Below are 144,179 nucleotides of genomic sequence, written 5' to 3'. Positions count from 1 at the left end.
CTAATCTAAACACTAGATTCAATTAGAATACTTGATAAATCACAAAAAAAAAGTTTTTTAGTAGATTTATAATATAATACACATTTATATTCATGTGGTTGCTGTAGTCTGCAGGGATGTGCTCTCATCCCCTTTCGTTTTGTCACGAGTAGTGGTGTCCCAAACGACACTATAGTATATATTTTGATGGTAAACACAAAACCTTGTGTTATCTTGTCCTTCATCGTCAGAGTATGACAGTCTTGCCTCCTTCATTACGTATACAATACATAGAGAGTTAAATGTCCAACCTAACTTCACCTAGACTTTTTTTTATTTTTTTTTTAATTTAAATAAGAGCGTCTTCCAGGAATTTTAAAGTGCACTTTCTCTTTGGAATTTTCAGTGTGCACGAGGGTTGTGTGATTAGGGGAAAATATCTAATTGTGATATATATATATATATATGTATATATGTGTGTGTATGTGTGTGTGTGTGTGTGTGTATGTACACATGTATACAGTTGAAGTCAGAATTATTCGACCCTGTTTCTGAACAGAGATTTAATAGATTTTTTCAACACATTTCTAAACATAATAGTTTTAATAACCAATTTCTAATAACTAATTTTATTTTTGCCATGATGACAGTAAATAATATCTTACTAAATATTTTTAAGACGCTTCTATACAGCTTAAAGTGATATTTAAAAGCTTAACTAGCTTAAAGGGGCTAATAATTTTGTCCTTAAAATGGTGTTTAAAAATGAATAACTGCTTTTATTCTAGTCAAAATAAAACAAATAAGACTTGCTCCACAAGAAAAAATATCAGGCATACTATAAAAATTTCCTTGCTCTGTTAAACATCATTTGGGAAATATTTAAAAAAGAAAAAAAAACTCAGAGGGGGGCTAATAGTTCTGACTTAAGAATTATTCCACTAGGCTATTGCGCTGACTGTTAACATGTTCTAAAACCAAACAATAGTTGGTTGTAAGGTTGCAAGCTCTCCATAAAGTCATGCGTATAGTCACATTAAATGGTGTAATATCTAATAAAGCATTTAAATCGTTAAACTGCTTTAAAACACTGCTACTAATGCCTCTATATATAACTATCCTATGAAAATAAAATGACAAACTATATTTGTATAGTACATTACATTACAGTCAGTCACTACAGACAGGGCACATACCTAGCACGAGCCGTAAATGCACGTGACATACACATAAAGTTATCAAAACATTAAACTAGTTTTTTGAAGCAACACTATTCCCATTTTAACAATGTCCTGCTTTTCTTTGATATTAATTAGTCTATTAATGTTTCTAAAGCAGCAGACAAAGCTGCAAAAGCACACAGCCCTAGTGTGAACATTAATTTGATTCTGTTTTAAGTATGTGCCATGATCCTTGTTTTGCATAAAGACACATAGGTTGGGTTCACTTTGGGCCTTTTGTTTCCTGACAGACAATTATAAAGATGTCCTACGCTTCTTTTTTCTAAAAGTGTAAAATGTAAGGCTGAATTCTTTTACTGGCAAATTATGAGTTATTCATAGCTTTTGGAATCACACTGAGAGATATTTATGTTCTTTGTAATTTGTGCATATCCCCAGTGTTGAAATAGGCTCATTGGGTGTTATTTTAAAAATAAAGTGGTGTTGGCGTGTGTAGGAGACATACCTCACCAAACAAACCATGCGCATTTTTGACAAATAACAGTCAAAGGCTATTTAGAGGTTATGTAATGAAGCCAGCCTTTTATGTCATTGCAAGCTAATAGTTTCACACGTCTTGCTAAGGAACCAAGTTTCACTATATGTTAAAATGTCCGTGTGAATCACTGAATAAAATAAAAAAATTAATTATAGGAAATAAAATAAATAAAATAAAATAAAATATGCTATACATATGCTATACATTTCTTAGAAACAATTTTTTCCAGTCTAGTTTTGAAATTTATTGGAAAATTTAACAGTATATATGTATTTGTTGATCAATTTTAATCTCATAAATGTAATTTTGTTTAATTTCAAATTTATACGTTATATTTTTTTTGTGCTAATGTATATTTTTTAATGCGACATGGTGGCTCAGTGGTTAGCACTGTCACCTCAAAGCAAGAGGGTCACTGGTCCAAGTCCTGACTGGGTCAGTTGACATTTTTTGTGGAGTTTGCATGTTCTCAATGTGTTCACATGGGTTTCCTTTTGTTCTTCGGATTCCCCCACAGTCCAAAGACATGCGGTACAGGGGAATTGAATAAACTAAATTGGCCGTAATGTATGAGTGTGCTTTCCAGTACTAGGTTGTAGCTGGAAGTACTTCCGCTGTATAAAACATATGCTGGACATTCCACTGAGGCAACCCCATTAATAGAGTGACTAAGCCAAAAGAGAATGAATGACACATACTGTTTTTCATACAATGAAATGGCTGTGATTTTTTTTTTTTTAAGTAGGGTCCTAATTTTTTGTGGACGCACTGTTTTTAATATTGTCCATATTTAGTTTTGAGTGTTTTCATTCATGATTCTTATGATCAGTGTTTGATGTTACCATGTTCCTTAAGCACCAAAGTTATTATTTAATGCACAAATATGGAATATATTTTTCAATATTGTTCTTGGCCTTCTTGGCTCTAAACTCTTTGTTCTCTACTCTTATTGTTTTACCTGGAAATCCTGTACAATAGACCTGACATTATGGCTCATTAGGTTTACAGTAATGTTTTACGTTCTAATGAAAGACTTGTATTATTTTTTGTTTAAATAGCTGTACAGGATGTCCTTTTAGACTTAGACAGCTCTGTTTCCTGCAGTCTCGCAGTTTTTTTTTTTCACTCTACTGTCACATGATGAGACGGGATCAGGTGGGGCAATTCCTGTCCCACATTAGCTCTTACCAGGATCTCACAAGATGTAAAGGCCCTGTGCCATGCATAGCAAAGACCTGTTTGGCCAGTTTAATAAGTGCATTAGCTTTTAAGTAGCCATTATTATCGAAGGCAGGATTAGTTGAGTTCATTAATGTTAATAGATATCGACTGCAAGCTGTATTTGTGGCAGGCTGCAGGTCAGTTTCTTTGTTTGACTATATACAGATTTCTTACCCTAAGTAACAACAGAACAACAAGTTTAGCAGCAAGGTTTTTTGATCCTACCAAATTTAGGCATGATATTTTTGGCCCTCCTGCATGTTGATTTAGCGCTGAAGCTCCCCTCTCAGAAAGACTAAACACAGTGTGATGGTCACAGAGAGTCCTGCTTTACTCTGGGGCCCAAAAATATTAGCTTTTAGATTCATGTGGACCTTCAACAGGTTAAAAAGTGTGCTTTTAGTTAGTTAAGCTCAATTAGTTTAACCTTTTGTGGCTTTTAGCACATCTTTTATTCAATCATTCATTCTTTTCCTCATTCTGTCATTTTTTTAAATGTTTTAATTTTTTCAGTTATTTCCATCTATTGTTCTTTATGGCCATTTTCATCTTTTCAATCTGCATTTCTGTCTGTCTGTCTAACGTTCTAGCATTCTATCTAGCGTTCTATCTAGCAGTCTTATGTTTCATTTAGCGTTCTAGCATTCTTTGTAGCATTCTAACCATCTTTCTAGCATTCTATCTAGCATTCCATTTAGCTTTCTAACATTATATCTGTGTTCTAGCATTCTATCTAGTGTTTTAGTGTTCCATCTAGAGTTCTAGCATTCTAGAGTTCTAGCATTCTATCTAGCGTTTCATCTAATGTTCTAGCTTTTTATTTAGCGTTCTTTATAGTGTTCTATCTAACATTCTATCTAGTGTTCTAACGTTCCATCTAGTCTTTTAGTGTTTTAGCTAGCATTTTATCTAGCGTTCCATTTAGCATTCTAACGTTCTATCTGTGCTCTAGCATTTCATCTAGCTTTTTATCTTGCGTTCTTTCTAGCATTCTATCTAGTGTTCGAGCATTCTATCTTGTGTTCTAACGTTCCATCTAGCGTTCTAGTATTTTATCTAACATTTAACTAGCATTCCATCTAGCGTTCTTGCGTTCTAATGTTCTATCTGCGTTCCATCTAGCATTCCAGTGTTCTATCTAGTGTTGTACGGTTCTAGCATTTTATCTAGTGTTCTATCTAGCGCTCCATCTTCAGTTCTAGCATTTCATAGTGTTCTTGCTTTCTATCTAGTGTTCTATTATTCTTTCTATCTAGCGTTTTATCTATTTCTGTACCTGTTTATCTTTCTATCTATCATTATATTTTTCTGTAAATTGTTGTTTCTATCTATGGTTCTTTCTGTGAATCATTTTATGTTCCTGTTTCATTTTAGGTTCTTTCTTTCTGTAAATCACTCTGTTTCTATCATTCTGTCTATGTTTCTAATGTTCTATCATTCTATCTACTGTTCTATTGTTCAATTGTTCAATCTCTCTATTGTTTTATATATAATTTTATCTATTATCATTCTGTTTTTGTCCATTTTGTCTTTTTTGTTTGTTATTAAACAAAGCTTTTCCAATCCAAAATTTATAGTTTGCTTTAAAAATGAGTTACATAAAGTTTAATTGTCAGGTTTTTACATCCAGTGTGGTTCTATATTCAGTTTGTACCTAGATTTAATTCTGTTTGAAACATAACTAAACTTTTCACCTCTAACATGTAAGAGCTTGTCTGCGTGTATGTAACATGTTAGTTAAAACCATTTAAGATCTCAGACAATAGTCTGGGAAGAAAAGCAGGCTGACATGTTTTGCAGGTGATGCAAACGTCTTAATTCGGACATGGACCTGTTCTGTTTCTCCTTGAATTTGTAATTGCTTTGCACAATTAGGTGGAAGTATTAAAATAGCAACCTTTTTGAATATATGTATCTGATAACCCAGTACCTTTTAAAACAAGCTAGTGCATAAATAAGCTGGTTTGTTTTTTGTAAATTCTATTAAGTATAAAGAATATACATTGAAAACTACTGTTGTCAGTTGACAGTTGCTCTGCTTCAGCTATTTGATCTGTCTGACAGAATTTGAAAATAAGAAAAAGGCTGGCATAACCGTTTATTAGTGAACCCGGATGGTTCAAATTGAAATGGCAGTAGGTACAGTAGCCTGTCTGACCCATTTAGAAATGAGCTAACTGATAGTCATTTGGCTGTTGAACTGGGTGTTAGAAATAAGAGCCGTATTGCTAAATCGAGTCACTGCACATCAGAGCTGGCCAAACACCTGCACTGTCAGCACACTGTACTCAAGTCATTAAATCCACTGCCACTGACTCTACACGTTGTTGCTGGAGTGTGTCAATGTGGTGCCAGAAAGTGTCAGCGGTCAAGGAGCAAAGCCTTTTTAGCAGCTTTTATTAGCATGCATTTTCCATCAGCTTGTCATGTGATCTAACTTGGCTTGAAGAGAATCTTGCTGGTATTTTGAGATATTTTCCGCGATAGACTAATGATGGCATTTCCGTGGAGGACAGTTTAAATGGAAGTGATTAATAGATTGACATCTCCTAGTTTTGGTGTATTGGATGTTTCTAGGGTTGTATGATATGAGAAGTTGCAATTCTTACAAAAGCTTTGTTTCATCCGCCTATTTTTCTTTGCATTTTAGAATACTGCATAAAAAGGCTTAATGGAAACAACAAGATGCACATACATTTTGAAAATAGGCGTTGTATTAATTTTTAAATAATTATTTCAAATATAATTTTCATCTGATAAGAAAGAAAACACAAACTAAGATGGAAACACATTTACAGAGCATCAAAAAATTATTGTAGTTCTGTTAATTGGTAAAAAACAGTTACATGTAAATTTGTTACATTTAAAACAGAACATGTGATAAATGATCTCTATTTCTGAGGCATTTTCCTTTTTTACTACTTAAAATGCATCTGGTCGGGATTTCTAAATCCACTAAAATATCTCCTAATTTGTTTGATTTTTTTTTTTTTGCATTACTTTATATCTCTTCTATACTTATATACTATATACTGTATTTATATACTTTCGATAGACCCTTTTCACATTTTCGGGTTTCTTAGTAGCAGAGGGTGTCATGGTAGGGAACAACAAATATTTGTTTACAATTCTGTTTGCTTAAATAATAAAAGAAAAACTCCTTAATGGTGTTATCAAAACTTTCAGAAAAAGGGAAAAGAAGTGTGAGACTATTTTAGAAGATGAATAACATCAAATTTACTTTGTCCCATAAAGACTGGATTAGAAACCTTTGAATAAGCAGTAATTCTTTTTTGTAATTTGACACGAGTAATATAATACATTCATAAATGCATATAACTGTTCATACACTTTTTAAAGAAAATCTAAATATTAAAAACTTTCAAGGATTTAAGATTATGATGACCTTTAAACACATCATAACAGTCTTGTGAAAAGGGTCCATTTACTCTGCAAATAAAGAATTATGCACAGTTTTGGAGACTTTCATACTTAAAGCGCTCCCCATTGTACTATTGTTTGTTACAACAGGAGGCAACTCAGAGAAATTGTCATGTCAAAACAGTGGTGAAGAAGAGGTAAGAGCATGCCGTTGCCAAACTAATTAATATATGAAGTGAATAGGTTGTGGATCTATTTGGAGGACATTCATGAAATGTTTGCCATGCGTTGCTGAACACCACCATTAGTTTATCAAATATGTATGGAAAATATTTACCAGTGCATGTTAATGCATCAGCACTAAGACTACAGCCAAAATAGAGAGAGCCGCAGCTTAAAACATGGCTTCTGAACAGCGTAAAAGTGGAATTTAAAATTAAATATCTAAAAGTTTTAAGTTTAACCCTTTGAAAAGAATAGTGAAAAATATGTGAAATTATAAAAAATATTTTTTATTATTAATTTGTTGTTGAGGTCCAAAAGTTTAATGGTAAGAATGTTTTTTATTTAGGTGTTAAAGTTCAGTAACAGTTTCACGGTTTTCATGTATTTGTGGGACCAGTGGACAGACCACATTAAACAACATCTGAAATATTGTTTCAGTCATTCACAAATCCCTTAGCGAAAGTCTGTCATCAAAGTCTTGAGTGGCTGTACTCCCAAAAAAAGATCTGATTTTTAGCTTCCACAGCTTTCAGACAGCTTGTCCTAATGACGTAGTGTACTCGAGTACTTTCCTTGTCTGTTTGGGTTTGTGGGGTCAGTCTGATTTCTCTCAGAGATGCCCTACTGAAATCCCCTTAATGGATTTGACTGGATTACCCATGAGTGAAAGGAAACCTTAAGGACTGGCAATTAAGTCAAGGCAGACTTGGTTAAGTAATCACACGCTGGACTATTACTACTAATTGTCATACAGTTTCTAGCACATAAGTAATCAGTGAGTTCATATAGCATCATTTCATAACATTTAAACCTCATGAAATTACCATCATGGTGAGAACTGTTCCTGGATGCCCTACAGATCTGAATTATGAACATGTCAGAGCCTGCACTGAGTTAAAACATTACGTCTGTAGAACAAGAAAGACTAATGTATGTCATAAAATATTCAAGATAAGACCGTATTTATGAGATGGATGTGATATAGAACGTGCGGTTTGGTTATTCAGAGTTCAACAGGAGTTTGGTGTGTTTGGAAGTAAGATCTGATATTTGAAAACGTGCTTCCCTCTATTCTTGCCCTGGACCTCCGGAAATTCAGTTTGTGAAAACATTCCGCTAGTGGGATTCTGGGAAATGATGCTGATTTTGAGATTCAGTAATGGCCAAGTGTGGCGTCTTTTATTATGTTTCCTTGATTTTATCTCCTCTCAGAGGATCACAATGACTTTGGCTGTATCACAAAGGAGGTTTTATCCATCTCTATTGCAATTATTGCCAAACTCTAAAGAATACAGCAAGTTTAAAGTGGTGATATGTGCCTAACATACTATATTTTAAGGCAAAAAACAGATGAATAGGGTGGAAAAAAGAACTAATATTTACAACCATACTTTTATTTTTGAGTCCTAAAAGATGCTAAGTGAAGCACTCTTTTCCTCTCCATATGCACCAGACAATATAAAGCACCCTGTGTGACCACATGTATGGCTGGGCGATATGGCAAAAATGAAATCTTTATAATCTTTATAATCATTTTCCATATTATTAGTAACGATACATGTTTTGATATACTGTTAGCCAAAGTCCCTTTAAGACAAGTCATTTCACTCGGCGGCCATCTTTGTAACACCTCTTGCGCAGTATGCTTGGACATTCTTTCTGAATGGGGAAACATCAAATTTTCCAAAACTGCTTGCCAAGCTTACCACTGAATTTTGTATTAGGAATCAGCAAAACAAATAAACAACGACCATCGCTTTAGTTTTATTTCTAAACACCCAAATCACATAAAATCTGCAGAAACTCCTGTCTGGTCCGAGATATTCCCCCGGAGTATTGTCAGTCTAGAGCGATCGATGATTGGCTTCTGTACTAGAAGGAAGGCTTTATTCGCCAAATTGACCGTTACACTTTTCCCCATTCAAAAAGATATGGATGACATGTCTTGTGCAGCCTATAATCTTTGTATAAGCCGTAAATGCTTCTTGAGTTCAAATAGTATCCCAACAATGACCGAAGCTAAAAAAAAAAAAACTAGAGAGTGCATTAAATACCATGTTAAAATATTTTTTATTGACAAATACAGATTACACAGTATTTAGATTTTTGCAGATTTCTACCGTGTGATTGGCTCTTAAATCAATATTGTGTAAAAACGCCCTACTTAAAGGAAAGTCTGAGAGGGGGTAGTTTACCTCCCTTTTGCCAAATGCATCCTATTTCCTCTTTCTAAAAGCTAACCTGTCTTCCCCTGAAATGGGATGCTTGTGTATGGTTGGGGAGGTCCAATGTCATTGCATGTACAAGTGTATGTGACAAATAAAGGCTTGATTGGTACATATTAGTTAATTCAAAGAACTAATATTTACAACCATACTTCTATTTTTGAGTCTTTATAGGTACTAAGTGAAGCACTCTTTTACTCTCCATATGTACCAGACGATATATCATCATCATCATCATCATCATCAACAAATGTCCTGAGCTTATCATCATTATGAACATCAATTTTATTGCATTGCGATATAATAATGTTTATCGGCCCATAGGGTTGAGCTGACAGACGATATCCATCATTTATCGCGATGGCCGATAGACAACACGATGCTGAGCAGTGCACGTCTGACAGTTTAAGGATGTACTGCGTCTCAATATAGTTGTTAAACATGATATTTAATTAATCTTGTCTCTATCTAACGACTCTTCAGTCTTTTGAATCAGGTAATCAGGTAACGCATCACAGCGTCAGTAGACTGCTTCAATCTTTCAATTTCAGTATTTTAATTTTAGTGAAATACTCAGATACTGTTGGTTGTGCACCTTTTTTTTATCGACCAAGTTTGTGGACACCATTATAACAACACAGATCACTATGCCCATTCATGCCAGAGTCCCGCAGAAAAAGTGATTGACAGTTGGTAATTTGTGTGTGACTTCTCTTTATTTATGATTTTTTATGGGTAAAGTTGAAACCATAGGCTACAAATAATTAATTTGTTATGAATTAATTACTTGTACCTAAATGTTTAATTCACCTTCGCCTACGGATGCCATCATCCATTGCAATGTTTCACATTAGACATCGTACGATGCCCAATTGGTTGACATCGCCCAACCCTATATTGGCCTGTTCTTAACCGCAGGTGAGTGGGCTTGATAAATCACTTGTAGGACAAGCACTCTCCTTTCTGTATACTTGGATGGAGGAAGGACAAAAATCAAATGAACTAAGACTTTCCTTAGCATTTGTAAGTCGTTTTGGATAAAATTTTATAGTGAATAAATGTAGACAAATTAAGAATTACAAAAACACTTCTAATGGACAGTTTTCCTAAAATGATGCATTATTAAATTATCAATTAAATATACACTCATTTACATACATTTCATACACAAAAAGCTAAACATTAGATAAAGTTTGGTTCAAAATTCTTTTTTAAATTTTATTTATTTATTTATTTGTAAAAAACCTTTTTTGTAGAAACAAACAAAATGTTTGATGTAATCATGCAACTTATTACATAAGAAGTAAAACAAATCCTTCACATATGAATAAAACTGAAGTTTGGTGTATGGTAACACTATTGAAGTGGAGATTTATAATTTGGTGCGGGAGAAAATTTTACAAACATAAATTGAGAAAGTTTGTTCAAAGTATGGGTGAGGCAGTGGTGCAGTAGGTAGTGCTGTTGCCTCACAGCGAGAAGGTCGCTGGTTCGAACCTCGGCTCAGTTGGCGTTTCTGTGTGGAGTTTGCATGTTCTCCCTGCCTTCGCATGGGTTTCCTCCGGGTGCTCCGGTTTCCCCCACAGTCCAAAGACAGGTAAATTGGGTAGGCTAAATTGTTCGTAGTGTAAAAGTGTGTGTGTGAATGTGTGTGTGGATGTATCCCAGAGATGGGTTGCGGCTGGAGGGGCATCCGCTGTGTAAAAACTTGCTGGATAAGTTGGCGGTTCATTCCGCTGTGGTAACCCCGGATTAATAAAGGGACTAAGCCGACAAGAAAATGAATGAATGAATGTTTAAAGTATAGATAATTTCCCCCCTTATTAGAATCAAAAACAAAAACACAATATTAACCCACTCCGCTGCCCCCAAAGTATCAGTAGCTAGCAGTTCCTCACTTTAAACTTGTCTAAATACTTATTCCACAACATTTCATTGTTCATTTTGTCCCATTTTTAATTGACTGTATTTAGGACACAGGCAGGAAAGAATGCTATCATATCTAAAAGTGGAACAGGAAACCTTTGGGTGGTTCTGCTAAAATGAATTGACTCAAATGTCTGTCTCACGTGAGAGTGAAAGCGAAATATCTCTCATTGTATGTTTGTTCTCTCATGTGTGTATTTCTATAAAGATCTGCTGTAATTGAGTTTAAAATTAGGATTTACAACAGTATCGGTCTAAAGGGGCGTCTGTAAGCTGTGTTTGACTTCTTGCCCCATCTGTATGATAATTCATGTTTGTTTTGCATGTTTTCGGCCTCAAACCCTGTATTCCCGAGCACCAGAATAATCTGCTGTAGTCAATCCTGTTATGTCACAACACTCCCTCGAGGTCTACATTGTAAGCCTGTAGAATTATCCATGTGACCTGTGCAGGGCTGTATGAGTAGATGAGATTGCAATGGATGTGCCAACTCTCTCTCTTTTTTTTTAATGTTGTCATCACATGAGTCACATCAGCTGATTCATTCGCATCAGACATGAGGGTTGAGTTGATAAAAAATTAAATCCTTCCTGTGCTGGGATATGCTCAGAATATTAGAAAATGAGAATATCAGTGCTTTTGCTTGATACAGTCTTCTAGTCCACGCGAACCAGAAGTTGCTGAGACTTTAGGGCTTTTTCAGTGTGTTAATGTACTTCCAACGGAAACAGAATAATGAGCAGGGGAAAGGGCTTATTTTTTGCACATTATTTCCTCATAGCAAACTAATATTATATTGTGGCTGAAGTCTTCAACAGAGATGGACCACCACTCCAAATGCGGAAAACAAATGGTCAGACTTTGAAGATTACCAAAACACTTTTTTTCCCAGTAGATAAACTTGGACGGGTGACACCTAAAGCATGGGTCTCAAACTCAATTCCCGGAGGGCCGCAGCTCTGCACAGTTTTGCTCCAACCCTAATCAAACACAGATGATCCAAATAATTGAAGTGGTCAAAAGAGTCTTGAACACATTGATTAGTTGCTTAGCTGTGTTTGATTAGGGTTGGAGCAAAACTGTGCAGAGCTGCGGCCCTCCTGGAGTAACAATCCGTACAGCAAAATAGACATTGTATATTCTGATTTCACATGGATTTTGAATAATGGAAAGAAAAATGCAAGACATTAAGCTGTGGGGCAGTGTATTATTTTTAGGATAAAATTAGGAATTGTTTCAGAAAACTACAGAGCTAGTGAGCTGTCTTTACATTAATCTCATGACAGTGATCGTGAGCATTTGTGTGTACGGTGTGTATAGTGTTTAAAAACTAGTCCAGTGCATTGCTTGAAAAGTAAGCTCTTCAACACCGTCTCATGGAAATTTGTAACTTTTTGATTTAGCAACTACTTTGTATTCATTTCTAGGATCTCCTTGGGACATGTTAGTATAATTTGCTCATCCCCCAATGAGGGCTAGGCTTAGGGATGGGGTTACGCCTCTCTTTTAAATACATTTTTATATGAATAAATTGTAACTTTGTATGAATCGGCTACTTTTCTGACAATATGCAAATTATTTGTTTGTTTTTTTTCTTGTGAGATCGAGAATCGAGGAATCCAAGAGAGAATAGAGATGCACTGAAAATCTTTACCAAATTTTTTTTGGTCATGCATAATATTTAGGGATAGGCAAATTGATGCATTAACAGTTGTTTTTATTGATGGTATTATTATTATTTATTCATTCATTCATTTTCTTTTTGGCTCAGTCCCTTTATTAATTTGGGTTTGCCACAGCGGAATAAACCGCCTACTTATCCAGCATATGTTATCAATTATGTAAGCAATTTATCACTGGGAAACACCCATACACTTATACGGACAATTTTAGCTTACCCAATTCACCTATACCACATGTTTTTGGACTTGTGGGGGAAACCCACGCAAACACAGGGAAAACATGCAAATTCCAACTGAGCCAGCCAAGGCTTGAACCAGCGACCTTCTTGCTGTGAGGTGATCATGCTACCCACTACGCCACCGCGATATATTATTATTGTAATTTTTTTTTTCACTAAAATTCATTCAAATACCAACACTTTCAAATTAGGTGTGCAATACACTATTTTTGAATTCATTATTAAATTTTATGCATAACACATTGATTAAATTGCAGAAAGATCATGTGATTTTATAAATTGTAGCTGTCGCCCAGCATACGTATTCAAGAGTTTATCAGTGGACTAGGGTTGCACAGTTTAACAATAATGGTAGTATTGCGATACTATGGCTACAAAATACTGGCGGTGCCACTGTAGTTTGTAAACAGTATTTTCGTCATTATTGGTTTATCTACAATAGATAATGTTGCATGTGGAAAAGTCGCTATTATGCTCACGTTTGTGCAACAATAAACCATTTTGTTTTAGTAGTCTGTGGAGTCCTTTAAGGGTTGTAAAACTGTGTAGAATTTGTGCCTTTCATGGTAACCTATTGCACATTTTCTAACGCTTCGATTAATTTCTGTTCCTGTTAATGTGATTTATTAGCGACCTTGACAATCTCTTTCAATAAAAAGCTCACAAAGTGAAATTTTTAATTACTTTGGATCGTTAACTGATAAGACTGAAAAAAAAACAATAGATGGAAAAACCCAAAATAGCAACAGGAAACATGGAAACAATTTTTGACCATATAGCCTGAGTTTGTTGGAAAAATGCTCTTATGTAACATTTTATTTGGTATAATTTGTATTTTTATTTTAATGAATTTTTGTTGGTCAGTTATTTACAAAATTAACAAAAAGAATGAATAAATTTTAGGTGAAGTTGGGTGCAAATGATACTTTTTGCCTTATGGGAATTCTGAATCACATTTAGGTAGGTCTATTATGACATAAAATATAGTATATCTGCCTTTCTCATTATAATGCGAGTTATAAATTATAGTATTGCAATATTATTTGGTATGGTGATACTTCAGCTGTATCACGACATCACGACAACCCTACAGTGCACCACTTTTATTATTTCATAACAGCAAGATTACTGTACTGTACATTGCACCTCCTCAGTTTAAATGAATAATGAATGAAGTGAAACGCAGCACCTTCTGATCCTCCTGATGCTTATTTTTGTGGTCATGTTAAACATGTTTTCATGGTATACTACACTCAAGTGCAATTCAGCATAGCAATGTGGCCGTGCAGAAAGCCTTGACATTAAAAGATGTGCTATCAGGTCAACAGTGCGTAAGCAGGATTAGATAGCAGCTATCACCTGCATTCTTTTTCTATCTCTGTGTCTGTGCTCTACGTGCTCTTTAACCAATGAGAAGTTTGTGTTTCTTTTAGCCGCAGCTTATTTTAGCCCTGATCTTATCTCCACCCGGAGGCCTCATTAAATTCTGCTCTGCTTCTGTTGAAATGGCACTTCAGACTGCATATTTGACACAGTGCATACTGTAATCGCTAAATATCTATATTATTCAATCTAGTAGTGTTGGAGCAAATTTTCAGCAGATACCAATACTGGTGAAATGTCAGATGTTTTTGTACTACTTTTGGTAATGATTCTCGCTGTTGTAAGTTTGTTTACATGTTTGGAACAAGTGGAGGATGTGTAAATGATAACAGAACTATAATTTTTGGGTGAACTATTACTTTAAAACTCTAGTCAATTGGCTTGGTGTACACATACTGGCATTGTTGACATCTTGCAAGTGCACTAAGTAAGAAAAAAGCAGCATTTATTGTGATTCCAGTCTTATTGATTTGTGTTGCTGTGCAGCGGTGGAGAGGATTGATTCATTTAAACACACTTCATTTGTTGATTGTGTAACTGCTGTACTGGCAGCTGCAGTGTGTTGTAAATGGACAGATCTGTCCGTATGGATTCAGTGCTCCAGCCATGACCTTTGGCAGTAAAAGCAGAGGGAACTTCCTCCAGCAGGAGAAATGCTGCTATTCCTGGAAACCAGTGGTTAAGAAAGGTCTTTTACGGCTTGAGAGTTTCTGTTAGGACAGAGAATGGTATTTTCATTTATTTGTTTGTTATCGGGGTGCATATACTGTATGTGTGCTTGTGTGTGCATGGGTGGAATAATTAATGGTGTGTTTATAAATATGTTGAATTATTTTGCATGACTGAGCACTGGGTTACATTTATGAGCACAGCTTGAACACTGATCTGCTTCACACTTTCACTTGAGTGCGATCTGCATATATGATATCTTGCAAAGTGTGAAGTAAACCTGGGACAAACAAACCATTCGCCTTAATAAAGCTGAATGATTTATGAAGATATTATAGGGAAAAGAGGAAGCTTTCATTTTTGTGTGTAAATTTGAATGAATTTAGCTGTAATGTGGAAATATTGGAATATTTGTTTGAAAGCAACAGCTATTTTGGTTAAAAATATTAAAAGAGGAATATATTAAAACGTTTAGTAAAAGTTTAGTAAAAATATTTAAAATGTAAAAGAAAATGCATTAAATGTTTGGTTTTATTATTAAAAATAATAAATTAATACTTTTGTTTTGCAGGGATGCATTGAAGTTATCAAAAATTAGTAAAGATGCATAATTATTACAAATTCTTTTTTTTGTTTAAAAAATCAGTTTAAATCGTAGTGGGAAAAGAGGAAGTTTTGTCAATAATTTAATCAAGTTTAAATGTAATGGAATATTTATTTAGTATAAATCCATTTTAATAAAATTTTTAAATGATTGTTTTTTTTAAAGGATTAAAATGTAAAAAAAAAAAAAAAGAAATAAACATTTAATAAGTTTTGTTTTACTACTTTAAAACATAAAAATCAAGATATTTGTTTAGCAAGCAATTTGTTCAGTAAAGTGTATATATTTTTATATAAAAAGACCTGTTTTTAGTAAATTTCCTATTTTCAAGGGAGACATCAGAATGTAATTGTCAATAAAATGTGAATCTAAAGGTAATGTGAAATATTTATTTGAAAAAACAAAAACAAAAACAACTTATTTTGCTCTAAGTTAAAAAAATATATAAACCACTCATTCATTCATTTCCTTTTTGTCCTAGTTATTTTATTAATCAGGGCTCACCACAGTGGAATGAACCACCAACTTATCTAGCATATGTTTTACACAGTGGGTGCTCTTCCAGCTACAACCCATCACTGGAAAACATGCATACACACTCATTCATACTCATACACTATGGACAATATAGCTTACTAAGTTCACCTATAGTGCATGTTTTTGGACTTGTGGGGGAAACCGTAGCACCCAGAGGAAACCCATGCAAACACAACAATGCCAACTGACCCAGCCAGGGCTCGAACCAGTGACCTTCATGCTATGAGGCGATTGTGCTACCCACTGCGCCACCTTGTTGCCCTAAAATAAAGCATACGTATATTTATTAAAACCTTTTTTTTATTATTATTAATTAATACTACTCCTTATTCATTAAGGATGCATTAAATGCATTAAATCAGAAGTCTGTAGAGACATTTATAATTGTCAAATTTCCTGAAAAATAGTTTGCCTCAACAGCATGTTTAACAGCACAGCAGTTTACAACATTGAAAATATTAAAAATATTTCTAAACACAAAATCTGCACATCAGAATGAGATGAAGTGCCATTGAATCAATAAATTATATTTTTATAATGTAATTCAACAGAATTTGAATGGTGGTATAAAAATAACATGCATAATGACAAATGTCATTTAGATTGCATTAATTAAAAATAGAATTAAGTCCTAGTCTCATATATTAATTTCAATGTGTTCTGTAAGTTTCCTCATCTCAGCTGGCACTGAATGTAAAGAGCTCTGGATCTCCTGCACCTCCGAAATCAATACAGATTCAACTAAGTATGACCGGCGTAAAGTGTCAGGCTAAGCAACTCGTATTAGAGGACCATAATGCATGTGTGTGATGATCTCATTGCAGAGCAGATGTGAAAAGTCCGGAGCCGTTCGGATGACTTTATCTCCTTTTCGCTGCATTTAGGGTTAGGGTTAGACTGCTACTTGGGGGTGAATTTGATCAGGCATATCTGAATGCCGTGTGCAGTGGAATGGCGGCTTGAGGGTTAAACTAAAAGCACTGCATAGCTTGTAAAACAAATTGTGTTCATTTGCTTTACATGTCACTTAGATGGTCTCATCTTGTCCATGTGGGTGGTGAAACTACAAGCTGTCAACACTAACAGCAGTGCAGCATAGAGCACTTGTGGTTTACACAGTATTGGAGATTAAAGCCCTCACTAGCTAGATGTCGAAATGAATCCCTGATTTGATTTACCATATTGTTCGCTTTAATATAAAGAAAAAGAAAAAAAAAAGATGCATGAAAAGTTTAAACATCTGGAATGAGATGAAAAAGACATCGAAATCAGATGAATGTTTGAAGGAAAAAATAGATGAATTATGCTCAAGAAATGTTTCTGAAATCCTCAAGTCTGTGAAAGCCAGTTGTCTGTTATAATCCGATTTTGGTGTTGCTGAGAGAGATTGATATGGATTTGTCATGGTTTCGTTGCCTGCTGATTTCCCCTCATTGTCTGTGATGAAGTCTAAGAATGGTGATTTTGAGTCACTTGCTATTTCCAGTCATGATACGGCTTCCATGTCAAGACTTCCACACACATCTGGTGTACTAATGAATATGTATTAGCAGATAATAGCAGATAATATTCATGATTTTGTGGATGAAACTGGGACGGAGTCATACATTTTGTGTTTGAAGGTATGCTCTAAATGGTTTGTTCACCCAAATTACCTTTTTCGGCACTCTCTTTATTACTTTTACTGTAGTTCTTATTGCGAGACACAAGCATGACTGAACATGAACAAACATGTTAGGTGGCCTATAATAAATGTGGGTGGCAACTACAATTACCTTTTTTTATGGTTTTGGTACAATGCAATGAAGTTTAATACCTAGTTTTGGTGCACTTTCTCACAACATATGCATTAAAGATCATGTGTTAAAGGGATAGTTCACATATTCTGTCATTATTTACTCAACCTTTACTTGTTCCAAACCTGTTTGAGTTTCTTTTTCTGTTGAATATAGAAAATATTTTGAAGAAAGTCATAAACCTGTAACCATTAACTTCCATAGTATTTGTTTATCCTACTATAAATGTCAGTGGTTACAGGTTCCCAGCCTTCTTTAAAAAAACATCTTTTGTGTTCAAAGGAAGAAAGAAATCCATAAAGGTTTTAGACTCATGAGGGTGAGTAAAGAACCAGTAAATGCTCATTTTAGGGTAGAATATCCCAGTAATTGTTCCTATTCAGCTTGAAATTGTTTAACCATGTGACTTTTGTTACTATGAAAAAAATCCAACTAATTAGGCATGCGCTATTATGAAAGTTTCGAAATGAATGTTCTGGATGCACTTAGCCGAAAATCAAAACCAAACATTCTTTGTAAAAATAAGTTTAATTAAATAATAATCTACATAGCAATGTCCTATTTGCTTTATTATTAGAGCAGATTTTACATCACTCTGGTGAGCATGTGTGATATAGTATACATGTACATAAGAAAAATATTTAACTATTTTTAATTTTGACCCCAATGTGCATACAAGCTTTTCAACAGTGCGTTCCACTGCTCTTACACTTTAGTCAACACAGCAACAAATCGCCGTTGCACAGCACTAGCCTTCGAAATGAATGGGTTTCATAGCACATTGCTTTCTGTGTCCATTGTGAAAGCGGCTTCAGACCACACAGTGTCTATGGCTGGATAGAGTGTGAAATTAGGTCAGGACAAAGCAGCATCATCTTATTTGGCAATTTGTTTTGGCTGTTTATCTATTTTGGCCAAAAACAAAAAACTTTTTAGCTTTTAAATGGTTAAAAATTCAGCACATCTCTAATTGTCTTTGATTACCTCTGGAGATCTTAACAGAGCATAAGCTCTTGGTGTCATCCACTCATAACTAGACAGTTAAATCATTTGTGTAAAACCATCCAGATCATAATGATTTGTCCTTTTTGTCATCTCTTTATATTTGTTTTAAATTCCATTCAGTTTAGTAGATGTTCAATATTGGTTGAGCTCATTGTCAACCTGTGTTTGTTTGAAAGCAGAAATGAATAACCATAAATGGTCCAGCTCATAGTTAATGATTGTGTCTAATCAGTTACGCCTTCTGTTGACTTTAATACATCACCATCATTCCTCTTTGAGGTAGTATGTTTTTTTCAGTCTTCATGGCCACAAGCAGATTTTTGAGTTCAGAGATGTTCATTTCTTAAAGCACTGACACGTGTTTAAAGATTTTAACTGTTAAACTCAAGTGTTTGGCTTTTTCAGCAGAGCAGACAGTGCATTTCTCAGTGTAAATGTAAATGACAGTCAGGGCCCCTTGTTGAGATTTACACTGAGACGACTCTATTTGGACGGCTGTTAAGCCTTGGCCATGTGCCCATCAATGTGTGAGGCATTTGTTTACATCTTAATTATTGTATGCTAATAGTATAAACTTGTTTTTGGACTGAATGTGGAGAGTGATCATTGTCCAGTCTTTCTTAGTGCTGTCAGCCCCAGTACACCTTCTTTGTCTTCAAATTGGGTTCTTATGCTACAGAAAATAAGCTATTATTAAATTATTAAAGTTAGCACTTTTATGGACCAGCAAATAACAGTTTATTGCAGTGAATTTTCTAAATATCTTTTCTAAATATTCAGGAAATGGCAATTCATGTTACAGTTTTTTCCTACACTGAATATTCAGCAAATAACAATTAATTTTTATGAAATTTGTCTATAAAGTTTACCAAACACAAATACAGTTTAAGTGATCTGTTTTAAGATATTCAGGCTATTACAATTCATTTGTCAAATCTCTTCAGACTATTCAACAAATTACAATTTTTTTTTTAAATTCTTCTCAGAATATTTATTTGACAAAAAGGAATAAGCAGGATTTAATTTTATCCGATAGGATTTGTCTATGAAAAGTAGGTTACAGGGTTAATAAGTGGGTTAATAACATTTTAATACATTTTAATTCAGTGTTGTTTTAGTGTCATCAAAAATAATATTCATTTCCCATTAGGATTTTTTTCAGAATTCATTTTAAAGCTTTGGAAATTTTGTTGTTTGTTTTACGTGTGTGTGTATGTGTGTATACGTGTTTTTGTGTGTGTGTGTGTGTGTGTTCATTTTTTTTAAACATTTATTTGTGATTATTTTCTCAAGCTTCAACAAAACATTTTGCACATTCAAGGATGCAATTTCCCCCTATTTTTAGCATTGCCGCCGAAATGAACTAGCAAACAAATAAAATCGAAATACAATTACAACAGGAATAAACGAAAGCACAGCAAAATTGAAAATATTAATAATAATAGTAAATAAATGAATAAAAAGAATAAAATAATAATAATAATAGTAAATTAAAAAAAAAAAAAACTTTTAAATAATCCAAATAAATAATTAACTACAGTACATGATAATACAAATCAATATTCTGTTACATTTATAGTGGTCTTTTACATAAATATCAAACTAAACTATATTAGTGATCACAGTTAAACCTGTTTGCACAGATTTACTTATATAAATCAGTTAAAAGAGAGAGTCTTCCTTCTTTCAAAATAAGTGATCATAGGTTGCCATGTCTCATAAAATTTTTGGACAGATCCCTTCATTAAATACTTAATTTTCGCTAATTTCAAATATAAAATCAGATCACACATCCACATTGAAGCTTTAGCTGAAGCTGCTGATTTTCACTCATGTGTGTGTTCATTTTAACATAGCAATTTTTCAAGAAATATTTTAGATATCTTTAATTTAATTTATTGAATTTTATTTTTTATTTTTTTAAATTTCAGTCAACATTTTTTTTTATTCTTCAGATCAGCTAAATAATATATATAGTATATAGTACAAATGTTTTAGCTCTGTTTACATTTCAGTTGTTTTTATGAGGAAATTACATTCCCCCTCTATAAATTGCCTTGATTACTAGTAGATTCAGACAACCTTTTAATACTTTTCCTTTCTTCTCAGATGTTTTTTGACTTTTAGCATGACTTTTCTTTTGTCTTCATGGGGACGACCCTGCTTTATGATTTTTCAGTCAGAGCTCTAATCCTCTGGCCTTGAGTGGCTGTTCATCCTAAAGTCTCGCCTGATCACTGTTACCATCCAGCACACTGAACTACAACTCAAACAGTAGATTTTTCTTTTATTATTAGTATTATTATTATTATTATTAATAATAATAATAAATAAGTGATGGCTTCAATAATGATACTCAAAAGCAGTGAATAAATGAGTGAGATGCGTATATAATACGCAATAATTTGTTCTCTTTTGAATGCTGATTTGTCACCTATAATGTTGCGTGTGCTTTTACTCTGCTAATTAAACATTAAAATGAATCCTGGTCAAATTATGATTGGTCGATTTTTCAATTTAGTTTTCCAACCCCTGTAAATGGATGCAATGAATTGAAAATCAAATCAAAAGCTTTTGAATCCGAATTGAATCAATACCCAGCCATAGAAAACACATTATGTGCTCCAGAAAGGCAGATGATTGTAGTGCACTGTAGAATTTTTAACCATCTAAACAAGGGCTTGAAAATTAAATAATAGTTGCAGTCCGGGTTTGTTTGGTTCTGTTAAATGATTCAGTAAATCAAGCTGAACTTGTGCATGACACGTGCTGTGTCCGATACATGCTGTTAGTTTTAGAGGCAGTTTATTTTGGCGTTTCCTTTAAGACATTCACATCCTCTGGACACCCGGGGAAAAGATGCCGCATTCCAGGATGTCTCTGACCCAGATTTGAGATGTCATAAAGGGCTGCAAAGCGAGTCACAGCACGAATGCGTTAAAGATAAAGACTTTGGGAAATATCTGGAATGTGGCTGGAGGGATAGACTGGCTTTTGTGTTGTGTGGTTACAGTGTGCAACTGAGAGATGCAGATCTTAAGATTCTTTTGTTGTAATGAAATGACATAAATACTTATTTTATTAGAGATGCATGATCTACACCTCTTAAACAAATATTCTATAATCAAATACAAATTAAATTGAATTGAAATTAAATGTCAAAATTTATTTTATACATGTAGAAATTTATGAAATAAATGATAGTAAAGTGTCTACTTTAATGGTTTAGATGGCCTTTGTTTAAATAATGTGAAAATATGAGTATTAGAATCACAAAATTTAACTTTATTATGTTTCAATTCCCTCAATAGACTTATCTTTCTCTCTTTTCATATATATATATATAGACATACAGTTGAAGTCAGAATTATTAGCCCCCTATTTATTTTTTTCCCTTTTTTGTTTAATAGAAAGCAGATTTTTTCAACATATTTCTAAACATAATAGTTTTAATAACTTATCTGTAATAGCTGATTTATTTTATCTTTGCAATGATGATAGTAAAAAATATTTTAGTATATATTTTTCAAGACACTTCTCTACAGCTGAAAGTGACATTTAGAAGCTTAACTAGGTTTATTAGGTAATTAACTAGGAAGGTTTATTAACTAGGAAGGTAAGGGTGGTTAGGCAAATTGTTGTAGTGGTGGTCTACTGAACATCAGGGAAAAAAATTTGCCTAAATGGGCTAATAATTTTGTCCTTCGAAGAGTGTTTAAAAAATAAAAAATTGCTTTTATTCTAGCCAAAATAAAACAAATAAGTCTTACTTCAGAAGAAAAATTATTATCAGACATAGTGTGAAAATTTCTTTGCTCTGTTAAACATCATTTGGGAAATATATAAAAAAGAGAGAGAGGGGAGAGGGACTTCAACTGTATATGAAGAAATTAGATGCAAAAACCTCTAAAAGCCATCTGATGTTTTCTTCTAAAATTAGCATTTTGCTCTGATTCTTGTGTGTGGGCTTAGTTATTGTACTTTTATAGTGATGAATGAGTTCTTTAAATTGCCTTAAAAGTGAAATAGCTGAACATAAACATAGGAGGCTGACAAAAATTGTCATTTTAGCAGAACATTTCAGATGGCATTTAGAGGTTTTTGCATCTGTGCTCTTCATATCTCCCTTTTATACTTCAGCCCCACATCAAAGTTCCTGCAAGCAGAGAAGGTTAAGGTGATACAGGATTGGCCAGCCCACTCACCAGATATGAACATTATTGAGAAGGAGACATTAAAGATGAATCTAAAGAATGATGAACTCTGGGAGTCCTGCAAGAACACTTTCTTTGCCATTCCAGATGACTTAAGTTATTTGAGTCATTGCAGAGATGCATGGAGGCCGTCATTCAAGCTCATGGAAGTCATACACAATATTTATTCATTGCAGCATGAATTTATATTCTATACTGTACATTATTTCTGTTAAGTGACAAGACTTTTGTCTAAGCAAAGTCAGATCTTACTCTACTAATTATATAATTAAAAATCATGGTATGATCATATTTTATTTTGATAAAATCAGCATAATCTAGAGGCCTTCTGATACCAAATGATCAACTAGAAGTCAAGTTAATATTTGTAGTTCCTAAAACTTGGATAGGTGACAAGACTTTTGTCAGGTAGTGTGTATGTTTGTACATACATACATTTTTTTTCATATTAAAATAAACTAGACATTTTAATGTATAAAGAAATCAAATTTAATATTGAAATCTTTGACAATTCTCAAAATTAATATCCTTTTTAGCACTATTCATTATTTACAATTTATTTCACCCAAATAGTGTAGAATTATAATATTCTCAATTTATTATCTGCCATAACAAAAAAATAAAAAATAAAAATCATCCGCTCCATTGAACTTATTAGCCAGAATTGAATTAAATCAGTGCACAAATTTAGCATAAAACATGTTTTAAAATCTTCACAAAACCAAACACTGGTATATCTGACGCAAAAATTAACTTTTTTACCTTTAACAATCCCAACGATCAGAACTTTTGTCAAATCATTTTGATTATTGAGAGTTCGTGTCCGCCTCATTGTTAACAGAAACTTCAGTGCTCAGACAACAAAAGCTGAAGAATGTTCGTCTGGAATGCGAGATCTTCAATATGAGCACAGTAGACTGTAGGAGTGAAGGCAAAGCTAGACAGGAGTGTAGCAACAGTGCTCTTTGTTATGGAGATATTTCTCATTGTTTCATTCTCTCTGCTGCTTCCTGCCCCGGCGAGCACAGGATGTTTAAACTGCGCTCTGTTTATAGATTTAGTGTTTGGAGATTTATTGTGTTGGTAACTAATTCTCTCTAGGATCACTTTTTTTGTCCTCCCGGCCTCCAGGCGCGGGACAGGTTTACCGCTTTATAATGACTGTGTGAATGGTGTGTAACTGGATTTTAGTGTTGGAAGATTATGTGGTATTTATTTCAAGGTGGAGGGTGAGAGTGTGTTACCTGTTATTCTTAAGGTGAGTGTTTGTGTTGATGGCTAAAGGAATCTACTCAAAAAATGATGTTCGCTGTTGATGATGATGCATGCTGCTAAGTTTGCAACGGGGCTGATACAAGGTGAGCCCCAAAGCAGAACGTAGGATTGGGAGAGGATGTGGAGGTTGATATCAGGTCGCATATATAATCAGGTGCAGAACCATGAACAGCTTTGTAAGTTAAAATTTAATTCCTTTATAATTAGAAAACTTAAAATCAGCAAAGAATATTTTCTACATGTTTAGGGATTCCTATAAAAATAGCTCCAAATGCAGATCACAGTATTCTTTTAATTAGTCGTTTGGCTTTACGGCTTGATTCGGTGATAAACCGAATCATTTGCATGTGTGTTTTCCTTCTCGAGCAGTGAAAGTAGAATCCTGCACACTGTGTCTCATTAATATGTAATAATGTTGACTGAAATGTGTCACCTGATCTGACCTTGACATCATGGCAGCACCGTCACCCCGGATGTTTGGTGTTTTAAATTCTCTCAAGTCAGCAATGTTGATCACAGACAAACAGCAAACCATGAAATATGAGCTGTAAAGCATGTTGAGTAAGTGTCATGGCTCTGAGGGGAGTCTGGGGGTCACGGAGGTATGGGAGATCTGGATTTTTTACATCCTTTTTTCATCCAGGCTTCCTACACTGTACAAAATGCAAGGGTTCACACAATTTATGTCATCACAACATAATCGATTAAGTTAACTTAACAAATTTAAGTGGATTGAACATAAAACAAATAAGTTGTCCCAAATAAAATGAAATATTGTGTTGTTTCAGCTCATTTTAAATAAGTAGTTTAAACAAGGAGCAAAATCATTTTTTGAGTGTAGCTGTCTCAGCACTGACCAGTGTTTGTTACATATTAACTATCTTAATCAGGAACAGGAACTCCTGCTGATCATTTACAACCTGTTTCCCCTGCTATTCATTGCACTTTTGATCCTGCCACAAGTGGACCACGCTAAATAGAGGTGTGAATACAGGTTCTGAAGGTTGTGGACCACTTCTAGAGGTGGTGGAAAACACATTTGATGGGATTGTTTTCATAGCGTAGATGCTCATGGGGATGAATGCATTTGAACAGACACAAAAGGCCAGCTGCTCATCGCCTACTGACCTAATTCTTGTACATTTATGTGGTGTGTTGTGAAAGTGTACTGGCCAGACAAGATTTAAAATTGCCTGACTGAAATCACAAGTATCTTCTGAAGGCAAAGTGTTTTTTTACAGCATTGATTCTAATCAAGCACAAACCCACAGCTTTCAGTGTCGTTTTGTGGCTATCAGAGCAAAAAAAAAAAAAAAACAGTTGAGTTTTACCATTTTTGAATCCATTCAGATTATCTTCGGTCTGACGGAAGCACTTTTAGTTTAGCTTAGCATAGATCATTGAATCAGATTGGACCATTAGCATCTTGCTTATAGAATAAAAAGAGTTTCTGATGATTTTCCTTTTTAAAGCTGGACTCTTCTGTAGTTATGTTTTGTAAAGAGGCCGACAGAAAATGAAAAGCTGCTATTTACTATGTTGATATAAAACTACTTTCATTCTGGCATTAATCAAGGAACTTTGCTGCTGTGGCAGATGCTAATGGTCTAATTTGATTCAATGATTTATGCTAAGCTTAGCTAAGATAAAAGTCTTAAAAGTAAGATTGACTGAATGGGTTCAGTAGTTGTAAAACTGAACTGTTTACTTCTAAGGGACTTGTAAAATGAGCCTATTTCCAAAATGTTCAAGTGTTCTGATAAATAAGTGTAAACTGACAATTGGAAGATATTCTACTTCCACATTGAAATGAGGAAAAAATTAAGGGTGCTTTGTCCGACGATGAGACATTTCTCAATATTCTCTGTTAAATTTTGACATATTTTACATAGACTTGTCCTTTCAACTACTACAAAGACTTCAGAATTTGCACCAGTCACATTTACGTTTCTGAGGCTGGGTTTCAGAAAAGAAAAGTGCAGGTCTGCAGAAGTCATTGTTCCCCACACACACCTCGAGTGCTCCTTGCGGTTCAGCGCTCTTGTGTTTTATCCATAAAACCTGAAAGCCTGCCTAACAGTGGATGCTTGTACAGCGGTATTGACATGAAGCTTTGGCCGGGGAGTGCAGTTTACCTTTTAAGGACCTGATAATGCACCTCAGAGAGCAAGAACAAAAAAGAAAGTCTGTGAAGCAGAAATGGAGAGTCTGGCAGAAGAACAAACGCAAAAGTACAGCTAGAAATCAAGTTCAGTGCAAAAGTCAAGAAATAACTCCCAGAAATGACTGTAATTTTGCAACATATACTAGCAACAGTGTGACCCAGACTAAAGGAGTAAGTAATAATAATAACTAATGCATGAATCAGCAGGAAAACTCACCTTTATTCTGTATAAGTCCCATAAAGCAACTGATGACTAATTTCCTATTAAGCCTCCACAGTGAATACTTTGAGAATTAGCAACACCGTCCCTATTCTCACATACAATAACCTTGGATTTCTAGTTTGCTCTTCTGTTCAATCTAGTGAGATTGCTTCTTTATTTAGAATGAAGGAGAACAGAAAATCAATAGGCCTAATGGGGTAAGTGGTGTACCCATCAGGCCATGATGTACGCAGTTATTTTAAGTGTTAAGGTACTATGACATACATTGTTTTCGCATTTTACTTCAGTGCCTTGGGGTGAAATTCTTTGTGTTTTAAGAAGCTTGTCTTGTGTTAAAACCAGATCAAACCTGATGTTATAATGCTGATGCATTATTCCCACATTAATACGGATCAGGTTATTTATAGTGTTTCTGCTGGGGCCCCAAAATAAAAAGGGTTTAGAGTGTTTCTGAAAACAATGTGAACTAGTAATGTGTATGAATGTCATTTGTATTAAGGTTATGATTAATATTGTGCTCTTTAGCTACAGACTCTCCTAAAAATTCACTGTTTAAAGCAGGGGTTTCCAAACATTTCAGTTGGTGACTCCCATTATTCACTGAGGTGGTCATAGTTTTATAATGCTTGCACACAAATGTGTTTGTTAATCATAATTTTTTTTGTGCCCCTTGTAATTTTTATTAAAAAAACAAAACATGAAATATCCATATGACAATGATCTGAAGATCCAGTCAATTCCAAAAATCATGTAATATTATCGCAAGTTCAAGACTAGTTTAGGTGTCTGAATACTTTATGGTTTCAATTTCTTTTGTGACATTTGCTCAGTCACAATTTTAGTTTAGAAACAGTTTGACTTTTAATAGCAATATTTGCCTATTTTTATTTCTTTAGATTAATAACTTGTTTTCTAGTCATTTTTAAACGAGTTATAAACAAAAATCGACTGAGTTTCTCGATAAATTGGTTCCAATTATTCATTCATTCATTTTCTTTTCGGCTTAGTGCCTTTATTCATCTGACACAGTGGAATGAACCACCTACTTATCCAGCATATGTTATAACGCAGCAGATGCTCTTCCAGCCACAACCCAGCACTGGGAAACACCCATTCACTCTTGCATTCAAACACATACACTACGTCCAATTTAGCTTATTTAATTCACCTATACCACATGTCTTTGGACTGTGGTGGAGCACCTGGAGGAAACCCATGTGTACACGGGGAGAACATACAAACTCCAAACAGAAATGCCGACTGACCCAGCCGAGGCTTCAACCAGCGACCTTCTTGCTGTGAGGCGACATCGCTAACCACTGTACCAACATGTCACCCCTAAATTTTTATTTTATTTTAAGTGAATTATGCAAAATTCAAAGTCACGTGCAAGCGCAGTAGCCTAGGGATGACGGTGGTCTATAATCTTTTGGACTGACACATGATGTAATGCTTTATCTTCCTGCGGTTGCTCTGATCCCCCTTAAGTAGCTGTTTGCACATTGACTTGCTGACTAGGACACCAATCCTTCATTGCAGCTCTCTATTTATAGGCATGAGGGACTCTCCTGTCAATACTGGCTCCTTGTAGGGTGGACTGAACACGTTTGTTTTGGTTCCATAGACATAAACAGACTTTAAGCCTTAATACAATCAGGTTTTGGATTCTGAAAACAAGCTGTCATAGTCTACTTCATAACCGCAGTTATTCATAAAGGAGTATTAAAGGTAACTGGTAGTCTTCGTTGAGTTTAAAATGATATAGCTATATCATATGTTAAGCCTTTAAACGCTTGTGTTTTTAAAAAGGCGATTAATGTAGGCATCAAGCTGTTTTGCTCAAGCGTTGATAAATGCTTGATAAACATCGCCATCTTGTGGTAGATTTTAAAAGGCACTCTTTTGAGGAAACTTGCTCAATTACTAGGATCATGGAAACTTAAATACATTTGGGAATTATATGTGATAAACAGGAATCCTGCCTGAAATATAAACAACTACAACAAACATTTGCTCCAGCAAAAGAGTGCAAAAGTGGATTAGACCGTATGTTTCCCCACAGTTTCCCCCCTTGGAGATTGAACCAACCATCCTGCTATCATGAGATATTACATTATTTTACTTTATTTTTTAAAATAATTTATTTGTGTAACTAGTCTGTTGCATCGACCTTTATTCATATTTCAGTGATATATTGTCTGTGAAAAACAGCCAGAACAAAAATGAACAGAGACATTCAAGCAGCCCTCCTGCACTGGCTTCTTCTCATTCACATCTAAATTATTTTGTCCTTAAAGGTAACAGAGTGGCGCTCTACATGTAAAACAAGAAACAAATTTTAACCCCTTCCTTCCTAACAGTATTCCAATGTAAGTGGATTTAGCCCATTCACTGACTGGAAATGGCTAATCTTAGTTGGTCAGGCTGGAAGATGATCAGCCAAAACCAGCTATGTCCAGCTTAAACTAGGCTAGTCAGCTGGTAATTTTCCAGCCTGACCAGCTAAGACCAGGCTGAAAATGGCTGAAAAACAGCCTGGAAATAGCCCAAACCCCTCTAAAACCAGGCTGGTCGACCAGCTAAAACTGCTGGTTTTAGCTTTTGTTTTTAGCAGGGATTTGCTTCAAAAAAGCTTAAAACATCCAGATGAAACCACTAATGAAAGAAAAAAGCAATCATATGATGATGAATAAAAAATATGGATAATTATAAAACTTTAACTTTGTTTCCTTTATTGAAATTTTTTTTATTCGGATTAATATTTAGTTTATTTTTTAAAAAGTATTTAAATGATTTAAGAAGTTAATTACACTGTAAAAAATAAATATCCTGATGGAGAAAATTAGTGGTATTTTTACTTCTGCAAGCCAACAATTTTACTCAGTATTAAGCAGCACACAGTTTGGTAATAATAAACAGTCAGTAAGATTACAAGTCAGTTTTGAAGATTGTCTTTGCATTTCTTCAAATCAATTTAGATCATGAACTGATACTCTGAAGTAACACTTCACATTTGTTTTGCTTATAATTGCAGTATTCATCAAATGATTCTTTAATTCTGTAATTGATTCTGTAGTCATTCTATTGTTTCGTGTGAAATTATCTGATGCATACCAGTGTGGATTAAACAAACCGTATTTTATTTCTTTGTGGACATTTACAGGAGAGCTGTTAAGCCAGCCTCGACCTGAGGGACTCACTGAGATCATCTGCCCTAAGAACGGCTCCGAGCGGGTCAACGTGGCGCTAGTTTACCCTCCAACCCCGACTGTGATCAGCCCCAGTCATAAATGACTCTTGACTTCACTGCACTTTCCTGTCTCCAAAAACCACTGCACCACTTTCCCCTTTATATTACATCACACATGTGCACACACACAGAAATATACATGTGTATGTGTGCGCAAAAGTTTGACCTCTGCTCTGATGGACTACTGGATGCTCCACCAAGAAAGTTCACAATGGAAGCTTGGCCATTACATCAGGACATACTTGCTATAGGTAGGATTTTGTTTTAAGCTACTTATTTTCTGATGAACTATACACTGTAAAAGGCGATTAGTTACTAGACAAAAAAGGTGAGTTTGTAAAAACATAAAAAATGAGTTGACTTTACTTTAAAATTTGAGTAAACCAGTTGTAACTTGGATTTGTTGTTTAAATTTTTTTTATAATGATGCATGTAGTTTATTTATTTAGTTAAGGCAATGAGTTTACTGATTTTAAGTGCTGTCAACTAATGGCATTAAAAGCAATGGCTTTACGCCAGGGGTACCCAAACTCAGTCCTGGAGGGCTGGTGTCCTGCAAAGTTTAGTTCCAGCCCCAATCAGACACCTGGGCTAGCTAATCAAGCTCTTACTAGGCTTTAACATCCTTCAGGTGTGTTGAGGCAAGTTGGAGCTAAAATCTGCAGGACACCGGCCCTCCGAGTTTGGACACCCCTGGTTTACTCACTGGCTTTTTTTTTTAAAGCTACGTCAATCACTTTTACAGTGTATTATAAATGCATTATACTGGGAAAAATTCAGACTTTCTGACATTTTGTTTTTCTGTAATATTGTAATATATAAATAGTTCAGATGCAAGTGCACTGCAAAAAACCTTAGATTTTTAATCTTGTTTCTAGTTCAAATATCTAAAAACTTAAATCAAGAAGCATTTTCTAGACAAGCAAAACATATAGTCTTGTTTTAAGAAAAAATATGTCAAAATTTTGTGAGTTTTTCCTTAAAACAAGCCAAATAATTTGCCAGTGGGGCAAGAAAAATAATCTTATGTCAAAAGGGAAAACAAGATTATTTTGCTTGTTTTAAGGAAAAACTCACTTCATTTTGACATATTATTTCTTAAAACAAGACAATATTTTTTTGCTCGTCTAGAAAATGCTTCTTGATTTAAGAGTTTATAACTATTTGGGCTTGAAATAAGACTAAGTAAGTCTTCTAAGTAAGTAAGTTCAAATCTAAGTAAGTAAAGCATTTTTTGCAGTGTGCCATCAGCCTTTTTCCTCTAAAATTGGTGTTTTTCCTCAGCCTTCTGTCTTTATGTTCAGTTATTTCACTTTAAAGGCAATATAAATAACTTTGCATCAAGTGTAAAATTACTGTAACTACACACAACTGTCTGAGAAAAATACTAATTTTAGATGAAATTTTGGCACCTAAACTATTCATATGTACTCAAAATTTCTCTAGGGGTCCTTTTCAGAAAGGTGAAAACTCTGATGTTAAACTGTAATTGAGAGAAACCCTGAGTTTTCTCTTTCAGAATGGGAGGTTTGTTAAATTTGAGTAAGTGGGGTAAGTCAACCCCATTGCTAAAAGGAACGTCATTTATACTTTGAGTCACTTATCATGGTAACTAACTCTTTGACCCTAGCCACTTAACCTCAGGAGAAGGTTTTCTTTAGTAAACTCAGAGTTTCTTTTAGTTTCCTTTCTAGTTTTAAAGCATAAGCTGTTTAAACTTCACTAAATGCTTTTCTTATTAAGTATTCAAGTACAACTATTAAAAAAAATCTAAAATCAATATAACATTTTGTAATAATATAAATATTATATTTAGTCTTATTTTCTGGGGGCATCTAAATTAATTATGGATTTTTGATTTAAAAAATCTGCCGATCTGGTGATAAAAATAATCTTTTCCAGAGTGTCAATTATTGTGGGTAAATTTACAGTAGCTCTGCAATGTCAAACAAGGTTCAATTGCAGGTCAGCCCAGGCCCCTAGCCAGGGGGGTGCGGGTGGTTCGAAAGACTCACTCCTCACTGACAAAGATCCAGAGTTTGTCCCATACATGAGTTAATTTGTCCCATTTTGACTGCTATGCCATCATAAATGGTGAAAATAACCCATCAAAAAAAGTTTTTAGACCAAGTGGAATTTTCTATCGCTTTGGTGTGACTTCAGCTTATCAGTTTCGGTCAATGCTAACAATTATCTTTCATGAGTTCAACATCCAGCTGTGCAAGAAAACATACAATCTGCTGTAAGAGAAGTCATCTTTCACTACTGTATTATTGTTTAATAGAGTAAACATTCTACAACTATTATCCTAAATAGTGGAATAAAAAAAATTATCACTGGAAATGTGTGAAGCACCAAAAAAGACCGAAATTAAAATGAATTTGAATACTATTTTGGCTATTATTTTTTTATCCATGAATTTTTAAATGGTCTTTTTTTGGTTATGATGGCCATCCGACAATCTATTTCAGCTAAAATAGTGCTTAAAAATGTCAATAAAATGCAGTGTTTAAATCTTTCTTAATTAAATAATAGCCTAAATGAGGCCTATAACCACAATAAGGTCCACTCCAAAAATAACCACCCCTTTCCCCATGCAGGCAGGCTACTGGCTATCCTTTCAGACCATGTCAACTCAGAGTTCAAGTTTAAACTTAGAGTTTGTTGAACCTCCTTATTGAAACGGGCCCCAGATGACTGATAGTTTATTTTGGAAGGACTTAATTTTAGGATGATTGGGATGGCGAATACATCTGCATAACAAACAAATAACAAGCATAGATAAATATAATACAATAAAATAGTCTCATGTTTTTAAGGTCATACAGTATTTAAGTAATAATCAAATATCTTTATGATATTATAAATAATTTAATCACAGGCTTTAAAGGGATAGTTCACCCACAAATTCTGCCATCACTTACTCCACTTTTACTTGTTTGAAACCCATTTGACTTCCTTCTATTGGACACAAAAGATGATATTTTGAAGAAAGCTAGAAATCGGTCACCATTGACTTTTATAGCATTTGTTTTTCTACTGTGGAAGTCAATGGTTACAGGTTTCCAACTTTCTTCAAAATATCTTCTTTTGTGTCCAACTGAAGAAAGTCAAACATTCTTCAAATATCTTTTATTTTGTGTGTGCTCAACAATAAAGAAGCTCACAAATTTTGAAACCATTATTGAGTATATAGTGAGTAATTTCTTCAGTTTTGGGAGAACTATTCTTTTAAAAACACATGCAAATGATACAATTTCACTCTATTATTCCCCGGTCAACTACAATGCTGACCCTACATTGCATATTTTGGGATGTGACTATTGTGAATGCGCACATTTGTACTGTCATTGCTGAAGCCATCGTGCAGCCCTAAAATATCCCCTAATTTAATCATCAACCCCATATTAATAACATTCTCTCTCTCTTTGTTTCAGATGTTCAGCTCTGACTGCCAACAAACAACGAACTGAAAGTATTAGAAACTGTTGCCCTGACATCCTATTTATGTCAAAGTACATCTGAAGCTTTTTCAGTCATCCTGAGATTTCCTGCAAAGCCTTTCAGTTCAGTCTTCTGCAAGTTCTGGAATCTCACAATTATTGCATACATTGGAGTGAACTGGAGTGGTTCGGTGGACTGAATATGGACAATACTGGACAGATTTCCCTCAGACATATGACAGACTTTGATTATCAAGGTTAGATTGATGATTTGAGTGAGATTATACTTGAAAAGCATGCCTCTGAAATGTAAAAGGATCTTTAATTGACATATAAATGGGTAAATGCACCTAGCGCAAGCCTTTTGGGAGGTTTAATCATATTGAATGTGAAAGGACACAACTATTTATTGGTGTTCAGCTCACTTTTTTGGGGGGGGATAAAAAGAGGAGGCGTTTCAAGTGATTTTAGTGACCCGTGTCGCCAAAGATGCAGTCTATCAATTTCTCTGTCTGTTCTTTCTTTCTATGCATAATTTTATACCCCCCCCACACACACTTCAGTGCTTATACAGAAACAAAGTGTACTTCATAGCATGAGGGATTTCATTTCAAGCATGTAAACATAAATATCAACCGTCTAGAAAATATCGTCACATTCTTTCTTGCACATCTTCAGATTTTTGCTGTTAGATGCAGTTTTTGATGCAGAATTACTGATGTAGAGATGTACAGAAATGGTAAAAGTCCAATAATTCAGCCAAGGATGTCACTAATCAGCTCAACAGTAAAGTTCTTTGTTTTCATGTATTTAATTCACTAGAAATGTTCTTTAAAAGCAGTGTCCATATTGTACATATGTGTGTGAAATGTTCACAGGATAAACAAGTAATACTTTTTTACAGAATTGATCCATACTTCTATTGTGCATTGTTTCAATGTTACTATTTGGCGAGGGGAGAATCTGCAATACGTGTAATGTTTTTTTGTGAAGAGCGGATAAAGTTTTGTACATAATATTTTATTTTTGTAAGCTAATAAGCTGTCACTAGTATGCCACGTTGTTTACTGTGCATTGTGCATGGCTGCTGTGCTCAATGTCAAAGCCACAAACTGTTTTATAAGTCATGAAGATAATATTCTTTCTCATTGTAGGACCACAAAAACACCAAATATAAAGGCTGGTTTCCACACTGTTGCACAGTTGTTGTTTTTTTTTTCGGTAATAACTTTAATAATTTACATAAAAAATACTAGGACGTATAGTTGAAGTCAAAACATTTTTAGCCCTTTTTTTCTTTTTCAAATATTTCCAAAATGATGTTGATATTTCCAAAATAATGAACAGAGCACAGAACTGTTCAGGGCATTTTCTGTAATATATAGTTTTTTCTTCTGGAGAAAGTCTTATTTGTTTTATTTTAGCTAGAATAAAAGCAGTTTTATTTTTTCAAACGATTTTAAGGTCAATATTATTAATCCCCTTAAGTAATATATTTTTTCGATTATCTACAGAACAAACCATTGCTATACAATTACCCTAATTAACCTAACTTGATTAAATATCCTAGTTAAGCCTTTAAATGTTACTTTAAGCTGAATGTTAAAATCTTAAAAAATATTTAGTAAATATTAGGGATGACAAAATATTGATATGCCGATATATCGGGATATTTCCAGCTGTTTACCATTATCGTAACTACGGCGCCAAGGATCGATATTTATCTAAATGTACAAAAGATCTGAATTCATTAGTTTTAAACTGAGTGCAGCAGTTTATCGCTTTGGCTGTAATACACCCGCCCTCCACCAGGTGGTGCATCCAGCTGCAATACATGAGCTAATTGGCAGTGACTAGTATCCCATGTTGTTTACTGTGTATGGCTGCTGTGCTCAATTCAAAGCCACAAACTGTTTTAAGTCTAAGTCATAAACATGATTTTTTTTTTTCATTGTAGGACCACAACAAAAAAAAACAAAGGCTGGTTTCCACACTATTGCAGTTTTTTTTTTCTTTTCTGCAATAACTTTAATTTTGCATAAGTATTACTATATAGTTAAAGTCAGAATTATTAGCCCTTTTATCTATTTGAAATATTTTCCAAATGATGTTTAGCAGAGCACAGAATTTTTCACAGTATTTTTATTCTGGAGAAAATCTTATTTTTATTTCAGCTAGAATAAAAGCAATTCTAAATTGCAAAATGCAGTTTTTAATTTTTGAATTCGAATTTGCGATTCTAATCCGACTTGTTCCGGCACAAATTAAGCCCTGAGTTTACCGCTTTGGCTGCAGTAATGGAGTATCAACAATAGGGATGGGCCGGTATAAGATTGTGATGGTATGATAACCCTAAATCACGGTTTCACAGTGCCATGGTATTGTTATTATTACTGCTGTAAATTATGTTCTTTTTTAAAATGTCTAGGTAAACAAACAAAAAAAAACCTTTGCCCCCATTGAGCACAAACTATTTTATTTTATAAACCATTTAAAATATTTTTGAAACTGTAGCTTTTGATGTGGAAGGTCCTTTTCTGCTGGAGATATTGTTACCGTAAAAAACTAAATAAAATAGTCTTTAAAAAACTGTACATATACTGCAGGAACAGTATAACAGAAACTTCTGGGGGTTTTAAAACCTTGAATCTTCCAAACCACGGTATACCTTGAAACTGATTATCATCCCATGCCTAATCAATGCATTTTTACTAATTCATTTACAATTATTGTGATATATCGTGGATGGTTTTCTTGTGATATTATTGATATATTGTAGAATAGCTGATATCGTGATATATCAATATCGGGGGCAAAATATCACGAAAATATCATAATGTGAGTTACCCTGTAAATCCCACCCCTAGTAAATATCATGCACTGTCATCATGGCAAAGATAAAAGAAATCAGTTATTAAATTGTATAAACATTAGAAATATGTTGGAAAATTAAACAGAAATTGGGGGAAAATATACAGGGGAGCTAATAATTCAGGGGAGCTAATAATTCTGACTTCAACTCTATATATATATATATTTTTAAGGGACAATGTGGTAATGTTATTAGTGTTCTTGTTCTTTGTTCAATTAATCAATACATCAACACATTCTGTTGTAAAAGTGATGCAAATGTATAGATTTATTAGCACATCATGTAGAGAGTTCAGTCTTCTGCTTTCTTAATATTTACAAAAACACAGTAAGTAAATGAGTAAAGGCAAAAATACAAAATACTGCCTTTCACTCAGCAACATATTTACGGCGATAAATTATTAATGTGAATTAGTCACAGCTTAAATTACTTTAAGATTTCTTTTCAACATAAGTTATTACTGAAAACTGTATTAAATTAACTTAAAGGCATAGTTCACCCAAAAATGTAAATTTACAATCTATTTACTCACCCTCGAGTGCTTCCAAACCTTTAGAAGTTTCTTGAACACAAAAGAAGATATTTTGAAGAATGTTAGAAACCGGTAACCATTGGCTTCCATAGTATTTGTTTTTCCTACTATGGAAGTCAATTGCAGCTTGCTTCACAATGGCTTATTTTGAGTTAAACAAAAAACTAAGATTGAGTAAATGGTGATAGAACTTTCAGTTTTGGGTGAACTATGGTCACTATAAGGGAAATATCTCAGGAAATTATGGCATATTTGGACAAGAAGCCATTTCTCTGAGGCAAGGCTAAAATCATATGATGATGGTACTAGGCTGTTCTTTTCTATAATCCAAATGCACGTGTTCATACGATAAATACACTCACAAATCAAGAAAACAAACGTGGCCCAAAACAATGAGCTGCACCTGAAGATGAGAAGAAGACGGTGGCAGAGCTTCAGTCGTTGTCATAAATACAGTCTGTAAAGGAGATTTTAAAGAAGAACTGGTTACCTGTCTGCATTCTGACAATCCGCAGATGAAGAATTTGCATTTTATATTTTCATGTATTGTTTACTTTCGTGAATTTGCTACATACCATCTCCAATGTCATCATAGACCTCGTCGCTACAAGGAAAAGGTACACATTTTAGTACTGCACAACCACACATTGATAAAACAGTGTAGAGCTTGAGAAAACATGACTTACTCTGTTTGGATGTTGCTAAGTGAGACGTATCCGACTGAAAGCAAATGTTATAATGTCATCATTAGCAGTGTTTGTTTTAGTATATTTATGATTTCTTCATAAAAAGTTTACAAATTTGACATTAGAAGTGTTTTATTCTCTAAGGTGTTATAATCCTTGAATCATTTTAACCAGTTAGCAATTTTTCAGTGTCTATGTGACACAAAAAACTTGAAATGAAATGCTGCTTCCACTGTGATGTAAAAGGTGTTTTGTTTGTTTTGATTCTGTGGTGTTATAGTTCCTTATTATTTTACTAGTCCAAATACAATTCACTGCATTACTACTACAAATGAAACAAACATGGTGATAAAGGAATTAAAATTTGTTAATATTTAATTTTAATTATCTTGTTAATCACTCACCCTCATGTGGCTCCACTTCCCTGATACTTCTCTGTCTCCAGAACATAAATTAACATATTTTAAATTTAAACTTATAACGTGCTCATCCTCCTTAGACTGCAATAGTCCCAACTTATTCAAATTCTACAAAACATCTTTAAAACAGACCACATGCCCTCAGTGTTTCATTTAGAATATTATGATGTTTAAGAAAAGTTTTATGCAAACATAAAACAAAAAGAATGACTAAATTCAACATTCAATTCAGCATCAGTATACTGTGCACGTTCACAAGAGCGATCTGCTCTTTATGTGTGTCACACTAAGTCACATCTTCATGTTAAAACAGCTATCATAACATTATTTTTTTTAAAGATGTAGACCTTTTTGATTCTCTGAAGCTATGGAAATGAAAATTTTACTTTTATTTCCTTTTCATCTGCTTTTATGGGGCCGAATCGTTGGGGCAGCAGTTTCAGGAGTGAACCCCAGACTGTACTCTCCCCAGAATTCCTCCAGCTCCTCCGGGGGGATCCTGAGGGATTCCCAGGCCAGCTGAGAAACATAGACCCTCCAGCAAGTCCTGGTCTATTCTGAGGCCTCCTCCCAGTGGGACATGCCTGGAACACCTCCCAAAGTAGGCAGCCAGGAGGCATCCAAAACCTGCCTGAGCCACCTCAGCTGACTTGTCTCAATGTGGAGGAGCAGTGACTCTACTCCAAGCTCCTCCCATGTGACAGAGCTCCATGCCCAATCTATAAGGGTGCGCCCTGCCACCTTGTGAAGCAGACTCATTTCGGCCACTTGTATCCGAGATCCTGTGCAGAGTGGGATCGTAGATTGACTGGTAAATTGAGAGCTTTGCCTTTCGGCTCAGCTCCTTCTTTACCTTAACGGACCGATACATCGACCCCATTACTGCTGGCCCTGCACCAATCTGCCTGTCAATCTCACATTCCATCCTTCCCTCACTCGTGAACAAAACCCCAAGATACTTGAACTCCACCTAGAGTAAGTACTTTCCTCCAACCTGGAGTAAGCAATCCAACTTTTTCCGGTGGAGCACCATGGCCTCGGACTTAGAGGTGCTGATTCTCATCTCAGCCGTGCCACAATCTGCAGCAAACCACCCCAGTGCAGGTCCATGTCCGATGAAGCTAACAGAACAACATCATCTGCAAATAACAGAGATGAAATACTGTGGTCCCCAAACTGGTCCCCCTTCGGCCCAAGGCTGGAGATGGGTCTGGCTGCAGACCTGGTGCAATGCAATCTGGGCTGCATCCAATGCTTTTTAATGGGCTCACCTAACCCCACCCCTAACCCTACCTGTCACAGTGACGTCACTAGCTCCATTTGAGTGCATTGTGTCTGACATTGCATCGCTGAGTGATGCAATCTCAGCTTGCATCATAAAGGCTGCATCCAGATACTATTGCAAGGCTGTGCATAGAAATTCTGTCCATAAAAGTTATGTACAGAACCGGTGATGCCAGAAATTAAAAATGTAAAATAGGAAATATGTTACAAACATTATTGTTCACATCCCTCAAAATGGTCTATATACCTCAAATGTGGCTGTGCTTTGTTTCAAGCTGAAGTCGGCATGTGCAGACATCCAGGGTACACATTAGTGCAGTCCACATGAAAGCGTGCCCTTTACTGACACTGAAGAAATTACCTAGAAATTATTGAATAATTCCAATATTTTTTTTGCACATAATAGTATTCTTATAACTTGAAATACAAATTTATTGTAAAATCTCCTAACCACTGAAAGTTTTCTGGACCTTGAACGAGTCCCAACTGTTGCTGTCTCTGTTGATTTCATCTAAAGTATCTTAATTTGTGTTCTCAAGATTAATGGCCAGGAGGGTTGGAAATTGACATGAAGGTAAGTAATTAATAACATAATTTCTAACGCTAATTGCCTAATTGTCTTTAAAAGTCACAAATTTGTTTTGGATAACACACAGAAACCCTGGTGAATCAAATCAAATCAAATTCTGGGTTGCAAATAACGTCACTTACATTTGCCCTCCTTGTTCCTGCAGATGAATTTGTCAGGGTCAGATTTGCTGATGACGTCCACGGTTTCCCCAGCCTGTACAGCCAAATCCTTCCCACTTCCCTTCTTACTGGTGGCTATTGTTGCTTGATGAAGTACTTGAATCTCACCGTCATACTGGTAACATAAATACAGAGTTATGTTTGCTCGTAAATCTGTTTAGGTATTGCTTTTTCACATTTTTGACCAAAGCCATAAAAGTTACGCACTTTAAATTTCTTTCTAAATTCCTTTTCTTCTTTCTCAAACTTCTTTTGTTTTTTGGGGTCATCGTGCACTTTGCTCTGCTTAGATTTCATTTGAGGAAGGCTGTAGAGAAATACCACTATCATCAACACAAAGCACTGGAATGTGCTAATAAACAAAACAGTATTTTCATTTTATCTGAATAGTGCTTCATCATAGTGAATTTGAACTACCATATCCGTTAAGACATTAATAAGCAGATGTTTACCTGGATGGCGAAGGAGCAGGAGGGAATGAATCCACATCATCATAAATATCTTGAGGAATGTCTGCGATGTTGAAGACAAAAGATGGGTTTCATGGTTTCATAGTTCATTCGAAAACATGCTATAAGGATAGACTGATTTTTACCTTTGTTTACTTCAGGTGTAAATTGTGGAGGGGGAGGAATGCTGAAAAATATAGTTAGACATAAATATTTAATCATTATATGTGTGAACGCCACTTAGCTTCTTTAAATTACAGCTACAGTCTGTTCACACCAAGAATGATGTTGATTACTGTTATGATAATCATAAAATATGGATCTAAATATCATAAAGAACTGAAAAGAGTACCGTCACAATGGTACAAAAGATGAATGTTGTTGAATTCACTTTCTTGCAAAAATAATAACAGCCGAATCAGCAGACAAACATTTTTGTGCATGAAATGGATGTTAATAGTCATTCTTGATGTGAACTGACCTTTCATGTATATTTTCTGTAGAAACAAAGCAAAATCAGTGGAGGTTGACGTTAGAAGAAAATAAAAAGTAGTGAATCATGCATGTGTTGTAATATGGTTAAAAAAGTATTAGAAGAGCATTAACAAACAAGAGGCTTAGAAGAATTTCCTTGAAGAAGCTATTTTGGCATTTTCAGACTTTAGGTTGATTGGGAACAGAATCAATAATTGGTTTGCTTTGTTAGGTCAATTGTGATTGGTATGAATTTAAAACATGGAGAAATAGCATTGTCTGATTGCATCTTGCTAATGTAAAAATTACTCATTTATGTTGAGTTGGCTTTTTCTCCGTTCAACTGAGACTTTGAGCATGTCCAAGAAGGAGCGTTTGAAAAGAGGCCTGGGATCTCCAGTGCTATGGTTTCAGAGGAGGGTAGTGTGGGTGAGACAGATCCAAAATAAAAGTGACCGAATACAATGTTAAACCCAGCAATGTAAACATGTAAAGACAAAGTACATGCAGCCTATTATATTATATTATTTTATATTATATTATATTTTTCTCATACCTGATAGGATTTGAATCAGGTATATCATCATACACATCATCATCTTCTGGTGGTGGTGGTAAAACAACTAAACAGCAGAGGGCAGACTTGTTCAAGTATTGTCTCAAACGTGAATTATTGCAGTTACCATATTTAAAGCATTAAACTTTCAGCCAGTTCGTTAGAAAAAGGTATATAGGGTTATATAGTAAAACTTACCCCGTTGTCCATTCATATTCCTGAAATATGAAAGAGAAATTATTTATGTAGCCTACATGAGAACAGCATTTGCTGAAGTTTAGAGCTAGTAGCCTATTTACTTTTTAGTGTTTCTTGACTGGGTAGGCTACTAGAGAAATATTTCATGTGACATTCAGTAAAAAAAGTAACTTTTTAAAAATTTCCAGCTATTAATTATGAAGGATAATTCAGCTGATTTCGTTTGAAAGGGTTTCAGGTTTTTACCTTTGATCTTCAACAGATTCGACATCATCGTACACTTCTTCATTTTCAAGGCCATGAGGAGACTGCGCTTGATTCTTCAAGGCGCTGAAGTTGATCTGAACCATTTCTGTTTTAACATAACCAACTAAAATACAGAGAGAGAGAGAGAGAGAGAGAGTGAGAGAGAGAGAGAGAGAGAGAGAGAGAGAGAGAGAGAACAAACTGCAGTAGTTGGATCTACTCACATCTACCTCATGTGAGGACGTAACAGTACCTTCAACATTGTTATTTTGTAAAGTAAAATAAAATGGTCTGGAATAGAATTGAAAATGTTAATCGGAACTATTTAAAAATATTTATACAACAGTTCTGTCTGGTTCTTGAATCTAATTGGCTGATAGCCACAAGGTATTCTGCAAATAACAGCACTCATCCAGCCTCTTCACAATTGTGTAGTACTCCGCCCACATACAGTGACAAGCAGAGGATACGCCACAGTTTGACAAATATTGCAGCTGATGGACAACATATTCTACTTTTGAGGCTTTTTAGTCGAGAACATAAATGTTTAGATTGGAACCATGCAGCTTATTTATAAAGATAGTGCCTATTTTTAAATATGTATAATTTCTGAGACAACGGCGGCCATTAGCCTGACATTGAGCAGACCAAAGATGGTTTACGTAGTCCATCCACAAGATGGCGACAGAGACCGCATAATAAACCCTTAAAGGAGGAAAAATCCAGTGTAATTTCAAGCTACAGCTGATCACATCATCATAAAACTGGTGAGTGACTTTCTAAGTCGATCTCTCTCTTTTGTATGTTGTAGTGCTGTGTTTATACCATAGTAATTGTAGTTAAAGTCTTAAAGTCTGGATATCTGTTTCTAATAAATCTCCTGTTTTCACTACTGCAGACTAATTTAGTAAACAGAAAGAAGAAAAAAATGCCTGCAAGTGTTTATCATTTTTCCTTATCACAAACACAACAGTAGTCTGGTAGTGTTTGTTTGGACGTTTTTGGGGTTAACGTTTATTATTGTGATCTCTCCTGATTGCAAAAGAGAAATACTGGGAAATCTCTGTAGACTGATGGCATTTTATGCCGTGCAGCCTTTTAATCTTAAAATGTCAACAAAACCGCCTGATTTGTCATCATTTTAGACATTACGCAAGAGAATCATTCAAATACTAGCTCTAAAGAGACGTGTGTGTAAATTAGCAATGGTTCCTGCTTTTCTTACATCATGCTGCAGATGTGAATAAATGAAAGAAGAAAGTAGTTCCTTTTACAAAAGGATTTTGAGACTCTCAGTGTTTGATCTTTTTTTATATACACGATAATGCTGTTGAATTGTTGTATAAATACAATATCACACTCGTAGCAGTGTGACGTGGATGTATTTACAGCCACAATCGCACTGCTATGAGTGTGATATTACTCAAATAGTCTATATAATTGGCACACAATCACTCTTGCGAAAAATCAAATTAGACCTTCAAGGTCTAATTTAGGCCTGTTTCTAATTTTTAGTGTTACTTTTCAATACATTGTTGACGTCAACAATACATTTGGCATGACAGAAACCGCCTTTTTATCTTTTTTTTAAATTGATGTGACTTCTTACATAATCCATCTTGATTCCGGCCCAACCATTTGCCCTCTGGGTTGTCAGTGATTCGAATAATATCAATTGACTCGCCCTTCTTTATTGAGAGATCATTTTTTCCACCCTTGCAGTCAGACTTTGCTTTTACCTGATGCATAACCTGAAATGGTGGTGTTATCTGAGAAAAGAACACATTAGCAAGATAACAGTTTAAAATCGCTAGTGAAGTAAACATTATTTACTACTAACTGTTTTTATTTCTTACTTTAAACTTTTTAATTGCGTCTTTCTCTTTCTTCTCACGGTCTTTTTGGTTTTTAACATCTTTTTCCGGTTTCTTCTGAGGTTGACTTGGCTCTGCTGCTGATGACCTGAGGTAAAAAAAAAAATCATGTCAATGTATTTCCTCAAAACATAAGTAAAAACAAGAGAACATGAAATGAAGCATTAGATTATTGGCAAAGCAGCAAAACTCTAACAATACTCTGTTGCAGGTGCCCGGTGTAGCCTGACCGCTTAACCACACATACAGTTTCAGCAGTAGAGCCTATCTTACCTGCTATCATCAAGATCCTCATATATCTCACCATCACTTCCACTTCCCTAAAAGAGGTAAGACATACTGTAAGGTACTGCAACACAAAATTATAGTGTACTGTCCAAGTGAAGTAATTGTATACCTTTCTCATGTTTCTTACCTCATTTGTCTGGTCTGCAATGATAAAAAGTAAAAGAAATGTAAAATTAAAATTAAAATTTTTTAAATTAGCTAGGATTGGATTGTCACAATTTAAGCATCACATTACATCACTTTATCTTTATTTACTGGATTCATTAGGTATGGATTTGCGTAAAATGTTAATACCTACTACAATTTTTGTCAAATTAATAAAAAAAAAATCATAATTCAGATTATTTAATGCACAGGGTAGTCCTGCTTATACTGTACCATTGTCATTGGACAGCATTGACAAGCTAAAACGGTTTATGTTTGTGGTGCAATATAAATGCAGAAGAATAAAAATTGAAGTTATTTTTCAGTTACTTTTCCTCAGATCTAGAATTATGTCCTGTAAAGCTGAAACTGTGCGTTTAGTTACTTAAAGGGGTGGTCCACTACAATATTATATTTGAAACTTCAGTTGATGTTTAATGTAGTTGTGTGAACATAAACAACATCTCAGAATGTAATACACTCAAAGTTCAATGCAAAGAGAGACATTAGCTTTTAATTAATTCAGAATGATGATGATTTTGATTGCACACATATCAGCCAATCAGTATGGAAAAATAAAAATGAAAAAACTGGTATAAAATTAAATTGCATTAAATAACATAATTGTAGATCTTACCCCTAAAGCAGTCCACATCATCATAATTCTCATCTTGAATTCTGCAGAGAAAAATAAGTTTGTTGAATTCTCAACTCATTCATACATTTAACATGTAATTACATGAGTCACAGTGAGGTGGTACTCACGGGGGTCCCGGATGCCGTGGGGGCAGGGAGGGGGGTAAAGGTTGAGAGGGCAGAGCTGGAGGTACTTGATTGCTGGGGTGAGCAGCGGGTGGAGGAGGGGGAGTGACATTCTTTGGTCCAGGGCCTGCAAGAAAAATGTTCACCTCATGGTCAGCAGTTATCCTTTGAAATCGACAGTTTACTCAAAATGTCAGTTGGGTCATTAATTACTCAAACTGCTACAAAGACATGCAGAGGAACATTAGCGATGCAGAAAAATTGTAAGTGTTTTGGATAGGCTTTTGATGGAAATTCCTATTCAGATGTAAAATGTTTGCAAGGGGGCTATTTAAATCAATCATTCAACATGAACATTTGTGGTAATCAGTTTACTGAGTTGATTTTTGACACATCATAAGGCATTTTTTAAACCCATTTGTGTAATTAGATTAAATGTCTGCATGATTATCATCAGGACTTTTTTTGGCCTTGGAAAATTACATTGGTCATTATGGATATGAGCTGTTGGATTTGTGTTTTGTAATACGTGCACCGTCCTTTCTTTATTTTCTTCACTTTCGTCAACTGGTGAAGTTTGCCCAACTGTTTGTTAAAACTGTTCTCATCTACTATTTTATATTGCTTAGTTGTGTAGACCTAAAAAAAAAAAACACTGGCTAAAGATGTGATCACACTACAATATTTTATGGCAGTGACGTCTATTCATATTGCAAGCAAATACAGGACACCTGAAATGCAAGCCCAAATGCAAAGTGCTTTTCATAGTTTGCAAGTATGGTGAACTCTGATCTGCAAATTCGTGTCATGTTATGATTCGTGACCAATAAAAATTTGACGTGGCTCCTTTAAATCTGCATGGCTGTATACAGAATAATAGAGTAGGAAGTCATATTACAACTATCAATGCACTCATCATAATTGCTACTGCTGTGTTTCACTGAAAAAAAAGCATGCAGGTTGTGACTGACATGAAAAAAGCATTCTTAAGCAGGAGTGAATTGTTCTTTTAAAGCATGACTGACTCGATGGTTTTAAAAGATAAAAAGATTGTGAACACCACAGAGAGTGACGCTTTTAACCATAATAAAATCATTAGATCTTTTCACATGGAGCTCAAGAGCAAAACCTGGCCCTATACAGTTTCTTACACAAAGGGTAAAAATGAAAGTTATTTATGTAAATCTACCTTCCCATTTTATAAGCTTCCCTATTCCTTTTCACTGACTTCAGCTCTCAAGTGAAAAGAGAAACTTAAAAGAGGAAGTTAGATTAGCGCATGCAAGAAATCTTTAATTTCCAGTATGCTGCTGTTCCTATCTGATAGCAGATGCACCTGAATGTTTGCTTCATGATGGCACCTTTGATGCCGATTCACATGCAGTGCAGAAATACTGCATTGTGTGTTCACTCAGCGGCACACAACAAAGATCAATAACAAGGTTGTTGCAATACTGTATGTCAAAGAGCAGCATCTAACCTTCTGATACAGTCATGTGATGTTCCTCATTTGGACATAAATTACTGACTAAGATATACATTCTGCTCACGCTTCTTCAATCTTTTATTTTTTTTTGGGATCCTGCTAAATGCGTGCTCGCTAATGGTCTCAGTTGAATGCAGCGCAGTCACAAGTAAAACCACGGAAACCACTTTGGTCATACTAGACTGCTTAAGCAGTAGCTGCTTTGCATACAAAGTCTTTGTGGCAAAGTGTAATATGACTGAAGTGCTTATTGCCTATTGTAGTGTTACCTCAGATGCTGCTCTACAGTAAGCATGTGCAGATTGTGCCAGATGAGCAGTACTCACTCTCTGTTGGAACCTCTGGGCCCTTCTTGAACTTCTCAAGGTTGACTTTGGGTGGTCTATTGGGTTTGGAAGGGGCGCTGCCTAAGGCGTAGGTATTGGGTAAAGTTTTCTTTTTGGGGGCTGAAGGGTCATCATTTACTGTCTGTGCAGGAGGTCCGTGTGCTTTTTTGGGGAAGTTGGGTTTAATAGGTGCTACAGGCTTTGAAACTGACTCATTTGTACTTGAAGCTTTAGCACCATCTTTAACACCTTCTTCTAGTTTAGTGAAACTATTTTTAGCGCGGAAACTTGATGGTTTCACATTAGACACTGGGGAAGATCTCACGGTAGACTCAGTGTTGCTGTTTTCCTCTGGCTGCTGGCGCAGCATAGCCATTGTGCTTTTTGGTTTGGGTGCTGATGGCATTTTTGGAGTTGTGGGACCGTTTACTTCAGCTTTAGGGATATCTTTGATCCAGGAAGGTTTTGTTGTGGAAACGAGCGGCTTTGGACTTGTGTCCTTTGTGTCATTTGCAAAGATGCTTGATGGAGGTTTTTGTAGTGGTACCTTTGGGAATGGGACCTTCGAAGGCTCGGGATCCAAGGAAGAGTCTGGTGGTTTAGGCTTAACAGGAACTTTGTTACCTTTGTTTTCTGACATATTTTCGAACCTATTCCCAAATGCTTTAGGCTTTGGAGGATCAGGCATGTCCGGAGCACTTCTTGCTGTGTTGACTGTGTTCTTTAAAAAGTTGGGTTTGGGGGGAGTTGAGGTAGAAGTAGCTCCACCGGAGAGGCTAGTTTCGAGAACAGGCTTCTTAGAAGGCACCACTGGACCTGAAGACAATGTGGGTTGGACGGGTGGTTTTAGTCGAACATTTGGGGCCCCATCCACAGATGCACCTCCTGCTTGGAAGCGAGCCATTATAGCTTTTACGTCAGACTTATTGTCCTGAAAAAGATTGAAAGTCAAAATTTTAGGAACAGAGGCAAACATGGGCACATTCATATTTGTGTGGTTGTCATTCTGCTTGAGCTTTTAATCAGTGTATTATTATTAGACCTACATGATTATGTGACATCACAGTTTATATGACATATGCAGCATATTTTTTAGTTTATGCATGTGTGTATATATATATATATATATATATATATATATATATATATATATATATATATATATATATATACAGTTGAACTCCATTACAGTTGAACTATTAGCCCCCCTGTTTGTTAGCCCCCTGAAGTTTTTTTCTAAACAATAGTTTAGAAATAACTGATTTATTTATCAAAATTTATTTTCTTTGCTATGACGACAGTACATAATATTTTAATAGATATTTATCATGACACTTCTATACAGTGTAAAGTGACATTTAAAGGCCTAACTAGGTTAATTAGGTTGACTAGGCAAGTTAGGGTAATTAGGCAAGTTATTGCATAATGATGGTTTGTTCTGCGGACAATGGAAAAAAATATATAGCTTAAAGGGGCTAATAATTTCGACCTTAAACTTTTTTTTTTAAAAATTAAAAACTGCTTTTATTCTAGCCGAAACAAAAAACAAATAAGACTTTCTCCAGAAGAAAAACTATTATCAGACATACTGTAAATTATTATTAGCCCTTTATTAGCTGATTTTTTTTCCTTTTTCAAAAATTTCCAATTGATGTTTAACAGAGCAAGGACAATTTTACAGTATGTTTGTATTATTTACTGTCATCATGGCAAAGATAAAATAAATCATTTATTAGAAATGAGTTATTAAAACTATTGTTTAAAAATGTGTTGAACAAATCTTCTCTCCTTTAAACAGAAATTAGGGAAAAAAAAATAAACAGGGGGTCTAGGAATTTAGGGGAGCTAATAATTCTTACTTTAACTGTGTATAATACTGTGTGTGTGTGTGTATATGTATATGTATGTATATATATATATATATATATATATATATATATATATATATATATATATATATATATATATATACTAGGTGTGTAGCAGTACATGTAGCAGTACATGCACAGCCAGTGCAGACATACAGTGACTGTTAAGCCACAGTCACACTAGACATTGAGCTGTGCAATTTAGTTATACGGCACTGTGAAAAAGGGTGGGATTAAATGAGATGATAACACATTTAAAAAGCGTGTGATTGCTCCATATTTTAAATGTCTGTATTGAGAGGTCATGTTTTGATCTCACACAATCACTTCACCAAGCACAGTTCACTAATCTTGAACAACACAAGAGACCCAGCGACGAACTTGACGCACAAGCTTATATTTCCATTCTATCACATTCAAATGCATATAAATGTAATTCTATGGGGCGTCTTTAGGCAGAAGACCACAGCAGTACAAGAACTTAGAAGCCATTCACAACGAACACATTTTTTTTTTGTCTGAAAATGCAACACAGCAGCGTTAAGGAGTGTTTTTGCCGTAAACAGAAGTGCTCAACATTACTCCCACCTCCTAGTTTTTCTGATTGGTTCACTGCTCTGTAACTGACATCAAGTATGACAAATGAGTGCTGCTGTGGGTGAAATCTTCAAACGGCTTTAAAAAGAACACTGCAAGAAACATGAGTGTATAAAGGTCACGTAGATCTATCAAACACTAGACATATAAGAGACTGTCTTAGGGGATCTTGTGAGCTTGTACTGTAAGAAAGTCTTAAATAAGTGAGTGCCTTCCCTGCAAACACACAACAGTTGTAGTCCACCACACCTGCTGTTATGGATAAACAGTGCAGCATTTTCATTACAGCTTACTGAATCTTAAATTTAACACACAGTTGTTGTTTTTCTGTTGTTTTAGCAGAGGGCTAAGCTTAATCTGTAAAAGTTTAATATGCAGTTTCCTTATTATAAGGTTTTATTTTTCTTTATTGTGTTTATTTTGTACGTTTATTTTGTACGTTTGCATAACATGGTGCTCTTCTTTGTTCCATAGCTAATTGTGACAAATAAAGAGAAAAAGTAAGTACTGGAGATTTGTAATTATTCCTGTTATACTGTACTGAACCATGACCCGAAAACTGAGGTACGTACTGAACTGTGACTCTAGTTTGTACTTCATGTCATTCAATTTCAGTCATGGTTTGGTATTTTAAAAAAGAATAATAATGAATAATAATCTGGGATTAACCGCCAACTTATCCAGCATATGTTTTACGCAGCGGCAGCGGATGCCCTTCCAGCTGTAACCCATCACTGGGAAACACATACACACTCATTCTAAGCTGAAAAGAAATGAATGAATGAACGAATAATAATAAAATATATTAAAAATTCCAGTATGTACTGTACTGTATGTCCCATAGGCTACTACATGTCATAACCAAGACATATTGCATGACTTTAATGAAAGACTATGTGATAAGTGTTTAGATTTGTGATAAATTTGCCAATACATCAAGCTTTAGACTTCCTTAAATGTAGATAAAACAAACATCATAACCCCCACATGGCTTCTCAACACAAGCGTAGAACTACTGACTTTTTGTTATATAATTTAGATCTAACTATAAATCAGCCTAGTAGATTTAAATAGTATGTTAGTATTTAAAATAATATGTTGCGAAAGTCAAAGCAATATAAAATGCAAAAAAGCTGATAAAGCATACTTTCTATGTCTGATTTACCTGAACGTTTATTCTATCTTAATTGTAAATATTTAAAAATAACCGACGGTATTGTTATTTCATTTTGTAATATAAAATGTCTGCTTTCGTTGCGTAGAACTCACAAAAGCAGTGCTATATACACAGATTTTTCTGATTCATGTAGAGGATTGTAAATCAACCATCTGACCCTAAACTGAGCATAAAGCACACAAACAACAGAGATTATTTTACCTCCGATTCGTCATTACAGTTTAGCATTGTTGATTTTTCCATCAGAGCTGTTTGTTGTCAACTGCATTGAGCTTGAGACCTGTCTGAGATCACACAGGAACTGAGAGCATTTATCATACAAACTAGCAGGAAGTTACTGCACTCACTATTTCAGAACTCATACACAACACTCATATGCTTAAAGAATTAATAGAAAATACTTTTTTTTCTAGAGGTATATATTAAATTTGTCATATAGACACACAGCAGTCACATTGTAAAATGTGCTGCTGTCGCTTAAGTAAAGATAACCACAAAAGGGCTTCAGATTTTAAAGCCAGTTGGGCATCATTCAAATTTTACACAATTGGATGCAAATGTCTTTCTGTACCAAAAAAAAAAAAAAAGTTTTTCTGTGCCCATAACATCGCTTATCTATAACTGAGCTGTTCAACCCGGTCACCTCAAAGCTGTGCACTACTTTCACAGAAATACAATGCTCTAGATCCATGTTCAAATGCACAAAGTGTGACACTGGTTGATGTGTTTGGTAACAAGCGTTTGAATCAGGACAGACCTCTCTCACCAGGAAGAGCTGATAAGCCCTGGACAAGCTTCTAATGTGACTGGCTTGACCCAGAGGTACACACTGTGCTGTTGACTTACTGTGCAAAAACGAGAAACTGTTAGACACACAGGAACTAACATTGGCCAACTAATTACAATATCACTATATAGTCTTGACAAACAACAGCGATGTAGACATTTCTCACAAGTTTTAAACCACACACTGTTCTGTAGTATACTGACAATTTCATCCACATTTCCTTTTTTTTTTTTATTAATCTTTTTTTTTTATTTAAGTCCAATGTTTTGGATAAAAAATGCAATGATGGTGTTTCATATTTAATGGAATGTATATTTCAGATCTTATAACATTATGCTTATTTTAAATGATAGTTCACTCAAATATAAAATTTGCGTCATCATTTACTGTCACTCATGTGGTTTTAAACCTTTGTGAGTTTCTTTTTTCTGTTAACTTCCATAATACAGGAAAAAGAAGTCATTAGGTCCAACAGTTTTCTTAAATATCATCTTTTACAGAAGAAAGAAACTCAAATAGTTATTTAAAATCATTTTTGGCTGATCTCTTTGAGTGGTATAATGTTACATTTAGCAAGATATGTGTCTCGCATGTCCTCAAAATGTCTTTGCGAAATTTCAGATTAAAGTGCACTATCATTTATGTTGCAAATGTCCTCTTGAGTGGGTAAAAAAAACTTTTTACATACGTAAAAACAGCTCTCCACCCACTTTTTTGGAAGAGGGAGGTGCATTTACAGCTTGGACATTAAATACTGTGCTAAAAATAAACATGTACCTTAAAAAATACAGACATTTGGCCCACATTTCTTTTACAAATTTAAAGGTACAGTAGGTGATCTGCCAAAATGCTAACTGCTTAGCATATTATCTTTTGACGACTGGGAGGGACTGTGCCACACTTTCTGAAATCGCAAACGCGCGCACCGCGTCACAACAGCAGACAGCCTACTAGTTCTTGTCATTCACCGGTTATGTAACAGTTAGTTAGTGTTCTAGCATGCTATTTCACAGTGAATATTCAGAGTAGCATGCAAACAGTATAGAAAGGCTATCATTGTTCAAAAAGAAACCAATGTGAATATAGAATCAACTTCAGCTCAATAAAGCAGGTTAGGCGGAATAGCGCTATTTACTGATGTTTTTTTGTTAAACTAAATATAAATCTACATTATCGAAGCTGTAAAAAGGCCCTTATAAAACGGAAAAAAGTCACATCAATCTTTAGCCAGGCGATTTCAGTGGCCTAACAACACGTCTGTGCATATAAGTCATTCATAACATAACTCAATCTAACATAAGCAAAGCCTTAGCCTGACTAAAATAGTTTTAAAACAGAACATTACCTATCTAACAGTAATACTTCAGCAATGGTGTCGTCCTTCCTCCAGGATGCAAAAGTAACTCCAATATAGATTCAGGATTTTTAAAAGTTTCAATTTAGCATTTGATTTCTCCCGGTCTGTGTTTGAATGAGCGGCGCTCATGCAGGCGGGCACACGTGAATGGCGGATCTGCGTGAACAGATGCGCAGAAGTCCGAATCTACATTTGCTGACAGACAGTTTGAGCTGCTTATCGGAATTATTGGAGATGTCGGCCCGACAATATTTAATTGGATAAACATTTTTTAGTTTTATGCCTTACCCAGAATAAAATAATATATATAAACACATTTAGGTCATTGACTCTTATTATTACTATTGGACTGTGAAGAGACTTTCAACCAGCACAACAAAAAATGTTTCTGAAGACAATCACCTACTGCACCTTTAAGACCAATGTTTTGAATAAAAAATACATTAATAGTGTTTTAGATTTGATGGAATGTCTGTATATTTCAGAACTTATAACATTATTTTTAACTTAAATGATAGTTCATTTGGGCATTGAATACTGTGCTAAAAATGGACTGCTCTTTTATTCAAAGCTGTATTTGTGCATGTATCTTTAAATCCAAATGAGCTGCTGCTCCCCTCCTCTATTCCATAAGAGGGTGGTGCCTTTACAGCTTGTGCATTGGATACAGTGCTAAAAACAAACGAAACGTCTGTTTGGGTTGATTCAAGAGTTCACACTTCGCTGGTGATTGATTATAAAGTTTGTTTGGCATGCTGTCCCGGGAGAGAGCTCTAAGCTCATAAGATCCTCGAGCCCGGGGCTCCCTCCCATTTGCAAGGCGAGAGAGGAGTTTGAGCTCCCATGCTATAGTAGCTAATGAACAGATTATGATTGCTCGTAAGATATTACTACTTACTAGATACATGTCTATGGTGCCAATTTGGATTAGCCAATTAACTTAAGTTGCATGTTTTTGGAAGGTGGGAGGAAACCGGGGAACCTGGTGAAAACCTATGTGAGCATATAGGGAGAACGTGTAAACTCCACACAGAGACTTCGACTGGCTTAGTAAGGACTAGAATTAGTGACGTTCTTGCTGTTTCATTCATTCATTTTCCTTCGGCTTGGTACCTTTATTTATTAGGGGTCGCCACAGCGGAATAAATTGCCAACTTATCCAGCATATGTCTGACACAGCGGATGCCCTTCCAGCTGCAACCCATTACTGGGAAACACCTATACACACTTTTTCACACACACACACACACACACATACACACACACACACACACACACACACACACACACACACACACACACGCACGCGCACACACACACACACACACACACACACACACATACAGTACATCCAATTTAGTTTATCCAATTGACCTGTACCACATGTCTTTGGACTGTGGGGGAAACCAGAGCAACCAGAGGAAACCCACTCGAACGCGGGGAGAACATGCAAGCTTCATGAGACGTTAAACCGAGGTCCTGACTCTCTGTGGTCATTAAAAAAATCCCATGGCACCCGGTGTCCTGGCCAAAGTTCCTCAATCGGCCCTTACAATCATGGCCTCCCAATCATCCCTATCCACTGAATTTTCTTTGTCACTGTCTCTCAACTCCTCCAATAGCTGGTGTGTTGTTAGCGCACTGGCGACGTTGTCCTGTGGCAGCCGTCGCATCATCCAAGTGGATGCTGCACACTGGTGGTGGTGTGGAGAGACCCCCCCCCAAGATTGTAAAGCGCTTTGGGTGTATGGCCATACACAATAAATGTGCTATATAAATACACATTACATTACATTACATTACATTGAGCCCGTTCTTCTAAATATTAAAAATCTATTTGTGCGGCGTTGCATCATAGTATCTTAACAATCGTGAATTTGATCTCAGAAACACACATTGTAAATATGTGTATATAATATATGTCTTTGAATAGACTGTAAATCATGTTCCAGTGCTTCTTCCAAATTTAAATATACGTTGTGAATTGAAGTAGGAATAATAGTGGGTCTAAAGAGCATCTAAGAAGTCCACACTTTGCGTTAAATTGAACCTGCATTGATCTGGTAATGCCAGTCATATGTGATTTCATGAAAACATACTGTACATACAAATGGCACACAGTATACGTAACATGATACTGTTATTATTTTTACACCAGCTAGAGGGTGTCTAACTTTAAAATGTTGCTATGCATAGACATAATCTGTTTTGTACAAACAACATTAGTCTTTGGAGGAAACTTGTTTTATAGGACGAGTGGTAAAATAAAAACACATCATGGAATCAGAGTTCGCTGAAGTCTCTTTATAAAGCATGAGTTCTGTGTGTAATAAACTAAATAACAGATGCTGTAGCATTTAAATGAACAACAAACCATTAAATTTTCAATTGCCAAGAGAAATTGTCCTTTTACATGCTTGAACTTTATCATGTTGTAAAGTTATAATTTGATGTTTAGTCATTACACATGATTGGCTTTTGTATTTACATTTAACCTATTAATAGGTTAGGATTTTAAAGCCTTTACTTTTAAAATAATAGAATAAACAACAGCACATACAATTTTGTCAGTGGTTAAACAACAGATAAACTGTTCAAAATTCAGACTCAGAAGATAGGTGTGGTGATGTTAGACTTTGCTCTGTTCTTGTGTATGAGAATGTGTGACAGAAGGAAGTTCCTATTGGTGACCCAAAAATTCCTATAGTAATAGATTACCATCTTGCGTCAGTACAAAAAACCTACGTTTTAAATCTCCAGGGCAAGTGTGAGTACTTTAAACATTGCAAATTGTTAATATTTTAGACATTATTTATATAGAAATTATTATTTTAGACAATTTATATTATATTATATATATATATATATATATATATATATATATATATATATATATATATATATATATATATATATATATATATATATATATATATATATATATATAATTATATATATATAATTTATTATATATATAATTGTTTATATTATATTGTATACATATATACATATATATATATATTTATTGTTTATAATTTTACAATTTGACTTTTTGTTTGTCCTGCACTTTAAAAAAAATCTTGCTGCCTCATTTTCTTTGGCCAAATATATTTATTAACATTTTTTGCATATACTATATGTATATAAATATGTATATATAACAATATATACAAACAAAAATACGTAACACACTGTTCTGCTTTTTCACAACCAAGAAATAATGACTATAAAACAATGTATTTACTAAATAACACAGTAAATGTAAAATAAATAAATAAATAAATAAAAAAGGCTTGTCCTCTTCTGCTGCTTTACCTTTTTTACATTAATCAAATTAACTTGTCTGGTCATTTCAACTTACATCAACCTGACTAAAATATTTAAACTTTAGTTAAAGCAACATCAAAAATATTTGTTGCCTTGACTTTTTCTTATAAAACAATTACAGTGTGTAAAGTTTAACAACAATTATTATTATTATTATTATTATTATTATTGCTGATTGAACTTTTTGAGGACACCAACAAACCAGTGTCCCATGCTAAGTTTCTAAGCCTACTTTTTGCATGTTTAAAATATAAGTAAGTGTACTTTACATATTGCATTAAAAAATAGTTTATATTTTTACAATTTGACTATTTGTTTATCCTGCACTGATAAAAGAAATCTTGCTGCAGTAATGTTATTTGGATGAATCAAATTCAAATTGAAAATATTACGTTAAAATATATAACTTAGAACTTTTTTTGAAACCCGATGAACTTATTAAAGTTATAAGTTAACTTCTTAAGTTTTTAGCATTATTTTATTATTATTTTAATTATTATTGCTGATTTAGCATTTTGAGCACACCCAAAAATCTTATGCTAAGTGTCTAGTTAGCCTAAAATATATAATTTAGCTTAATATTTGTCCTTAATGTGTGATTTAAAGCAGTTTTGCATGTTTAAAATATACAATTACATCCAAAGTTACTGTGAGGAACTAAACTACACCTTTATTCACTCTGCTAGGAAACATGTGTGAACATGCATCACAAATTTTGAGACATCATTTGTTTGTGTGGATTGATTGTTATCTAATGCAGTGACATCGCACAAAGAGCATGTGTGTGTAATCTCAGATATTAAACGGCTGTCATGGAAAAATCAGGGAAGGAAGTCAAGACCCAGGGTTAGGAGTAAATGCAATGAATTCATGTTCATGCCAAAATGAGTGTATAATATTTGCTAACTGTTGATTAACTAAAAGCAGCACGATGGCACAGTGGTTTGCACTGTCATCTCACAGCAAGAAGGTCACTGGTTCAAGTCAAAGCTGGGCCAGTTGACATTTCTGTGTGGAGTTTGCATGTTGTTAGCGGGGGTTTCCTTTAGGTGCTCCGGAGTCCAAAGACATGCGGTAAAGGTGAATTGGGTTTAAAAAAATTGTCTTAGTGTATGAGTGTGTGTGAATGCAAGAGGAATAGTTGGTGGTTCACTCCGCTGTGGCGACCTCTGATAAATAAGGGACTAAGCTAAAGTAAAATTAATAATTAACAATTTTCTCTTTATTGAAACAGCAAAGCCATTTAAACTGAATAGTGAAGTAAAATAGCCTGAGATGAACTCTCGTGTGATTCCAAGCCTAACAGCTGCAGTTCTGATAAACACAGAATTTTGTTCATTTTTATTTATTTACTTTCGGCTATTACTTTAACAACAGCTGTACTGTTCAAGGTTCCCGACATGCAAAGCAGCCTCACAAAAACTCTACAGTTCCGTAGCTGGGATGGATGACTTGTGTAATGCATGTTTTGAATATTAGACTTGCATGGGCCAACACGTGCTTGACAAAGAACCAATGGATAGTCTGTGTGTGTTTTTCTCACATGATTATGGAGAACCTTAGATGACTAGGAGAAGGTGATTTCGGAGATCCCAAAATATGATGCAATCTGAAAGAGGCGTCCTACCATAGTTTCACTTCGATAATCTGCTATTATAGAACTGCAACAGAATGAGTTACAAAGAGCAGAGCCAGATTTACAGTTGAAGTTATTAGCCCGCCTGTGACATTTGGTATTCTTTTTCAAAGTGATGTTTAACAGAGCAAAGAAATATTTACAATATTTCCTATATTTTTTTCCTTCTGGAGAATGTATTATTTAATTTAGTTTGGCTAGAATAAAACCATTCATTCCTTCATTCATATTTATTTTCTTTTCCGCTCAGTCCCTTTATTAACCTGGGGTCGCCACAGCGGAATGAACCGACAGTATAAAAGCAGTTTTTTTAATAGACTATTTTAAGGTCAACATTATTATCTTGTTTTTTTTTTTTTTTTTTTATTGGTCACAGAACAAATCATTGTCATACAATAACTTGCCTAATTATTATCATATATTGACTAGTTCACCTAATTAGTTTAGTCTTTAAATTGCACTTTAATACTAGTATCTTGCAAAAAAAGTCGAAATATTTCATGTAAATTAGTTATTAGAAATTAGATATTAAATCTATTATGTCTAAAAATGCGTTGAAAGAATCTTCTCTCCATTAAACAATCCTTGGGAAATATAAAATTATTAAAATTACAGATAACAATTCAATAATGCCATTTTAATAATGATAATAATTTTGACTTATACTGTATATATTAAAACTGGTCAGTGTCACTTATTTAATAAAAAGCATGTTATGGTTGACAAAGAGGCGCATTTAGCCAATGTTAAACCAGATAGTCAAAGACATCAAGTGAAACTCAAGTGTGCGTTCAGATGAAGAGGAACTGAGTTGTGTTGTTGAAGCAAAAAGAAATGGCCCAACATTACACAATCTTATTTTACACAATCTAAATTAGCAAAAACACATGACAAAATCCCCTAAATGTTCCCCAGGTGAACTTTAAGTTTGCTGTGACATTCAGCAGTTTTTCGTATCAGCGTAAATGAATCTTTTTGCATAAAATGTTTTTTTTTTTTTCAGTAAACAAAGCCCATGATGATAGAAACTGCACATGTTCATTAAAAAAATATTTGAGGTAAAAAGTAAACAAATTAGGTATTAAATACAGCAGTCAACATTTAAAGTAGATAAAAAAAAAACCAAGACCAAAATGCCTGTTGTTTAATACACTGTTGGGTTCCATGCAATTTATTTGTGCTGGGTCAACATGAAGAAATTAAGTTAACAGTTTTTACAAATTTAAGTGGATTGAACACAAAACATCTAAGATGTCTCCAAAATTACTCAAGAATTGAGTTGTTTCAGCTCATTTTAAATAAGTTGTTTGAAAAAACAGCAAACGTTATTGTTTTTAAGTGTAGTTTTATCACAACTTTAAGTTTGGATCCACTTCAAATGACTACTGTAGACATAGTATATCTGATAAACTCTCTCTTTCCAGTCAAACAACCATATGATTTCACATCATAAATTTCTCAAACGAAACTACCATAAAAGATACACACCCGCCGCTGCCTAGTGACCAACTCAAGGATAAAACGATTAAAAAAATACTCACCATGGTGGTAAAGCCAAAATCAATATCCTTTCCTTGATCTTGCGGATGGATTGGCGGCTCGCTGGCAGACTAGTGAATGTGTTTCTGTTTTACTTGAGTTTATTTGTGACTGTAAATGCCTGCCCACTCCAGGCCACTTCCCCTATCTGCTGGTCTGGCAGTCCGCTGCTTGCGCTGTCATCACAGGAAACCCTATCTCGCTCTCCATCGCATGTATTTGCCTATTCTATACTGCACAATTGCTCTTTCTATACTCGCGCATGCCTCCTTGCTCTGCATATTCCAGTACTTTAAGAATAAATATAAGAATACTAAAGCTTTTTGATATTTTTTTCCCCTACTTAAATTTGTAATAATTATCTTAACTGCTGTTGTTCATGGTTTGTATTATTGTTATTAATTTTTGTAAACTGTATATTGGTTTATAAGCGACACGGTGGCTCAGTGGTTAGTACTGTCACCTTATAGCAAGGTTGTCTGTTCAAGCCCCGGCTGTGGCAGATGGCATTTGGTGTGGCGTGGGTTTCCTCCGGGTGCTCTGGTTTTCCCTACAGTCTAAAGACATGCGGTATAGGTGAACTGAATAAACTGAATTAGCCGTAGTGTATAAATGTTTGTGTATGTGAATTAGTGTGTATTTGTGTTTCCCAGAACTGGGTTGCAGCTGGAAGAGCATCCGCTGTGTAAAACATGTGCTGGATAAGTTGGTGGTTCATTCCACTGTGGCGACCCATGATGGATAAAGGGACTAAGCTAAAGGAAACTAATGAATATAGGTTTATGACTGAAATGGAGAAGCAGAGACGGTCATTGCAGTTGCACAGTAGGTATTGCTGTCGCCTCAAAGCAAAAAGGTCTCTGATTCGAGCCTCGGCTGGGTCAGTTGGCATTTCTATCTGGAGTTGCAGGTCTCCCCTCGTTCGTGTGGGTTTCCTCCGGGTGCTCCGGTTTCCCCCACAGTCCTAAGACATGTGATACAGGTGAATTGGGTAGGCTAAATTGTACATAGTGTATGAGTGTGAATGGGTGTGTGTGGATGTTTCCCAAGATGGGTTGCGGCCGAAAGGGCATCCGCAGCGTAAAACATGCTAAATAAGTTGGCGGTTCATTCCACTGTGGCGCATATTAAATTGACTTGTGAAAGCTCTAAAAATCCTGATGCTGATTTTTATTTTTTTTTACATCACATAAGTAAACTGTATTTAATTTTCAAAATATAATTAAAACAGAATATTCATATATTAGAATATAAAATATAAAGTGTTTATTTTTGACTGCCTTTAAATTCGAACAAATGCAGCCTTGGTAAATAAGGAATGAATATTACTAACCTTAAACTTTAAAAAATGCAGTAAAGTCCTGTTCATACAAGAGTTATGAATATGAAAAAATATATAATTAAAATAAAAATAACGACCTAGTGCCTTTATTCATGAGGGGTCGCCACAGCGGAATGATCCGCCAACTTATTTGCATATGTTTTACACAGCGGATGCCTTTCCAGTTGCAACACAGTACTGTGAAACACCCATATACACATACCCTGCGGCCAATTTAGTTTATTCAATTCACTTACAGCCAGGGGCGGACTTAGTGATTTGGGGGCCCTAAGTAATTCCAGGTATGGGGCTCTAGCATTTTTGAAAAATAATCATATATATAATTATTTTTGAAGATAATAAATATAAGTAAAGTAATAGATTTAATAATATACGATAGAAAATTTATAAAAGTGATGATTTATAAAATATGATTAATATTATTGGTTAAGTCCACCCCTGCCTATATATAACGCATGTCTTTGGGCTGTTGCGGAAACCAGAAACCTTAAGGAAACCCATGTGAATACGGGAGAACATGCAAACTCCACACAGAAATGCCAACTGACCTAGCCGGGACTTAAACCAGCAACCTTCTTGTTGTGAGGTGACAGTGCAAACCACTGAGCCACCATGGCACCCCTAAAGAAACACAATATTTATTAATTACATTTAGAAAGACTGATGAACAATTAAAAAGACTGATTGCCAACCCTAACCTGAATATAGAGAACTGCACTGTATGCTCAGCACATTACTGTGTGCTAATATAGTTTTAGTTTGAAATCTCCAATCTTGGATGAAGCAGGCCATGATAACTCAAAAAAGATTCGATTTTCTTGAGCTTAGAAAAATATCCTTTAATATGAACAGCTTGTAAAAAAACAAGAATTGCACACATTCTCTTTTAGCTATACTTAAGCATAGTAGCATGAGTAAAACATTTTTGAAAAGTTATGTTTTCACAGGACACAGAGACGACGGGTAAGATGTTTGTATGAATTTAAAGGGGTAGTTCACCCAAAAATGCACTTGTTCAAAACCTTTTTGAGTTTTTATGAACACAAAATAAGTTATTTCGAAGAATGCTGGTACCCATTAACTTCCATCGTAATTTGTTTCCTACTATAGAAGTCAATGTGTACCATGAACTAACATTTTTCAAAATATCCTCTTTTGTGTTCAACAGAAGAAAGATGCTCATAAAGGTTTGAACCACATGAGGGAGAGTAAATGATGATGTCATTTTCATTATTTGTGTGAACTAGTCCTTTAATATTCAAGATAAACTTTAGCTTGATTACTTTGTGATTTTTAGTCCTCCGATCTGTGGTACAAATAGCTGTCTTCTGTTTCTTCTGTGTAGCCATGATAAGTGCCAGTATTTTCATCCACACAGCGAATTCCTAGAGTTTGCTGGAGTTTATGCTCTTGCTGACGCAATTCCAGAGAGTCCACGAGGTCGTAGATGCTTCCCAGAGACCACATTGGAGATGTGAACCAGGCCTTTACATCTCCATCTTTACCCACCACCAGCATGGTGAAGTACTCCCTGTTGATCTTCAACTGATTTCTCAGACTCTCCACCATGTCCTGGGAGAGCGTCTCCTTCTCAGGCTGACTTTTACCTGTAAGTCATCATCAAGATTTAACAATTCTGTAATATTTAATGAGAACTTTATGATGCTGGTTGCATTATCTCACCGTTCAGCGGAAAAAACTCCACTGTTCCCGAAGCTGTCGATCCAGTTCCAACAATCTTCAACAGGGCAAAATGACGAATACCTGTTTATGTGGATTTATTGAAGTTAGTTGGCCACACATATCATGAGCAATGTTTCCATCTGCGTGTTTCATGCAAATTTTAGGTTCCTGTACAAAAAAATGGCTGGATGAAAACTCCAGGATGTGTATTAATTAAAAAAAAGAAGGTGTGTGCTGAAACTACATTGTGCATAAACCACAATGGAAACACAGTTGTTTATTCATTTAGCAGACATTTTTCCACAGTGACTTACAAATGAGGATATTAGAAACTCTTCAGTTCAGCAGTGTAGCAGTATTATGTACACTACCCGACAAAAGTCTTGTCACCTATCCAAGTTTTAGGAACAACAAATAATAACTTGACTTCTAGTTGATCATTTGGTATCAGAAGTGGCATCTAGATTATGCTTATTTTACCAAAATAAAATATGATCAAGCCTTGATTTTTAATTATTTAATTAGGACAGTAATGTCTGACTTTGCTAAGACAAAAGTCTTGTCACTTAACAGAAATAATGTACAGTATATACATAAAGTCATGGTGCAGCGGAAAAAAGAATTAATGTTGTGTTAAGCTTGGAGGACTGCATCCATACATCTCTGCAATGACTCAGATAACATTTTAATAAAGTCATCTGGAGATGAAAAGAAAGTATTTTTGCAGGACTCCCAGAGTTCATCAAGATTCTTTTGGAATTCCTCCTCCTTCATTTTACTCCAGACATGCTCAATAATGTTCAATTCTGGTGACTGGACTGGCCAATCCTGGAGCACCTTGACCTTATTTGCTTTCAGGAACTTTGATGTGGAACCTGAAGTATGAGAAGAATCCTGCTTGCCCTCTCCTGTGGTTTGTAATGTAACAGGCAGCACAAATGTCTTGATGTTCAGGCTGTTGATGTTGCCATCCACTCTGCAGATCTCTCACATGCCCCCATACTGAATGTAACCCCAAACCATAATTTTTCCTTCACCAAACTTGACTGATTTCTGTGAGAATCTTGGGTCCATGTGGGTTCCAATAGGTCTTCTGCAGTTCAACAGATGATTCATCAGAAGAATCAACCTTCTGCCACTTTTCTAAATGATCAACTAGAAGTCAAGTTATTATTGGTTGCTCCTACAACTGAGATTGACAAACAAGACTTTTGTCAGGTAGTGTAGATGCAGTGACAAGTTTTGGTGAGTTTAGGATTGTGTTTTTTTACATTCAAACCAGCAGGACAAATATCCGTAAATTAGCAAGTTTCCGTATTTTGTGATTTATGTTTTCATAAATATATATTTTAAATCTCCTGTTTATTTATGCATTTTGAATTGCATTTGACCTTGATCTTTAATCCAACAACTTTTAACCTTAAAAATTGAAAAAAAGTGACACTTTTGAAAGTTTGAAGTGATATATTGTGTAGGTTGGTGTTATAGGGTATATGATGCTACAAATACCTTCTAATAAACTGCCAGTACATTTTCTGTGATTTTACAAACGCAATTCTCTATATATAATTTCTTATACATGATATTAGTTCAAACTATGTCAGAAATGTTAATAAAATTCACTTTGTCAAGCTGTAGAGTTGAATTTTCAATATCAACATTTGATAGAGCAGAGATCCAGATCCCATAAGACAATTCAAATGTAAATAAAGGGAAAACACTTGTGTATGACAAAATACAGAAACTATTAAAGGACAGATATTTTTTTACAATGCAGATAAAGAAAAAATAGGGTGTGCTATTGTTGGAGGATTAAGTGTTGAGGAAATCTTTAAAATGTAGAGTTGTTGTTTTAGGTAAATCTTTTAATTTTATTTATTTATTTTTTTGGTGCATAACAAATAAAAAAATAGACAGTTATGTCTAAAACTTGACAAATAGTAGCAGGGGGTCAGCTTTTTAAATGTTTAATCATTCTGAAACGCCTCAGCCAAAGTCTGTCATCAAAATGATTTCAGACATCAAAACACAAGATAACATGATAGCTCTTTTATTGCATGTCATGTGCGTACACTGTGGTGCAAAATGAAATTGATAGTGGGTTTTTCAGGTTCACTTTTTTCGTTTTAGTGCTAGTTTATAGACCATTTTAAAACAAAATGGAACCCTTGCAGTCTTGCAGTCTGTCTGAGCTCATAGTTCACTGACTAAATATTCAATTCATTTTTATTCTCTATAACACTTTTAACAGTATAGATTGTGTCAAAGCAGCTTAGCATAGATGAAGAATTGAGAATATTGTGGAACATCCCAGCAAGTTAGGCAGTTAAATAAATACTGATTCAGTTCAGTTTAGTAGATGCTTTTGAACATAAGAAATGGCAAACCATAATCTGGTCAATGTTTGCATTTGCTGGAGTCAGTGCAGTGTGAAATGAGCTTCAGGAAGTCACATTTTTTTGTCACTGCTCGAACCGTGAAAATAAATATTCACAACTTTTGATAGAAACATTGCTATTTTTATTAAATCTTTATTTTATGTTGTGTGGGGATTTTTTTTTTTTTTTTTTTTTTTGCAAAACTTGTATGAGTCTAAATGACTGATTTTTCTTTTAGGCCAAGTAAATATCATGTCCAGTGAAGAAATCTTGTACATTTCCTGCTGCAAATACTCAAATTTTAATTAGTATTGTGTATAACTAAGAACTTTATTTAGTCAGATTTGAAGATTTTCTCAATATTTAGATTTTTTTAACCACTCAGATTTCAGATATTTAAAAAGTTGTATTTCAGCCAAATATGTCTGAGCATACATCAATAGACAGCTTATTTATTGAGATTTATGTCAATTTAAAACAAAATGACACTTATTTTGTAGTCCAGGGTGACATTTGATCATGTTTGTATATAAATATATTTACTAGAAAAGTAGTAAAAACACAATGCTCACCCAGTGGACATTCCTGTCCATTGACTGCCTGAAGCTGCTGATGGAATGAGTAATCATCAGGATTGGGTGCTGAGATGATCAGAAGTCTCCGTTTTGATATAAACCTTAAAAATTCACATATGATTATCAGAATAATTGAAAATATAAGTTACACTAATTTGTAGGCATGCATGGTGTTTACCTCAGAAGGGAGTTCTCCTGATTGTTTGTTTCGGCTTTAGAGCAGGGTGATGGAGATTTTCGCTCTTCTTCCTTCTCAGACTGACGTGAAGAGAAGCTGTCAATGTAATCCAGTAAATCAGAAGGAGCAGTTGGCTTGTTGAAAACCCTGTTGAGCTAAAACCACAAGAAATGACTTTGATTTGGTGGTCAGTTAAAATATTTTTGAATTAGGAAATAAAGTGCTCCTACATTAGGCCTCAGGTCATAGTCGGTCAACACCATTGAAAAGTTTTTAGGGTCCAGCCTATATTCTCTGCGGATTTCGCCGATTAACTCCGAGTTCCTGAACTTTTCTGGCAAGGATGCTTGTGGAGGCTCTGAGTCTGTTTAAAAAAAAAAAAACATTTTAACATGTTATATGAAAATAGTTCTGTCATTATTTACTCACCCTTTACTTATCACAAACCTCTTTGAGTTTCTTTCTTCTGTTGAACACAAAGGAAGATATTTTGAAGAAAGGTGAAAACATGTAACCATTGACTGCCATAGAATATTTGTTTTTCATACGATGGAAGTCAGTGATCATCAGTTTGTAACATTCATCAAAATATCTTATGTTGTGTTCAACAGAAAAAGAGGTTCACTTGAGGTTCATTTTTATGTTCTCTTTAAATCTGAAACACTGCTTATCTGCTGTATGAAATGCAGTGTGATAATTTACTAATTGACTAATAGCATATTGTTAGTTTTATGTTTAGTGTTATTGTTTTCTGTACTATTTTTTAGTACTGATTTTCTCCTGCTTCTGAATCTTGGGTGTAACAGCCAATGAAATCACATTTTATATGAGTATTTAAGTAAATATGTATTTTCATTCTGATTTAATGCAATGGAAAGACAAATAATTACAAATAAAATGACAAACTATAGCCAAAAATAGTCAAAACAATAGTGAACAAAACCGTATAGAGTCAGAAATAAATAACACAAGCATGCACGCACGCACACACACACACACACACACACGTATGTTTGTTTTTGTGAAAAGTGGGGACATTATATAGGTTTCCATACATTTTATACTGTCCAAACCGTATATTGTATTGCCCTCACCCCACCCCTAAACCCAACCATCACAGGAGACTGTGTGCAGCTTTACTCTCTGATTAAACTCATTCTGTAGGATTTATAAGCATTTTGAGAAATGAGGACGTCACCAATGTCCTCACATTTCACCTCCTTTTTGTAATACCTGTGTCATACCTATGTCAAAATACAGATTTGTGTCCTGATCTGTCACAAAAACACATACACACACACACTCTTCAAAAATGCAAATGAATGAATGCAATATGTTGATTTGTGGCATTAAATTTAGATCTGCGAGCAGTGTATTTCTTTTTACACATTGTTATTAGCCTATGAATGCAATAACCAATCAGATAATATATTTAATTCACTTCTTAAAAGTATCAATTTATATGTATAGCAACAATATGACATAAAGTTTCCCTAAACACAATGTTATATACTGTATATATTCCATAAATTATTGTAAGATTTATTATAAGATTTATTATAAAGTTTTTTTTTGCTGTTTGTTTAAACTAGTTGCGCTACTAAATGCGCTGAATCAACACAATTATTGAGCTTTTTGGGGACAACTCAATTGTTTTGCGTTCAATATACTTCACTGTAAAAAAATATGGGTTCCACACAATTCCTTCTTGTAGTCCCAATACAAATCAATTATGTTAACTTAATAGTTTTTACAAACTTAAGTGGATTGAACATATAACAATTAAGTTGTCTTAAAAAACTTAAGAATTGTGTTGTTTCAACTCATTTTAAATAAGTAGCTTGAACAAGCAGCAAACGCCTTTTTTGAGTGTTAAACTTGCAATGTTCATAATTATTCAGCTCTAACCTGTCTAGTATTTGTCACATAAATAACGAAGATACATATAATAAGCTAATTGTAAAAACAGCCCTCTTGACAGTTAAACAAATCCAGCTGAGCATGATTTTAATGAGGGGGGGTATTCTGATCCTTTATTTCTGATCTCAAAACTAACACAGGGTGATCAGTTGAGATTTATTAATGACAAACAAATAACTATTTTGAACAAGTCCTTTGATACTTAAAAATCATCAAATGTGATTCATTTTATAGAAAGGTTTACTTAGTTTTTTGAGTCATGCTTCATAAATGATATTAAAATGGAGATTTAAAAACATACAGCAATTGACCAGTTTGCAAAATAATTTGTCTCAAGTAGGGCAAATTCTGTATTAAAATGTTCAAAATGACTGATTTTAATAAGCTTGAATGAAATGGAACTAACAAGAATTTAATAAAACTAAATATATATAATATAACCAAAATATCCATAAACAATACTCTAGCTGGTAAATCCATATCTCAAATAAGAAAGCAGCATAAATAATTTAACAAGTGGAATCATTTAACAACAGTCATTACCTTGTTGGTAGTGTTGAATGTGTAGTGTAGGATTATGTTCTGAACCCATGATGGACAGCACCGAGATCTTTCTTTGGGAAAACTCACAGCTGTGCAGTTCATTGTCATCTCTCTGTTTGATATGGTGACTTGACACATCGCTCGGGGATGAAATCACCTGTGCCATGAAACAAACATAAAAAAAACAATCACATTTTCCCTTCTTACTAGAACTGCAACAAGTTTGGATCTTCTTAAGAACTTACAAGAAGTCTTCTTCTCCCTTTGAGATTTTGCATGAAGTCTTTAAGAGCTCCCTTTTTCTTATCATCTGCTTCTCGTTGCGACTTCCTCCTCCCCCCTTTCCCCTTTTTCTTCTTGCCATCCTTTCCCTTGTCTTTCTTTTTAGAGCCTGAGTGATCAACAGTTTGTTCTTCTTTGTACTCCTCATTGAGCCTATCCGATTTCGATTTTACACCAGCAAGCTTTTTATCTGCTTCCAAAACATTTTTCACTTCTTTTACGGGCTCTTTGTTTCTGTCACCATCTGAAGCTTTCTTCTTGCTGTCGAGCTTTGATTTCTCATTTTTAGAAGATCCAGATCCTCCTTTATCTGATGGTTTTCCATTCCCCGAACCTCCTGTTGCTTTACGTATGACAAATCGTGAACGTCCACTCAAAATGTCTTGCACTTTGTTTCTCAGAGTTTCCTTTTTGTCCAGCCGTATCTTCTGCGTGAGGACGATGGATGTGGTGTTGGTTTGCCTCTGTGGGCTGAACGTCCTACGCTTGCTTGAACCCTGTTTCTTCACCACTATCCTCTTCTTTGTGATTTTGCATTTGATGGGCGACCCCTTCCTAGCAACCTTCTCCAGCTTTCGCACAGGCAGCTGATCAATGACCTCCAGAATGGCTTCAACTCGTACCGGGTACGGAAACCTCTCGCTGACTCTCATGTTCTTTTTGAGAATCAGCATAGAGAAGGTTTGATCTTCCAGTTCAATGTGATGGAGAAGTTTGCTCACCATCTCAGAGTCCATGGCCTCAACGTTGGCTTCTCCTTGCAAGGTCGTACGTTGGATTTTGCCTTCCATAAGAGCGTTTTGAATAATAGTAACGATGAGCGTGTCTCTCTCTGCCAAGCGGCAATTGAGTCCTTCAGACTCCTGGATCTGCTTCTCCATCATGCGCAGGTAGTTGTCATTATGAGATGGTGCAGAAATCACCCACAGGCGATGTTTCCCAGCAAAATCAGCCAAGAAGTCAGACTCTGAGGGACTTTCGTGAACCCCAGCATCCTCTTTGGGAATCGTAAGATCGCTTTTATTCTTCGCTTGGTGTTTCTTCTTGCCTGCTTTTGCAGAAAGCACCGGGCTGTTGATCATCAAGATGAGTAGGATCCACAGACGAGACATATCGAGATGTTATGCTGTCCACTAACCAACAGACTGAGGAGGCAGAGAGAGAGAATCTGCAGCTTCTGGTTCACATTAGTGTTCAACCTTGCCACAGGAAACTCTTGGAATTTCTGAGCTTCAAAGCAAGGCTGAGCCGTGTGGCATGCAGAGCCGCGTCTTGAGCCTCATAACTGGTCTGCATGGAGGATGAACTGTTTGTAGGAGAAGAGGGAAAGAGGAGGAGTTCAAACCAACCCCCCCCCAAACCCCCTTTGATATGACTTGACTGCAGTTGTGAACATCTTATGTTTTACCTCTTTCTTAGTGGTTAATAATTATGGCATGGCAGATTTTGACCATTTTAATATGTTTTTAATTACAAAAACACCAGCAAATTGAGAAAAGATCTTCATCAGTTTGACAGCACACGTGCTGCAAATCATCACAACGCAAACACATGCTGCATTTTCTTACAACACAACGCAAATGTTTTAAGGAGATCCTAAAATGTGACAGACTCGGCTATTTAGGTTATTTAGGCTAATAAATACTAAAGACACAGGGATTAGTATACTAAAATTAACAAACAAAAAAACTCAACTTGCAAAGATCACCTACAACTTCACTAAGCATTAGTCACGGCACAGCAGCGTCTGTCATGTTTTTGGGTCCACTTGAAACATTTCTGTTGTGTTCTGTTCTTTTAGTGTTGTGAGAAAATGCAGTGTGTTTTCGTAAATTTTTTCGGAAAATGTGTTTCATTAATTTGTTTGTGTTATGGGAAAATGCAGCGCATTTTTTCAAATGTGTAAGCATTGTGATGATTTGCAGCACATGTGCTGTAAAATGGATAAAATTGAAAGATCAAATTAAGATCTTTTCTTAATTTGATGGTGTTTTTTGTAATTGCATGTGTTTTCTTAAATTGCAGCACGTTAAGCTTTCTCAGCTACTGTATGATAGATGAGACGTCCCATGTTTGGGTCTACATAAAATTAAGTTTACATAAGTGATTTCATATACATAGAAAACATATTAAATACAGGCCAAGTTCTACGTTAATAAAAAGAATTGTGAAAAATGTAAAATATGGGTTATGTTCTGTTAAATGGAAGATTTTTTTCAACACATTTCTAAACATTTTAGTTTTCATAACTAATTTAAAAAACTGATTTCTTTTATCTGTGCCAGTACATAATATTTTACTAAATATTTTTTAAGATGCTACTATTTACTTTAAATTGCAACTTAAAGGCTTAACTAGATTCATAAGACTAGTTAAGGGGTGACGTGGTGGCGCAGTGGGTAGCATGATCACCTGACAGCAAGAAGGTTGCTAGTTCGAGCCTCGTCAGGGTCAGTTGGCATTTCTGTGTGGAGTTTGCATGTTCACCCCGTTTTGCGTGGGTTTTGTCCGGTTGCTCCAGTTTTCCCCAAAGGTCCAAAGACGTGATATAGGCAATTTGGGTAAGCTAAATTGTCTGTAGTGTATATGTGTGAATGAGTGTGTATGGATGTTTCCCAGGGATGGGTTGCAGCTAGAAAGGCATCCGCTGCGCATAACATGATGGATAAATTGAGGGTTCATTCCGCTGTGGCGACCCCAGATTAATAAAGGGACTAAGCTGAAAAAAAATGAATGAATGAATGAATGAGACTAGTTAAGGTCATTAGGTAAGTTATTGTATACTCTGTAGCCAACTGAAAAAAGAAAATTGCTTAAGGGGGCTAATAATCTTGACCCAAAAATTGTTTTAATTCCATAATTACATTTAATTTAATTCTGTTTTGTATTCCAGCCAAAATAAAACAAATAACTCAAAACAAATACACTTAATGACAAAGTAACATTGTGTCACCCATATTTAATTTTTTTTCACTTTTTTTCATTTAAGTATATAAATGAGACAACATACTTGCACTGTCCAAAATATCTGGCTATTTATTTTTCTTTATATTTGCTTTTCAAACTGCAATATGGGACCATGATTTCTGTTAATTTAGCAATTATGAATGAATGAACCACCAACTTATCCAAGATGTTTGTTATATGTTATTTTCAAAGCGGAAATTCACAGATGTTTATTTATATATATATTTATTTTTTGTACTGTGTTTACTGATCTGTACTTTATCAAAAAAATAATATGAAGAGTTCAGATGCAAAAAGTGCCATCTGAAAATTCCATAGAATTTTTTTTCTCAACCTCCTGTGTTTATGTTGAGTTATTTAACTTTAATGAACATGAGTAGGGCTTATCCTGTGCTGTAAAAGTGAAATAACAGCACCTACTCAGGAGTCTGATAAAATGCTCATTTAAGAAAAAAAAATTCAGATGGCATTTAGAGGGTTTTGCTTCTAAACTCTTCATATATTAATAATATATTACATGTTTTATATTTCAAAGTATTTAAAGTCTTGCTATATACTGACAAATATGTAAAAAAAAAAAAAACTCAAGCTGTATTGCACTTATTTATTCAGATGCTTTTTAATGCTTTCCATGCAATTTTGTTGTCTCACTCACTCTGCATCTGCCAAACAGACCTCAAAACTATGATGATTAATACCATCGCCTCAATAATTTGCTGTAAATATAGCCTAGCCTGCAGATCTATATTTGTTCTTTTGCCAGATCAAATAAACATGCATGAAACCTTTTATAGAGATGAAACTGCAAGCAAGTTGATACTTCTGATGCACTTATTTTTTATAGACTATGAATTGCAGGTCTAACACATTTAATGTTATCTACTATGAAGTGATAGAAAAGGCTAAAAGTGTAAAGCGTACATGTTTAGCTAGAAACTGTTAATAGTAAAGTTAATCACGTTCAGAAAGACTGCAAAATAGAACATTATGGGGTTCACATTAAAGTAAAGCATGGTAAATGTTCCTCCTTAAAACATTTACATTTTAAGAGCATCTAAACATGCATTGCAGCATATACTATATATTACAAAACAACAATAAAGCAAGAAAACATTGTTGTAATTCATGCAGTGGATTTAATTGGTCATAAGATAAAACTATTTTCCAGGTGTGAGAGGAATTGTGTGCTGAAAGTGGGTTGCTGAGGAGAGTTAATGGTTAACACACTACACACAGACATTCCACAAATGGATTTAGTTGAACAGAAACATATGAGAAACAAGGGGAAAACGTAAAACTGCACCATCCACCATACAGAAAGGCTGTGTTCAATGCAAAATGGGTTTTATAGTTTAGAAATTGTTAACAACAAAGTTACTTCTTGAATAGTGTCTGCAGTTTCATTTTAGGCTACTCGCCAACTCCGTTAATAACATTGAGTTCCATTGACTAACTAAACTAATTGGTCTGTAAAGGGGCTGTAGAATCCTAATTTCACAGTGGTGTTAATTGCAAAAATCAAGAACCTGTGATCTGTGCCTCCTTTCACAAGATTTTTTTTATTCTTTTTGATGTACAGTTTTTAGTGTTAAAGCGTTGCTCCTGTCTACTACCGCCATCTGCTGGACATTAGACTCTCTGTAGGTGTATACAACTCTTTTTACTGGGTAAAATTAAAACCTTCAAAACAATTATGTCTTTATGTCTGTTACTTGAAATACATGTTAACTATAAATATATTAAATATCTATAAAAATAAATATTGTGAATAAATTAGTAAATAAATCAACAGTCTCTAGTTTCCAAGGAAATTAACGTAAAACTAAATTAACTAAAAACAAGAATGAATCATAAATCAAAGAAGTCATTTTAATTCACTTTAAACTAATAATTAGAAAGAATTGATTGCTAATTTAATGTTAATGTGATCATTTGTAGCTGCAAAATTTTAGAAGATTATGCTTGATGATTAGTTTAATTTTTTTGTAGGACAACAATGCAAAATAAATTTATGATAATAGTAATAGCTATGACAGCTATGGCAAATATGGTTATGATAATTCCAATAAAGTGTATGCAAGTTTCATTCATTCATTTTCTTTCCGGCTGAGTGCCTGTATTAATCAGGGGTCACCACAGCACAATGAACCACCAACTTATCCAGCATATGTTTTACGCTGCGGATGCCATTGCAGCCGTAACCCAACACTGGGAAACACCCATACACTCTTGCATTCAAACACACTACGGCCAATTAATTTTTTTTATTCACCTATAGCGCATGTCTGTGGACTGTGGGAAAACCCGAGCACCCGGAGGAAACCCACACCGACACCGGAAGACCATGGAAACTCCACACAGAAATGCCAACTGACCCAGCTGAGGCTCGAACCAGCAACCTTCTTGCTGTGAGGCTATTGTGCTACCCACTGTGCCACTGTGATGCCTGTTTGCAAGTTTTATTTTTTTATTATTATAAATTTTTTATTATTTAGTTTTTATTACTTCATGAACGACATTTACAGAACAATGCCAGGGCTATACATAAAATATCTGAAAAGCATAAAGAGTTATATATAAGTACACATACTCAATGAGGAAAACAAAACAAAACAAAAAAATAATACAAATACTACAAATAACGCTAGGCCTTGCTAAACAAACACACAGTTTTAACAGATTTTTTTGTTTGTACTCTCCTTAATGGTACTGTAGCTATACAAATATCTAGTTCCTTATGTAACGTTACTGACTGCTGAATTTACAATACAGGATTACACTTACCGGCCACTTTATTGGGTACACCTTACTAGTACTGGGTTGGATCCCCTTTTGCCTTCAGAGCTGCCTTTGTGATTCAACAAGGTACTGGAAATATTCCTTTGAGATTTTGGTCCATATTTAAATGATTTGTCGGCTGCACATCTCCCGTTCCACCATATCACAAAGGTGCTCTATTGGATTGAGTCCGGTGACCGTGTAGGCCATTTGAGTACAGTGAACTCATTTTCATGTTTAGGAAACCGGTCTGAGATGATTCACGCTGCATGACACGCTGTTATGTTTTTCCAATCTTCCTGATTGTCTTGACCATGTCAACATGCCTAAATGCATTAAGTTGCTGCCCTATGATTGGCTGATTAGAAATCTGCGTTTGGCCTAATTAAGTGGCCAAATAAAGTGGATTTTAAATAAATTACCGAATTACCATATATTATCCATATCCTACAGAAAATAAAAATGTTTTTATCTTATAATATATTTTCTATATACTTAATAGGGCATCATAGTGGTGCAGTGGGTAGCAGCACAAAGGTCGATGGTTTGAGCCCCGGCTGGGTCAGTTGGCATTTCTGTGTGAAGTTTGCATGTTCTCCCTGTGTTTGCATGAGTTTCCTCTGGGTGCCGGTTTCCTCCACAAAGACGTGCTATAGGTGAATTGGGTAAGCTAAAGTGGCCTTAGTGTATGAGTCTGAATGGGAGTTTATGGGTGTTTCCCAGTGATGGGTTGCAGCTGGAAGGTCATCCGCTGCGTAAAACATATACTGGATAAGTTGGCGGTTCATTCCGCTGTGGCAACCCTGGTTTGGTATACAAAACCTTGGTATAAAAAAATTATACCAAGAATAGTCTTGTGCTGTAAACAAGTGCCAACTAGTTTCATTAAGTGAGGCTATGCTATTTTTTATGTTATCTATATGCTCATGTTTATATAGTTCAAATTGGTGTCTGTGCACTCTTGTGTGCAATTTTTGTATGTTTATAAGCACCTCCAAGCCCAATAGTGTGGTCGCGAATCACTGGAGTTGTTAATTTGGGGATCGCAGGCTGAGGCTGAAAAGCGTGGGGAACCCTTTTAACTATGCAGGTTATTAAATATCGTTAAGAATCGCCCCCTTAGCACATGACTGATTTACATATGTTGACTGACAGGCGAATGAAACCACTGAAACGGTGCCCGGCGGAGGTGAGTTCGAGTGTTTCCGGGTGACGGCTGTAAGCTGCGCGTCCCCGCATTCAAAGGTCGCTGATTGATGCTCTCTCTCGTCCCGGTGAGATTTTCACTTGTTCAATATCCATCTCCACCAACATTGTCAGTTGAAGGCAAAACAATGCATTCGTGCTAGCGTCGATTAGTTCTCGAAATGCAAGCGCAAACTGCAGTTGTGGCTTTCTGTGTAGCTATCATGCTAGCAAAAGAAAAGAAGGGGAAATGAGGCGCTAGTGCCCGCCTTCTGTAGAGCCGCGTTTCTCTTCCGAAAAAACAAACAAACTAGCGCATAACGGATGTTAATTATCACATATACAACTAATACTATTTTGAGCCGCATGATTCTATTGAAAATACGTTATAAATGTATGCAGATAACCCTTTGCCATTGAGCTACTTGAATGAATGACTTTTGCGTTGTCCAATAACAAACCGTTGGCACGAGGACAAGCGCCGTTAAACAACCGTTTCCTTTCATAGTGAATAATATTCATTTTTACTATCCGTGTGTTTAAATTATGAAAGTTAATGAAGGGTTGAGTAATCTTTGGGTCACATTTGATGCAGACTTGTCACTCGTTTGTTCCGTTGACGTGGTGCTGGAATTGGATTGTAGTTGGCACGATAATCCAATAGAGTCTGTCTGCACGCCTTTAATTAAATAGGTGCTTTGATTGTTTCCTACGCCTTCATGCAAAATCAAACTGCAGTGCTTTTATCTGTGGGTTGCTTGAGTGTCTATATATTAGGAAACGTAGCTAAATTTAGGCGTTTAATCACTGGTGTGTTAGTGAAAACTGTTCATGTGCACCATGCTTAAGGTGTGCTTTAACTTTTATTAACACAAATCTGGCATTTATTGTGTTGCAGAATCAGTAGATTTGATGATGATAATGATAATTATTAATAATTATGCTGTTTACATCAAATTAAAAGAACAATTTTAATATAAACTTACTTAATTGCAATAAAAATACATATTTGTATGAAGAAATGTAGTATAATTAGTACAATTTAGCCAATCATGCTAAATTGTCTTATATTTTAAGTAATTAAATGGAATAACTGATAAGCACACAATGATTAGATTGCCAAAGTATAAAGATTAAAACATTTAATTTAATATTACATCAGATTATTTTTTCCTAAATCTGTTTAGTATCTATTGTCAAGCTAACATTTTACTGAGTGTCCTCTGCAAATTGTAATGTATAAAAAGATCTTATCTTAGTCATTAATCTTAAATTAAAATAATATCATGATGCCTGCAAATTTTAGTGATAAAAAAGAATTTTAATAATTAACAATTTATTGCATTGTTTTTACAGTTGTTTTAAGTGAAAACTAAAAACATTTAAGATTCATTCTGTATTTGCTTAGTAAGATGCTTTTTTTCATTATTAATATTGTGTATTCTGGCTCAGACAGTATTTATGGTGTTAAAGACCATAAATGACCTGTAGGTCTTCCAATCTGTAAACTGCTACTGTGTAACCTGCTCTGGCCCGCTGAGAAAAAAACCCTTATCACCTTCATATCAGAAAGTCTGTAGCTGAACAAATACACTTCACCACACTTTTCAGAGTTGGCCTCAGCTCGACCTTGACTGTTTCACCCCGAGGATTAATTGATCTGTTTTGTGTCTCTACAAATAGACTGCAAAGAGCCATATGTTCTTTAGATACTGGAGAAAATAAGTGCAAATGTATTTATTTCCATTGTATTTTTACTACTGTACAATATACAAACCGCATAAAAGTTTGATTTGGTCAAAAATATTGTAAAACATTGGAATATATTGGAAAAACAAATAATAAATGTATACATCTATAATAAAAGACTTGTTTTTAAGCTGCTTTTCAAAATGATGCTTTTTAATAAAAGCCACAGTATTATAAAAATGGTACAATAAACCTTTTGAATCTAGTTTTAAAATGTGATTTAATGAATTTAAACGAGCACATTTTCATCATCATTACTTAAGTATTCACATGATCCTTCAGAAATCATTCTAATGTGAGCAAAAACATTTCTGATTATCATTTTTGAAAACTGTATGTACTAAATGATTATTTATTGAACAAAATCAGAATCTTTTGTAACATTATAACTATCTTTACTATTACTTGCATGTGCATTGCTTAGTAAACTTTTTTAATATGACTTTTTTATATTAAGCAAAGTGTTCTTGATCTGGAATTGTTTTAAGCAATGTCACAATTCATAATGTTAGTAAGGCCCTCAACCACTCAGTCACCCACTTGTGCGAACTAAGAGCATACTATAAGTGTGTCACCTTGGAGGTGGCTAAACAGCTGAGCTCCAGAGTGAAGCATTATGGGATAGGTCAGCCAGCTCACTCTTTTCTCTCTTTCACATGTAGGAGGAGGGCCGTTCCGACTGCACAGCTCCTCCTTGTGTCTCTGATGGCGAGTCTTCTGCGTGTGGTGGCCAGCAGCTGTTCCAGCCCCCTGTTCTCTGGGCTACAATGTGCCCGGACGGTGAAGAAACCTTGTGTGCGCTTCTTTAGGACACATCAAGCCCTCAACCGCCTCACTAGTCCAGGTAACAGTGCTGGAATATTGAACATGATCTAATTTGGATGATTGATGTTTGTAATCGTGTGACTAGTGATTGAGTGTTTGTGTTCCTTAAGTTTAAATCACACTAAACGGAAAGAGCTTGAGTATGGTACACTTATGCTTATGGGTAAACGTTGCTTGTTTTGCCTAAGCATATTTCATTTTAAAGTATGTCAGAAGCAAATAAGACATACATAAATGTTGTCCTATTATTATTATGCTAATGTTTCCATGTGGTGACCATCAAGGTCACTTTGTCCCTCTTCTGCTTGTTCAGTCGCGTGATTGGACTGTCTGAGGATATGAATGAGTGTGCTGTTAGTGACCTGTGTCGCGTTCTGGCTGCTTGGATACAGTGTGTGTTGGAGGCCGGTGTTAACGGCAGGCATTTTTTTTTGAGACGGGGGCAGTATGGTAATGACAGGGGGAACGGGTTATTTCTGCACAGTGTCAGCTGAGGAGCCAGGAACGTGTCTGTGATTGAGCGCTGGGAAATGAAACATGTCTATGGTCACTTTCAGCTTTGTGGTTGTAGAACGTTTTTGGGACTCAGATGTTGTTTCCATTTCCAGACTTTATTTACAATCTGGATTGTTGTCTTGAAGTTAAATTAACCACCATTTGAGTTTATGGTCAGTATAATGTTTCTTAGTCATAAAACTACTGTTATGGTAATATAAATTATATAATTTGAATTTGTGATTTGTATTTATTTTTTTAATTAATTTTTTGAAGAAGTTTTAAAATGACTTTGGCAGCCATTTCTATAGTGTCACATCACTCAAACTGTTTTTGTTATTGTCGTTATTGCTCAGAAAACACATCTTGTTAATGATAAATATTTTTTAAAACCAATATTTTTTCACAATCAACACAAAATTCAGCACAATAGAACTTTTTATCATAAATGTAGAATGTGTCCTGTGTAATTTTGATTACTCGGTCAAAAGTAATGACTACCATATGTTTTGTATGCCATTAAAATGCCTTACAGTGTAGTAATTTATATACCAAAAATTCATTTTAGATATATTTATTGTTAGTCATTTGGTTCATATTAACATGCGCTATTTAGGGATCATAGTGCAGCCTCATTTTTGCATGTAAAATGTCTATTGCACTGAATGACAATGATTTCTCATGATTGTTTTTAAAGCTTTCTATATAGCAAGGGTGCCCTAAATTTTTTTTATGAATGGCCAAAAAAGTGAAATATGCCAAACTTTTACATTAAAGTTGGCTTTGTAATTTGCTAATTTATTAAGATTTAAAAGTAAATGGAAATACTTACAAATGCTTAAATTGTAATAATAATAAAATCTATCTATCCATCCATCCATCAAATATTTTACGTTCTATAATGACCTCTTCATTGATTTGCTTGTCGATGTATTGTGCATTGTCCTCTACCTTCGAGTGACAGTATTTACATTTTAAAAAATCTGATTAATATACAACATTTAATTCCAGTTTGTTTTTTTGTAGCTCAACAATGAAAGAAACAAACGTTCATGACAATATCTGTTACAGACATTTGCCCCAACCTTCACCCTCAGATAGGATGGCGGGACAAATCAAAGGTTACCATGGGCCAACTTTGGCCTGTGGGCCCTAGTTCGGACATCTCTGCTAAATAGCCTACATAAAAAATACACTTGATCCCTTTACTGTCACTTTTTAAATTAAAGCATTAAAAAAAAATTTAATAAATGCTGACCTCAAATGTTTAAACAGCAGTGTATAATTATGTACAGTTGTAAAGCTTTATGCTAGTTGGTCAGGTTTGATGTGGGCGTTATGCTCATGTTACAAAATATTCACCTGGTCTCAAATGCAAAAGGTCATTGTCATTTTATATGTCAGAAAGCAGAGCTGCTTTAAGTTCTCCTGTAAAGTTTTTGTTTGAATTACATTATTAACTGTGTTAATAGTTGTCTTTTATTAAAACAATAATTCAAATGCGTAACAAATGATGCAAATAATTGCAAACTAGAAATGCAAGCTGCAAAAGAATGTTGTAAAAATCACCAATTTAATGTTGTTATTTTTAGCAGTAAATGCCACTTAGTTTGTGGTTTGGATTCCAATGCAATGTCCTTCATGCATTTCTCAAACAGTTAAAGGGATAGTTCACTCAAAAATGAAAATTGTCATCATTTAGTCTGCCTCCACTTGTATCAAATCTGTTGTATTTTGAGTTTCATCATATGTATATCAGTGTTTACCGTTTTCCAAAAGTTTTCAAAATATCTTCTAAAGCTTTGTAATCAATTGAGGATGAGTAAATGTTTATCTATGTTGCTTTATCTCTTTAAAGAGACCCAATATTTTTGGAGTTGCTGTGCTGTCTGAGGCCCAGTTCCACCACCTCTGGGCAGCTCAAGTGTGTGATTCACGTGAGCTCATGTTGTTATCTATAGATCTGTTGTGGAATTTTCCACAAGTGACCTCCTGCTGCCAGCAGAAGGACATGATTTGGATGATTTCATGATACATATTCAGCCTGTCTAGACCACATGTTGTTTGCACATCTTTTGCAGACCAGAACATATAAACTAATAATAAAACTGTGCATAAAAATTCACTACGATTGACTTCATTACACACGCCAAACACCAGCCATGCTCTGTTAACAGCTTGACTTCTTTTGTTTTTATATTGAAAAATAAAAGTGCAGAATTGGAGTTTCTGCGAAGTCACACGGTCTTTCTTACTGTAAAAATGCACACAGCTGTAAAAGCACAAGCACAGAAGTCATAGAGACTTTGTGGGACCTTAGGTTCATTCCAAAGGTCTTGACGGTACTTTAAATTCCCTTTTATAAGCTGCTGGATTAGATTTACTTGTGGATCGTATATAGGACTTATCTTTATTGCACAGCTTTTCTCTTTGACTTCAGAATGGAGAGTTAAAATTGGTCTTGAGTCTGATGTTAGCAGTAAGAGTAATGTGAGATTAAAAGTGTTCACACTTGACTCTTTTTTTGACTCATTTCATGTAGGTTACAAAAATAGTTTGCAAATAGTTTTGCATTTTGATTTGCCTTAATAATACAATCCTTTAATTTAAAACTGCATGGTGTGTGTTGACTTGTTATCTTTGACTAATATTTAAATAAGTTTGATTATCTGAAACACTAAAGTATGACAAACATGCAAAATAAGAATAGAAATCAGCAAGGGGGCAAACACTTTTTCACACCACTGTGTGTGTGTGTATATATATATATTTATATATATATATATATATATATATATATATATATATATATATATATATATATGGTTCACTCGAAAGTTGTCATTATTTACTCTGCCTCAACTTGTATCGAATCTGTTTGAGATCTTTTTTTTCTGTTGAACAAAAAGAAGGTATTTTGAGGAATGTTGGAACTTGCGTTGTATTTCGTATTCCTAATATAGTTGTCAATGGGCAAAATATCATATTTTGTTATATTCTCTCTATGTATATCAACTGTAAAATTTCCAGACTGAAAAATTAATTTGAAAGTTATAGATTGTTTTAATGAGGATTAGCACCTCTGAGTCCGAGGCCATGGTGCTCCACCGTAAAAAGGTGGTTTGCCATCTCTAGGATGGAGGAAAGTCCTTACCCCATGTGGAGGAGTTTAAGTATCTCGGGGTTTTGTTCATGAGTGAGGGAAGGATGGAACTTGAGATTGACTGGCGGATTGGTGCAGCAGTAATGCCGTCGATGTATTGGTCCGTTGTGGTAAAGAAGGAGCTGAGCCAAAAGGCAAAGCTCTCGATTTACCGGTCAATCTACGTTCCTACTCTCACCTATGGTTATGAGCTTTGGGTCATGACTGAAAGGTCGAGATCTCAGATACAAGTGGCCGAAATTAGTTTCCTTCGAAGGATGGCAGGGTGCACTCTTATGGATAGGGTGAGGAGGTCTGACACCCGGGAGGAGCTTGGAGTAGAGCTGCTGCTCCTCCACATCGAGAGAAGTCAGCTGAGGTGGCTCAGGCATCTGTTTCGGATGCCTCCTGGACGCCTACCTAGGGAGGTGTTCCAGGCATGTCCCACCGGGAGGAGGCCTCAGGGAAGACCCAGTACACGCTAGAGGGATCATGTCTCTCGGCTGGCCTGGGAACGCCTCGGGATCCCCCCTGAGGAGCTGGAGGAAGTGTCTGGGGAGGGGAAAGTCTGGGGTTCTCTCCTAAAACTGCTGCCCCCGCGACCCAGCCCCAAAAAAGCAGCAGAAAATGAATGAATGAATGAAAGGATGAAATTATTTTAATAGATTTTCTTGTACTACTAGTGCAGAACTTGCTTTTGATCTTTTGCATTTACCATGCATATTGGAAACCTCTTTATCCAGACTGAGTTGATTCTGTTAATTTTCTTCAGGCATTCCTTACAAACAGCTGACCGTCGGCGTTCCTAAGGAAATCTTTCAGAATGAGCGTCGAGTGGCCATCTCTCCTGCCGGAGTGGAAGCTCTCATCAAGCAGGGCTTTAATGTGGTGGTGGAGTCCGGCGCGGGAGAATCTGCCAAGTTCTCTGATGACATGTACACAAAAGCAGGAGCCACCATCAGGGACGTCAAGGATGTCTTCTCATCTGATGTTCTCCTTAAGGTACTGTTTGATCTACTAATCTTTACTTCACCTAATTGAGCCTCAAACATGAGTCACTATGTTTACATTGACAACTATATTCTAAAATTAGCATGATTAGGACAATACTCTGATTAAGAAATTACCATGTAAACTAAAATCTTTGATTGCGTTAATCTGGCTAAGGCCGTATACACCTAGCATGATTACTATAAAGATAATAATAATTTCATTGTTCTAAAACTCATTCTGAATGTAAAGCAACAGCAGAGTTCAGACCACAGCTGTAAGATGTGGAGAAACAATATCATTGGGATATGAAAAATACATTGACAGCCAGTCAGATTCCATTAAAATCTAAAGGGCCCATGCAATTTAAAGTTGAAAGAAGCACACTGCTTGATGCTAAGCTCTTTTTTCAAATATTATTTAAAGATAATGTTGATCTTGAAAACAATTGGTTGTCGCACGGGAGGAAATTATAAAAATGTACATGCAAGCTAGCCAAGCATATAAAGCATAGCTTGCCAAGTATAAAAACAAAAGTACCTCAGGTATCCAGTATTGTTTGAGCACCTTTGTGTCACCTCTTTTGAAAACGCTGGGGGGAAATATTAGTATTTATTTTTTATTTTTTTGGATTGCTAAATTATCTGTTTGATTAGTTTACACAAGCTACACTAAGGATCTGCTGGTTACAAATAAACACAATTATAGTTATTGTGATATTTAGTTATCCTAAATAACGTCCTTGGTGTGAATGCCTCTATACTTGAAGGAAACTCATCAAATTATGGGTATTCCTGTTGTAGTATTAATATGTAGAGATGTAATCTTTAATAATACTTTTATCATAGTTTTGGACTTTTGACTAGATTTTGTCTCAGGATGAACATAAACATGAAAGAAAAATTCTAAAAGCAGTTCATGTAAATGGCTTAATCATAATCTTGTTTGCTTTCAAATAATAAACTAGATTACTTGGTTTCATGTAAATGTACCCACTGATTCTCTCCTTCCGTGTGCCACAGGTTCGTGCTCCCATGTTGAACCCCACTCTAGGAGTTCATGAGGCCAGCCTGATGAGTGAAGGAGCCACGCTTGTCAGTTTCATCTATCCTGCTCAGAACCCTGAGCTGATGGACACGTTGTCTCAGCGCAAAGCCACTGTCCTGGCCATGGACCAGGTGCCGCGTGTTACTATTGCTCAGGGTTATGATGCCCTCAGCTCCATGGCCAACATTGCTGGGTAAGTCCTCTGACAATGGTACAAGAATAAAATGCAGTTGACTTTTTATTGTATTTTTTTAAATAATAGAAAGTATTTTCTGTGTTTTGTAAGTTTTTGAAAGGTAAGGTATTGTTGTTGCTATTATTACAAAAAAAATCTATAATGTTGTTTTGTAGTAATTCTAATAATAAAAATAACAAAATAATTTGCATTTATTTTTTAAAGACAGGTCACTACTGGCAAAAATGTTTCTTTTTTTCATGCATGGGCCAGTTTTGTAATTTTAGACTCAAATTCAATGTTACATGCCACCTTTCAAACTAGTGGAAAGAAACATCCAAAATAGAGATTTTTCTGATTACATTTTAAAAATAGCACAAGTAGGACTGTCATGATATCTATTTTTGTAGTACGATATATAGCACAAAATCAATTGCGATAAATGATATTATTGTCATTTTAAGATTTTGACACTATGGCCCAATCCCGGTTCTCTTTAGCTTAAAGGCGTAGGGTCAAGGGAAGGGCTAGATACCCCTTGAAACTTTTCAGGACCACACTCGAAACCAAGGGGTATTAAAATTTCCCAGAATACACCATCTACAATGGCAGCATGGCTACAGACTAAAGTCAGGAGATACACAAATTAGTATTTTTTTGTCATTATTATGAATTTTTTACCACTAACAAATATATGTTTTAATACATTCATAACAGCGTTCATGTTTTATTGTCATGCTTTTTAAAAATAGCTTAAAAAAAGTAAATTTCTCTATCTGTAATCCATTATAACACCTGTATAATACCTGTCTTACAAAATTCTGTCTCTCGGTGACACTTGAATACCCTGTCAGAAAAGTCTAGTGGCTGGTAATGAGTTTTCTACAGTGTCTGCTATGATGTTAATGTTGTTTTCGTGTGTTTACATAGATGAATATGGCCACAATGTAAATGCACAGTACAGTTACGATCTTATTTCCACATTATATCATTATGATAACATATTTGCCTTCAGTGATTTTCTGAAGATAAATACCAGAAAAGAATGCAACTTGAATTACTACAGCAGCTGTTATTTGTCTATCTCATATGAAGCAAGAGATCACGATGACATATAATGACGTGTGCAGGGGTCCGTTCTTCGTACCTCACTTAAATGATCTAAGATTATTTGGCAGATCCTGGATCTTTTAATCTTGATAACTGATCTCTCGCTAATTTGGTTCTTCAAACGGGTTCGCGAATCAGATTAGAATGTCTGGATAAACTGATCTGAGATCGCTGCGTGTGTTGTGAAGGACAGATCTATCGATCCTCGAAATCATGATCAGCAATGCAACGATTGGCTGACGGCACAGCAGCGTAATGACATCATCTGATTAATATTCAATTATCCATGTGAGTAAAATTTCATCAAATTAGCAGTAAACGGCTTGTTAAATATGACACGCAATCAGTGGCGTAGCGCAAAATGCGGAGGCCCCCCTGCAGGGATCGCTGACGGGGCCCCCTGATGAAGGGGGTGGGGGATTAGTCATACGTCAATTTGCATATCACTGACGTCATCACGTTATACCGTTTCTGTTTGTTTAACAGCCTATGGTTAATAAAGGGGTATTTATAATTGCACTACACTTTATATAAGCATGTTTATTTAACTAAATGTATTGCTGTTTGAATACAGTATGTCAGTATAGATGTGTAGTGAATGTGCAGTAATCTCTCATATGTAATAAACTCAGAACAAGTTCAGAAACTGTCACTAAAGTATCTGTGATTGTAAACAAGAAAAGAATAAACGGTCCAATTAAATTGTTAAAATAAAGAAGTACATCGGTTTGACTGTACAAGGGAAATACCTTCACACTGCCTGTGCTAAATCATTTGTCGTCGGTACGCAGAGGGGTGATCTGCTCTCGGGCTGCAGGTGGGAGAGGCTGCTGTAGAGGACTGACTGGGCCGCCTGTCAGTGCTGTGAGGCGGGGGAGGGGCCGGCGGCATCACACGCAACTCGTTTAGAAGAGTAGGGACGGTACAGTATGGAGAAATGACAGTCTAAAAAATCTCCAATAACACACAAAAAAGTCGCTAGATTTGTCGCTAAATCTAGTGACAAAGTCGCTAAGTTTGCAACATTGGCGGCAAGCAATCAGAATGAAGTAGTCCACCGCTTGAGAGGTGTTCAGAGAACACAGACCTGTGAACTTTGGTTCCGACCACAGTTGTTCCCAAGAGTTTGATTATTGCGGTTGCCGGTGGATTTTTAATTATTGAAAATCGCGACGACGCGGGGCCCCCTAATCACGCGGGGCCCCCCCGCGGTGCGTGCCCTGCGGGCCCATCCGCTACGCCACTGAACGCAATAACCTTCCACATTTGTTGTGAGCTGCAGGCTTTCCACTTTCATGTGTCAAGAGTACTCATCATGTATTTCAATGCATATCAGTGTATTTAGTTCCACATTTAGAAAAGATTTTCTTTATTATAGTAGCCGTTTTTTTAATCGATGTAAAGAATAACTGTTTTTTTGCAAAAGCGTTTTTATATTGGTAAAGGCGTCTGCAACTTTTGTGAAGCATCAAATCACCGGTATAACTATCAAAACATGTTAATGACTGCTGAAATGTATTATTGCTTTAAAAAAGTCACATATTGTGCATTTCTATTATACACAATTTGTAAGCGATCTAAAAAGTTCATATCAATAAGTTTTCTCTTTGCACCACCAGGTGGCAATCTTTGTACTTTCATTTCGAGGGTGCAGATTGCATACATTTTATTAATATGTATAACTTAATTTATTTTATTAATGACTATAACTTTATATATATATATAGTTAAAAAATATGTACCATTTTCCCAAGTGTATATAACTACTACTGTAAGAAAATATCAAAATTCGGAACATACTTTCTGTATTATCTTTGCTTGAACTAAGCCGATCTAATCCTGTTTACATGAATTGAACCTGCTCCCGATCAGGTTTGACCTAGCAGAACTGTTGCTATGACAACAACTCTCAGATCAGCTTTTAAGAACGAAACGATCCTGGATCGTGTCAAATCGTCAATATCCAAATCCAGCTAACTGAGTAATCCACGTACGAAGAACAGACCCCAGGTGTTGTAATGGTGTCCCAATTCTTAAATGTAAATTTTGAAGGCCTTCCCCTTAAAACTCTGTTTTAAGGGCCAAGGGGTAGGGGTACAAAAATACAATTGGGATTAAGCCCATAATAGGATCAAACTTTTTGTTTTTCAAAAAACACATTTTATTCTTAAAAATATTCTAATTCTAGTCATTTTAATAATTAGACACTAGGGTTATGCCGATAGATGATAGTATCGTGTATCGACGATGGGCAAAGATATCGCCAAAAGCTGAAACCTATGATGATTTTAAAGACATTTTTTTACTTGTTTTGCATTAATGTATAAATGTTTTAATTGCATTATTGAATAAAATGAATAGTATTATTTAACATCAGCATCAATAATAAATTAACTACAAATAATATGACAGCTTTAGCTGTTCACATCACCTGACTGACACTTTCAGACAAAAATGAATGATTTCGATTGCTCTCTTGCGCTCTCTCTCCGCCTCAGCATCAGCAGTTCAAGCGCGAGCTGCATGTGAGGGCACAGCCACATCGCAGAGCAAATTAGTTTGCAACTTCGTTGCATAAAAATAATAGGCTAAATGACAAAACTGGATTTAATTAACAAACAAGTTAAATAAAATGATTTGTAAAAATGAAACAACCAAAGAAGAAAATGAAAGAACTCATTTCGCTTGAAACCAGCTCAAATGTTCTGGAATGAGACGTGTTGCGATCGTTGATCATTTAAGACTCCTTTATAACAGCACTCCCACATGATTCTCTATTGTTTCACAAAAAGCTGTCTTTTATATGCGTTATTAATAGCCTATTTAAGTTTTAAGAGGACCTATAGCCTATTTTTTCAGTGCATGCATTGACTGCTCTTTCAAATTCACATATACAGTACATACTTGTCTTATTTGTGTTTAATTCGATAGAATGATAAACATGGACATGCACATTTTTTAGAAAATAACATAGACACTGGAATCAGAATGTGAAAACATAAATCCTAAACCAATAAATAATAATAATAAATGTTAACGAAAATGTCCAAGATAAAAAGAGCTTGAGAAAAATGTAACATCTATTTTCATTCGTCAGGCCCCCATATGAAAATATACTATAGTAGTTTATAGTTAATACTATAGTGTTTTTTAAACCAGACAGCTCCATTAGAGATAGGAATGTTGTGTAATCTGCTAAAATGTGATTAGATTGGGTTCTTATGTATGGACGATATATATATTGCATCAACAAAAATGATTGAGACATGTTCACCTGTTGTGCAATAAGTCCATATATTGATTATTGACAGGCTTAGATACAAGCAGATGCTGCTTTTCTCATACATTAAACCAAAAATCTTAAGTTCAGTCACACTTGCAGCAATCTTTCCAGTCTGATCAATATTCTAAAGGTTTTGTTCATTTAGGAGCTTTATGCAACATTTTATTTTAAAGTCATGATCCTTTTTTGACATCTGACAGCATTTACCTATTTATGGAGGAATTACATATATATAAATATATAAATGAATAAATTTGACTATTCTAAATGGATGCAGTTGAACTTTACAGGTCAGTCGGCTGTGGCCAGCTTACCAAAGTCTTAAATGTCATTATTGTAAATAAAATAATATTTGTGGCAAGTGCAACATGTCTTGATTTCTGCCACAGCAGCAGCAGCAACTGATGCACATCTGTTTTTGTTGGCAGCTATAAAGCCGTGGTCCTGGCAGCTAACAACTTTGGCCGCTTCTTCACTGGTCAGATCACAGCCGCAGGGAAGGTTCCTCCTGCTAAGGTATTCGCTGGCAGAACGCGCACACATGCCCTGACTGTTTGCTTTTCAATTTATTTGATTCATTGCCGTACACTTGTCCCATTAGATCTTGGATGAAGATATAAGCACTGTTCATATTTTCCTTAGAAATTAGATTTTTCTGTTGATTTCAGAGGTAGAATTTTTAAAAACGCTGTTCCTATTGGCAGGTGTTGATCATTGGAGGTGGAGTGGCTGGATTGGCTGCTGCTGGATCTGCCCGCGCTATGGGTGCCATTGTCAGAGGATTTGATACCAGGTAAAAAGTAGTTTAAACTACAATTTAATGGGTAGATTTGCTGCTGGTGTATTTCCCCCTAAGTAAAGAACTTTTATTTAATTCCACATGCATTTAATTGACCAAGTTACTGTAAAAAAAAAACATTTTGTTACTAGTAGGGGTGTGATGGGATCTCTAATTGCATAATCAATCTCCGTAATCAAACTATTACCGCCATGTAGAACATTTTAAAGCATTTTGTGGCAGGATAGTCTATATAAACAGCTGTTTGACACTATTCTCTGCACCTGACGGGTCAGTAAAGCACCACAGACATGCACATCTCCTCCGAGTACACACACACACATTGTCATTTTTGCCATCTGGAACAGAAGTTTTCTTTTCATTCAGCGTGTGGTATCAAATTCCATTAAAACAGCTCTCCCCTATCAGTCGATACTCGCATCCAGTAGCTCAGAGTTTGTCTAGTGAGTAGAGTTTATCGCAAAATATTTTGCAGTGTTTACATGTTCTTTACGGCCCAATTCATTAAAATAGAAGTAAAATAACCTTCATTACAATTTTATATAAAAAAGCACCTAAATTGTTTAGTATTTTGTATTTTTTTTAGCTTGTTGTTATTATTATTAATTTATTTTTTCCAGTTGAATAAAAATCTATTTTCCATTCATATATTTTGCTAATTTAAAATGATATAAAAACAAAATTTTCCATTTAAATTCCATTTAAATTTAAATAAATGTTTAGCAGTGTTTGCATGTCCTTTACAGCATGGAGTTCATTAAAATAGAAGTAAAATAACATTAATTGCAAGTTGATTAAAAAAAAGCACCTCAACAGTTTTGCATTTATTTTTTTTCTTCGATTGAATAATAGACTTTTCTTTCATATATTTCATCGAGAATCCCCCAAAGATAGTACAGAAATCTTGTTTCGTCTTGTTCTCGTGGACCCGATCTCATGTCTCATCTTGTCACACCTGTAGTTATTGTACTAGTGCTGTTAAGCAAATAAATAATCTAGTTGGTTTACTGGTAAATTCAAATGAATGGTACGTTAAATAAAAAATGAAAAAATTAATTTCATTCACAGTACACAGTACCCTCAATATTTAAATCCATTATTGAGAAAATTACAATGAGATGAGCATCAAAAACATCACATGTTCTTTTTTCAACATAACATTTATTACACATGATTACATTTTTATATTTATTTTTTATTCAGTTATGGTCAAATGTAACCGAGTTCTTTGTTTTGTGAAACTTGAGTGAACTATTACTTTTTTATTTTATTAATATTACTCTATTTATGAAACTAAAACTGCCAATAAGTGTCAGTCTTACAATAAATATCTTACAATTTTAGTGGCCTAAATTAGCATTTTGTACTGTTTGTCTTCAGTCAATGGGTGTTTTAAATGAGTGTGTGACACTTTTTCACAAATAACTTATGAATGTGTTAACCTCTCTAGAATGTGTTTCTTGTGTGGCAAAATCAACAGAGTAATAATAATAATAATAATAATAATAATAATAATAATGGATGATTAAAAAATTCAGCTTTATAGTAATTAAATAATTTGTAAAATGCATTAAACTAGACATTTATTTTAAGTTAAGTTGAATTTAAAAAATGCAAGTTCAGTATTGGAAAGCATAAAAGACTTTCAATTTATTTCTTACTTCAGATATAGAAACGCTGGGTTTATTTAAATCGTATACCTTTTGTCATATTTAGATGTTTCAGAAACGTTCCTTTCAGGGCTCTAGAGTACAACCAAATTTCTCAATGGTGTAACCAAAGAAAATCTGAGATCACACCAGTGCGACCAGCCATCTGAGGGCAAAAAATTAATAAATCAAAAATGTCTCTGTGACTGTGGTTCAACAGACATTTGTTAGATTCATGTCAAGGTTTAAGCCGATCAGAGAAAGTAAAGTGCGGCAGTAAGTTAACTTTACATCATTTACAAGTCAATATTGCCTGTATATATGTTGATTTACGGGGGATAAAGTGTTATGTGTGATGCGGTCAAATTTTTGTCCACCTAACCTTTGTCCTGGTGCACCGAAGAAAGTCAGGCAACCAGTGCAAAAAGTTAGCCTATAGCCCTGCCTTTTGTGATTGTAACGCAGTACAGGTATTTTGTTCAAAATGCATTGAATATGGCATGAGGTGTATCAATTTCATCAGTTTCTGGTGGTAGGGGGTGCTTTATCCACAGATCCATGTTGCTTCTTCATCTGCCAACTTTTAATGCTATTTTTTTCCTTCCAGTGTGCTACTTTTTTGACCCGGATGATTTCTGCTTGCATCAAAACTTTCAGGGTGTTTTGTTTTTTCCTCTCCGCTTTTAACCTACCAGCACATCTGTTATTTCCCTTTTTTGTCAGTATTTATAAATGAGTATTGAGTCATTGTTCTGCTTAACTTTGGATTCACAATGTTTGTTTAATCTGCAAGTTTTTTTCAATGATTTCCCAAAAACAAAACCATAAAAAGATCTTGCGCAAGAAAAAAAACTGCTAATCTTGCCAAATTGTATAAAATATGTAGTTTAAAAAGCTGTATTTTACTAAAATAGTAAAAGTCGAGTTTACAGTGTTTATTCAGAATGTTTATAGAGTGTTTATACATATTTTCACTTTTTTTTAACCATGATTCACCGATTCCTGAAAGCCACATGAGCCTGAGTTTTAGCAAATGTCCTCTTGATGGCAGTGTTGTGTTGGTCACAGAGTCTATCTTCTTATTTCAGAGCGGCTGCACTGGAGCAGTTTAAGTCCCTGGGCGCTGAACCTCTTGAGGTGGATATTAAGGAGTCAGGAGAAGGTCAGGGTGGTTACGCTAAGGAGATGTCCAAGGAGTTCATCGAGGCAGAGATGAAGCTGTTTGCCAAGCAGTGTTTGGATGTTGACATCATTATCACTACCGCGCTCATCCCCGGTACGCACACCTGCACTTTTCACTCCCTTTCCGTCTAGCATTTCTGCAGTTTTTCCATCACTTGCCCTTTGCAGTGTGCTGGGGCTTGCAGATATTAAGTGATGTGCTGTTTGCTTATGCTCTTATTTTTCCATCGTTTGACTTTTAAAGGATTAACACACCCAGGAGTTGACGTTTTACTCTTTACTCAGGCTTATGTTTTAAAAAAAACACATGCTAATATTTTTCTGTAAAACACACAAATTCATTGTATATTTTTCTAAGATTTTTTTTTTTTGATGCGCAGAAGGTCTAAAATACTATCAAATGCTTATGAAGTCTTAGAGTTTTATGAAGCTGTAAAAGACTGTTTTTAAAAAGTCATCATTTATGTATTCCTTTCAGTGAAGGTAAGTGTTGTAATTGTAAAAAAGGAGTTATTTTGTAAGTCAAACATATTTACAATATCGTAATTACTAGATATGCACTGTAATAAAAAATCTGGTATGAAGCCAAAAATGCTGGATGCTCTTGACAAAAAAAAAATTAAAAATGCTTTATATTATTTAAGAAAATATTAAATAATAATTATTACAAAGTGTTTTGTTAGAATTTTTAAATTTAACTTTTTAAATTTAGACTTTTAAATTAAAATTTAACTTAAATTATACTAACATTTTAAAAAATACAAGCCAATAAATTAACCTTGTTTTATTGACAGTAACACGTGTAATTTTAAGTATGGGATAACATTACTGTTAGTTTTCAGGAAACATATTGATACTATGCCAGTAGATGTGCTGCTGTAATTGCTGCAAAAGGTAAACATACCTAATATTACAGTTCTGTTGTTTTATCAGCATTGCTATAACAGCATAATAGCACCTTTGCAAACAGCAAGATCAATTACACTACATAGAAATATCCTGCTGGTGCATTATTTAAGATGACTTGGAGGAAATGCATAGATATATGTGCAGGTACATGAGAAGAATATCAAGCTATTGTGAATGTAGACTGCGGTAAGCACAAACTGGTTGCAGGTGCGTTGTGCTGCTCTTGTACTTTGGTCGTCACAGCAACAAACTTTGCTGGAAACTGTCGGGCAGTTTGCGCTCATATTTCCACCCATTTGTATCTAATGGTGACAGAGTGGTACAGTACGGTACGGGTCACCTTTATCAGGCTTGCATTTTTACTGACAAAAGGGTACCAATGGTTTGTTCATGTTTTAAAGAATCTGAAAAGATCATTTGCTGAAAGAATCCTTTGCTTATTTGTTTTTTTCCAAGCTTCTTTGTTTTTTCGCTCTTCACTCTCACGTTTGTCCATTTCTGAAAGAATCGAATGTCATAAGCACTTCATTAATCACTCGCACGTTATTATCATCATGCTCAAGCAGCTCGGTATTTCATATATAGATGTACAGTAAAAACGGTGGTTGCTTTTTATTCTTCTACCTTGTGCACAAGCTAGTGATGCATCTCTGTAAACCATTCAGCTGCGCATCTTGCTCTGCCTTTAGGTTCTCTAATGTTGTGCTAGGTACCCTTCTGAAAGGGTACCCAAAAAGTCGTATGGTAAGGTTTAGTCATACACTATTTGTAAACTCAAAATGAAGAGAATCGTGTCCAAATTTCGTGACCGTGATGAAATTCATTCGAATATTAGTTTGAATAATGACCCTATAATTCAGATTATTGGCATAAAAATGCAGCTGTATGGATTTATATTTTTGATATTAGAAAAACCAAAAAGATTTGATTTAGTAACAACACACAAGCAATAGTGCAGTTTTATTAAAAATAAGCATCTAAACATGGCCTTTTATAATAAATCATTTTAGTTTCAAGTAAACCCAGAGCTTGTGCTTCTCAGAGTAACATGGTGTTTTATTTATAGATTGATCTGTTTTTGAATGAATCAATTGAGTTAATGAATCAATGATCCGTTCTTGAGAACAGTCACTTGCATTGTTTGTAAATTAAACATTTTGAATGAATTGTTGAAATAATTGAGACAATGAGATCCTTTAATTCTTCTTTTAACTCTGATCCTGGTTTATTTCCTAATCCTAAAGTTAATACTTGTATGGCTTTCGCTGGCATTTGAAAAGAGAAACCGATTACCAGGCATAACTAATTATATAGGGAATAATTACCAATTTAACAGCTCTGTGGCTGCAGATGTGCTTCATGTTTATTTGAAACATGTTTTGTCCTAATCTCCATAACCAAGATCTAATAAAAATCAGGCAGTGTCCATAGCAGAGCATGTTTACAAAGTTTTTGTGAGTGTCATAAAGAGTTTCTTTGGGTCGCTCTGGCTTTAGATTGGCAGAATGCTGTCTTTCCACTCGCTGTTGCTTTTTCAGGACCTGCTGGCACTCCAAAATCAGTTCCTGAGACTTTTTGCATGCTCATGCACACTCCAGTGTTATTTCATTTCCATCCCTCAAGCTACTGAGCCACCGGTTGGACTTTTCGTACTTAATTCCTACACAAACTGCATACCTGGCAGTTTTAAGCATGCTTGGATTGGTAAAACCCATTCAGTCTGTTTCTCTTTTATCAACATTTTTCTTTTAAAACCAACAAGCCGCAAAGCTCCTTATCTGTATATTAGGTTGCAGGGATAAAAGGCACATCAGAGGAGTCTTATTAAATGCATATCAGTCATGGTTTTGGTTTAGCAGTCTCACTGTGCTGAAATTATGCAGGTCGGAAGGCCCCTGTGCTGATTACTAAGGAAATGGTGGAGACCATGAAAGACGGTTCAGTGGTGGTGGATCTGGCTGCAGAGGCAGGGGGAAACATCGAGACCACGGTTCCTGGAGAACTGTCTGTTCACAAAGTGAGTTCACTACAGCTTGACCATTTGGGATCAAAGATTTTTGCAAACACCCCTTACACTTTGTGTCCTTTCCCAAACCGTATGCATTAAATCAAACGGTCTACATGAGTCTGTAATGGACAAACATATCTCTATTTGACTTATATTTAATTTTTACACTTGCTCTGCCATCAATTTCTTTACCAGCATCATTTCTTATAATAACTACCCAAAACTAATTTAAAAGTTGACTTTAAAAAAAAAAAAATTATTCCAGTTTACAGACTGCCACTGTTTTTTGAGTGGGGAAAAAAAAAAAAAAAAATTTTTTATATATATATATATATATATATATTATTTTCCATACAAGTACTTTTTATTATTAACATTGCACTGTAATATTTTTGCATATATAATTTACAAATTTCATGTTTTAAAGCCTTGACAACTATATGGAAGCCTGTTATAAAACAATGTGCTCAAATTTGACTTTGTTCAAAAATGGAACAAGTATCAAATACTGTAGTTTTTTTTTGCACTGTCTTTATCAGTCACTACTGATTTTAGAAGCTTTTAAGATGTACCACAAAATCAAAACCAAACATACAAAGCATAAAATAATTTTAAAAAATGAAAAAAATTACTGAAAAGTAAAAAAATTGTTTTATATAAATGTGTATATATATACAAATATACAAGTAAATGCATGTACATGCACATCCACTATAAAGGGACATCACAAGGCATCAACAGGATATCAATAGCGGGTGATACAGGTTATACAGAGAAAACATTTGAATCCGCTTCCTTCAGGTAACCTACAAAAGATTTGAACAACTTTTCAGATTTTCTATAGAAGTTATATATACTATACAAGTACATTTTTCTAAAGCCAAACAATAATACAATTCCCGCAACCATTGTCTAAAATGAGGCCTTTCTGTGTTTTCCAAAAATGAGCTATTAGAAGTTTTGCATGTAATAAACAAAGATAACAATTTCTTATCTGAACTAGTAAAAGTGCTTGTAACAGGAAAATATTTGAAATACAAAGTTTTGGACATTTGGATATGTTTTTATATTGCATAGTTTTAATACTGTGGATAAAAACTTCACTTCCACAAAGGAGACTTCCATAAACAATGGTATAAAGTTCCTATCTCTTTATTGCATTTTATGCATTGATCAGCACAGGAGTATTTAGATTGAATTTGTAAAGCAATTCTTGAGTTATGTTAACTCTCATATTCCATTTAATTTGCAGATGTTTAAACCGTGTATTAATTGTCTGCGTTTGTGCCTTCAGACAGACTCTCTGCCATTGAAATACTGTAGTATTAACAGGTTTCAGCGGCAGCATTTTTATCCTGAATCTCAAGAGTGTAACTTTTTTATGTCTAATGTAAAATTGATTCATAAAAGGAATTCAACTGAGAAAAATGCCTATAAGAATGCATAAGGCTTCATATTTTATTTATCAATACAATATTTAAGTATTAGACATCAAAGAAAGGAGCTGGCAAGTAGAAGATATTTTAGTATAGGTCACCTTTCAAGAAGTAACTCTACAAGTTTGATATTGCAGTTGGCAATATAAGACTAAGCATTACATTTTTCTGTAAAAGCAATGCCATTTATCGTAAGAGAAACCTCTTTCAGAAGCAGAAGAACAATAGTGTATAGTCGTGTTTGTTTGACTAAAATGTTGTTGTGTTCTTTGCTCTAGGGTGTGATTCACGTCGGCTATACTGATATTCCCAGTCGTCTCCCGACTCAAGCCAGCACTTTATACTCTAACAACATCACTAAACTTATCCGCGCCATCAGCCCAGACAAGGAAACTTTCTACTTTGATGTGAAAAACGAGTTTGATTTTGGCACGATGGACCATGTCATCCGAGGTTCAGTCGTTATGCAGGTAAACCTTTTTTATTTATGATATTGTTTTATATTTTAGGATGACATTTTGTGTTTGAAGTTTTCATGTTAAAATGGTAGAACCTTGCTTTCATGTGCATGCATCATTAAACTTTATCAGCAAAATCTAGGAGTTATATGGCTGTCCCAGGGCAATAGTTTATTTCTTTCTTTTTAAATGAAATATTTTTTTAGCAGGCAAAACAGGTGAATAACATAATAATAATATTTTATATTCAGAAACTATGTAAAATGGGCTACTAGTAGATGATGAAATCAAACATGACAATGCTAGTATGAATTTTTAATTTCTCTGATCAATTTTTCAAATTTGATCGGTTTTAGAACGAAAAAGGAAAGTAAAATACAACCATGTAAAAGAGACGTTTTCACTATTTTCAGTTTAAACAGCAAGCCTTAAATTTTAAGCTTAAATTATAGTCAAGGCAGCTGCAAAGCTTGTTGATTCTTAAGTAAAAGAAAAAAATGGTCTAAAATGGTTCAGATTTTTCTGGGCAGATTTAAGAGAAATTATCTTCGTAAAATACATTTTAGTCATCTTTTTTTTCATAAAAAGGTCACGCTTTACAATAAGGTTCATTAGCTAATATATTTACTAACATGAACTAATTATGAACAATACTTGTACAGTATTTATTAATCATAGTTCGGCATTTAATAATGCCTTCTTAACATCCAAATTCATGCTTGTTAACATTAGTTAATGCACCATGAATTAACATAAACTAACAATGAAAAACTGTATTTTCATTAACTAACAGGAATAAATACTGTAGTAATGCAATGTTCACTGTTCAGTAAATACATTAACCAACATTAACTAATACAACCCTATTGTGAAGTGTTACCCATGAAAAATCTTACATGTTGATTTTTGTGGGAACAATTAGGTATTGACTGATCACTGAACATTGATGAACATTTTATGTCAGAGTTGGGTAACAAAATTAAGCAGACTCATCTCGGCATTGACAACGATCAACATCAAACTTTTTTTAATTTGAGACTGCGCAAAGTTTCTTCAGTTCTTCAGTTTCTTTAATTTTATTTGGGGTCTACGCACCTATTGGACTGTTTTAAGGCACGGAGAATCTTCGTTTGCTTCTTAAAAAACAAATTTATTCGTTTTAGATTTTGTTAATTAAGTTGTAAACTAGTCTAATCTCTGTGTATACATTAATACTTAACACCTACACGACTCTGGCCTGCATAAAGTGACATTTTCTCCAAACTGACCATCAACTTAAATGAGTTTGACACCCCTTTAGTTTAAAGGGTGTGAGCCGTTTTTAATTTATGACTCAATATCACTCTGGCGCTCATTGAGCTTTCAAGGAGTTGAGTGCTGGTGTTATTTGAATTCTGGCTCTCTCTGTCTGTCTACAGGATGGAAAAGTGCTTTTCCCTGCACCGCAACCTCAGAACGTACCGGTGGCAGCCCCTCCAAAACAAAAGACTGTCCAGGAGCTGCAGAAGGAAAAAGCATCTGCCGTCTCACCCTTCAGAGCCACCCTCACCACGGCTGGGGTTTATACCGGAGGTAAAACACACTCCATGCCTTCCTCTTCCCACCGGATCTCTCTGGCTCCCTCGGGGTTAATATGAAAGCAGCTCCCCATCATTTCTTTTTTTTTAAAGAGAAAAAGGCCGCTGCATTGGTGGTCTCTGACATTGAACTATGCTAATAAGGCTGTCGTGTACATTTAAAACGGCCTCTCTTTTATTGCCTTTGAGATTAATCCGATTTTTATTTTCCCTCCTTTTATCCACTTTAGCGATCTTGCATTGCTCAGAAATTCCAAAAATAGCAGCTCCCCTCTTTGGCCTGCTTTGTCCTAAGATGTGATTAGACTCTAAAAAAGCCCTGCTAAACCAAACGGCGCACAAATGAATTCTATTGGTTGCAGACGCTTGAGGAACACTTGTGTGAGGAAAGGCAATGTTGGCTTCTCTTCAAAGAGCTCACTTCCTCACTCAGACCAGCCGCAAATACAATTCGCACGTAAATAAACACCGGCTGATAAACAAACATGCAAATGAGATCTTCCTGCCCTTTCATGGTTTGCTGTCTCTGTACGGGCTTTGGAATGGGGAATCCTGTCTTTTGCTCAGAAGGCCGAAATCGCTGCCTTTTGAAATCTGTGATTGGTCACCTAATTGCAGCACAAGTTGTTTTATTTTCCACATCACCTGGGCTTGTTCTGACATCTGAATGCCAGGAAACTGAGATGATAAAGTGCCGGTTGTGTTGCGCTCCTTTTTTTTTTTCTCCCCCCTCTTCCTCCTGCTGTGTATGTCTGTTGCGGTGAAGTGGTTTGCTTACCCACATGGCCAACGGCTGTAAGCGGTCAATAACCAAATGCTGCTCAATGTCAGTGGAAAGATAATAGTAGTAATAATATTTAAATTGTATTAATTGATTTATTCTTTATTATAATTATTTTCTTATTATAAATGTACTGTAATTTACTATGAAATAGTCCTAACTATGGAAGTAGTTAGTAATATATTTTATTGCATTAATGTATATTTATAAAAGCTTAAATGTAGTAGCTGAAAGTAAAATACATTTAAATAAACATTTATTTATTTGAAACTACCAGAGCTTATATAGGGAGTATTAATTTAAAAAAAATAATAAAATAAAAAAAATGCTAATGGATGAAAATAAAGGTTCAAATAATTAATATTTTATTTCATTTTTCAGAAAGAAATTCAATATTAGCATTGGAGTAGCAAGTGTGTCCAGTTTAGAAAACATTGTGGTATGAGATGTTTGACATGTTGTTATTTCTCCTCAGGTCTGGGTACAGCGATTGGTCTTGGACTATGTGCTCCCAATGCTGCTTTCACTCAGATGGTAACAACCTTTGGCCTGGCAGGAATTGTGGGATACCACACCGTATGGGGCGTCACTCCTGCTCTTCATTCTCCACTTATGTCTGTTACAAATGCAATTTCTGGTAAGTTCGTCAATGAAGTGTATCGCCGTGCCACATTTTCTAATATATTAAAAGTATCTACTAGTTTTCTTATTAGTTACATTTACAATATGGTGTGAAAGGAAGCTTAAATCACTAGAATTGTATTTTTTGAAAGGGTAGTTCACCCAGGATATTTATTAGAATTTTATCCTAAATTTTTTTGTTAAACCTCTGTCAGTTACTTTCTTTTGTTGAACACAATATGAGGTTTTGAAGAATGTTTTGAAACTGGTTATATATAGGGTGATTCAAAGAGAATACCACAACTTTCGGGTTGATGTTACTTGTGTCTGGACGGGGTCATATTGAACATCTATGAACTTTTTTTCTACTGAAAAAAGCCTTCATTGATTAATTCCAAGATGCCATCATGTTTCTTTGACTAAATAAGTTTTGACTAAATAGATTTATATATATATATATATATATATATATATATATATATATATATATATATATATATATATATATATATATATATATATATATATATCCAACTCTTAAAATTTAAAATCACTTGTGGATAAGTAAATAGCGAAGGGGGAACAATATCGATCTAATTATTTATTTAACTATCATCTCTTTAGCTTGTTGCAAAAAATCAGGTTTATTACACTGAGAATAACTGTAACTGAATCTGTAACCATGCAGTTATAATCAGTTAAAAAAGAGAAAGAAAAAAAAAAGAGTATAAAAATGAATACAATAAAATTAATATAGTACATTTTAAGTAATTAATTATAACTAAATTGCTATAAATTCAAGTTAAAAGACTAATGTAATTTATCTTAATGTAATTTATTTTTTACTTTTAACATTGAGTATATTTTGCACTGTCACAGGGTCTTATTTCATCTCAAGTACAGGTCATCAAAGCGTTTGGTTTTCTTCATTTGAGTTTGCCCTTTAGCTGCAGGGGGCTCTCAAGTAGGTGTGAATTACCCACTTCCTTTAATGGTCAGAAAAAGTCACCTAATTTTTCTTCTTGCCACCAATGACTTAGCGCCGGTGATGGCCTGACATGGCCCACCCGTTAAGCAGCAAATTCAGCTCTTCATTAGTCTAGACTTGAGGTCCTCACAGGGCCACATCATCATCAGCCAGGCACATTAAGGATGCTTCTGTGCTTCATTAAGCTTTTATTCATCTCTCGCAGCAGGCTGAGAAACCAGGAAAGGTTCATTGTTTTTAACGAAGTTCTTGGTGGTCTGCATTAAAAAGTCCTTTATGTCAAAAGAGCCATAAACTTCACATCGAGAGTGTTAGGAATCAACCAAAGCAGTTAGTTTCCCTTGACCTACTGCACACTTCCTGTGAATTACTTTATTGGTCTTTTAGAGACAGTCCCTTTTTTATTTGCTATGTAAGGGATAAATAGGGATAAAAAAAAAAAACTGTCAGCCCACTGACAGTTGCTATGCCAGAATAAAGCCCGACAGGAAAGCGAATGCGTCTTGTATGAGACTGAAGGGCTTAATTCTGTAAAAGCAATTGCCTGAATGTACTTTACCCCATTTATTACACGACCACTTGCTACAATATGTAAAAATTGGACCCAAAACTTTGTTCTGAGCTCTAAGAGTTTATAAGTTCTTTAATCAAAGGCAAATCTGAGAAATGAAAATGGCTAAATGGAGTATACACTAACCTACGTATTATTCAGTCACCAAGATGGCACCAAGCAGTCAAAAATGGCGGCAGAGACTGACAATGGTATATAAGGATGTAAGCATCTTTAATGTTGGTCAAGATGATTCTAAGTACCCTGATGAACCCGTGTTATTTAGTGGTTGTCATCTCTGAATAACGTAACTTGGAATGTCATGACTGACCAATCAGATTCAAGTATTTCAGACAGCCACATGAGCCATGTTCCATATTTGACACTGAAATTGAACTGTGTAAACGTGAGTAAGCAGGAATTTGGATTTATTTCAGCACCAGACGTAATGAAGCTCTCCAAAAGTGAGCGAGACGTGAAGCCACTAATGTGGAATTTCTCATTCTCATTGAAAGTGTTGAAGTGTAAAGTTACTCTTTTTGCTCCTGGTGGCTTAGAGTTCATCTCTCGCTCTTTAATCTACCTGAAACTGGTGAATCAGAATGACGCCTCATCTCCTGAAATGACCGTTTGTACATCATCTGATCTTCACGGAATGATCCCAGGCTATGAGATTAGGTTTTTTGGGTCCATTCTGGTCACATGCTCATGAGCTAACGAATGTGTAATTTCTTTAAAATGACCCTTCTTTCCAAATACCTCATCGCTTTTATTCTCTGTGATCACAGAAAGGCCGAAATATTATCCAGTAATCCATTTGCGCGTTTTTAGGCAAGCTCTGACATCTTTCATTTCCATCCAAGGGTTTTATTTTACTGATATCCAGAGCTCTGGATGCGTGTGTGGCGGTTCGTGCCTGCGTCGGTTTACAAATGGTCTGTTGCGTTTCCTGCAGTGTTGTGGTAGCGTGATCTTGGCCCGCGAGCTGGTCTGTGATCAATTGTTGCTTTGGAATTACAAAGTGAGAGGAAATGCTTACCAACAGTTACACACTTCATTGACTTAAGATAGCGCTAACTAACAGGGCCACCTCAGGTTGGGTCAGTCGAGTGGATGCCGCGGAAGCATTTGAAAACGATTATAGAGGTGATGGTTATCAGATTACCCTCAGGGATGCCAGTGTTGTCCTCGTTAATTCCCCATCAGAATGAGTTACAAACAACTTGTTTTGAGCGCTGAGAGTGCTGTACTTCTGTACATGTGATGTCAGCCGTCTGGTGGAGTTAGGAAATGACAGGAGCTGTTGTTTTGGGACTTGTTTTCATTGCTTAAAATAGTCAGCACTAACCGTTTAGGAGTAAATCTGGAAACGGATTCCATGAAATCTGCCAAATTGTCGAGATGTTTATCGGTTTATGCTTAATTAGTCACTATTACTCAGCAACAGCATCTGGCTCAATTTTAGCTTATTGTCCTCCTGTGGACTTTTTATGTTTGGGTAACAAAAATGTCCTTTTAGTGTTTGAAATGAAATCTTAAAAATATTTAAGTGTATAGCAATGTAGGTCGATTCTTAAACATGCCAAATAAACCACCAAATTAAAATATCTGTACACGTCGTAATTGCCAATGGAAAAGCAAAAAAAGTCTAGTGTCAAAACAGGACAAACTACAATGTTTGTGTGTATATTAACAACTTTTTACAGTACATTAAAATACTTCATTTTTAAAATGGTTGGAAAGAAGGTCTCTGGTCCGAGTCCTGGCTTGGCCAGTTGGCATTTCTGTGTTGAGTTTGCATGTTCTCCTCTTGTTGGTTTTCTCCCGGTGCTCCGGTTTCCTCCACAGTCCAAAGACATGTGCTGTAAGTGAATTGGATAAACAAAATTGGCCGTTGTGTATGAATGTGAGAATGTATTGATATTTCCCAATATTGGGTTGTAGTTGGAAGGGGATCCGCTGCATAAAACATGCCAGATTAGTTGGCAGTTTATTCCGCTTTGGTAACCCATGATAAATAAGGCACTAAGCCACAGTAAAAATGATTGAATGAATGAAAATGGTTGGAAAATAGCTTTTTAAAAATACTTTGAAAATATATATGTAGTTTTTCTAAGTACATCAACACTTTTTATTATTTTAAGTAAAAACATTTTACATAAATGTATTTTAAAAAATTCTTACATTTTTAATTGCAAAAGAATATGTTTAAAAACTTAAAGTAAACATTTTAAATGTATTAATAGTATACAAGTCATATAGCATTTCAAAAATATATAATTAAATATACAATATAAAAAGAAAAAAAGAATATAAATATAAATTTTCTGCAATTTAAATAGTTGTGATTTTTGTCAAGTGTCAATTTTTAAAAACTGATTCATACAACATATATTGAGATTTAATAAATTTAAAATAGTATATGTGCATGGAACATTATCTTTAATTGATATTATATTTTTTGCATAAAAAAAATCAACCATTTTGACCTGCTGAATGTAATTTTTAAAGGTTATTTGTTAGCACAGTATTTTTAAACAGTCCCTCTTCTGCCGTCCAAATCCATGCCTCCTGAAATCACGAACACGCACCTTAAAGACACTACAACCCACTAGACTAGTCCATGTCATTTGCCAGTTAGAAAACTTTATAGTACTTTATAATACTATAATTCTGAACCAAAAACTGTATTATATCTAGCACATTTCAGTTGTGTAGTTATCAAGCAAAACTTGTCATAATGTGCAATATTTCATGCAAGTATCGCTGGTTTCTCTCACGCGCTCTGTCCTAAAGCGACTACTGTATGCTTAGTGGCTGGCTTGTGAGGTGCAGGATTTACACTTATTACTAAGCCATACTTGCATGCTATTTCAGACCGAATATTCAAAGTAGCATGGTAAACAGTATAGGGAGCGTGTCACAGGTTGTCATTGTTCAAAAATGAACCAATGTTAATATAAAACCAACTTCAGCTCAGTAAAGCTGGCTAGGCAGAACAGCGCTATTTAATGATGTTTTGTTGTTAAACTAAAAAAGAAAATATACATTATCGATGCTGTAAATGGTACTTTATGAAACTGAAAATAATCACATCAATCTTTGGCTGGAAGATTTCAGTGGCTAAACAACATGTCCATGCATCTAACTCATTCCTAACAACAAAATCTGCATCAGCTTTGCATGACAAATACTATTAAAACATAACATTACCTGTCTTAAAGAAATACTTCAGCCATGGTGTTATGCATCCTCCAGAGTGCAAAAGTATTTCCTATATTGATTCAGGATTTTCAAAAGTTTTGATTCAGCATTTGTGTTTACCGCTGTCACGCTTGAGTCCATGTGCAAACAGTGGATCTGCGTGAATGGGTGTGCAGATATACAAATCTCTTTTTGTTGACAGACAGTTTGGGCTACTTATCAGAATTAGGGGAAATGTTGTCCTGACAATATTTTTTTAGATGAACATTTTTAGGTCTTACACCTTACCAAAAATATAAAAATGCATCAAAATTTAGATCATTTACTTTAATCATTACTATTGAAATGTGAAGAGACTTTCAACTAGCACAATGAAATTGTTTCTGAAGACAATCACCTACTGCACCTTTAACTTTTTGTGGTCCACGGTCACATTTGATTTTCAATGCGCTTCCTTATTTCTCTAGTTTGTGATAACATGGATGCTGTGTGTTTTTAGGTTTGACAGCTGTTGGTGGTCTATCCCTCATGGGTGGTGGCTATCTCCCCAGCAGCACAGCCGAGACTCTGGCCGTTCTCGCTGCTTTCATCTCCTCTGTCAACATCGCCGGTGAGTGCACCCAGTACACAATTACTGTTACAATTACGTAATACGGTTACGATAACCTGCCAACAGTGAAATGAAAGACAATTCTTCACCACTAAAACGCCAGTGTCTAAAAGTCGAAGTATGATTCGCTGCCCTCTGGCTGCCCTGCATCTTGTGCTCATGAGAAAATTGCCGTCCAGGTGGAATAGTTTAGTCCGTCAAACCTCACACCTGAAGCAGGAAATGTCAGCACGGCAGTTTTGCTTCAAAGAGCCTCGGCCATGTCATAAATCAGCCTCCGCTCAAACCCAACCAACGGAGCCATTAAGCAAGAAGAAAAAAAATGGCTTCAAGTGGGCAGGTAGCCAAAATGCCATCCCGAATCCAGCCACTCTTTCATCCGAGACGCCAATCCAGGTCATAGGGTGTGTTGGTGATTTAATGGCAAGCTGCTAGGCTACTTTTACTGACATTTTTCATCATGCCACAATAACAACTTTTTGATACGCACTGCAAGGCACATAAAGTGTCTGAATTTATATATTTATCTTCTCAGAAAGCAGGTGTTTAATTTCAGGTGTATTTTTTTCTGTTATTTCCATTCCTAATATGCAGTATTTCATTCCTCAGTTCCATTAAAACCTTTTGGTAGTTAGAAATATGAACATTCTGCTCGCTTTTTCCTCTCATCTTTTTTTTGTGCTCTTTTTATTGTTACAAGTGCATGGAGGGGAAAAAATAACAATTGCTCTTTCCAATTTAATTTCAATAAAAGACGAGGAATTTATGGTGAACCTGCTCCATTAATGACGGGAATGAAAACATATTTTATTCTTGGGTCCCGGCTGTAATGTCTGAATATCCTTCAGGTTTAATTGTGGGAAAATGAAACATTCTTTTTTATGGTGTATATGTTGTTTGACCGTCTGAGTGCATTTGCTTCTAAGTCGAAATAGTTCACCTGGATCCTCACAGGAACGGGTCACTAAGGTTTGAGTGAAACTGGATATCCATCTGAGTATTAAATGAAAAGCTTTGGTTTGGTAATCGTCCTGGTAAGTTGCTTTGCTAGGCCCAGCGTAAGCCAGGAAAATGAATGTAAATGCAATCACACGGCAGTTTAAAAATACTTCACTAATGAGCAGCAGATGAAAGTCTCCTGTCATTCCTCATGGCATCTGCTACTCAATTACAACATTTACAACCAAATGACTTGACGTTTACATGTCTTTCTTTCTTTCTTTCTTTCTTTCTTTCTTTCTTTCTTTGCTTTTTCCTTTCTACCTTTCTTTCTTTTTCGTTCGTTCCTTCTTTCCTTCCTTCCTTCCTTCTTTTCTTCCTTCCTTTTATGAGTGTGAAATGGGTCAAGTTTTAATTGCTATAAATGAGTATTCATTCTGATTTGTGCCATTTAAGTACAAATTTAAAGGTGCCTTAAAGTGCTTTAAAATGTGCATTTTTATTCTGTTTTGGCGTAATCTCAAACGAAACACAGAGAGAGTGGGACAGTATAGCTCCTCCCCTTTAAAAAAGCCAATAGCATTTAGTTTTATCCCTGCATTTTGAAAGGGGTGGGGCATGTTAGACACTAGAGAGCATTTGATTGGGTATGATTTGATAAGGAATTGTAGTATGAGGTGTCACGAGTAAAACCATTGATCTGTTTAGGTGGAAGTGACAAACTAAAAGCTAATATCGAATTTTGTCACTGTTTTGGAGCACACCAGCTTATAGCTATCCTAAAAATTAACAATACAGATACTAACATCTAAATTTTTTATTTTATTTTTTATTTCATTGGACCTTAAAGAAAAACACTGTTTATCCTTATAACAGTTTTTCATCATCACATTCAATATTCATACAATAAAATACAATTTTTATTTGTATGGCAGATTTAAAACAACCATAGTCGACCAAAGTGCTGCACAGACTATAAAAAACAAAGACAAGTCAACACATTTAAAAACAAGGAACAATAAAACACACTGCAAATGGAGAAGATTAACTAAAATAAACATCACATAAACAACATTGCACATCAAGTTAAAAAAAATATGAAATGCTAATAAGAAGAGATAAGAGTAGATTCAAAAATAGAGGCAGTTCTGATGCGCACTATCCAGCAAAGTAAACCCAAGGATCCACAACTTTTTTTAGGTGGGTCTAATAAAAACAAAATAGGTCCGTTGTCTAATATGTAGGAGCACAATCATTAATTATATGTATTTAAGCCACAATTTGTATGTTTTTGTATAATAGTTGAACAGTAAAGCCCTGAAACAATTAAATAAAATAATAATTTTTCTAAAAAAATGACGCCTGGGAGACTCAAAGGAGATCTAAATCCTAATAAATGATGTTAACAGCCCATATAGGTGATACATTTAATGACACCAAGGAATTTACAGTGTGCAGTCTAACAACTTAGAGAAGTGTGTGCACCGGTGAAGATTTGTTTAGAGCATTTTAGAAAAGTCAGAATCTGACCACATGGATATGCCACAAGCTAATCCAACCACTTTAGTTAAAAATCATGTCAACGTTGAAAGCCAACAAGTCTTAATTTTGTTATCATAATATATTAGCTAAAACAGTTGAAAATTAAAGTTGAAATTAACTTTGTGTACTGTGTTTTAACTCTTTGATCAGGTGGTTTCTTGGTCACTCAGAGGATGTTGGACATGTTCAAGCGGCCCACTGATCCTCCAGAGTACAACTACTTGTATCTTCTTCCTACTGGTGTGTTTGTTGGTGGTTATGGAGTTGCTCTTCAAAGCGGTTACAACATTGAACAGGTAAAACGCTGTCACATAAAAGAATAGTCCACCTAAAACTAAAATTGACTTACCATTTACTCTCCCTAATGTGCTTCCAACTGTTAACACTGAACTCAAAAAAATATATTTTGATAAATGTTGGATACTGGTTGCCAATGGCATCTGTAGTAGAGTAAAAAATGAGATTCCAACAGTCTCCAGCTTTTGTTTTTCCCAAATTATCCTTTCTGTTCATCAGAAGAAAGAAATACAAATATGTTTAGACAAGACAGGGTCAGTAAATGATGACAGAATACCTTTGGGGTGTGAACTATGCCTGAAGTTAGCTTAACAGCATGATTTGAGCCAGATTTCACAGTTACTTGGGGTTGAATGTAAATATTTCAATATTGCAAAAATGATAACTTGTAAAGTCCCTTGGAGTAGCATTGAAAACAGTACTACAGATGTGAAATAAATTTTCTATTGAAATTATGATAATACAAGTATTACATAGTTAAAAACTAAACTTTAAATGACCACTGAAAATATTATGCAATTATTTTAACTCGGTCAAAATTTGGTTAAATGATGAATACTCTCAACTGTTTAACAAAATGAAAAGCTGAAATACTCAAATTACTAACACACACATTTTAAACTAAAATTTAAAATTAAATGTCAATATGTCAATTAATAATATCATAGTTTAGAAATGATGCTTAAATAATAATGCTTTATTAAGAGGCACATTTGGTTGAACAAAATATTGAAGATTCTTTGAGACCTGCTAAATACAGCTTTATTGCTACCATGTGAAAAAAAGCTTTTCTAGTGTAAATATAGTTACTCTGTAGCAAAAGAGAACAGGATTTGGGAGGATGTGCATCCTAACTTCCTGTGGTTTTTCTGTCTGGATAACAGATGATGTATTTGGGCTCTGGCCTTTGCTGTGTGGGGGCTCTGGGGGGTCTGTCCACACAGTCTACAGCCCGTCTCGGAAACGCCCTTGGCATGATTGGAGTGGCTGGAGGTATTGCAGCCACTTTTGGAGTGCTGAAACCTTCTCCTGAGCTCATGGCACAGATGAGTGCAGCCATGGCAGTGGGTGGCACTGCTGGTGAGTACATACCTACACTTTTTTTTTTTTTTTTTTTTTAAAGTCAGCGGCCTTTGAACATAATATGTGTATGCAAATAATCTTTGTAATTTCCCTGCAACCCCAGGTAATGGTCATCAGGTCGTGTGAGTCACACAGCACGGTATCGCGCATTGTAGCCAGTCATGTCTAATCTAAATTGCTAATTATTCCTGGAAACCTGCTGGAACTTAGTTTAAAACCGTCCTGAGCAGCCCCAGCTCAAACCAGAAGTCTGCTTCATTCCAGATGGTTGAACCCTGAGGTCTCAGCCCGGCCTAAATATGCCCTGTATGCACACTTCCCCAAACCTGCACTCCAGATTCACATCCACACATGTACACACGCCACTTGAAATCTGACTCATTTACCAGCAGGTCTTAAAGATGCATTAAACGAATGCTGATATTTTTTAAGCACCAAAACAAACATACCCATGTTTCCAACAGGCACTTGTCTCTATTTTAATATATTTGTTCCACTTTGAGCAACCCTGGTGACAGAAATGGTATAGTCTGGATATGATGTCATTAATAAGTGAACGCGACATGTCTTGCTATAGTAATTTATGTGTTTGATGGTAGTTTGTGGTGTATTACTGGTAAACTTTAGCTTTGTATCACATGGAAGACTAAATTTTATTTGAAATATAAAGGCTTGTGCAGATCAGGATGATTTTTGCTCATGCTTATTGCTGATAATTGGAAATAAACTGATAAGTAACTAATATTAAACAACGTGCAAAAAGGCAGACGTAAAGCATTATTTAAAAAATGCCCAAGACTTGTTTCTTTAGTTTGATGCATCATGTTAAAAACTGGTCGACTAATGTGATTTTGTTTGATCCTGTGCATGGAGTTGCTGAAGTGATAGTAAACATGGCTTGGTGGTGCTCAAGTACAAGATGATCTGGGTGAACATGTATTCATAATAAAGATGATGATGCATGGAGGTGAGATGAATGTGGAGCTGCTTGTTTTATTGGTGTCTGAACTTTATGATAAACAGGACTATCAGTTAACAAATACAGCGTGAATGCACACAAACACTGTTTCCTTTTTGTAACAAGCAAATATCAAAAGCGTAAAGTTGTGAAATGGCACCCGGTGTACCAGGGCTTTTCTGTTTAGGCAACAAGGTAACATAGTTGTCTTGGTACAGTAGCAAAGTTTCTTGATTATTACAGTGAAATGAGAGTATAGTTCCTAGCAGTACTGACCTAGAAAAAAAGCAACTTTTCAGTCGGCCTTAATACATGATGTTACTACAAGCATTTAAAATGATCATTAAAACTCTTCTTTAGTGAAATTTTAATGGTCTAGTCCGATTCATTAATTTACAGGAAGCTAAAAATGGCCTGGAAATTGGCTGAATGAATAAAAAAAAGTTGAGTGTTCCATTTATTAATTTTGGACACATTTTGGTAGTGCTGTGTTAAGTGGTGGAAAATGTTTATCATAGCTAAAGTGAGTGACAGAAAGATTGTAAATGAACAAACAAGCAGAGCATAAGATGAGCATCTGCCCAGTTGGTGGAATGAACTCCCTAACTGCATCAGAGCGGCAGAGTCACTCGCTGTCTTCAAAAAGCGACTAAAAACTCAACTATTTAGTCTCCACTTTCCTTACTAATATGCAACTCCCTACAACTAACTAAAAAAAAAAATCTTACATTACTAATGCTTTCTTTCTTAGACTTTACACACCTGAAACTTGGCTACATCGCTTATTCATTGTTGCTCTTATAGTTGTGTAAATTGCTTCCTTGTCCTCATTTGTAAGTCGCTTTGGATAAAAGCGTCTGCTAAAAGACTAAATGTAAATGTAAATGTAGTATATTTAAGGAAAAACCAACACAGACGCAAACAATTTTTCTCATCTCTCAATTAGAACCAAAGCAAATTTGCTATCTATCCCTTTATCTGTAATGGATCTGCTAATTTCCTGTTCTGCTCTAGACACACCTCTTCAGATTGGCAGCAAGTTTGTTTTAAGATTTGTTCTAACACTTTTTCAAATATTGTGAATTAAGCATTAAGCACCTTTAATTTTACTTTGTTTGCTCCACTTTTTAGGTTTGACCATTGCTAAAAAGATCCAGATTTCAGACTTGCCCCAGCTTGTTGCTGCTTTCCACAGTCTGGTGGGTCTGGCCGCTGTCCTCACCTGTGTGGCCGAGTACATGGTGGAGTATCCTCACTTTGCCACCGACCCTGCTGCCAACCTCACTAAGATCGTGGCTTACCTGGGCACCTACATCGGTGGAGTCACATTCAGTGGGTCTCTGGTGGCTTATGGCAAACTGCAAGGTACTGCTTGTTTTGAAAGTAAACATAGATACATAATAAGTGACATAATTCAGTCACTTTCATGTTGCGCCAAAACTGAATGCCCAACTGACTTTTGTGGAGCACAAAAAGATTTGGGTTATTTTTTGAAGAACTTCGTCATCTTGCTCCAAAAAAAAAAAAAAGAATAAGTCATTTAGATTTGAAACATAAGGTTGAAGGAATGAACGGGTTTTGGGTTTGTCAACGTGCCCTTACAATTTTTCACAATTATGTTTTTGTTTGTTTATTGCTTTATTATTATTTTGTTTGGCTGCAACATAATTGATTATATATTATTACGACTTTCTAATAATATGTATTATATTTTACAATATATTTTTTTGATTTTTTTTGTAATTTCACTTATACATTTTATTTAGTAATAATGTTTAGTAAAAAGATGTTACACTGTCAATGTTAAAATGCCTTTCTATAGTTAATAGCATTAAAAATAAGAATTTAATTTATAAAAGATGATGATGATTTGTCATATTAATATTTTACTTAATTTATGGAAATAAAAAAATAAGATATAATAATAATAATTGTATCTATTAAACTATACTTTTTAATTAAAATAATCATAATTATTGTTACAAAATGATCATAATGATGATGATTTTTATGTTAATATTTCGCTTAATTTGTGGAAATTAAAACATAAGATTTAATAATAATAATAATAATAATAGTTGTATGTAATAAACATACTTTAATCAAAATCTATTACAAAATGATGATGTTAATGGTTGTTTGTCATGTTAATATTTCACTGTGGAAATAAAAATATTATTTATTAATAATAATAATATAATAATAATAATAATAGTTGTATGTTATAAACAATACTTTTTTAATTAAAATAATTATAATTATTGTCATATGATGATGATGATGATGATGATTATTATTATTATTATTTTCATGTTAATTTTTCTCTTTGTAGAAATTAAATAATTTGATTTAATAATAATAATAATAATAATAATAATAATAATAATAATAATAATAATAATAATAATAATAATAGTTGTATGTAATAAACATACCTAACATAACATAACAAATCTATTACAAAATGATGATGTTGATGGTTATAAGTCATGTTAATATTTCACTTTGTGGAAATTAAAATAATGTGATTTAATAATTATAATACTTTTATGCAATAAACAATACTTTTTTAAAAATAAAATCAATATTTTAAATGTCAAAACAAAGCTTTTATTGAGGAAAACTATACTGAGTGCAAAAGCTTCTCTTTTGTTGACAGCAGCTGGCTTATTTAGTTTTTAATTACAACTATAGGAACATGGTTGGCGCATGTTAAGTTCCCAAATGCACATTACAAGAAACCCAAATTTGCAGAAGATACAAGTTTATGTAAAGCACTGAACCAAAGTGTAAAACACACTGACCCACTCTGCTCTACGTTTTTTTTTTATTAAACCGCGCTAAACCATGCCACAGTTCTGTTTAATTTCAGTTAATCATGCAGACCCTAGTATAGATCTCCAGGTCCTCATTGTCTTTGTTTCACTGTTAACCCCAGCAGCCCACCGGTGCCACACATGCCTCATGTTTAAAGCCTGGCCAGGCGGAACCCCTCTGAATTTGGCACTAATTAGTCCCTCCGCCCGCCAGTCATTTTCCACTTGTCCCTCAAAGCTGGAACGCATTATCTTCAGGAGCTTTCCCATTGCACTGAAGCCTGCAGGCCTTTGCTGATAAAGCAGATTACAAGTCTCATTTTTATCCTTGTTAGTTTTTCTTTGAGCCTAAAAAGGGGCCTGTGTACAATACAGTACATAATCGCCCAATCCAACTGTATCGCTAACTTGTTACTCGGCAGAGAAGTGTAATTGATTTGACTCCTACTGAGTTTTTCCCCTGCACACACATATTTGTCTTGAATTGATGTGAAGTGGTGTGCGTGTTATTATAGTTTATACAGTGCTAGCAGATGCGCAAAGTACTCTTTAACAACATGACGTATAGTTGTGTATCTTTGCTTAAGAATGCTTACGTGTTGTGCTCTGCTCATTCAGGTCTCCTGAACTCTGCTCCGCTAATGCTTCCTGGTCGTCATGCGCTGAACGCCACCCTCATGGCAGCCAGTGTGGGTGGCATGATCCCCTATATGCTTGATCCCAGCTACACCACTGGCATTACCTGCCTGGGCTCTGTGTCTGCTCTCTCTGCTGTCATGGTAAGGGATTCACATACAGGTTCTCTAGAAATTTTTTTTTTTTTTTTTTTGAAGCAAGAATATCATTTTTTTAGTTTTTTTTTTCCTGTGTAAGTGTTGTTTTTGTAGTGTAAATGATAGAGTAGCTATTTTTTCAAATTATGCTATTATTTTAGTTCCAGATGGTACAGAATTTTTAAAAACTTCCATTACCTGCTAACAATTAAACAACAATTGAGCATGTTCTTAAACACTGCTAGCCATTGTATTCACATGCTCAACCAAAATGACTGTGATTTGGAATTGAAGCTCATCAGTTTACCACTTTAAACTGCACCAGTTTCCCTGTATCGGTGTTAAAGTCACAATGATCAGTCGATTTATCAGCGGATCGCTCTCATTTTGCTCATAAACAGACTAATAATAATAACAATAATTACAATAATAATTTTTTATTTATATAGCACCTTTCTAGAGCTCAAGGACACTTTACAAAGAATGCGCCAAAAAGATATGGTACAAGCAGATAAATGTAGAGACAGCATTAGATACTAGGGATGGGAAGATTAATTGATATCGATACGTGGTCATGCGCGTGCACGATGCGAGTGCATCGGTAGAGCAGCAGAGGATGAATGAAATTTTGGAAGCAAATCGAGATGCATCGGTTTTTGCGAGATGCATCGGTTTTTCCAAGATACAGCTTATATTTTTAATATAGAATTTATTTTTTATTTATTAACAAGTGTTGTCAGCATGTTTTTGGCGCATAATTTAATCGACCTACATAAAGTATGCCTTAGCAACGGATTTGCGGATGTGTACACTTCAACCAGTGTATCAGGTGTGCGGATGAAGCTAGTGGTGCGCCCTCAGAAAGCGCGAGAAGAAAAACAAACATTTTATTCCCCACTGAGTTTTAAATCTAAAGTATGGCAACATTATGGATTTAAGGATGGACGACATGACAGGACAGATGCAATTTGCAAAATGTGCCGCGCATCTGTAAAATATGTGGGCAGTACGACTAATCTGAAATCTCACTTGAAGCGGCGCCTCGGTGTTGTTGTGAAAGCATCTTCCAGTGTTCCTGCATCCCCGGCTTCCTGCACTGCTTTAACTGTAGCTACCAGCTCCAAAAGTGGTGAGAAAAGCATTGCAAGTTTTTTTTCCATGCGCAACAGTTTTGTGCGCTGTACGTCAATAACGGATGTTATTGCATTGTTCATCTGCAAAGACATTCAGCCTAGTGTCACGGAGAACGAAGGTTTTAAACACCTCCTCCTGTTAATTTTTTATTTAATTATAATAATAATAATACTATTAATAATAATAATGATAAAAATAATGGGTGTCACGGTGGCACAGTGGGTAGTTTGACCACCTCACAGCAAGAAGATTGATGGTTTGTTATATTTTTATCAGCCTGTTGTTTACAGTGACAGTGATGTTTCAAGCAGCATAACACTGCTAGTTCACGACCTTAAGTTTTGAATATTCAGTGGCACAATATATCTTTGTAAAACTTGTTTTCATAGTTGAAAAGTTAAATCACAATTCTTGTTGTGCAATGCTAAACCTTTATGTTGAAAGAGTGCAAATATATATATATATTTTAATATATATTGCACTTATACATTCTTTTTATGTTGAAAATACTTAAATAATATGTGCTATATGTTTTAAAATGGCCCTCTACTGTAAACTGACACTCTGGCTCTGAGAGAAAAGCCAGTTTGTAAAAAAAGTCTTGGTTTTGCTTGGTTAATAAATAATCAAACTCATTCAATGGCACAGCATCCTCTTTCACATAATCTCATAAACTTGAACTAATTAGCTAGTGCTAAATTATCGCATTGGATCGTGATATGGGTGTGAATCGTATCGTGTTGCATCGCAATATATCACAAATGTATCGCTAATATATCGGATCGTATTCTTTGTATCGAGATGTGTATCGGATCGGCATTATAGCTTAGATGCCCAACCCTATTAGATACACACACATACAGGAAGTCAAATATAACAAACTGGAAACACAAAAACAAGACCTAAGAGACAAATGAGCAGAGTGCTGGTGGATCAGATAAAGTGTTCAGTTTGTCAGATCAGAAGTGAAGCATTCAGAAAATAAGTTTTAAGTAAAGATTTAAATTCCAAGATATTATTAACATAACGAAGTGAGCATGGTACTGAGGGGCAGCGAGAAGGCCAGAGTCAGCGGAAAGTAATGAACGAGTAGGGGTGTAGGGGACAAGCATGTTGCAAAGATAAGAGGGAGCTAGGCCATTTAAGGATCTAAATGCAGGGAGGAGAATTTTGAATTCAATGTGGTATGCAACTGGGAGTTAATGGAGGTCGTACAAGATTGGGGTAATATGAGCAGAACGTTTGGTATTAGTGAGTATACTTGCCGCAGAGTTTTGAATATATTGTAATCTGTAGATGAGGCTGGCTGGGAGACCAGTGAATAGGGCATTACAGTGGTCAATGCTTGACTAGCTGATCGAACAGCTCCGGTTTTTGTATGTGTGTTTGTAACACTAAACAGTGATGAACTGATGACCTTCATGGCCATTTCTGTTAAGCACGCCAACACAATGGCAAATAAGCAGTGTTTAAGAACGTGCTCAACAGCACTTTAATGGTAGCAGGAAATAGATGTTTTTACAATTTCAGTACCGAAATTCAGTATGACAACACTATTATAATCTTACATTACTTAATAGATATATAGCCCATATTATAGATGATATGGAGGTTTTATGCACTTTTTCTGTACAATTATGCAAATGTAGTGGAGAAAAATGCGAAAGAAACATAAAAAAAAAACTCTAGGCTCATTCCTTTAGAGCTCATTTATTGTATGTATTTGTTACTAGGTATTAGGGATGTCAAAATGAGTGGTATTTCATTTTGACATTGGACAATTCAGTATCAGTTCAGTAATAAATCCTAACCGGTTATTACGTATTGATGTCATTTATCTCATATACGCTATGTGGTGGTAAAATACTATGGCGAGGGAGGCGAGCACGAGTAATGAAAATGCAGAAACTCTGTACAATTCACTGTGTGTGTTTTCGTTTTCTGACACTGAAGTTACAGTAGAAGCCCCATTTTCATTGCTTTAGTGGAACTGGAAGTAAACTCCATTTCATTCTCTCTCACTGTGGGCCCTTTGACATGCTGGTGTGACATTTCCTCTTCTCGACTGTTGTAGCGATTCTTGTGGATCTGATCCAGACACAAGCGTGTCTGCTAAGCGAGCTTTCACCACCGCGTCTATCATGAATCAGCTGTGATCACTGCTGCCATTTATCATTATTAGAGCCAATTGCAGCCCTTTCTGTTGAGCGCGTGACCCATAGGCATTTAACAAGTCGCTCGACAACACTCAAAAAGCAACCGGGATAATACTTACATATATATTTGTATTACAAAATACATATTTAAAATTTATAAAAAAGTACACATTTTTATACAAGAATTGTTGTGCTGTGAAGTAAAATATAAAATTGTGTTCTGTGAGACCAGTGTAAGTTCACACCTCTGCTAGGTATGGTACAATAACCGATTTCAGGGTCAAGCTTTTAAAACCACAAGTCAAGCTTTTAAAACTGCAAAAATTCAGTTTTTTTTGTTTATTTATTTTTATTTTTTTTTACGTGGTGCCAAATACTATTTTATTTATTCAGGCCAACAGTATCTCCAGTAGCAAGTGACCATCCATCGAAAGCTACTGGTTAGCCCACAATTCAGTAAACAATTGAAAAACCAATCGCTTTTACTTTAATGAATTCAATTTATATCCAACAAAACATTTTATTTCACCTAGATTTTTAAAAAGAATTTATTTTAGAGTAGTAATCACAGTACTGTGAAACCGTGATATTTATACCCCAGGTTATCATACCATCAGAATCTTCCACTGACCCATGCCTGTTTGTTACATCTTAGCGTAATGGTGGTCAGTAATGTACACAATTTAAAATGCTTGTGCAACATTTACTGTAAATTTTACAACATGAAATGTGCTGTGAGAACAGACATTATAAAGAAATTCTGTAAATCGTCATGGAGTATAGAGAGAGATTGAGAACATAGTGCAGCATGTATTAAAATGATGATCGGTGAAGCGCATGAAGTCCACTCTACTATGGCTCTATTTTTTTTAAATGTCACCATATTATTATGGATAAGCATGAACCACATTCATGAAATTGAGAAAAAACTCTAGGAAAACATTTGGTGTCATGGGCCTTTTGTCATTTGTCAATATTCAGGAAGCTGACATTTTGATACAGCTCCTTTTACCTCCTATAAAGATAAACAATCAGCTGCAGCCTGGCTCTTTTTACAGCGATATTCTTCAAGTCTCCATCTTTTTTGCTTGTTTAACCGTATTTTTTACGTGATGTGTGGTAGCTGGCTTTGTTTAAGCCTGTTCCCAGTGGAACGTGCGTTGTTTAATAATACAGGGATGATATCATGGACGAGTGAAACCAATACTGTGTTTTGACAAACACCTCATGTCTTAATTGAAGCCCATTGCAACCAAATCTGTGTGAAATGTGTTGCTTTGGCGTGCGCCAGATCACCTTTCCTATTTGTATGATCGACCAGTGTGAAATGAACAGACCGGTTTTAGAGAAAATGAACGTTGTGTACAATGCTTATACCTCAGGCTTGTGATTTTTCTTTTGGCAGACTTTAAACGATGGAATTGAGTTACTGTTGCGCTTTGCTCCCTTGTCATCACCGTAACCTTTGATCTCCACCCTTTTTTCTCTGTATGACCCTCTCTTTGACCCTGCTTTTCTTTTTGTTTGTAGGGCCTGACCCTGACAGCCGCCATCGGAGGGGCCGACATGCCCGTGGTGATCACAGTGCTAAACAGCTACTCCGGCTGGGCCCTATGCGCTGAAGGCTTCCTGCTGAATAACAACTTGCTGACCATTGTGGGTGCCCTCATTGGCTCTTCTGGTGCCATCCTCTCATACATCATGTGTGTGGTAAGTTCACAGTCACACTTGATTTGTCCCCCACTATTGTGTTTGCTGTGCACAATAAATTGTTCATGCTTTGTTTAGAAAAAAATTCACATTATTTTTCACACATTTTACCTTTATTGCATATTCTTGGTTCTATGAAGACCTTCCTTAGAAATTCATAATGTACTCTGATTGGTTAGCTGGCCGAGTGTATAATGATTTGCCGATTGGTTTATGCAAATTGCCTAAAAACATAATGTTTATTGCTGTAGCAGAGTTGCAAGCACTCCTATTGTTTTGTTTTACCAGTGGCCAAGCATAGTCAACATACCTGTAGCTGAAAGAGCTAAAATATTGCAATTCTACTGTAAACTGATTGCATAAATACAAAAATACTCTCGCAATTGAAGTTTAGAGATAAAACTAAAACTAACCTTTTGAAAGATTGTAAGCATTTGACAGATAAATATGAATTTGCTTTCAAATAAAAGGCTAGCAAGCCAAACAGTAACTATGTTTCCATACAACTATTTTTATACACATTTTGGATATGCGCTTAAACCGGTTGATGTAAACGGCAAGATGCGCATAAATTTTGAAAGTGCGCATAAAGAACATGTGCGCAAAACTAAGTAGGATCAACTGTTTCTTCAAAAAAAAAAAGATGCGCATAAACTACGATGGAAACACTTTTACTGAACAAATTCCAGCATGCGCATTAAAAAAGGTCATGTGATTTTGTTATAAGAGATCATGTAATGATAAAGTTTGCGAATGGACAAACCAGCTGGCTGAGCACACTGTAAAGCATCTGAAATGTTGTTTTGGTCATTCTAAAATGCCTTAACCGTTTTAGTATTAGTGTTATTATGTTATTAATGATCTCCAGAATCAAGATCGTCTGTGCTCCGCGTCTCACACTTTCAAACGGCACCACGCGTTCACTGTGTGTCAGGATTGTCTTCTGAGGTGCAAGTTATTTATTAAATGAAGAAATGATTCTCGCTGCTTCTCTTATCGCAGCAAATCCCATTTTAACTGTTATTTGGCACCAGATGATCAGGAAGTTTTGCGTATGAAGTTAATTCGCATTTTTGGATGGAAACATAGCTAGTGTTAAGAAGTGGAAAGAGAATCAATAGATAAGATGATCAAAACTATAAAAGGTCACTGTAAATCATTTGCGCATTGCTTAATTGATCTTGGCTAATAAAACACATGTGTGCTGGTCTAAAAATCTTGATCTGGAAGACTGGATGTTCCTGTTATAATGACTCCCATGGCTTGAACCTGAGCAATTTGAAAACTCAACACTACGCCTTTTTTTTTTAAAGGATTATCCTTTATCCACATGCAAATTCCTATTTGAGCCACTTTGGCTTTGTTGATATCCTGTTTTCAATGTCTAAATGTCACAACACATGTTTGACACACATTTTCTTGACACAATTTTTCCACTGAAAGGTGGTATTCATTCCCTGCATTGCCCTGATTTTTGCAATTTCGGATCTTTTTCTCACTAGGCCATGAACCGATCCCTGGCTAATGTCATTCTGGGAGGCTACGGCACATCATCCACCGGCACAGGGAAGCCAATGGAGATCACAGGTACCCACACAGAGGTCAACGTGGATCAGACGGTGGATCTGATCAAGGAGGCTCATAATATCATCATCGTTCCAGGTAATGGCGGCCCTTTGCTGACTTGCACATCTAAAACTTGCTTTTTAAATTAAATCTGGGGAAACTTCAAACAAACCTTTGTTATGTCTGTTCAAGCCAAACTTGGTTTGGTCCCATTACATCACTGGTGATTTTTTTGTACCTCTCCTGTTCAGGATAAACGCCTCAGATTTTGCCCTGAGGCATGTTGGGGCTTGTTCTAAAGTTTAAAAAGGTGGCCTGAAATTCTCACTTTTTCCTTTTTTAGGCCTTTGATACAGCTGTGTTTGAGTTTTGTCACGATTCTGTTAGACATTGGCATGTTTTGTGAAAAGAAATAGTTTACCTGCATTGAATTTTCTTCAAAAAGCCTACTTTTAAAAACACAAACGAGTTTACAGAGGAGCAAGTAGGGCTGGGCGATTTAGCTTGAAATCAATATTTCGATTGATTGAACCTTATAACTAGATTACAATTAATGAATGATTATTTGATTTATTTAGTTTTTGCCCTCATTGTTTACTGACAAGTTTTGTACAGTAAATATGCACACTTATTACGTGTGAGAAATTTTTGAATGTTTTGAATTTAATTTTAAAACAATTGAAGTAAACACATGGTCTGTTATCTATGATATTTTATTGAACATCAATGCTAAACAACTGAAATTACAACGCGCATTGCCTAAAACACGGCTCTCCACGCCACCCACTCTCATCACTGCTACCAAACTGACCAATCACAAATCTTGTGCCGTGCATCGTTGTGACGTGTACTTTCATTTTTTTTAGAGGTGCGCTTGTATGTGAAGGCTGCGTCGGAAAATGTCAGAATAATATAATAAGTACAAATCATAATATATTAATTATAAATCAGCCTTAACAGACCAGGGTCACAAGACTCCACACACAGTAGGGAAATTAATTGAAAAAATAGACCTGGAAAATTTAGATTGATTAGGTCAGAATTTTCAATAATGGTCTTGTTAAATTAGAAGTCAAACTATTTTTAATTTTGCCTATTTTTAATTAGGTCGAGTTTTCTTAACATATGAACATCACAGTTAAACTACGAATATGTTTTTGGCCTTATGGTCAAGCGTTAAAATTAAAATTAAAAAAATATGTTAATGTTGTAATGACATTGAGACCAATTATTGGTGTTAATTAACTTCTAGTCTGCTCTTAACTATTAACTTGTAGTCTGCTCTTTCATCTTTGAATGCTAACTTTTTTTTATTACTTCAAACAGTTCTTTATGTCTGTGAATGAAACCTTGCTTCACCCTATTACATCACTGAAATTTTTTTGACCCCTCCTGTGTGGGATAATCCCTTCAGATTTTTCCCTGAGGCCTGTTGGGTCTTGTTGTGAGGTGGTCTTAAATTCCCACTTTTTTTTTTTAAGGCCCTCGAAATATTTGCATGCAGTTTTATCATGTATCTGTTTGGGTGTTTCGTAAAGTGGTGTGATTGGCCTCATGTGGTATTCTTCTGGCATGATTGCGCCATATTTTTTTTAGCCCAGCTGACTGATGGAGCTGTGTGTGTTAGATGAACTTGATCCGTGTTTAGCTTTTAATACAAGCTTGGTTGGCAAATAATTTAGTTGGACTCATGTATGTGAAGTGCATATTTTTCTGTGGTTGGTTTTGTCTTGGCATTGGCCTCGAGCGACTGCTTTGTTCTTCGCAATGGACTGTTTTATAGTCACATTTTATGGTCCGACAGCAGGTTGAGATGATCAAGACCTTGAAGGCGACAGGACAGTGGAAAAGAGGAGCGATTAGATGCGGGAATATGAACAGAAAGAAAAGGAGAAATGATAATAAACAGCTCGTTCCAGAATAAACAAGACTGCAAGGCCAAGCACAACAGAAACGGCCCTTTTTTATTTAAAACAAATGGCCAACCAGCTATGAGGCATCCAGGTTTTTTTTTTTTTTTTGACTGTTGCCTGTTTAGCCTCTGCCAAGATGTCTAAGAGCCCTGTGCTCACGGATAACACTGGCCTGACTCGTCATGAGCACCAAAGTCTGCTGGGATAAACCTATTGGATGTAATTAAGGGCATACATTAAAGGTGCCCTATTAAAAGAGTCTGGGTATATTTTGGCATAGTCTAATAATAAGAGATCAATATATGGAAACAGACATACGGTGAGCCTCAGACACCATTGTTTCCTCGTTCCCATGTAAATTCCACTTGCGTAAAACCCCATTGGACAACAGGCTAATCAATGCACAAACCAAACTGTTACGTGACTTGCGGAGCAGGCCCCTCATCTTTTGCATGTATGCCAACTTAGGTCGTTTATCCGGACCTGATGAGTCATTTGAGGGATTGATAAAGCATGAATAGTCCTCACTTTAGATTAGGTCACAAAACTGCATGAAGTTGAGTTAAACAGCATTTAACATACATAGTAATAATTATTTCTATATGCCTGAAAAATAAGATTTATAAACGTTGATTTCAATAGTTTATTAATCATTTACTCACTCATTTACTGAATTATCTTAAAAACCTCCTACTGCTCTTAAATACAAATGGTTTGTAAATAATGTAATACTTAAGTAATGAAAAATCAACCAGCTAGGGCTGGGCGATTTATTATTATTTTTATTATAATTTTTTTTTTTTTTTTTTTGATTAATTCGAATTTACGTTTTAAGACTATTTAATTTGGAATCAAATCGAGAAATCGCGATTTTAAAAAAAAAATATATATATATTTAATACATTATAATGGCACCAATGCGCTTTGGTTCACTCTCTGTATGATGTAGGAAGCACACCAGAAGCACCTCTCGACGACGCGCAGCACCACGCAGCGCCATGGATTTTAGAATTCTAAACGGATTCCTATACACACACCGGCGCCGCCCAGCCACGATTCAGGACGCAGGTCATATTTCAGCCGCGCCACAGAGTGCCATCTGATTAGTTTCATGTAAAATATCATGCGAATGTGCGCGTTTGGTGTGTGATAGTTTAAACTGTCATGTGCGCGCTGTCGCGGCGCTTCTGGTGTACGACCTGCTTGACTGCCTGTTAAAGCGTAAAGTCATGTAGGATTTTACTTGTTGCATTAGTCTGAGTCATGTCTGTGTGGATTTCAACATGTATGAAGGATGTAAAAGCCTGCCATGTGAAAAACCGCGCCGATCTTTTGGTTTGAACACGAGCAGAGGTGAGGGCATGTAGCAGTCAAAAATGAAAGTACCCGCCCCCATGACATCATTTAGTGGACCTAGTTGAAAACCAGACAGATCAGGCAGCATAATACAGAGAGTGGTGAAAAGTGCATGAAAAGATCGGTATTTAAAAGGGGGAAATAGAAAAATAGATTAAATATATTAATTTATGTTAGACACACATCTGATGCTTGTATTTGCTCCTGCTATACGTCCACAACTTCACACATTGGGTTAAATTGCGCTTTACAGTTTCCATGTTCAGTCCTTTTCTTCCACTGTATCTTTTTAAGAATAAGGCAGCAGCATTACAACTTGTCATTTAATCAGAAGATCAAAAGAAGTCAAAGCCGAGCTGACAGCCAATCTTTCCTAGGCTCAGCAAAACTTGCAAAAATACCTCTGTATTCCTGCAACTGCAATATTTACACAAATATTTTTATTAAAATCTTCAGCAAGGCTATTTAACTCGTGAATTTGTTTTACATTTATTTACACCTTGACCGATTTTTGTATGACATGGCCATTAAAAATACAATGTTGCTTAACCAGATGGTTTTTCAAGTTACTTTTAAAGAGAATGTTACTTCAGTCATGTTGTTGTCATGTTTTGAGAAGACTAGTAACACAATAAAAAAAAAAAAATTCGAATCGAAATCGTGAATCGATCAAACTTTATAAAAAACCTAGATTTTTTTTTGCCAAATCGCCCAGCCCTACAACCAGCCACAAATTATGAAAGTACAATTGTTAAGCACATTATAAATATGGTTATAATTAAAAAAATAAGCATTTTTAGCTGCAGTTATAAACTGCTTACTAATGCTTATTAATGTAGAGTTAATGCTTAATAATAATGAATTCACTGGCTTTCTGATATAAAAGATGGCAAATGTTTGATTATAGAAGCTGCAGTCTGGAAAGTTAGACTCTCCTTATTGTTGAACTCTGGACTGCAAAATAACACGTAATTGAAGCACTTAAGTTTTCTCTCCTCATTTGCCTCTAAATTCATCCATCAGCCATCATTGCTTTTTGGTATGTTTTGAGTTCTCTACTGCTCACTCCTTGAACTAAGCTTTGTTTTCATTTACACCTTTTCATATAATTTAAGTTGTCATGGTGTGTTTGGATGATTGACAGTTGTGAAAACATTTAAGCCTTTTCTGTTTAAGCGTAGGGTTTGCCAACTATGGCTGTTTTCTCAGAGAAAAAAAAAATCATTAGTAGTAAAGAGGGTTGGTCAAACTGTGACATGCTTATTTGGGCGCAAAGATTTTTGAAGCTGTTGTGAAAGACCTGTGTCAACTGTAATTGACTGGCATGGAGTTTCTTTTAGTGCTACTTTTTTATTTTCTTTTTATTATGTCAAGCTCCTACTGATCCCATTTTAACTGAATCTGCTTTGCTTTCACACTGGGCCAAAGGTGTAAAAATAAACATATTTGGGATAAATTATAATATATTCTGACTCTTCTTTAGATTAATCAACAATGTATTTCAACATGAAGCAATTTCCTCCGTTTTTTTTATCTTGTTTATAATCTGTTCCAGTCATTCGAGTGTTAGTTACTACTGCGTCTGAGTTACAAATGAGTGGAAGCGGGTCACTTGTTTGCTTTACCATCAAAACATATATTTCCTATTGTTTATAAGTTGGAATAGTTTATTATAGCAAAATCAGTTCACACAGCATTTTGTGAGAAGGATGAGCTATGATTAGTAAAAATATGGAAATGACGTGTCGGGATCATGCAGAGTTCAGGCGTTTACGCAGGAGTTTTGTAAACTGTTTTTCTTTGTTTTTGCTTTAATCATAGATCAGACTTCTATTGTCATTCGTTTTAAAAACAAACAAAAACTGTTTAGCAACCCCAAGATTTTGGTACAATGTTGACCACCGTAAATAGTAACAAATAAAAAAATATATGGACATTAGAAGACAGAACAGTACATTTTTTTTTTTAATTGTACCTTTTGTAAAATACATATTTAAGTGACTTATCTGAAGTTCAGAAAAGTAAATACATATTATATAAAAACCATGACTACATCATAAATAATATAAATAAACGTATAAATAAATGCATAACATGCAAATACACTTATGTAAATATGTATTTTTTTTTTAATAAATGTACAATTGTACTTTTCTGTCTTCTAAACAAACACCATAACAGTATTGTATTAAATTTGAATGTGTTTGTATATTTTTATATGTATTTAATTCCTATATCTTTTACTTCAGGTTATGGTCTGTGTGCAGCAAAAGCTCAGTATCCCATTGCTGATCTTGTGAAGTCACTGACTGATCAGGGCAAGAAAGTCCGGTAAGCGAGTCGTTTTTGTTTAATTCTCCCAGTGAAACTGATTTGACGTCATGATGAAGTCATGAGTAAGATCTATGAGACCGGGTGAAGGCTTTCAGCTTGCATTTTCCATTTTTCTATGTGACCGTTGCTCAGGAGATGCAGGACACCCCTAGTTGGTTAACATCATATGGATTATTGAAGTGGATGACACTTAGAAATATTTTTCTTCACCCAAATACCTGTTTTTCTGCCCACAGATGTGCTTTAAAACTGAATGTATATCAAAACATGTTATTGAGTTATTAAATTCTTTAAAAATATATATTAAAAATATATTTTAATTAAATCAGTCAAAATGAATTTTTATATGCCATAATAAGCTTTGTAAATGGGATATTTTATAAACTTATTATTAATTAATTATCCGTAATTAAATTATCTATACAATATTTAAAAACATTAAAATGCGTTTTAAAAAATAGTAAATTTACAAATATTGGAAGATAGATTGTATTCATTAGGTTGTAGATGAATATTTGACATTTAAATATTACATTTTCTTTTAATAAATCAAAAAAACATATTAAATTAAATTATGACTTTTAAAAATGTATGTAATTTTAAATAAATAAAAAAATCAAGGATGCATTTGTGAAGTTATACAGCATAAGAATATTTCCTTTTTTTTGTTGTTGTTAAATGCATTTTATCTAAGAATTTAGAAAAACAAATCTATTGATGGATTTTTTTTTTTTTTTACTAAATTATCAGTGAATATTTTTTTGTTTTGTTGTTGTTGTATATATTTTTTTAAATTTGAAAAGACTAAAACATTTTTTTTATTGTATCTGCAAAGTTTTTTCATGAAAAAAAGATTTTAACACAGGCCTCTATCTGGCCGGCAATGTATTATTCTCATATCTTATTCAAAAGCAAGCCAAAAAGTCAAACGTTTTCCCTTCCATCTCAGTGTCTGTGAGCGTTGGTCTGTCAGAGAGGCTCGGTACTGTTTGAATATCTCACTAACTGCAGGTCAGTCTGGTGCACCTCTCAATGGCATCTTTCTCTCTGCATGTCGGACTCCTCCATTTCAAAGAGTGCTTTTGAATCTTGTCATTCAGTCGCTCTATTGTGTGGGGCTTTTGTTAGCTCTCCAGTGTACGTGTAATGCCCCTGTGATCTGAGAGCGCAGTGAACCCCAGGCCTCCCAGTGCTGTGAAAGAGCGACAGGTGCGCAATACGCAATACTTTCCACAGTCCCACTGACGCCTCTCAGGTTGCAGGGCGTGGAAAGGCTGTGCGCTTGACCCTGGAGATGCTTCAACAACCACACCATTTCAATATTTTAATGAGTTAAGCTTGTAATATCATGTAAAAGTTGCAAGTTGAAAATGTGAATGATGGCAGGATTTTAAGATGGGATAATTAAATAAAGATATGTGATGTGGAGGGCTTATTAATCTTTTTTTACCAGTAAATTGTCAAAAAATGTCCTATCAATGGGTTATTCCATCGATCCATGTTTCCACTGTTATAGGGATAGTGATCAGATAAGAACTGTGTAAACTAGTGGAAAAGTAGAATTTTATTTATTTATTTTTTTTTATTTACTAACTTTTATTTGATTAACTGCGACACTAAAGAATGGCTGCTGACACGCTGAAAGTCTGATATATACATATATATATATAAATGACTTTTTTTTTTTAATTCCAAATATTTTTAAATTGGCAAACCTCAAAAAAAAAGTTCTGCATTTTATTTTTTAACTTTGCGTTTTATTTACTTTATTACAAAACCGAACAAAAACTTGGCAAAAAAACATACTAACATATATCATTACATACATACACATTTCAATATGCACATACATAATTACCTACAGTATATATACACATCACACATAGACTTGCATGTAAAAAAAAAAAGCCAAACTTATAAGATTGCTATATCTCTTCCAGTTACCATTGACTTGTTGTGTTGTTTTTATATTCCTTATATATCAACCCTTTTTCCCAAGACTTCCTTAAATATCCATTTTCATCGTCAAGATAAATGTCTGTTAATACTATTACATGAATATTTTCAATTATCTCAAACCACTGCTTGCGTTTCAACATTGAATCTTTAAACAAGTTCCTTTTTAAAGTCTTTTTGCATACCAAATGCATGTGTGAAATTTTAATTATTTATCAGTTTAATATTTGAAAATGTTAAAGTTAAGAGTATTTACATTCACTTACAGTGTAGTAATGTGTGAAATTTAAATTATTTATTATTCTAATATAAAATGTTTTTGAATTTAGTAATATACATTTATTTACAGTGTAGTAATGTGTGAAATTTAAATGATTTAATAATTAAAAATTGTTAAATTTAATAGAATGTACATTTATTTACAGTGTAGTAATATGTGAAATTTAAATTATTTATTGTTTTAATATTTAAAAATTTTCAGTTTAATATACCTTAATTTTCAATGTACTAATGCACAGAGTGAGATTCATGTCTCCTACAAACATCAGAAATTAATTTTCTAGTTTGTCATTTGTCAAAGCAATTCTTCCCCCCGCCCCACATTTTCCTGTCCTTATTTAAAAGTCCAAAGAGTGATGCGCTCAAAAATGGCCATCTGATTTAAATGTACTCTTCAGGAAGCTATGACTGACCACCATGGCCATTTTGCCATTTTTCCTTCCCACTGTCTTGTTTGTCTCTCTCACTGGATGGTGTCAGTTCTTTTGTTGTGTTCCCACTAGATAGTGGTTTTCAGCACTAGGCTGGTTTCACCACACTCTGGGCAAACCATTGAGCCTATTATGGCATTATCTGTGACTTAAAGATGCCCTCAGCATTTTTCATGAAGGCACAAACACTTTTTTTTTTAAAAATCACTCCCAGAATGTTATGGCATTGCTGCCAACCCGTTTCATACACTTAAAGCTATAATAGAGTCACACTACAGTTTTAGCATATGAAATGACACAAGATGATGCAACGCTGATATGATTGTTCATATATAGTATATATATTCGTTTTTACTTCATTTTGATATTTTTTTTTAAGTGAAAATTGGAGAAAGACAGTGAAAGCGAGAATGTTAGAATAACATAAGAGCTTAAAAGGATACAAATTAAAGATCAGTTAACAAAATATAAAGTCAAGCACAGTCTGTTTTTATCACTTATGCAAGTAGTTATCTATTTATAATTTTAGTAAAAAAGTCCTTCACATTTTGAAACTTGGTAACAATATCCAAACATTCAGACTTTGTTGGAGGTTCAAATTGTTGCCACTTTTCATGTCACAGCCTTGTATAACATCTTTCCAGTATGGCTAAATATCTAAGCAGCTCCAATGTACATGAAACTTGTTTTGTAAATGTTCCTCATATTTCCTTCATAGTCCCCTGTCCTTCACACAAATCTGAATACATTTTAACTTGAGGGTTATAACTAGGGCCAGACGGAATCTGTGAATATTTTTTTGCTATTTCTGCGCAAAATTTTGTAAAACATTTCTGCAGATTTATGCAAAATGATTTTAGGAGTATCATAAATAAAACTTTAATATATGAACTAAAAAGTAATACCTTTTTAACTTGTATTTAATGTTTATGATGCAAATCCAATTTGGTCCACTTTGTTTGGTAAACAAAGCAAGTCTCTCATATTATATATCTACTAAAAGATAAAAAAAGAAAATGTTACTTTACAAACTGTATTGTAAGTAAATTATATGGAAATTTTCATATTAGTCAATAATTATACTAAAATTAATTTAAAAACTGAATAATCATAAATTAAAATACATTTATACAAGTAAATAAACAGAATCATCCGTAGAAATCTGCGAAATTCTGCGCGTGCAGATTCCTTGTGGGCCTTGTTTTAACATATCTAGTAAGATTCCTCCAGCAAAAGTCTCGCCACATACCAGCACAGATAGTAGCATGTGCAGAGATATTCAAGATTGCTCCATATTTAAAATATCTTTACTTAGAGGTCATGTTTTGATCTTCTATTGGTTTTACGCATTCAAGTGATGCAAATCCATAGGTCAGAGGTCATGTTAAGACATGAAACACTGGTCAACAACTTGTTCATGAGGCGGTCATGCATGCTTTGTTCGGTACTGGAAATCATTGCGTCCTGCATCAGATTATCATTCCCTGATGCTCCCTCATGAGCCTCAATGCAATTTCCCACAATGCAGCTTATGGGGCACTTAAACAGTCAAATTGAAATTGGCAACTTATTTCATTCAGTTGCCACCTTGTCAGATCAGTGACATAAGCTGCATTTCTGTTTTCTCTCTCTCTTTCAAGAGCTGCGGGCACTGTGATTGTGGAGGAGAGATGCAGACCGGAAGCTTGTGTAATTTTCCTTCATTCGTTTGATCTAAGAGCCCAACAGCTGCTGCCAATTAGAGCATTTGCAGTTGATTAGAAGGGGAGATGGGTGGCCAAAGAGTGGACAGATTAGGTAGCGCACCCTCCGATCTCCCCCCCTCCCCTTGCTTTCTTCAGGATAATTGGCTCGGGGTGTCGCCCTGTCCAGAGGATTGTGGGTAGAGCTGACACTGTGTAAACTGTCTCCTAATCATTCCTGTTCTCTCTGTCTCTCCATCATTACTTTTGTTTTTTTGCTGCAGGGTAGAGTTGGAAAGATTTGGTTCATTGCAAGAGTCGCCAGTTTTTAAGCAGTAAAGCGCCGCTGTTTTGAGTCTCTTTTGGGTTGTAAGATTTTGCGGTTGTTTTCGGAGCATGTTGGTGGAAAGCTGTGCGATTGTAATGGGAATAGCAGAACGATCGGGCTGGTTTGGATGGGGAGATTTGAAGCTTGGACTCTGTTCGCCCAGGCTGTTTTGTGCGTACTGCAGCTGGAGGTTATGAAAGCCAGAGACGGAGCTGATTGACAGCCCATGTCTTGAAAATTTTAGGCCTGTCTGTTAAAGTATATTTTGCTTTAGTTGATTATTGGACATGTTTTTCCTCATTTCCTGTTTGACACATTTAGTTGAAGGAAACTGATAAACAGACGCCAAGTTTCGGTTGGTCTTCGTGGACACGACACTTAGAAATAGACAAAATTACCTAAAAAAAAAAAAAAAATGTTGGAAGATTTTTTTATTTATTTTTTTTTAAAGGAAAAGTTTTGAGTTTATAATTTTTAAATTATTATTTTTAAGTAAAGTTTGGCTTTTAGTATTATTAGTATTATTATTATATTTTTTTATTATGATATTGTGATTTTTTTTTTTTTTTTTTTTAATTTTTTTTTTATTAAGTAAAAGTTGGGAGATTTTTTTTAAAGGAAAAGTTGGGAGGTAAAAAAAAATTAAGGAAAATTTGAGAGATTTATTTTTTTAAAGAAAAAGTTGGGAGATTTATTTATTTATTTTATTTTTTTTTAAAGAAAGTTGGGAGATTTATTTATTTAATATTTTTTGGGAAAAAGTTGGGAGATTCTTTTAAAATTATTTTTTAAGGAAAAGTTGGATTTTTTAAAGAAAATGTTGGGAGATTAAATTAAAATTTTTTAAGGTTAAGTTGGGAGATTCTTTTTATTTATTTTATTTTCTAAGGAAAAATTGGGGATTTTTTTTTAAAGTTGTGAGATTAAAGAAATAAGAAAAAGTTTAGATTTTTTTTATTATAATTTGTAAGGAAAAGTTGAGAGATTTTTTTTTTTTTAAAGAGAACGTTGGGAAATTTATTTATTTTATTTTTTAAGGAAAAGTTGGGAGAATCTTTTAAATTAATTTTTTTAAGTAAAAGATGGGGATTTTTTTAAAGGAAAAAAAATAAGGAAAAGTTTTAATTTTTTTTTAATTATTATTTTTAAGGAAAAGTTGGGAGATTTTATTCATTTTTTCTTCAAAATATGAGAAAGAAACTTAATTGCAAAAAGTGTAAAACAAATACGCTCAAATAGGGCATAAATGTGTTTCAACAAGTGGACACGAGTGATCTGCAATTGTTATTAATATTATTTTTTTATTGTATTATTATTTGTAAAGATTTTTTCTTTTTTATTATTATCTTTAAGGAAAAGTAGTGAGATTTAATTTTTTATTAAAGTTTTATAAAGAAAAAAGTTAGATTTTTTTTTTTTATATTATTTTTTAGGAAAAGTTGGGAATTTTAAAATAAATTTTAAGGAAAAGTTGTTTTTTTTTAAAATTATTTTTTAAGGAAAAGTTGGGAGATTTTTTTTTTTTTCTTCAAAATATAAGAAAGAAACATAATTGCCAAAAGTGTAAAACATATACTCTCAAATAGGGCATAAATGTGTTTCAAAAAGTGGACACGAGTGACCTGCAATTATTATTATTATTTTATTATTTTTTTTTTTATTATTTGTCAAGATTTTTTCTTTTTTATTATTATCTTTACGGAAAAGTTGGGAGATTTAATTTTTTATTAAAGTTTTATTAGAAAAAGTTAGATTTTTTTTTCATTATTATTTTTTAAGGAAAAGTTGGTAGATTTTATTTATTTTTTTCTTCATAATATGAGAAAGAAACATAATTGCCAAAAGTATAAAACATATACGCTCAAATAGGGCATAAATGTGTTGCAAAAAGTGGACACGAGTGATCTGCAAATGGACTAATTACAAAGTAAACAACTAATCCAATTCAAATCAGAAGTAAAGTGAGCTGGTTTTAGTGACCGCACATAAATTGGTTAAAGATGCACATCTATGTAATCATTACACAACCAATCTTTTCTGAGAATTTAAGTTTCCAACCTTAATTTCTTTTTTCCTCAAAAGTGTTTTTATTGTTAGATATGAAACATGCAGTACAAATAGCTTTTATTTTTATTTTTTTTACAAACAAACATAACCTATTACACATACTACATTTAGGTTCAGTAAAAATATCTTAATAAAATTAAAATACAAATAATATATAGATATAGATGAGAAAAGAAAGAAATAAGAAAGTTCTACTCTTAAAATAGCTGAAGGGTCCATCTTCTTTAAGTGATCTGAAACTAGTTGCCCATTGAGGAAAAAACATATCAGTACAACCTCTTACAGTTTAATGTGTTTTCTAAGGTCGTGTGGTGTAAAAGTTTGAGCAAAATTTGAGCAATTTTAACCTTCTAGCTAAAAGTGTAGGCAATCACATTTATCTTTCTTTTATTAATACAAAAGGATAATAATGTAATACCAAATACTGATATTATGGCCTCGGTTTATACATAAGAATTTAATGTATTGGAGAGAATTTTAAATATTAGCTGCCAGAAGTTCTTTAATTTTGAACACAACCGTCCAAAATTATTCGTAGTGTAGCTGGCTTAATAATAGATCGGCCACAATTAGGATCTAAATTACCATTAAAGGAATCTTTGTGGCCAATTATTTATAAAGAAATCATAATGTTTTGGACCTTTGAAATTATTTAACTGGACAATGTATATGTTTGATAAATAAAACCCAAGGCTGTTTTTAATGACTTTAAGGAGTCTTTCATATTTTTTGTAATTGTGATTTTTTATCTTTAATAAGTAATATGTTGGATTGCTTAATCTCTATTAAAAAATTAAGTTTACATACAAAAATATAAATATTAGTTACTTTATGAAAAATGACCACAGTTGCATATCTTTTTACCTCAAAATAGTGTAAACAACTTGAAACACTGGAAAAGTGGAACATGCTTTTACACTGGTTTAAAGTGCATATCACTTCCTGTGTCTTTCTTAAGCCTGTTGGCTGTGATCTTCTGTGTTTTACAGTGAAGTCGTAAAGCGGCCCACCTGCCCTGAGGGTCCACTCGTCTTCCTCAAGCCATTTCCCCAGAGCTCATGCACTTTACTGCTTTTGGCATTAAAAAGATAGCTTCAGCCACTGCTTATTTCCTTCTCTCTTAACCTTTTGCAAACAGCCTGACCTCGACCCTAAAGCGCTTCACTTAACAGTGTTCAAAAGAATGGCTGCACGCACTGTATGGAGAGTCACTCAGCGCTGCTGGAAAGCGTTCTGTTTGGGTGCCGTGTGTATCAGGCGATGTAAAGGATCATGTGGTCTGTATTGTTTGTATCTGTGTTTTTAGGTTTGGAATCCACCCTGTGGCTGGTCGAATGCCGGGCCAGCTGAATGTACTGCTGGCTGAAGCTGGTGTGCCATATGATGTTGTGCTGGAGATGGATGAGATCAATGAAGACTTCCCTGGTATGGTGTATATTTTGCTTTTGTTTAGTGTTTTTGGCCTTTGTTTGTGGGATAAAAAAATCAATGATCATGCTCTTTAACTGTTTTTCAGAAACTGATCTGGTTTTGGTCATTGGAGCTAATGATACAGTGAATTCTGCAGCCCAAGAAGACCCTAACTCCATCATTGCTGGCATGCCTGTTTTGGAGGTCTGGAAGTCCAAGCAGGTAAGCTTTTTAGTAGTTGTTGGGGTCTAAAGAGTCAAAATTAAATTGATCAAAATACTTAGTTAGCAAATAAATTAAAGGTGCTGTATACAAGTTTTTGACTCTTCTAACGCACAAAAATACCATAATAAGTTTGCAGATATTTGAAAAACAAGCCAAGTGAAAATAATTATCTGAAAAACAATGCTGAAGTCGGGTGTTTTGCTTTAAAAATGTGTTTTCCATGCCAGAACAATGTCTTTGTTTTGGTAATTTTGGTAATCTATTTGTTAATCAGTCAATTATATTGCAGAACCCAGGTTGTCTTAGTGGAAAACCGCATAATTCATTCATTCATTCATTCAGGAAGGCTCTCAAAGTATGCATCCGTGACTGAAATTCCACATACCGTTATTAATTATCAAATAATAAAAATATTACAAACGTAAACATTAGGTGAGCAGGTTACATTGTTGTCCTGTGTCCTAACAACACGCTTCGTGACAAGATCTGCAGCGATGAGCAATTTGGCTGTTTACACCAGTCGAAGCACGACAGAAATTTAAAGACAGCCATTCAGAAGCACAGAATATGCATTCACTCATGAAATGAGAAGGTTTAAACTCTTTAATACATGTTAACACTCTTCAACATTATTAAATGTAGATGCTGAATCAATTGCCTGTGTGTAGTTCTAAAATTCAATTTCATACGGTATATTTTATTTTCAAGATCTGAGGTGAACTATCTGCTGCTGCTTTCAGTAGTATGGCAATAAATGTTATGTAAAATGGCATTCAATATCATATTATTTGCATTTAACACTGAATAAAGCAAATGAGGTTTACCTGAGGTGATCATTGTCTTAGTTTTCTGTTGTTCACCTCTGAGAAATAAAGCCATTTCTAAAATATCAGTTCAAGGTGTTGGTTAGGACAAAAACTTAGTCTAATATGGAAAATATTATTTCTATTGGGTGCTGTTGCTTTTATTTAGAGCAGTTTAAATCACCCGCTCCATTTCACAATCTGGCAACCTGCACTTGCGTTTGCTTTGATCCAGGGGTGAAATACCTAGTTCAACCACTGGGTGTCCAACTTACTTACTGCACCTTTAATGAGGATTTTAAAAGATGAAATTGCTGTTCATTCAAACTCCAATCAAATCAAAATGTTCAGAGAAAATATTATTTTCTAAGCAATGTTTTTGGGGATCAAAAAGTTGACAATAAGTGGAAAATCCTGCGAATCAAGAGTTACTGCAAGTAATGCAGAAAACTAATGACCACCAGTAACCTCTACCATTATCAGAGTAAATAGTTTTAAATTATATAAAATCTGAAAATAATGTAAAAAATAGAATTATATTGTGAAAAAAGTTCCAATAATGCCATATTTTCTAATTCAGTTAGTAAAAAAAAATCAACAAATAGGATATATATATATATATATATATATATATATATATATATATATATATATATATATATATATACATATATATATACATACATACAACAAAACTATTTCATTAAAAATATTATACACATAGATTTTCTATAACAAATAACCCCTAAATTTGCCCGTTCAGAGCAAATAAAGTTAAATATGTATTAAACTAACTATATACAGTGGAAGACTTCTGGAAAATTAAGGATTTTAATTTGTACAAATATTATATATATATATATATATATATATATATATATATATATATATATATATATATATATATATATATATATATATATATATGCAGTCTTGTTGAGCATAAAAAAATACTTACCAAACCCAATATTTTGAACCATGGTGAACATGACATATTCTTATACTCCATATAAATTAGACTTTTACGGCATGAGTGGAATAAAAGCCAGGACAGCAAGCATTACCTTCAGGCCTTATAATACAGACCATCCCTCATTCATTCTCCCACCCAGAGCGATATGAAAATCTCCATCCCATCCCCGCAGCTGCTTCCCACTGTAACCACAATCAGTCCAGGTGTATCTCCAGCAAGCCAACCTCACGCTGCTTTCATTAGCTCTGACTCGCTTCTTCTGGAATGATGACATTTCAGTGCATCCAACCCATACTTTCCCTAAAATGTGGAGCTGGTCTGCCTCACCACATGACAGGCCCATTGCGGCCAGACCTTCTCTTGGGAAATCACTACTAGTACTGGGGCTTGACGTTTGCGAATACATTGTCCGTCTCCCACGAGTAATTGCACGTAGCTTCTTAACCTGTTCCATAATTCCAGATGGGATTTACAAAACCTAGAGCTTAAATCAAAGCCTTCCTTATTTAAATGTGTAAAACAAGCCTCAATAAGAGAACCCAAACAACTTTGTACACTCTCGATGACATGATAGCGTGGCAAAATGCGAAGTTTTCCTGTCGATTGTCTCCGTTGGTTTTGTTATCGTCAATCTTGCGCTACATCCACCCGTCCTGATTGCTCCCAGCCTTGTTAGAGACCTTCATGTGTAACCTCATTCCCAAATGAAACCAGCTGCCCTATGAATAATTGAACAAAAGGATGTTGTCCTGTCCTGGGGGATGCGGGGCCTGGGTAAAGTGGTCACGTGACTCTGAGAGGCGCTGTCCCGGTCACCTGACTGGCACTGAACATCTGCAGGGCTTTTGAGGGACAGATGATGACATGAAAAGGATCCGTCTGCTGATTTTTGAATTCGTATGATGAGGGTCACATTGTTCTAAATATCTTTCAGTGTATTGAATAACACTAAAGTTAGACCAGCGGCAAGGGCTCTCCTCTCTGGTTTTACTTATTCAATTACCAAGTGTTCCTCCTTTCCCAAACAGATGCTCCCAATCAAAGCGCTACTCTCGACGATTTTCCCAGAAACTTCTCAGCCTAAAAACTGGTGTTTGAGACACTAATGACTCTTAATTTTGCAAATGGCACATACTTAAATAACCATTACACGTTGGAAGCTTGGACTCTTTTGGCGCCCTCTTGTACAAATCCTAAAGCCATTCTCCACCACTTCCCATGCAGGTGCATCCATTTGGAGAAGTAATGTTGAAACGCCAAAAATAACGAGGAAAAAGCCACTGAACATTTCAATGTAAACATTCACTGGATTTTTTAATATATACATTTTCCTTATTTCTTTAAATGTATAATCACTTAATTTATTCACCCTTAGGCAATCGAAGACATTTTCATCTTTAGTACAACATTAAAGAACAATTTTAGCTGAAACCATAGTCCTTGGGGATTCCTCAAATCCATGTGAAATGGCTCCAAGCACTTCGAGTCAACGAAAAATAAAACACATGCTGGCAAAATAAAGTTAATACATGTGACCCCTGACGATACATTGAGGTCTTGTGGAGCAAAAAGATTGGTCTATGCAAGATAATTTACATTTAACATGAATCCACAGCATCTGCAAACACCCTTGAGCAAGTGTTTCAAATAATGTAGTCACACAACCAGATCAATTCACTTAAAACCTCAAAGTATCAAGAGCATCTGTATTAATATCGCTTGCCTGCTAGTGGAGTTTTGGCTTACAAAACATCCAACCCTAATGGCTGTTTTTAAAGCACTTTGAAACATCTACACTACCTGATAAGAGTCTTGCTGTTGATCCCAGTTGTAAGAGCAACAAATAATAACTTGACTTCTAGTTGATCATTTGGAAAAGTGGCAGAAGGTCTATTTTTCCAATGAATCATCTGTTGAACTGCATCACAATCGTCTCAAATACTGTAGAAGACCTATTTCAACCCGGATGGATCCAAGGTCTTTACAGAAATCAGTCAAGTTTGGTAAAGGAAAAATTATGCTTTGGAGTCACATTCAGTATGGGGGCATGTGAGAGATCTGGAGAGAGGATGGCAACATCAACAGCCTGAGGTATCTAAACCTTTGTGCTACCCATTTTATTACAACCATCAAGGTATGATCATATTTTTAAAAAATAAAATAAGAGTAATCCTAGAGGCGTTTGCCTTTTATTTAAGCCACCTCTGAAATCAAATGATCAACTAGAACTCAAGTTGTTATTTGTTTTTCCTAAACGTTAGATAAGTGACAAGACTTTTGTCAGGTTGCATATTTTTTTTTTTTAGCATTTTGCCTATGTGGTTTTTAAGGCTACTGATACATTGCAACTTAACTGTTACCTCACACCACATTTTTTTATATTCTGCTGAAAAGTCATCACCTATGTCTATGATTTGTGTGGGTTATGTTTTAATTTTCGGGTAAACTGTACCAATCTTTTTGTCACAAAAAGACCAAATGCATTAACCTCTTCCTTCATCCCTTCAGGTCGTCGTGATGAAAAGATCTTTGGGAGTTGGATATGCCGCTGTGGACAACCCTATCTTCTACAAACCAAACACATCTATGCTTTTGGGTGATGCCAAGAAGACTTGTGATGCTCTGTCTGCCAAGGTCCGCGAGGGCTAAAGAGGAAAGACAAGATCTGACCTTGCTTTGCACCAGATGAGTCACAGAGATGAGGAGATCGAACAAACCCAATAAACCCTTAGATAATAAATTAGCACAAATAGAATTAAGCTCTTAATGACACACACTATGGCCGTTTTGATTTATTTAGCCATAGAAATAGGAAGTTTATTCAGTATTTCCAGGATTTTTATTTTTGTTCTTCTTTAAACACTTTTTAGGTCCCATTTCAATCGAGTTAAAAGGAAAAAAGCATTACAGCATTATCACATTGCATCAAAGCATGACATTGATTAGCATTATTAAATGAAGCTAAGCTAATTTTTGTATTATAAATACAGTTTTTATGTTTTTAGCATTATCATATATTAATTTTCTCAACTTCAAACTGTATGCTTTTTTCCCTTTTTCTTGCTTATTGTTAATTTCCTGCAAACTTACCATGTGCATTAAGTGACCAGCTGATGGTATAGTGTGTTGTTCCAAGTGAGGAATTACCCCTGCAGCTTCAGAGGACCATTTGCAAACAATGCAAATTTTCTCTTAAGAGCTCAAAGCGTTGAAGGATCGCTGCTGAAATGAAGTACAGTCCTAGCTAATTTCCCTGAAGATTTAAACACCGAATCCCAAACACCTGTGGCTCCTCCATAAGACAAGATTTGTATTTCCCAACCACTCGTAATTTAATTAAATGTCACTGTAGTGGTGAGGTTAGCATGAGTAGTTACTGTATTTCTGCCCTGTTGTGCTCCCAAATTAGTTCCCAGCAGTAATCCTCTACAGTGTTTGACAGGGAGTGGAACAGATGTACTGTACTTTACCCACCGGGACCTAAAGGAATAGATCTTGCGAGATACAGGAACCAAGACAGACCATTACAACGACCCTACCTCTCCATAGTTTCAACTCGACCAAAACAATCCCTCACCTCTCTGATCTCACACTCCTCTGCTAATATTTGTCTCTAAGCTGGCCTATATTTGGGTGCGTAGTTTGTTCCTAAGTGTAGACTGGATGTAGGAAGTTACATCGCAAATAAGCTGCAATTATTTTGCTGAAAATCACCAGGAATATTTTATGTAAAAAGAAGTAAGGGAATCAATTGTCGGAAGGAGCAAGAAGTATTTATCGAACACTGTTTTGGTTAATACGGCGTGTGCATTCCATCCTGCTCTCTTCAGGATATGTCATGTACACAGGTTCACATAGAAATGATTCTTTGATAACAGCTTTGCAATACATGGGAGGGAAAAAGGCAAGTCTCCAGATGTTTCATTGTGCCATGGTGAGGAATTAATGTCATACTGTGAAATGTTTTTTTTCTCTCCACTGTACCACAGAACATCCCTCTTAATAAACATCCTGATAAGAGAACCGATGGCACGAACATTCATTTATTTCACAATATTGCATGTCTTCAGTGTTGCGGGCACCACAATACCTAAATTGGGCTGTTGAAGAAGCCACTTGGATCTTCTGATGAGCGAATATCTGCGCACAAGTGACAGTGATTACCCATTGTCAGTTTTGAGGTTTTTCGAGTTAAGGGTGGAGATATTTTGTCTGATCTTGAGCCCATGTGGGTCCTTTCGCCTTCTCAACAAGTGGCACTCAGACATGATGGTATCTTCACGCACCTTCTCTGAATCTTCCTTAAGAGGTGAGGGATCGTTGGCAAAGTGCTTCAAAGAGGCTTTAAGCAAGCTTTCGTGTGTTTATTTTGAGTCAAAATATGGGACTTTTTTGACGTTGGGAGGAAAACACGTTCCAGCCATTACTAGTTGATTCATTGTATTTTGGTTCTTCATGTCTGGTCCGTCTATCAGTTTTTATATGCTTTATCTCTCTTAATTCCAGCCTTTCCAATGTCCCACAGGGTCTTGTAGATGTTTGTGGTCATGCTAATGAAAGTGCCTGATGTTGCTGCTTGTTCTCTGCAACCGTGCTGAAAGCGTTTTAAATTGGTCTGCGTGACTGTTTCATTACCCTAGGAGTTATCTCCAGTCCTGCAAGTGCTGAAAAACACCAGATGAAATATGATTGGAGCTAGTTAGACACACTGTGTTCCTTCACCACAAATGTGACAATAATTGTGTGGTTTGTCTCAGTGATGCCAAAGGATGTGGCTTTTTTTTCTTCCCCCGTCTGGACTATTTTGCTCCATCTAGACTCTTGGAGATGATTCTAGATGCTCTCTTCCATTAATAACCTACAGCTTTCTTAAACAACTGAAACTGTCCCGATAATTGGCATTTATTTCTGTTTAGTATGCATTGAAAGCTTCTTGCAAAATGTAGTGGCCTGTATATTTTTAGAGCCAAAACGATTTGACTTGATGTCTGAATAAAAAAAAAAAAAAACGTTCCCTAGCCAGTTAAAGTCATTTTGAATGCTTGATGGCCTAATTTATGGGTACCCAAACGTAGTCTTGCAAGGCCAGTGCCCTGCATAGTTTAGCTTTAACTTCCTTCAAACACACCTGTCTGGAAGTTACCAGTACACCCAGAAAGAGCTTGATTTGCTGGAACTACTCATCGGCCCTCAGTAACCAAGTTTCCACTCTTTTGCTTCATTAAAGACTTCACTTCAAGGAGGTACAAGAAACATTTTTAGTTTCAGGCCATACAGAAATTAAAGCATCATACAAATGCAGATTTGTCAGCTGCACATGAATCATATGAATCTTCTGTTGCACCACATAACAAAGGAGCTCCATTAGATTGAGATGTGACATGGTTAACGTGTGCTTGTTATTAAAGAGATCAGACTACATATCCTTGCCTGTGGTGTTGACCTCATCTGTTCCACCATGGATTAGGGAGAAAATAGTCGTTTTGTATGCATACCACTTAAGACATTCACTCCATATTTACTTTTGTAATTTTAAGTGCAAATATGTTTCAAAAAACGGACAAATTAACAAAATAAAGAAGTGTGGTCAAAATGGAGCAATACCATGCCTGATATCTAAATATTATTACTTTTATTTTAATAGATTTTTTTTGTGCTGCTGTGTGTGCAATAAGTAATATGTATGCACATTCTTGACCAGCATAGGCACATATCACATGCTTTCAGACCTGGGAAGTAACGAAGTACAAACTTCAACAACTTTTTACTTGCATTTCATGTGTTTGGTGGGACGATATACATGATTTTTTTTTTGTCATTGCGCAATTCGAGCACCTTTTTGATGCAATCAATCTATTTTCTATCACATACCTTAGACAAGGCTTGGATGACTGTAGATGAGACAGAGGGAGCTGCCCTGTTTACATGTTAATAAAACACATTTTGCTCAATCAGATCACAGGTAAACGAGGGAGGCACATTCCAGTTCAAAAATATACCATACAAATGCTTAAGCCTCTTGTCCACTTCTGATCATACTTTCACAGGCTTTGTCTGGTTTTTCAATCTAATAACGTAACAAAACAAAAAAAGAGCTTTTTGATAAAGATTTGTACATTTAGCACTAAAACAGTACTTTTACAAGAGTCATTTTAAACATGAGTATCTGTACTTCTACTTGAGTAAAGGATGTATGTACTCTTGCCATCTCTGCTAAACTGAACCATGACTTTATACCAGCTTTTAGGTGTTCAGTGGTGGTGTTCGGAAATGAGGCAACAATGCACCTTAACATACCTCCTTTTCAGACCAGCATGCCCATGGGTGCACAAATATGCACAAATGCATTTGCTATTTAAACAATGTGGTGCAGGACGTGAAAAAGATACTTGTACCAGGTTGAAACTTGCAAAAAAAACTTTCATTGTGACGCAAAAACCAGTGCCATCTGAATTTATTTTCTAAAATGAGTATTTTTTCTCAGCCTACTATTTATGTTCAGTTATTTCATATTAAAGGCAATACATATAACCTATACTATGTCATAAAAGTAAAATTACTTAACCTACAAATAGAAACCAGTCAAAAATTCTCATTTTAGAAAAAAAAATTCTAATGGCACTTAAAGGTTTTTGCATCTTAACTTTTCAATTGCACTATTACACCAACAACATTAACCTGCAAGGATTGATACAAATCAAGCTTTTATATTTATAACCATTTTTACCCTTTCCAACTTCAGTAAGTGCTGCAGAAAAAGTAAAAACTTATCAGGTAACCTTTAGCCAATGTTCTGTGTTCCAATTTTGGCATGTCAGAATCGCATGTACAGTATGCTGCTGTGGCTCATCTGCTATAAGGTTAGGAGTGTGTCTTGTGCACAAAGATGCTGTTCAGTAGACCTTAGCTGTAATGAGTCATTATTTGAGTTACTATTGCCCTTCTATCTGCTTAACCCAGTCTGGCCATTCCCATCAATGATTTTTACCCACATTTCAGACGCTCTTGATATTTAACGCGTTCCAAAGTTTATGAAATCCTCAGACCATCTCATTTGGCACCAACAGCTATTCACACTTTCATCTGCACCAGATCATCTTAACCATATCTACATGCTCACATGAGAGTTGCTGCTATCTTATTGGCTGTTTAGATATTTGCATTGACAAAAACTTGAACAGGTGTACTTATAAAGAGTCAGGTAAATGTATATTACTTTTAGTGCATCATGTGGTTACACCCTTGATTAGGAACACCTCTTTTTAAGCCACAATTTTTATCCTAAAATAATAGCAGTAATAGATGATTGCCTTAGTGAGCACCACAAAAAAAGCTTCATGTCTGCACAGAATCATCTTGTTTGTATAGTGGCATCTCATCTTAATCCCCAAAGGAAACTGTGACTTCAGATTAAAGGGATGCGTAACAGTTGATCATCTCCCTATACACTCGGAATCAAGCCCACCTGTTCCACCTGTTTGACTCTTTTAACAGTTTAAGTACACAGAGCACCAGATGCAGCGCATGCAAATCCCTTTCATCATCCGGCCGGCCGAACATTACTCTGATTTAAAGCACACAAACAGTATCTCCAAACTTGCAGCGCAGACGCTCTTAAAAGCATTCGTCCGAGCCATTTCACTCTTAAAATAAAGATAAACGTTGACAATGTACAACCCTCATCGGACCGCATCCTCGCTATTAGGCCTGACATTTTAGAAACACAAACAGTTCAAGTGTCCTTTTAAGATACTTTTATTGTCTAAATTCCCTGAACGTGAAGCTTTGGTTAAAATGGAGCGGTTAATGTCAAAGACGTTGAGTTTTTTTTTCTGCTTTTGAGGTTTTGCAGGGGAGTTCTGGCCTGCTGTACAGAGGGAGCTTTTAGTAAACAGCACACAGTATTTGGCAGCGCTGTTATCAGCAATAGGGTGAATCTGAGATTGTATACAAGAAGTGGAGAGGATATTACATGTTACTATGCATGTTCTTCAGTTTGTCGTCTGATAGCAGGTCGTCATTTTAATAGCAGTCGGTTTTATTGATGTAAATGCTTTGTACTTATTCCATACTGTGGATGTGTAAAGATAACAAACGCAAAGGTGCTATAAGGACGGATTCTTTCTTTCTTTTTTTTTTCCTGCTTGGCGTCTAAAAGTAATATAGCACTGATAGTGAAACATTAGATCTTTGAGATGCAAGATTTTTTCCAATAAAGCAGATTTGTAATAGATAATTTCAAGCCCACATAAACGCAGAAATACTGCTGTTATGAAAAGACAGCAAAAATTACTAATTAAATAACAGTAAAATGTAAAAGTTGATCTAAAATATTTATAAAAATGTCATTTATTATGGTAATGCAAAAAAATGTATCTGAATTTTTATTACTTCAGTTATTAGTCGCAATTTTAGTCACTACAAAAGAGGTGGTCCACTACGATATCATATTTTAAACTTTAATTGGTGTGTAATTTAGATGTGTGAACATAAACAACATCTCTGAATGTAATGCGCTCAAAGTTCAATGTGAAAAGAGACATTGGCTTTTACAGAGTTAGCTTAGTAAAACCTATACAGTGAACAAAATTTGGGGACTACAAAAAATCCATCCGGGCTAGTGAGATCACAAACGCTTCTATTTCCACAGGGCTTGTTGTGTTTCTGTATATGGGCTTCCAACGGAGAGACACAAAAAGAGAAGTGCTTACAGTTTCATTTTTATTGTTCCAGAGAATTATATATATATATATATATATATATATATATATATATATATATATATATATATATATATATATATATATATATACATACAGCTCTAGCATTTGACAAAGGACAGCTTCCAGAATTTCTCCCAGTTCAGTGCTGTATTCAGCTAAAACTCCTCGAAGAAAGAGCAGCTTCAACCATAATAGACAAAGCTGTGAATTGTGAGCTGCCTCAGAGGAACTAGGACATATGACAGTTGTTTTCATGTTAGTTGAGTAGTATGAAATCAAAGTAAGCCTTAAACACTCTCTGGACCACCCATTTATATATTAAGAAAATTTTAAAGTTGATTTTAAAATATTTGTAAAAATGTTATTTATTTCACTAATGCCAAAAATTCATCTTAAATTTGTATGCTTCCGTTTTTAATTGCTATTTTAGTCACAACAAAACACAATAATAAAAGCAGGCCTGGATGAAATGTTTTTAGAGAGCATGTTTTGATGAATGGTGATCTGAAAAG

General features: G+C 35.0%; 4 protein-coding genes across 14 annotated transcripts in view; 2 read left to right on the top strand and 2 right to left on the bottom strand.

Annotated features, from left to right (window-relative positions):
- Nucleotides 1–34,357, top strand: part of mfhas1 (multifunctional ROCO family signaling regulator 1) — a 38,513-nt gene extending 4,156 nt beyond the window's left edge. Inside the window, exons 2-3 of the mRNA XM_087301072.1 lie at nucleotides 29,631–29,968; nucleotides 33,155–34,357. Of these exons, the coding sequence (XP_087157198.1) occupies nucleotides 29,631–29,761 (131 nt within the window). The 3' untranslated portion in view covers nucleotides 29,762–29,968; nucleotides 33,155–34,357. The remainder of the gene's footprint in view (nucleotides 1–29,630; nucleotides 29,969–33,154) is intronic.
- Nucleotides 34,358–36,267: 1,910 nt separating this feature from the next.
- On the bottom strand, nucleotides 36,268–58,874 carry fyb1b (FYN binding protein 1 b). 10 transcript variants are annotated; one of them, XM_087301082.1, is made up of 19 exons: nucleotides 58,797–58,874; nucleotides 46,507–47,437; nucleotides 44,698–44,821; nucleotides 44,570–44,610; nucleotides 43,898–43,929; nucleotides 43,774–43,820; nucleotides 43,483–43,588; nucleotides 43,236–43,395; nucleotides 41,627–41,750; nucleotides 41,381–41,400; nucleotides 41,183–41,249; nucleotides 40,936–41,028; nucleotides 40,299–40,339; nucleotides 40,156–40,216; nucleotides 39,911–40,010; nucleotides 39,665–39,818; nucleotides 37,251–37,284; nucleotides 37,140–37,168; nucleotides 36,268–37,021 (listed from the first exon to the last, which is right to left on the bottom strand). In XM_087301082.1, the coding sequence occupies exons 1-19, from the start codon at nucleotides 58,797–58,799 to the stop codon at nucleotides 36,999–37,001; spliced, it is 2,190 nt and encodes a 729-aa protein (XP_087157208.1). In that variant the 5' UTR covers nucleotides 58,800–58,874; the 3' UTR covers nucleotides 36,268–36,998. The 10 variants fall into 10 exon arrangements, 9 of the variants coding, with proteins under 9 accessions (XP_087157208.1, XP_087157206.1, XP_087157207.1 ...); XM_087301080.1 differs by lacking the exon at nucleotides 58,797–58,874 and adding an exon at nucleotides 50,350–50,434; XM_087301081.1 differs by lacking the exon at nucleotides 58,797–58,874 and adding an exon at nucleotides 50,350–50,434 and having other exon boundaries at nucleotides 43,916–43,929.
- A 2,082-nt stretch (nucleotides 58,875–60,956) lies between these two features.
- Nucleotides 60,957–68,989, bottom strand: ccdc80l2 (coiled-coil domain containing 80 like 2). The gene is made up of 7 exons (XM_087301089.1): nucleotides 67,659–68,989; nucleotides 67,414–67,570; nucleotides 65,181–65,314; nucleotides 64,951–65,105; nucleotides 64,770–64,873; nucleotides 61,820–61,900; nucleotides 60,957–61,743 (listed from the first exon to the last, which is right to left on the bottom strand). Exons 1-7 carry the CDS (start codon nucleotides 68,805–68,807, stop codon nucleotides 61,430–61,432), a joined length of 2,094 nt encoding a protein of 697 aa, XP_087157215.1. The 5' UTR covers nucleotides 68,808–68,989; the 3' UTR covers nucleotides 60,957–61,429.
- A 5,669-nt stretch (nucleotides 68,990–74,658) lies between these two features.
- Nucleotides 74,659–138,967, top strand: nnt (nicotinamide nucleotide transhydrogenase). 2 transcript variants are annotated; one of them, XM_087299474.1, is made up of 22 exons: nucleotides 74,659–75,318; nucleotides 77,037–77,218; nucleotides 81,609–81,838; nucleotides 82,849–83,066; nucleotides 87,870–87,957; nucleotides 88,146–88,234; nucleotides 90,978–91,165; nucleotides 93,864–93,997; nucleotides 95,703–95,894; nucleotides 97,301–97,454; nucleotides 98,716–98,877; nucleotides 104,103–104,213; nucleotides 106,845–106,990; nucleotides 107,876–108,071; nucleotides 110,164–110,397; nucleotides 112,467–112,627; nucleotides 117,442–117,621; nucleotides 119,124–119,283; nucleotides 124,706–124,787; nucleotides 132,840–132,958; nucleotides 133,050–133,165; nucleotides 137,453–138,967. In XM_087299474.1, exons 2-22 carry the CDS (start codon nucleotides 77,080–77,082, stop codon nucleotides 137,591–137,593), a joined length of 3,240 nt encoding a protein of 1,079 aa, XP_087155600.1. In that variant the 5' UTR covers nucleotides 74,659–75,318; nucleotides 77,037–77,079; the 3' UTR covers nucleotides 137,594–138,967. The 2 variants fall into 2 exon arrangements, with proteins under 2 accessions (XP_087155600.1, NP_999921.1); NM_214756.1 differs by having other exon boundaries at nucleotides 74,675–74,714.
- The last annotated feature ends 5,212 nt before the right edge of the window (nucleotides 138,968–144,179 follow it).

Source organism: Danio rerio, chromosome 21 (assembly GCF_052040795.2).
Source record: "Danio rerio strain M-AB ecotype USA chromosome 21, GRCz13ab, whole genome shotgun sequence".
In the NCBI taxonomy this organism is placed as follows: Eukaryota; Metazoa; Chordata; class Actinopteri; order Cypriniformes; family Danionidae; genus Danio; species Danio rerio.
This window is presented reverse-complemented; position numbering and strand designations above follow the sequence as displayed.

Coding starts and splice junctions, on each gene's coding strand:
- ccdc80l2 (XM_087301089.1), bottom strand. CDS start 68,807: ATGTCTCGTCTGTGGATCCTACTCATCTTGATGATCAACAGCCCGGTG. Junction 67,571..67,658: donor AAGGGAGAAGAAGACTTCTT/GTAAGTTCTTAA, acceptor TTCATGGCACAG/GTGATTTCATCCCCGAGCGA. Junction 61,901..64,769: donor TGGACAGGAATGTCCACTGG/GTGAGCATTGTG, acceptor CCACATAAACAG/GTATTCGTCATTTTGCCCTG.
- fyb1b (XM_087301080.1), bottom strand. CDS start 50,391: ATGGAAAAATCAACAATGCTAAACTGTAATGACGAATCGGAG. Junction 41,401..41,626: donor GAATCTGTTGAAGATCAAAG/GTAAAAACCTGA, acceptor TTCATATTTCAG/GAATATGAATGGACAACGGG. Junction 37,022..37,139: donor CTATGATGACATTGGAGATG/GTATGTAGCAAA, acceptor TCTCCTTTACAG/ACTGTATTTATGACAACGAC.
- nnt (XM_087299474.1), top strand. CDS start 77,080: ATGGCGAGTCTTCTGCGTGTGGTGGCCAGCAGCTGTTCCAGCCCCCTG. Junction 98,878..104,102: donor TGTTACAAATGCAATTTCTG/GTAAGTTCGTCA, acceptor GTGTGTTTTTAG/GTTTGACAGCTGTTGGTGGT. Junction 119,284..124,705: donor TAATATCATCATCGTTCCAG/GTAATGGCGGCC, acceptor CTTTTACTTCAG/GTTATGGTCTGTGTGCAGCA.